Source organism: Rattus norvegicus, chromosome 6 (assembly GCF_036323735.1).
Source record: "Rattus norvegicus strain BN/NHsdMcwi chromosome 6, GRCr8, whole genome shotgun sequence".
In the NCBI taxonomy this organism is placed as follows: Eukaryota; Metazoa; Chordata; class Mammalia; order Rodentia; family Muridae; genus Rattus; species Rattus norvegicus.
In genome coordinates, this window is record NC_086024.1 from 37,174,112 (window position 1) to 37,318,290 (window position 144,179).

At 42.0% G+C, this 144,179-nt stretch overlaps 2 protein-coding genes across 26 annotated transcripts; both read left to right on the plus strand.

Moving 5' to 3' along the window:
- Positions 1-8,018: 8,018 nt before the first annotated feature.
- On the plus strand, positions 8,019-88,112 carry Pum2 (pumilio RNA-binding family member 2). Of its 25 annotated transcripts, XM_063261636.1 has the most exons (23): positions 8,086-8,156; positions 30,452-30,520; positions 31,479-31,603; positions 32,517-32,590; positions 37,987-38,095; positions 41,585-41,772; positions 42,421-42,587; positions 45,581-45,851; positions 46,070-46,163; positions 52,953-53,078; positions 55,502-55,644; positions 57,748-57,886; positions 63,487-63,630; positions 63,709-63,999; positions 68,081-68,317; positions 79,369-79,636; positions 79,975-80,104; positions 80,249-80,383; positions 82,743-82,880; positions 83,726-83,851; positions 84,039-84,160; positions 84,391-84,583; positions 85,149-88,112. In XM_063261636.1, exons 6-23 carry the CDS (start codon positions 41,593-41,595, stop codon positions 85,278-85,280), a joined length of 3,036 nt encoding a protein of 1,011 aa, XP_063117706.1. In that variant the 5' UTR covers positions 8,086-8,156; positions 30,452-30,520; positions 31,479-31,603; positions 32,517-32,590; positions 37,987-38,095; positions 41,585-41,592; the 3' UTR covers positions 85,281-88,112. The 25 variants fall into 25 exon arrangements, with proteins under 25 accessions (XP_006239941.1, XP_006239942.1, XP_038967852.1 ...); XM_063261637.1 differs by lacking the exon at positions 32,517-32,590; XM_006239879.5 differs by lacking the exons at positions 31,479-31,603; positions 32,517-32,590 and having other exon boundaries at positions 8,019-8,156.
- A 19,817-nt stretch (positions 88,113-107,929) lies between these two features.
- Sdc1 (syndecan 1) lies at positions 107,930-130,392 on the plus strand. Its single transcript, NM_013026.2, has 5 exons — positions 107,930-108,203; positions 126,139-126,220; positions 127,075-127,562; positions 128,022-128,157; positions 128,365-130,392. Exons 1-5 carry the CDS (start codon positions 108,138-108,140, stop codon positions 128,532-128,534), a joined length of 942 nt encoding a protein of 313 aa, NP_037158.1. The 5' UTR covers positions 107,930-108,137; the 3' UTR covers positions 128,535-130,392.
- The last annotated feature ends 13,787 nt before the right edge of the window (positions 130,393-144,179 follow it).

A 144,179-nucleotide genomic window follows, 5' to 3' on the forward strand; every position in this document is an offset into this window, starting at 1 on the left:
AGCTGTATTTCCATAATTCTGCTTTAAATAAGAACTAAGAAGGTTGTCTACAAATTTAAATAACAGTATGCAGAAATCTCATTTTCTGGGGTTGGAAGAGATGGCTCAGCAGTTAAGAGTGTTTACTGCTTTTGCAGAGTACCCTGACTTGGTCCTCAGCACCAACATAGCCAGCTATAATTCTAGTTTCAGTGGATCTGACATCCTTTGGTTTCCATGCATTTTTGAATATACATAGTGCAGGCAAACACACGTACAACTAAATGAGTAGGTCTTTTAAAAAATTCACATTTTTCTACAGATCCTATACTAAGGAAGCATATAATACTATGATTTCAATATGCTAAGTTGCAAAAGATGATTCCTGAGTCAAGAAAGCAGAAGCTACATTGGTTATTTCTTTGTTGTGTTCAATGTGGTGCTGGGATGGGACCCAGCGCCTCACATGTGCTGGGTAAACACTCTGTCGTTGAGCTACATCTCTAGTCCTTTTAGGTTTTTGTTGTTTGTTTTTCTTTAAAATTATTTGAGACTAGGTCTTGTGACCTTCCTGTTTCAGTGTATCACAATGCTCAGCTACACACTAATTATCTTCCGACACATCAGAAGAGGGCATCAAATCTCATTACAGATGGTTGTGAGTCACCATGTAGCTGCTGGGATTTGAATTCAGGACCTCTGGAAGAGCAGTCAGTGCTCTTAACCGCTGAGCCATCTCTCCAGCCCCCAAGTTAATTATCTTAACAGAGAGACTTTCATGCAAGGAATAGTTACATAGGCATCCAAGAAATGACAAAACAGAATCGGCCGATGAAGTAATGCAGTTAATAAATGCAATAAATACATAAATCTCCTGGGGGAGCAAAGGAATAAAGGTGAAATAAAAGGAGATGGATATTATCTGAATTGAGAAACTAGGAGGACAAATCCCATGTAGTAGGCACATGGATTCCCAAGGAAGGGGTGGCCTGGATACTGCTATAGCACAGGAGTTCTCAGAAACAACCCTGGGTCTGAGGTACTGCCCAGCCTCTGCTTGAGACTAAGGAAGTACTGTGAGCTAACTCTAGGAGTGTGCAAAGAAGCTGAAAACAGGAAGCAACTGCTGCAGTTGGGTGGACAGAAGTTATATGAAAACGAGAAGCAGCAAGAGGCTTCCCTTTTCTCTGGCCTCCAGTGTCTCTTCAGCTATCTACTGTCCTCAGAGCCTAACAGGTAGCTAGGCAGTTCAATGGCAAAGCCTGTACAGCCATGGCTTTAATAGCATGAGCTTAGGACTAAAAGAGGAGGGACCAACCATCAGTAGAACTGACTTGATCGCTGCCTCAAAATGAGATGAGAAGATGGACCTGCAGGGCTAAGGCAGCCTGGAAACCAAAGCATCATAGTAGGGGCCGTTGTGCACCACTTCAAGGCTTGGCAATGAATATTTAGTAATTCACGAATTGAATGAGTGCTCTGGGGAAAAGCTTGATTTAACCAGGAAACTCAGAAGAATGAAACAGTTAGCAACAAAATGACCTATGCAGAGGATAAAGCCGTTTCCACCAACTAACTTCTGCCCTGGGTGATGGTGCTTATCTCTGACCCCAGAACTTCAAAGGTGCAGGGAGTCAGGAGGATAAGAAATTTAAGGCAAGGGGTTGGGGATTTAGCTCAGTGGTAGAGCGCTTGCTTAGCAAGCGCAGGGCCCTGGGTTCGGTCCCCAGCTCCGGGGGGGAAAAAAATAGAAAAAGAAAAAAAGAGAAGAAAAGAAATTTAAGGCAAGCCTCATCTACAATTTGAGTTTGAGGCCAGCCTTAGCTACAAGAAATCCTGCCCATAAACAAACAAACAAACAAACAAACAAACAAACAAACACTTTCGTGAAGATAAAACATGAACCATGAATGAAAGTACCATTTTTGAACTTCTGAACATCCTGTTGTTGTTGTTGTTGTTTTGTTGTTGTTGTTGTTGTTGTTGGGATGAGTGTCAAGGCAGGGTTTCTGGGCAGCTTCTGGAACTCACTCTGAAGATCAGGCTGGCCTCAAACTCATATATCTGCTTGCCTTTGCTTCCTGAGTGCTGGGACTAAAGGTGCGTGCCTTCAATGCCTGACTAATTTTTGGACATCTTCATAAAGGACTTGTAGTATTACTATTATTTTAAATTTTAATTTTATGTGATTGGGTGCCTTGACTGTATGTATGTCTGTGCACCATGTCTGGTATATGCCTTGCCTGCATGCCTGGTACTTGCAGAGAATCAAAGAGGGTATTGGATCCCCCTGGAACTGGAGTTACACTCATTCATTCATTCATTCATTCATTCATTCATTCATATTGTTTTGGGCTTTTTGTTTTGTTTTTATCTGTTTGTTTGTTTTGAGATAGAGTTTCTCTGTGTAGCCCTGGCTGTCTGGATCTCACTCTGTAGATTAGGCTGCCCTCAAATTCAGAGATCCACCTGCCTCTGACTCCCAAGTGCTGGGATTAAAGATGTGTGCCACCATTGCCCATCATGTGGAACCATCATGTGGGTGATGAGACTCAAACCGAGGTCCTCTGAAAAAGCAGCAAATGTCCTTAACTGCTGAGTCATTTCTCCATTCCTAGCTTGTATTATTTTTATAAAGATAACAAAGTTATAAAATGAATTTACAAGAATCTTCACAAACAGTCCCGGGGGAAAGGACCATTTGCATAGGGAATATTAGGATGAAATTATGCTCCAGGATGTGATCTGCCTAAATTACTGCTTCTCAATCATAACTGCACATTGTAACCACTGAGGAGCTTTTAAAACATACCGATGTCTAGGCTCCAGCCCAGACCCGTTAAGCTGCAATCTCAGAAGTGGGACTTGGGAAGTGATACATGCTAAACGCTCCCTGAGTGATTGTGATGTACAACTCTGGCCAAGAAGCATTTGAGTCAACAGATCACACAGATACTTCCCAAGATGAAAGGCATGTGGGTGCAAAGTCAGGACACTTCATTCTGTCCTGGCTACAAGAACGAGCGACAACCAGAGCTAGTTACTAGGAAAGAAGGAAGAACAACGTGAGATGGGCTACAGCAGCCTGACCCCAGCCTGGCTTCCCTTGTTGTCATATAGTGCCTGTCAGCAGGAGCCAAGAAGGTGACATATGTTCTTGTTTACAATGTGTGTGTGTGTGTGTGTGTGTGTGTGTGTGTGTGTGTGAGAGAGAGAGAGAGAGAGAGAGAGAGAGAGAGACAGAGACACACACAGAGAGAGAGAGAGACAGAGAGAGAGACAGAGAGAGAGAGAGAGACAGAGACACACACAGAGAGAGAGAGACAGAGAGAGAGACAGAGAGAGAGAGAGAGAGACAGAGAGAGAGACAGAGAGAGAGAGAGAGAGAGAGAGACAGAGACACACACAGAGAGAGAGAGACAGAGAGAGAGACAGAGAGAGAGAGAGAGAGACAGAGAGAGAGAGAGAGAGAGAGAGAGAGAGAGAGAGACTGTTGCTGATTCAAAATGGATAAGGCACACCCATTACAGGAGCAATGTCCAGTAAGCATGATGAACTATTGTGATTAGCTTACTAATGCTTCTCAAACATTACTTTGTATAGGCCATTGCTCGAGAATCTTTTTAAAATGCAGATCCTGATTCAGTAGGCCTGGCCACGGGCCCATTTTGGCATGTCTAACAAGCTCCCGGGTGATTAGAGTGGCTGGTTGAGGTGTCAATTACGATGTCCATCTTAACTGCCAAGCACACGAGATATTTATATTAGCTGAGGAATACATTCTTTCCTTGTAGGTAACTCTAAAGAGAAGCCAATTATAATCACGAGGGCTTAACGAGCATAGCAGATTGCGAAGCATATGTGAAGGCACAAAAGCAAGGAACTGCTCGCCATGCAGTGTGATGGGCTAAGGCAGAGTCAGATCACTAAAGGGTAGGCCTACTGTTCTTCAGGACACAAAACCATAAGGGATAATCTATGAAAACGAACTCTTCTGGGTCCAATTAGTGTGGGAAACATTGCATTCTGCATCTCTCACTTGGGTATTTACAATGGCTACTTTAATTTTCAAGATGCTGGGAAGGTTTCCTGCAATAAAGAAACCTTTCCTCAAATAGATAACAACTGAGAGGTCAGGCAGGGTAAATTGAAATGAAAAGGAGGGGTTCCTCTTCCAAACACCATTCAGACTTTCTAGATGGTGACAAGAACATTAAACCAACTGCAGAGCCCTTCTAAGTAAGGCCTTGCACAGAATGCCAGGCCTGCTCATGAGGAAGTTGAGAGGATTAAAGGCAGCAATGGATAAAAGGTGTTCACATATTATATGCACCATACAGTAACCATAGTACTCAGATGGGCTTTGGTTAAGGTTCTTGGTTGCAGTAGAAATTTGCTGGATCTAACTTCAGCAAGACAAAGAAGAAGGAGAAGTGGTGGTGGTGGTGGTGGTAATGCTGGTTGTGGTAGTAGTAGTAGTAGTAATTCATTATAAAGAGTTTTCAGGCAAGTTTCTCATACTCCCAAGTACTTAGGCAGTCAGCAGTCACCTAAGCAAGTGGAAGAGAAACTTCTACATGGAAGAGAAACAGTGTTACCAACTCTTTCACCTCTACTAAAGAGGTTCTCTGGAACCTGAGGTGAGGCCAGCTCATAGAGACTGTCTAGTGTGTGGGGCTGTGTCTCTTCATCCCAATTCCATTTTCTAAATAAGAGACTCTGATGGTTCCATCTATTTTTACCTAAACAAGCGTAATGACTTTGTTATAGGCCAAGTGGATTCAATAATCCAGCTCAGTGTCCTAATGTCCTCTACAGTTTGTAATTTGGAATGCACAGGATGTGTTTTCTATAGACAAGCAAAACATATATATTCCATAATCCCATAATTGTTTAATTTGGGGGACAATTTGGGGGGGGGTCAGGATATCATATTTTCTCAGTTAGGGTTTTACTGCTGTGAACAGTCACCATGACCAAGGCAACTCTTATAAGGACAACATTTAATTGGGGCTGGCTTACAGGTTCAGTTCATTATCATCAAGGCGGGAGCATAGCAGCATCCAGGCAGGCACGGTGCAGGAGGAGCTGAGAGTTCTACAGCTTTATTTGAAGGCTGCTAGCAGAATACTGACTTCCAGGCAACTAGGGTAAGGGTCTTAAAGCCCACACCCACAGTGTCACACCTACTTCAACAGGGCCACACCTTCTAATAGTGCCACTCCCTGGGCTGAGCATATACAAGTCATCACACATATATAGTCAAAGTTGAAGCAACGAGACTTTCCTGCCTCCGCTTCCTTAAATGCTGAGATTACAGATGTAGCCAACATGCATGGCCTGGGGACATTTTTTAATGGAACAACTCTCCTTCCAACAGAGAGGACAGGAGAGGGGAGGAGAGGAGAGAGCGAGCAAGCAAGAGTACTTGGGAAATGCTGCTGGAACACACAGTGAGCTGGGATGCTTGAAGGAGGGCTCTGAGTACCATGAGTTGAACTTGTATGATAGATGGTAGTGAGAAGAACTTACTGCATGCACTGAGACCAGTGATGGCAAGGCTGTTGACCCAGCTACCTATAAAGACGAGGTCTGTATTAGTGGGGGGACAGGGGAAGGAAATGTCTGCAGAAATATTTGGGAAGTTAAAAATCTGCAAGGCAAGGGGTTTGCAACCCCATAAGAAGAACTACAATATCAACCAACCAGACCTGCAGAGCTCCCAGGGACTAAACCACCATCCTCAGAGAACACAGGGATGGACCTATGGCTCCAGTTGCATATGAAGCAGAGGATGGCCTTGTCGGGCATCAATGGGAGGAGAGGCCCCAGTGTATGGGAATGTCAGGGTGGGTAGGTAGGAGGGTGTGGGTGGGTGGAGGAGCACCCTTATAGAAGCAGGGGGAGGGGAGATGGGATATCAGGTTTCTGGAGGGGAAACTGGGAAAGGGGATAATATTTGAAATGCAAATAAAAAAATCCAATAAAAGAAAAAAAATGGAGGGGTTGGGGATTTAGGCTCAGTGGTAGAGCACTTGCCTAGCAAGCGCAAGGCCCTGGGTTCGGTCTCCAGCTCTGAAAAAAAGAAAAAGAAAAAAAAATGGAAAAAATAATTTCAATTTTACAGAATCTACAAGGCCTGTCGATTTATCTATGTGGGGAGTGGGGGGAAAAGAGGAAAACAGTAAAAGTGGTTCAGAATAGTCTTTTGGGAATGACTTGGTGATGAAATTGCTAATTGTGGAGACAGAGTAAGGTTTGGGGATAGGGTATAGATTTGACTTCAATTCTTAGCATGTTTGGTGACAAGAATGATATTCAAGTGGAAGCCTGAAACTTGGGCAGGAGGTAGAAACTTGATATGCAGGGGAGGTGCAGATGCTTCTCTAAATGTTTATGGGTTGGAACTAAAAAATTCAGTGCAACAATGGTGGAATTTGGAGCCTAATAACAGATGGGATTAGGGGCCCAGGAGAGATGGCTCAGTTGGTGAAATGTTTGCTGAACAAGCATTGAGATGGTTTGGGTTCCAGAACCTGTTTAAAAAGCAGGGAATTGTACCTACACAGTGCTGGGCAGGCAGAGACAGAAGGATTCCTGTGACTTACTGGTCAGCCAGCCCAGTAAAATTAGTGAGCTCCAATATCAGTGTCAACCTCAGCCCTCCACATGCCATGCCCACACATGAAAAAAACATGCATATAGATATTTAAGAAGAGGTGGATTAAGTCAAAGGGCCCTCCTGCATGAATTAGTATCACTATCTAGGGAGGATATGTTATCTTGAGAGTGGGTAATATAAAAACAAGCTCAACCCCTCCTCTCTTGTTCTTTTGTCCTTTTGCTTTTCACCACGGGATTACACAGCACCAAGGATCTTTCTACACTGGCAACTTTCAGCATTGGACTTCCTGGTCTTCAGAAGCTTGAGAAGGAAATTTATTTTCATTATAAATGACCTGATTTAGTATTCTGTCAAAGCAACGCAAACGTCCGTTTTTGTAATGATGAAAATTCAAAGAGCTCCTGTGTCTAACAGGCACTAGGAGACATCGCACGAACAAAACACACAGTCCTTAGCTTGGTAGAGTTCACAGATGCCTAGGAAAGACATTAACACAGGGTAATTACAAGGCCCTGGATTGTCAAAACCAGGAGGTAAGCCATCAGGAAGTTGCCCCATGCGTGCCCAAGCTCGCTGTGATAGAAAGTGGTCCCAAAGACTGCAACCAAATTTTTGGAGTCATTGGTAATAAAACATTTAGTCTGACACATAGCACAAGTTAGTTTCTTTTGTGTTTACCCAGTACCCCTGTCTCATCAATTGCAGGGAGTTAGCAACACTTGCCTACGGAGAGTACTGGAACTAGATAGTAGACAAACATTTTACAGGGTGCGTTTTTCACCCTAAACCTCCAATATTTGGGGGGAAAAAGGGAGATAAGCGTTGAGTGGTAGGGGCCTGTATTAAGGTTTACAGCTCCTGTAGGTGCCAGCATCCCGGAAGTGAAACGGGAGACCCCAGTTTTGGGGGGCATGGGCAGCAGTGCTTACACACAGGCAGTTTAGGGAGAACAATGAGATATCCGAGAGGAAGCGGTGGGTGAATAAATTCAGCCTCATACAGAAAGTCGGAGGGTTGCAGCACCATACGGGGCGCATGAACAGCCCCGGAGGCAGAGCGATAGAGGTCGAGCGCGAAGCCCAGCCCTGAACCCAAAGGTAAAGGCCGGTACGTGCACGCTTGATGGCGGCCGCACCCGCGAGAAGAGAGCCGCGACAGTGCGCATGCGCAGAGCCCCGACCGGCCCCCTGCGCCCGCCGCGCGGGAGAAGCTACGCACATCACTGAGAGGCGTCGCGTCTGGGTGAGCGCTCCCCCCTTTCTCCCGAAGTGCCTTGCGCGCGGCCGGTGGGCGGGGGAGGGAGGGGAGGGGAGGCGGCGGTGGCAGCCATGTTGTTGTGAGTCTCTGTGCCTCACCCTCGGTACTTCGGTGGTTCGGAGGAGGAGGGGGAGGAGAAGAAGGAGGTGGGGTGGGGGGGAGGGAGGTAGGAGGAGGAGAAAGAAGACGTCGCCGCCACCGGAGGCGGAGGGGGAGGACGGACGGCCGAGAGCGTCGCCGCCGGTGCCCAACGGTCGGTGTCTCCCGGCTGAGGCAGCGCGGCCGCAGCAGCCCTGTAAGTCAGCCCGCGCTCGCTCCGTCTGGTTCGTGGGCGCCGCGGGGTACGGCTCCGGGCTTTGTGTGGCGGCCTCCACGGGAGCAGGCCTCGGGCGGGAACAGGTCGGGCCTGGGCGGGTATCGCGGCGGACTGCGGCCTGGGCCCCGCTCGCACAATGCCGGGGGAGGGGAGCCGGAAGGGGGTGTGCGCCGGCGGGGGAGGGGGCGCAGCTCGCGGCTTTCCCGCTTCCTTCCCGCGCCCTGCGCTTGGCCCCGCTTCGCCGGCCTTAGTGACCAAATCGTGTGCCAGCCGGCCCCCAGCCCTTGGGTTCCCGCAGTCTGGAAGAAGCTCGGTGGACCCAGAGAAACGTGCGAGTTGGAAGTGGGTGAAGCGGAAGGAGTGGTTTTATGAGAACGAGTATGGGTGGGTGGGTGTAGGGAGGTTTTGGGAGGGGGGGGGTCCTCGAGGCCTGCGAGTGTCCAGGAAAACTTGCCAAACGGATGTGGATGTGAAAGAAAACGGACTTGGGGTTCGACCTGTTCAGGTGCCCTAGTAAGGAACGTGGTGTTTTTGTTAGGGGAACATCTTTTCAGTACCCCCGAAGAATGTATAACTTTAAAGCCGAAGACCAAATCAACGACTTCAAATATTTGAACCATAGTTTTGTGTGTGAATACGGTCAGATTTGAGGGAAAATAAACTGTGTGGAGTTATACCCAAACACGTGTAAAGTTAGTGCTTCTTCCAAGATTACAGCTTTAGAAACCTTATTTTTTTTTTCCTAGTAGCCTTTTTTTCTGTAACATTTGGACTTTTGGGGAAGGGGATAGATTTCGGACGTTTTATGTGCAAGAAGACATGCTCTGACAGTTTTTTTTTTCAGATTTAAAGAAATCTGGAGGCAGTTTTTTTTGTTTGTTTTGTTTTTGGGTTTGGTTTTGTTTTTTTTGTTTTTTTTGTTTTTTTTTTTTTGATGAGGATTTCTGGAGAAATGTTTTTAAATGCTTAACAGGGTGCAATGCCTGGAAACGATACAGTGTGTCACGAAAGCAGTTTTAAGGAATTACCTTGGCGTGTTTAAAGCTTGTTCACTGCTTAGATTCGTGACTCTTCACCATGTGACCGGGTGAATGGAGGATGGTTTAGGGAATTCTGGCCAGGAATCCTGTTAAAAATACAAAGATGGATATTTTTAATTGGTTAATAATAAGCCTCTGTTGCTAGTCTAATATCCTGTTTATAAATGATTTACGTCAGGTGAACAGTCGTAAGTACTTGCATATTCTTTATCACAAGAGTGTCTTTAGAATAATTTTGGGAGAAACTAAGTTCTGTAGGGCTGTCTTTGGTGTTTTGGAGCACAACTCTTCCACACGAAAAAGTTACAATAACTTTTTTGTATTTCAGAAACTTGCTTCAATATTCGGGATTTTTCTTTTATTTTTCTAATTTTATCAGTCTGATTTACCTTAAGTGGATTTGCCAAGGACCACTTTTAAACCTTTTCAGGCAATCTAAGCTGTCTAGTGATTTAATAAAATTTTCTTTGTCTTGAGTCTAAAGTTCCTTTAGGTGGTTAGCATTTAGTAAGAGTTTAAAGTAACTTTTCTTTATATTTTTAGGTAACTTTTTGTCTCTGTGTTAGTGGCATGTGTATGGAGGTCAGAGGACAGATTGTGGGTGATTTCTCCCTCCCACCTTGTGGTTCCTGGGGATGGAACTTAGGTTGTCAGGCTGTAGGCAGGCCTCTATTTTGTTGACTGCACAAGATTTTAAAGTAATTTAGCACCTGTACAAAAACATTGATTTTTTTTTTTCTTACCTCATCTTTCTGGTGTTAAGAGATAGTTTTGTCTTTTAAATATGTATTTTTTGACATTATCAGAAGCACTAATCGATTTAGGCCAGGCATGACATCAGAGTTGATTTAGGCCAGGTGTGACATCCAGAACTGATCTTCTCACCAACCAAGACTGCCTGTGTGTATGTTGAGTGGGTGTGGGTGTTTGTGTTTGTATTTATCTGAAATACACTGTGTGAATACTCCTATCTCACCATGGCTTTGTATAACTTGCATTCATTCACAGCTTTAGGCCATTTTACTAATAGGTTAATAAACAGTGCACTTGTAGGTGGTTAATTGAAATTGTCTAATAATTAGATTTTTGTTTTGTTATGGAGACAGGGTTTCTCTGTGTAGCCTTGACTGTCCTGGAATTCATTCTGTAGATCATGCTGACCCTGAACTCAGAGATCCACCTGCCTCTGCTTCCCAAGTGGTGGGATTAAAAGTATACCCTGCTACCACCAAACTTTATAGATCATATTTTTAGAAAGCATCAAAACTATCTGGCTAGAGCTTACTTTCTTCTTTCCTTCTTTGTCTATTAGGCTTATTGTAAGGGAATTAGGTAGCATGCTGAACCCCTTCCTCCCTTTTCCTGGGAGTGTGTCCCCTGCAGAAAATGTGTCCTACCTCATGAGACCAACCAGGGTAGACATCTTCTTTCTACAGGAGAGAATGGTAGTGGCTTGTGCTACTAGTGATTGTGTTAAAGTCTAAAACTATTCCTCTGTAGCTTTACCAGCATTAAAAATTGTTGGTTCACCATCAGTCTAACTTGCCTCTTGGTTCATTAGGTTCTGAATTTTAGTGTAGAATGAAAATGTTGCTTCAAATGGAAATGTTTTGTTTTGACAGGGTTTCTGTGTAGTCCTCTGGAACTCTGTGTAGACTAGGCTGGCCTTCTGCTTCCCAAGTGCTGGGATCGAAGGGGAGTGCCACCACTGCCCGGTTGACAAGTCATTTTTTAAAAAATTTCTGCTTTTGTAGTTGAAAAGTGGACTTAGAAATATTTTCAAAGTTTTCTAGTTCATGAAACACTGTAGAATTATTATATGGGTAGATACACAATGCTTTTTCTTCCCATCATTCAAGAGATTGAACTTTAAATGAGAAATTAGGATTTGCCTGTTTATCAACCTTTACCTTAAAGAGTAACTTTAAATTTTCATTCACTTTTTTTCCCCCCCCTGGAGCTGGGGACCGAACCCAGGGCCTTGCACTTGCTAGGCAAGCACTCTACCACTGAGCTAAATCCCCAACCCCTTTCATTCACTTTTTAAATGAGTCTTTGATTCTTACCTTTTTTTAATCTAAAATGAAATGGTTTAAGAAGTTGAAAGTGATTGACTATTCAAGCATGTTGACAAAAGGATGGTTTCTTTACTCCATTCTGCAAGTTTGGCTGCTATAGTCTTAATCCATTATCATGCCACACGGCACTTATTTTCACTTTCTTCTTTTCTTTTGTGGAGAGATAAAAGACTTTAGAATACTGAGAAACATCCAGTGTGCCCACCTGATGCGCATGTCACACTAGCTGCCAACTACAGAGAATAATTTCAAGTGTGAAAAAGGTGTTTTAATTGACTGCAAGCAGGACAGGAAAAAACAAGATTATTATTACTTACTGGCAAAGTATGTGCTTGGGCTCTTCACTGATCCCCCAAATTTGTTTCCTGGAAAGGATTTAGTTTATTTGGCTATGCATTGACATACTACAAGGTTATCTATTCAGTACTGCCTATCAGGCATGTCCAACTCTTGGTCTATTGTATGTGATCAAGAAAAACTGGATGCAGCTCATCATAAAGCCCTAAACTCAACCAAAACATTGTGAAATACTTATAAAAATTTCATTCGTGTGGTTAAGTATGAACTTCACAGATGTCAATGTAGTGTAAATGTCAAAATTTGGATACCCCAGGAAGGAATAAAACCTGTAACTGCCAACAAATATATAATGTGGTGGAATTGGAAAGGTAGGAAAGTATTGTTTCTGTATAGTCCTCTTTTTTAAAAAAAAAGTTGGGCTGGAGAAATGGCGCAGAAGTTAAGAGCATTGGCTGCTCTTCTAAAGGTCCTGAGTTCAATTCTCAGCAACCACATGGTGGCTTACAACCATCTGTAATGGGATCTGATGCCCTCTTCTGGTGTGCAAGTGTACATCCATGCAGGCAGAACTGTCTGTATAAATAAATAAATAAATAAATAAATAAATAAATAAATATATAAAATTTTTAAAAGAAGGTCAAATAGTGAATCTGGGACCTGGTTTGAAGGTTGATCTTTGTGGTGATTTCTGCTATAATTGACTTGCCACAAGTAGTAAGTTCTTTTCTTTGTGTTTGTGTTCGAATACTCGGACACAGGACTTGAATGTGCCAGAGTGTATGTGTGGAGATCAGAGGATAATATTGGGTGTGGGTCCTTACCTTCCACAGTGTTGGAAGTGGGGGTCTCATGTTTGCCATTGCAAACACCAGGCTCTTGGAGATTTAGGGGTTTTTCATGGTCAGCCTTTTATGTACCTTTAGGACCTGGGGATAGTGGGTGTATATGGGTTTTTGGGGATCTGAACCTAGGGTCTCACTCTTTAATCACTGACACATCACCTTATCCCTTTGGCACCATTTCCAGAAGACTTCTTAGGGATAAGTGCATCTTAACTAAGATGTAGTTGGTTTTATTCGGACAATATAGGTAAGTGAAATATAGAGGCAGGAGGAATCTATGGACAGCTATGTAATGGGGCTGTCAATGGGAAGAAACAAACTAAATGACATAGTTTGTTAGCTATCAAAAGATTAAATACTCCAGGTGCATGCCTTTAAGTCCCAGCACATAGGAAGGAGGTAGAGACAAGCAGATCTGGTCTGCGGAGTAAGTTCCAAGACACTCAGAGAAACCCTGTTTCTAAAAAAACAAAATTAAGCATAGGTAGGAACTATTTGAACTTCTCCAGACCATTTTATCTGTACTCTTGTGATTAAATGTCAGACATTTCTGTAGTAAAATCTAAATCTTTATTCCCAGTTTTGCATAAAGTTTTGAAGTTAGAAAGTGGGTCTAGGTATTTTTCTTTTCTTTTCTTTTTTATTTTTATTTTACGTATGTGAGTACGCTGTAGAGTGAGTACACTGTAGCTGTCTTCAGACACACCAGAAGAAGGTTTTGGATACCATTACAGATGGTTGTAAGCCACCATGTGGTTGTTGGGAATTGAACTCAGGACCTCTGGAAGAGCAGTTGGAGCTCTTAACCACTGAGCCATCTCTCCAGCCCTAGGTTTTTTTCTACAGCTTTTTTGTTTGTTTATTCAGTTTGGTTTGGTGTTTTGTTTTGTAATGGGGGTGGGGGATAAGGTTCTTACGTAATTTAGGTTGGTGTGGAAAACCCTAAGAGTATGACCTTGAATGAATTTAAAATCCTCCTGCCTCTAACAAGTTCTGGGATTACAGGTAAGCCACTATGTCTGACTTGAACAATTTGATTGAAGCATAATTATTATAATTGATTTTCGAAAAATGAAGAGACAGGGTGCTTTAATTTCTAGATTCTGTGGCTTCTACATCAGTAAAAGAGGAGAACTCTTAAGTGCTTGCTAAAAATAAATGCCCTTTTAAATCAAAATTCTTGTTGAAAGTATTCATGGAATGTTAAGGAATATAGTATATTTGTTTTTGAATGTCTTTTCATTAAGGTTATACTATCAAAAGCACACTTGTTTGAGGATTGTAGATTGGTCTTGAGCTACACTGTCTTTAGATGTCCTTAATCAGTAATTCTTGTTTTTAGGGAATTTATAGTGTAGAGGAGGAGTTAACTTGGCTGTCACAAAGGTGATATAAAGGTGACTGTGGACTTTGGGGTAGGAAATGCTTTGCATATGTATAACCATTATGGCTATTCCTGATCAACTTAACTATATCTGTACTAAACTACAATCCAGAATTGGAGGGCTAACCTGTTAGTGAAGTTAGAGAAGTTTGTGTTGGTGAGAAGACTCAGTGAGTTAATGATGTTTTCCATGCAAGCCTTAGTAACCTAAGTATATTCTACCCCAAACCTATGTAAAGGTGCGAGGAGAGAGCTGCCTCTGCCAAGTTGTTCTTTCATCTCACATGAGTGTTGTTCTGGCATCCTCACACACTCAATGTCATATCCACATATGTAATAATGACGATACAAATAAATTAGAGACATTAATGTCAAGAGATAGGTGAAATGTCATTCGGCCAGAGGGAATCACATAGTGACTGATAGGAGAGAAGTGACAAAATCTGAATGGAGCAACTGGAGGTCACCATAATGCAATCATTTGATTGGTAATTTTATACATTTAAATTTGAACAACCAGGATTATAGTTTAGGAAGATTTAAATTATCCTGAAACTATTATAAAGTTGTTATGGAATTGCTTTCCCTGTGTTGTATTTTGATTTAGGTATATAACCTGTCCTTGAGAGCCTGGGGAAAAATATTAACTGGAATTTCTGTTACAGCTCTATCCCTTCTCTAAGAAATATTCCTTTAAATAGTAATGCTAGGAAATAGATTACCTCCGTGGAATAGGTATAATTTCTTTTTTTACCCCTACAAAACTTTACTTTATGTCATTTTCCAAATGTTAGTTTCAAGAAGTCAGTAAACAAATTGTACTGGCTGGTTTTGTGTGTCAACTTGACACAAACTAGAGTCATCACAGAGAAAGGAGTCACTATTGAGGAAATGCATCCATGAAATCCAGCTGGTAATTGGGAAATGAGGGCATTTTCTTAATGGTTAATGGGGGACAGCCCAGCTTATTGTGGGTGATGAATCCCTGGACTGGTTGGTAGTCCTGGGTTCTCTTAAGAAGGCAGGCTGAGGAAGCCATGGGAAGCAAGCCAGTAAGCAGCATCCCTCCATGGTCTCTGCATTAGCTCCTGCCTTCATGTTTCTGCTCTGACTTCCTATGATGGACTGCGATCTGGAAGTGAACCCTTTCCTCTCCAACTTGCTTTTTGGTCATGGCGTTTCCTCACAACAATATAAACCCTAAGACACCAATCTAGTCTGAATATTATAGTCAAGTTAAAAACGACTGAACAAACCCATAGGAGTATATACATTAGAGTAAGAAATAAGTAACTCTTTGCTAAACAACAAATTTCGGACATAGTCGATTTTTATTCTATATGTGGGAATTATTTTTTATCCTTAGGGTTTGTGCCCGCGTATTTGAGCTCTCCCTCAAGAATGAAGATGGGGGAGGCAAATAAGAGAAATTCTTACTATGGGGCCAGTATAGCTTCATAGACAGAATGCATCAAAGCATAAAACAATATGTCAGATGATTATGTGATATTCTTTGGGCCAGGTGGAAAAGTGCTCACTGTTCAGTTCAAAGCTGGTGTCTACTAGTGAATACCTTCATATTCCAAATTTTACTGAGCATAGAGGTTCTTTTCTTACCCTAACTGGCATGTTCAAACTGCCACGTTTTAACCCATTCTGGCTATTTAGAAGGTAACTAAAGCCGATGTAGTGGGTGACGTTATTCTTTATAGAAGGTAGCTAAGATTGAAACTTTTCGTCCAGGGTCATGATTTGCCCATTCCTAAGAACCTTGAGGCATTTCAGATAGCAAGTAATGGAGCTCCTAACTACAGCCAGAGTTTGAGAGCATTGCTCCATTATCTTGCAAAAGGCATGGCTGCAGTATCAGGCAGCTGCTGTGTCACATTGCATCTGTGTTCAGGAAGCAGAGTTATATTTTGGATAATAAAAGATGTTCATATCTAAATGTTTTTAAATTTTTAAAATTTTATTTTGTGCTGTGTGTGTGTGTACAATTTTTTTTTTTGGTTCTTTTTTTCGGAGCTGGGGACCGAACCCAGGGCCTTGCGCTTCCTAGGTAAGCGCTCTACCACTGAGCTAAATCCCCAGCCCCTTGTGTGTACAATTTTGAGTGAGTTTTTCTCTTTCTATACTATGGGTCCTGGGTGTGGAATTCTGACAGGGGAATTTACAATAAAAGTAAACTTAGAATTTATTTACTAGTTTTATTATTACCAGCCTTACTATTCAATATCTGTTTTTGGTTTTTTTTTTGTTTTTTTTTTTTTTTTTTGGTTCTTTTTTTTTCGGAGCTGGGGACCGAACCCAGGGCCTTGTGCTTCCTAGGTAAGCGCTCTACCACTGAGCTAAATCCCCAGCCCCTGTTTTTGTTTTTTAAATTAAAAATTTTAATGTATTTTATATGCTAGTCCTAGAATTTTCAGTTTAAATAACACAGAATAAATTTTATTTAAGTTGTGCTGAAGAATCTTTTATCACAAACCCTCTTTTAAAAATGTTTTTATGAAAGTCTTTAAAAACTGCAATTTAAAAGTTAAGGTTTATTTATTTTTTTATGTGTGTGGGTGTTTTGCTTCAGTATATGTCTGTGTACCATGTGTGTGCCTGGTACGCAAAGAAACCAGAAGAAGGTGTTGGATCTTCTAGAACTAGAATTTGAGACAATTGTTAGCTGTGATATTAGTGCTGGGAATTGAATCCAGGTCCTTTGGAAAAGCAGACAGTTAGTGCTCTTAATAACTGAGCCATCTCTGCAGACCCAGTTTGTGTTATCTTTAGGATATTTTGATCATCTTACTTAAAGGTGGTGAAAAGAAAATGATCAAGAATTTATTGTTTGTTTGAATGTCAGAGAAAATTATTACAATTCATTATTATCTAAAAGACTCACTATTCAGAGATTTGTACAAACCATGTATTTCATACTATTTCATAGACTGCAATAAACATTTTAAAACTTTTAACTGTTAAAAGGTATTAACTGTCACAAACGTGTTATGTTAAAAGTCACAAACCATTATAAAGTTAAAATAATATTTTATATAGCCTATATGGAAAAGTACATATATTCATTTTTTTAAAGTTGTCTAGGAAATTACTTTTTTTTTTTTTTTTTGGTGTTTTTGTGTTAACATTTACTTAAAATGTTATGATAGGAGATGGAGAAATGTCTTAGTGGGTAAAGTACCTGGCACATAGGCATGAAGATCTTATTTTGGAGTCCCAGATGGAACCCACATAAAAAGCCTGGCAAAATAATGCATATCTATAACCCCAGTTCTCAGGGGGTGGGTGGGTGGTGGGTAGAAACAGGCTGATTGCTGAAATTCATTGTCTAAATGCCTTGGCAGAATTGATTAACTTCAAGTTCAGCTCTTGCCCTGTCTTAATAAAGTTGGAGCACAGATACCTAATATCTACCTCTTGCCTACACATGTACACATATGTATACTAACAAGTAGTCACAACCCACACGTAGACCAAAAAAAAAAAATCTGTCTTGATACTGGGGTAAAGTCTTTTGGACTTCTGAGCCTTTAATGGGTGAGCCACCGTGCCTGAAATTAAGCATGTGCTCAGAGCTTAAAAATAGCTACTGAGTGTTGGAGATTAATGTATCTTAAATGTATTGAAACAAGGATCTTATTTCATAAAGTAAATTTTATTTATTCAGTTTAGACCCTGATCAAAGCCTCCCTCCTCTCCTCTCGGTCCCACCCTTACAAGCCCCTCCCCCCACTATCCCATCCCCTTCTCAGAGGGTACCCTATGGGTACCAGTCCACTCTAGCACATCAAGTTACAGCAGGCCTTTCCCACTGAGGCCAGATATGGCAACTCAGCTAGGGGAGGGGATCCAAAGGCAGGCAGCAAAGTCAGAGACAGCCCCTGCTCCAGTTGTTAGAAGGCCCACATGAAGACCAAGCTGCACATCTGCTATAAATGTGTAGGGAGGGGCCTTAGGTCCTGTCTGGCCATGCTTTTGGAGTCTCTGAGCTCCCAAGGTTTCAGGTTAGTACACTCTGTAGATTGTCTTTTGGTGTCCTTGATCCCTCCAGTTCACTCAATTCTATCTCTGTGATAGCTTGCATATGCTTGGCCCAGGGAGTGGCACTATTAGGTGGTGTAGCCTTGTTGGAATAGGTGTGTCACTAGGCCTGGTCTAGGCCCTCATCCTAGCTGCCTGGAAGTGAGTCTCATAATACCCTTCAGATTAAAATGTAGAACTCTTAGCTCTGCCTGTTCTGCCTGCATCATGCCTGCCTGGATGCTGCTATGCTCCTGCTCCTGCCTTGATTATATAAATGTTCCTATAAGAGTTGCCTTGGTCATGGTATTTGTTCAAAGCAGTAAAAACGCTAAGACAATCTCTTACTCTTCCACATGACTCCCTGAGCTTCGCCTGAAGTTTGGCTGTTGGTCTCTGCGTCTCTTTCTCTCTGCTGCTGGATGAAGCCATTCAGAAGACAGTTACGCTAGGTCCTGTCTGCAAGCATAGAAGAGTATCATTAATGGTGTCGGGTTGGCTCTCTCCTCCATGATGGGTCTCAAGTTGGGCAGTCATTGGTTGATCATTCCTTCAATCTTTGCTCCATCTTTATCTCTGCACATCTTGAAGGCAGTATACATTTTGGGTCAAAGGTTTTGTGGATGGGTTGGTGTCCCCCTCCTTCCATTGGACGTCTCATCGGCGACAGCATGGCCACTTCAGTCTCCATATCCCCAGTTGCTTGGAGTCTCAACTTTGGTCACTCCCATAGACCCCAAGGAGCCTCCTTTCTCCCAGGTCTCCAGGTCACCCCAGAGACTTCCCCTAATGGTTTCTGTTCTAGCCCTATCCTGTCACCCCCAACACACACCTGATCTCCACCCTTCCCCTCCCCACCCCCTCTCCCATAAAGTTTTTTCTCCATCTACCTCCAGTGGTTTCTATTTTACTTCCCATTCTGAGATTCAAGTACCTTCTCTTGAGCCCTCCTTATTTAGCTTCTTTGGGTCTGTGGATTGAAGTATGGCTATCTTGTACTTTATGGTTAATTTCCCCTTCATAAATGAGTACATACCATGTCTTTCTGGGTCTGGGTTACCTCACTCAGGATATTTTCTAGTTTTGTCTATTTGCTTACAAATTGCATGATGTACAGCAGAATACTATTCCATCGGGTGGGTATATGTACCACATCTTCTTCATCCATTCTTTTTGGTTGAGAGATTCTTTGGATTGTTTGCAACTTCTGGCTATTACAAATAAAGCTACTATGAACATATGAGCACATGTCCTTGTAGTATAGTGGACCATCTTTTGGGTATATGTCCAGGAGTGGTATAGCTGAGGCTTGAGGTAGAACTATTTCCAAATTTCTGAGAAACTGCCAAATTGATTTCCAAAGTGGTTGTTCAAGTTTGCACTCCCACCAGCAATGGAGTATTCTCTATTGCTCCACACTTTGCCAGCATGTGCTGTCTTGTCACTTCACTTTGATCTTAGCTCTTCTGACAGGTGGAAGGTGGAAGGAGTACAGACGTTCTGATCAGCGTTTCTCTGGTGACTAAGATGTTGGATATTTAAGTGCTTCTCAGCCATTAGCCATTCCTCTCTTGAGAATTCTGTTTAGTTCTGTACCCCAGTTTTAATTGGATTATTTGGTTTGTTGGTGTCTAATTTCTTGAGGTCTTTAGCTATTTTGGATATTAGTCCTCTATTAGATGTAGGGTTAGTGAAGATTTTTTTCCTATTCTGTAGATTGCTGCTTTGTCCTATTGATAGTTGTCCTTTGTATCTGCTGGCCATCCTGTAGCCAGGTGAGACGTCCAGTGGAAGGAGGGGGACATCAACCCATCCACAAAACCTTTGACCCAAAATGTATACTGCCTTCCAGATGTGCAGAGATAAAGATGGAGCACAGATTGAAAGAGTGTTTCTTCACTAATTTCTTTCTCAGCTCATTTAACATTTGTATAAAGGAGGGTTACTGATTTTTTTTTTTAAAGTTAATTTTGTATCCATCCACTTTGCTGAAGGTGTTTATCAGCTGTACGAATTCTCTGTTGGAATTTTAGGGTCACTTGTGTATAGCTAGAACTTCAAGAACTCTTGAATAGATAGGGAGAGAGTGGCTTTAAGTTTCTCTCTATTTAATTTGATATTAGCTATTGGCTTGCTGTATATTGCTTTTATTATGTTTAGGTATGAATCTTAAATATCTGATCTTTCCAAGACTTTTACCTTAAAGGAATGTTGAATTTTGTCAAAGGCTTTTTTAAAAAAAGCGTCTAATGAGACAGTACAGTTCCTTTCTTTCACTTTGTTTATATGGTTGATTACCTTGATGGATTTTTTTTTTTTTTAAATTGAGTCCTCCCTGGATCCCTAGGTGAAGCCTACTTGATCGGGGTAGATGATGATTTCAATGTGTTTTGGATTTGGCTTGCGAGTACTTTGTTGAGTATTTCTGCATCACTGTTCTTACAGGAAATTGGTCTGAAATTCTTTGTTGAGTCTTTGTGTGGTTTAGGTATCAGGGTTACTATGGCTTCCTAGAATGAGTTTGGCAATGTCTTATTTTGTGGAATAGTTTGAGGAGTATTGGTATTAGCTCTTTTTTGAAAGTCTAGTAGAATTCTGTGCCAAAACCACCTGGCCCAGGGCTCTTTTTGGTTGGGAGACTTTTAATGATGGCTTTTATTTCCTTAGGGAAATACCATTAGGAAATACCAATTCCTATTTAAATTGTTTACCTGATCTTGATTTAACTTTAGTAAGAAAATCGTCCATTTCGTTTAGATTTTTCAATTTTGTAGAGTACAGGCTTTTGAAATAAGACCTAATGATTCTTTGGATTTCTTCAGTGTCTTTTATGTCTCTCTTTTCGTTTACAATTTTGTTAATTTGGATACTGTCTCTGTGCCTTCTAGTTAGTTTAGGGTTAGCTAAGGGTTTTGATTTTTCTCAAAGAACTAGCTCTTGGTTTTGTTGATTCTTTGCATTGTTCTGTTTCTAATTTATTGATTTCAGCCCTGAGGTTGATTATTTCCTGCTGTTTGCTTCTCTTTTTTTTTTTTTTTCCGGAGCTGGGGACCAAACCCAGGGCCTTGCGCCTGCTAGGCAAGCGCTCTACCACTGAGCTAAATCCCCAACCCCTTTGCTTCTCATAAGTAAATAATCTTATTGAGACTTGTGGGGGCCTGTATGTATACCTGTAAGTTTGGCACTTTGAAAAATGGAGGTAGGAAGATCAGGAGTTCATGATTATTCTTGCTTACATAGTTTGAAACCATCCTGGGTTTCATTAGGTCCCTCTTTCACAGTCTCCTGCCCCCAAGATGTTCATTGAAATTTTTGTAAGAAAAATCTTTTAAAACCACATTAAAGAACTCTTTGGTATTTTTCTTGATATAATGGGTTGTTTTATTAGTACATATTACTTTAATTTTATTAAAATTTTTAGTACATGGCCTTTTGTTACTATTAAACCATTTTTTCCTTTTGTTAAACTTGATTGTTCAGTTAAGCACTACTGGGTAAATCTTGTTAGTTCTGTTCTGCTAATGCTGCTGTTTGTATGAGGCAGATTCCCAGAAGAGAAACTTACATCTGAGGATTTGTATGTTGATGTTTTAAACAAACAAAATCACTCATTAAGATAGGCAGTTAATACTCTAGGAAGCACTTATGTTTTAATTTTGTATATTCATATATTCTAAGTCCTTTGATTTGGGTTTCTGTTATACTGTATTGATGATAAAAGAACTTCAGTTGAAAACGTAGGCTGTTTGATTTCATTTTGAAGGATTTGCACATATATAGAACTAGTAAGATGCTGTCCAGGTGATTTATATAGTGTAAACTAAAGAAAGAAAAGACAAAGATCTTTTTAAAATTAAGAGTTAGTTATCAACTTTGTTAGTGTTCCATAGCAGTGCCAAATAATTGGAACAGTTTAAAGGAGGAAGGATTTATTTAGCTTCAGAGGTTTTATTTCATGATGGATCGGTTTTATGTTGCTGGGCCTGTGGAGAGGCAGTAACTCATGGTATAGAAAAACCATTAGATTGGCAGCAAGGAAGCTGAGCAGAGTGAAGAGAGAATGGTTAGACAGGAAGTAAGTCTTTAAAAGGCACCCGTGAGTTATCTACTTCTCTAGTTAGGGTCCACACTATAAAATTCTGTTATCAGCTCCCAATAATTGGGTCACATGAATATCATCAGTGTACTAATCCACTCATGAAGTCAGGCTTCATAATCTACTCACTTTCTAGAAGATCCACTTCTGAACACTGCCCTGGGAACTGAACCAGCAATATGTGAGCCTTTTGAGGGTAAACTTGATATTAAAATGGTAATATTGCTTCATTGGTGGTTTGCTGTGTTATGGAAAGGTTATGAGGCTCTTGGGGTCTTGATTATATTGATTTCTCTGCCATTTGATTTGTCTATTAACATACTGTTGTTTAATTAGTATGTTAATATGCTGCAATTTCCTAATTTATAGGAATATTAATATCTACTTAGTTGGGTTGTAGAATGATCTCTAGCATAAGCTTGAGTGAGAGGTTCCATTGACTACTCTTTTGAGGGGATGCTGACTCATTAAAACTTAGGCCAAAGTAGATTGTACTCATTTGTGGGAAATTTTCCATATACTAGTCAAAACTGGTTGAGAAAAATATTAAGTGGACTTAACTTTGAGAAGAGTCATCTTTACAAGCTGCAGCTTAGAAGTATTATAAGCCCACTTTTTCTTAATTTTTTCCATGTTCTCTGGGTATGAGTACTGTGTATATGCATATGAGCTGTGGGGATGGATGTGCACTCACAGTGAATGAATGTGTGTAGGAGACAGAGGTCAGTGTTTTTTTCTTGCCCTCCTTATTTTTTTGAGACAAGTCCATCACTGAACGTGGAGCTGACTAATTTTGCAAGACTAGCTGTCTGGCAGGTGCCAGGAATCATCTTGGCTTTGCCTTCCCAGCACTTCGATTACAAGGATGCTGGGAATTTAAACTTATAATCCTCATACTTTACTAACTCAACCATCTCCCCAGCTCCCTTATGCTTCATATAGCTGGGGTGTTTTTGTTTTTGTTTTGGGTTTTTCGAGACAGGGTTTCTCTGTGTAACAGCCCTGGCTATCCTGGAACTTACTCTGTAGACCAGACTGGCCTCAAACTGAGATGATAGCCTTCCAAGGGTTTCCTTCGAGTGTTGGGATTAAAGGTGTGTGCTACCACTGCCCGTCCTCATAATTTCTAAAAATGTATACATGCTCTCTTCTGTATGTACACATGCGTGCCAGAAGGATGGCATCAGATCCCTTTTATAGATGGTTGTGAGCCACCTTGTTGCTAGGAATTGAACTCAGAGCCTCTGGATGAGCAGCCAGTACTGAGCACATCAACCTCTTCATATAGCTTTTGATTGTATGTATTTCATTAACCTTTATTATGGAAAATGTCAAACATAGTAAAGAAAATAGAGTAAATTTTTGGATTTCTATCTGTTGTATTTGCCATTGTATGAAATATCCATTTTACCTTTTAAAGGAGTGTATTGATAATAATGAGAATGTAGAAAGCTATTATCTTAAGTGTTGGGCCTAATTCTTTTTCACAAAGAAAGCATTTTGTATTTGGTGGTATCAAAATTCAAACACAGCTTACATAGTTTGTGGCATTTAAGTCATAGGTCTGTATTTCCCCTTACTTTAGAATTTTCACTTTGTAGATGTGTTAGTGAAATCAGTTGATTTCTACCTTACCTGGATATTCTAAATTTGTTAGTCAGTTTCTTAATGTATCTATTTTTTTATTCTCAAGTCCCTGCTAAAGTTTAGGTTTGAGCTTTTGTTTTTAGTCAGGATTCTTTATATTCTTAATGGGTAGCACTGTCTCATACTACATTAACTATACAATGAGACTTATGTCTTGTTCTGCTTTTTGGGGTGGTGAGATTTTTATTTATTTTTAAGCATTTGTTTTGATGTGGGTGTATACTTGCCATGAGAGCATGTGGAGGTTGGGGGCAATTTGTAGTGTTAGTGCCCTCTTTATCACGTGGGTCGTTGGGATTTTGAACTCAGGTCATCAGGCTTGGTAGTGGGTTCCTTTTGTGAGCCATTATGCCAGATTGATGATGAAGTTTTAAATTAGAAAATAACATCAGCTTAGAAATACTGCTATTTTGATGGAATAATACTTGTATCTGACAAGATTTCAACCACCTCTTTGGTATATCAGTAGTTGTCTAAAGCAGGCCATCCTCACTGCCATCTAAATGATCTGACTTCACAGGCTGTTGGCACATTGGTAGCTAGAATTAGTATTGATTGAAGTATGTTGATCTGTGAAGTACTTTTTTCCAAAATGAATGTTTCATGAGCAATTTTTTTCAAATAAAGCAATGCCTTGTAATATGAAAGACTTTGTAATGATAGTTTGCTTATTTTTTTTTCCCAAAGGGGGTTTAATGGAACACATATTCACATATGTGAAAGAATATCTTATTTTACCTCCTTGAGGGTTTGGCTCTGAGATTTAGTCTTCAAGGAGCTAAAACAATCTTACATAGAAACATTTGATAGGTTTTTAATTCAGTGACAGTGGTAGAACACTTCTTACGTTGCTGTGAAATATTTAGATGCACTAATACTTAAGCAGTGTTACACTTGTTTTCTGTGTTGAATCCTGTTGCACACTGCACAGGTTCAGATTTTGTAGTCTGGGAGTTGAGCCTGCCATTTAGACTAGGAAACTATCTGATGTTGGAAGCCAAATAGACCAGCACATGTTTCAGCAGGGTTGGTCTTGGTGAAAACTTTGTTACCAAGTGATTGAAGGTTATCACACTCTTCCTTTATTTTTTTTTTTTTTATGCTTTGCCTTTAAAGGAACCTAGAAAAAACATAGGTGTGTGAACATGTGTCACAGAACTGTGGAAGTCAGACATTTTGTGAGTCCTCTCTCCTCCTTACACTGTGTGGGTTCCAAGGATTGAACTCAGATTACCAGCCTTGGCAGCAAAGTGTTTTTACCCGCTGAGCCATTTTCCTGGCCCCTGGTTTTGGTGGTGAGTTAGGTCAAAGCATTAAGTGGTAACCTAGCCTGCCCTTGAACTAATAGTGTGGCCAAGGTTGAATTCCTGATACTTAGTGTTGGAATTGCAAGCGTTGACCATGTCTCATGACCTTTATTTTTCTTCCCACTTTCCCCTCTGTCCTTTAAATTAGAAGTCCTTTTATGTATTTTCAAATTTTACTGACCCTTTTATCATCTCTGCTAGTAATTGCATTTATTGACATTGAAAGGTATTTTTCCATTTTAGTAATTTCATTTGGTTATTTTTCTAGTTTCTCTGAATGGTTGAAATTTTGTACTTACTCTCTTTGCTTCTTTTTCTGTTGCTTTGATAAAACACTGTGACATAAGAAACTTAAGGGAGAAAAGATTTATATTTAACTCAGTGTAAAGCACAGTCCACCATGTTAAGACTTGACACATAGCATCAGCTTCACACAGCTACTTACATGGTACTTGCAGTCAGGAAACAGATGCTAGTGCTTAGCTCTTTTTCTCCGTTTTGTATAGTTGAGAATCAAAGCCAATTCCATTTCACTTAATGCAATCAATATAATCCCCCATAGGCATTCTCAGAGGTCCATTCTAGATTTGCATACTAGTAGCATGCTTTTCCTTGTCCAGTTGATAGCTACTTATATCCAGTTCCTCAGCCTGTGGGTCACAAAGGGTTGAGAGTTGCCTAAGACTATCCTGCATATCAGATGCTTACATTACAACTAAAAACAGTGCCAAAATTATAGTTACAAAGTGGCAATGAAAATAATTTTATGATTGGGGTAACCACAAGCTGAGGTACTTACTGTATTAAAGGTTTGCAGCATTAGGAAGGTTGAGAACCATTGCTTTTAAGTTCTTTATAGCCTGATTCTGTCATGCATTATCTTGATGTTGGTTGATTGTTATGAACATATTATGCATATGTGTACCTTTCTGCAGTGTCAGACATTATTTAACAGTAAATTCACAGAGAAGGCTTCTGTGGCTGAGTTTTCTAGATATTCCTGATTTCCTTGACAGCTCTGGCTAAGGAGAATACATTCTTACAGTCTTATTTGTTAGTATTAACTCTCAGATAACATAGTATATTTCTTTTTTTTTTTATAATGTATTTTTTTTTTATTAACTTGAGTATTTCTTATATACATTTCAAGTGTTATTCCCTTTCCCGGTTTCCGGGCAAACATCCCCCTCCCCCCTCCCCTTCCTTATGGGTGTTCCCCTCCCAACCCTCCCCCCATTGCCGCCCTCCCCCCATAGACTAGTTCACTGGGGGTTCAGTCTTATCAGGACCCAGGGCTTCCCCTTCCACTGGTGCTCTTACTAGGATATTCATTGCTACCTATGGGGTCAGAGTCCAGGGTCAGTCCATGTATAGTCTTTAGGTAGTGGCTTAGTCCCTGGAAGCTCTGGTTGCTTGGCATTGTTGTACTTTTGGGGTCTCGAGCCCCTTCAAGCTCTTCCAGTTCTTTCTCTGATTCCTTCAATAGGGGACCTATTCTCAGTTCAGTGGTTTGCTGCTGGCATTCGCCTCTGTATTTGCTGTATTCTGGCTGTGTCTCTCAGGAGAGATCTACATCCGGCTCCTGTCGGTCTGCACTTCTTTGCTTCATCCATCTTGTCTAATTGGGTGGCTGTATATGTATGGGCCACATGTGGGGCAGGCTCTGAATGGGTGTTCCTTCAGTCTCTGTTTTAATCTTTGCCTTTCCCTTCCCTGCCAAGGGTAAGTATATTTCTATGTATACATACATTGTGTGTGTGTGTGTGTGTGTGTGTGTGTGTGTATGTGTGTGTGTGTAAGTTACAGAATAGTTGCAAACATTAAAGAGGCAAAAATTTAAAAGGAAAGAAGCCTGAGATGGTAAAACTGGGGATGTCCCTGCATGATATGAATGCTAGTCTGTCGATAAGTTATATAACCTCAAGTTGGAGGAACTGCTGGCTCCTAGTTGCAGAGTGTGGATGCAAGATCAGAACTGAGCTGGAGGAGTAGGGTAAACAAAATAAAGCAAAAGGTAGGCTTGCATCTAGATAAATGGACAGGCAGATGTATGGCAGCTCCAGACTGCTGGATAGATAGGCCAAATCAAGCTGACAGTTCTCTATGTCATCGCAGTGCTAGGTTGGTCAGAGAGAGAGAGAGAGAGAGAGAGAGAGAGAGAGAGTGTGTGTGTGTGTGTGTGTGTGTGTGTGTGTGTGTGTGTGTGTGTACACTCAGATTTATTTACTTATTTTATGTCTATGAATACACTGTCACTCTCTTCAGACACACCAGAGCGGGTATCAGATCCCATTACAGATGGTTGTGAGCCACTATGTGGTTGCTGGAAATTGAACTCAGGGACTCTGGAAGAGCACTCAGTCAGTGCTTTTGACCACTGAGCCATCTCTCCAGCCCAGGTGTCTGTCTTCTTTATGGGGTCCACATGAGGCAATTATTTTCTTGCCTTGGTCTGTTGTGTCTGATAAAATCTTGGCTTTGTTTTTTCTGATGTGGTTTTAATAAGCCCTTGTGCTCTTATAGTTGGATTTACTCTGATAAATGTATAAAATGACACTCTTTTTACTCCCAGACTAAATCCATTTATTTATCTGCTGTGTGTGTGACGTAGGGCAGATAGTACCTTTCATGTGTCCACCTAAGCACATAGTGCTTCATGATAAGTCAAAATCTGCTTGTGGTGGCGCTAGGCATTGTGGCACAGCACTTGGGAGGCAGAGGCAGGCAGATTTCTGTGTTCCAGGACAGCCAGTCCTATCTAAAAAAACTGAAAGTTGCTGTGATAGAGTCTCTAAAGGCAAGGCACAATGTGAAAAATAAAAATGACTTTTTAAACAATATGGAGCAGCATAGGGTAGAGCACTGAGCCATCTTTCCAGCCCACTTAATTCTTATTAGATCCTTAATTGGGCTTGTAATTGATTCTAGACCTAGAGTTCCACAGTCATCTGAGTATGTATTTTAATTTAAATGCAGAGTTTATGTTCTTTCTAGGATTCCTCCCCTTGTACAGTAGCTTTGGTTGCTCCATTTGTGTGTGTGTGTGTGTGTGTGTGTGTGTGTGTGTGTGTGTGTGTGTGTGTGTTTCTAGTTCTTTAGGCCTTATATTTAGGCCTTATAGGAGTGGATTTGCTATAGGAGTTTCAGAGCCCATCTTGCCTGCCCTTGGACAAAACTAGCAAGTCTTGTTTGTCAGGAGGCAGGTGCTGGGCACTGTACTCTGGACCTCTAATTTGGCAGTTTTGAACTGCTGAGCTATTTCGTCAGCCTCTGAAAGTCTTCTACTAGCTGTCTTGAATGTTTACCTAGTAACCACTACTTTATTATTTTATCTGACTTAGTTTTCACATCCAGTCTGTGTGGTAGCTCTTCATATTAGAACATAGAGAAAAAAATCTTACTTTATTTGTCCAGAGATAAAGAAGTAGCAGATGTCTGAACTCTAATTTGTTTTATATATTTGCTTTGTCCTTGAAACCTGACTGGGGCAGTGTGGGAATAAAGAAACTACACAGAAAAGCTGGCATTGTGTAGACTGTGCTTACATGAGTTGTGTTCACTCTAATAGAGGATACCTACTAAAATCTCAAAATCTTAGCCTGTTTATTATGAATAGAGCTAGGAGGAGGGGCTAGCTAGTCTCATAGGAGGCCTTTGAATAGAAGCAGTCATCCAAGAGGAGGAAGCTGTGGCTAGTTTTTGTACACACTGTTTTGTAAACACTCAAACTTACACCAGAAAAGGCTTTGCCATTCTCATAGACCTGAGGAACTGAGGTCCTTGACATGACTGTGCCCACAGTGTACACTTACTGACACAGGACTTCATCAACTTCCTACAGCTATTTAGTGGAAATCAGGCAAGCTTAGGGAGTCCTTTCTTCCACCCTGTGGCCCTAGGACATTGAACTCAAAATTGTGTCCTTCCACCCTGTGGCTATAGGGCATTGAACTCAAAGTTGTTGAACCCTTGATGGCAGACATTTTCACCAGCTAAAATCCCTTTGTAAGCCATATAAAGGAGTTTGATCTTTCTCTTTAGGGATGAATTAAAATACAAGTCGCATGATCAGAGTAGTTTTAGAAAGATAACTACAACTTGGAGATTAGATTACAGAAAGGAAAGATGAAGTTTGCAGTGTTTCAGTTAAAAAGGTGTTGTTCTCAACTAGATATCTAGAAAACAGGGTAAGATTGGTTTAACAACTTGAAATGGATGATATGAAATAAAAATGTATGTATGTAAAAAAGGCAGTAGAGGAGAACAGAAAGGAAACTTTCTGTGGTGCATTCAGAGAAATAAAAGGAAGGAGATAACTAGAAGTGTTAGAAAATAGATTTCCTTTGTAAATACATATTTGGTGAGTTTGGTATCCAGCTCATCAAGACAGCTCTCAGAGCATTGAAAAAAGAGATTGTTCATATTACTGGATGGAGAAGGTACCTTCTACAGAACAGTGAGTAATACATTTATGGGACAAGATAAAAAAATAGGAATTTATGATGTAGCAACTAGAAACCTAGAAAAGCAAAAATAATTATCATAGGGACAGTAGATAGCACTTTCAGTTTGTCAAACCCAGAGAAAGAGAATGCAGTGGGTAGGGGTAGGGTTGGATTGGGAGAAGAATAATAGGATTTTTTTCCAGTTGAATTTCAAAGTTATAACTTGGGAAAGGGTTAAGCTTGCATGTTTTGTTTTGTTTTCTTTCTTTGGTTTCTTAATTGGAGGACAATAACAACACATTGTCACATAAGAGAGTGGTAGGGCTGGAGATGGCTCAGTGGTTAATGGCTCAGTGGTTAGGAGCACTCACTGCTCTTTGGAAGGTCCTGAGTTCGGTTCCCAGCACTCACATGGTGGTTCACAACTGTTTGTATTCTGGGGTATAGACATACATGCAGACAAAGCACCCATATACATAAATATAAAAGTAAATAAATAAAATGTACTTCAGTAGACAAGAGTATTTTTAAAAAGGTCAAGTGTTATGAATGGAAGGGTTGAGAAGTGCTTTCTTGAAGAAACTACAACAAACATGGTAGTTAATTCATTGTAGAAAGTTTATCACCATTTAATTATCTTGCTAATTTTTTACATTGAGGGTTTGTAAATAAGTGGTGAGAATTTTTCAAAAATCCTAACAACCCTTAAGTAATATAAAACAATATTATAGAACTGACTATCACACTAAACAGAGAAATGCTTTGATGCTTGGACTCGCTTTTACTTCCTTTTCTTCAGTTGCACAAGAATGTGTAGTGGTCTGTTGGCACACAGTTATATAAACAAACCCCATCCACTTTTATATAGGTTTAGGAAAACCTATATAAAACAAAAATCTGGGGGCTGGGGATTTAGCTCAGTGGTTGAGTGCTTACCTAGGAAGCGCAAGGCCCTGGGTTCGGTCCCCAGCTCCGAAAAAAAGAACCCCCCCCCCAAAAAAAAATCTGTTCTTGTCTATTTTGGAATATGATAGTGTTAGTTAATACCATAAAACACAGTTACTACTTTAAAAAAAATTCCTAATAAAATTTCTTTTATTTCCTAGGTTTGACCTGTGGATGAAATGAATCATGATTTTCAAGCTCTTGCATTAGAATCTCGGGGAATGGGAGAGGTAAGAACTCACCAATACCAAAAATTTAATGACTCACTTTAATCTTTGAGCCATTGAAATTTATTTTTAAACTTCATTGAAATTTATTTTTTAAACTATGAATCTTAGAAATAGTTATAGCTTTCAGCCCTACGTATTTTTTAACTGAAATTATGCACTGTGTAGTCAATGGTTTTTTTGTTGTTGCTGGTTTGTTTTTTGTTTTTTTTGTTTTTTGTTTTTTTTTAAGTTAAATCCAGTGAGTAATTATTGGTGTGCTTATTTGTGTCTAGGTGATTTTGGTTGACTTGGTAATCATATTTTGCTAATGAATTGTGTAATTAGAATTAGCTTTGTTCAGAAGAATACATCCTATCCTGCCATTTTATATGTGTATGCTGTTTGCTTTAGCTACGCTTGATTGTTGCTGCTCTTTCTCAAAAATCTCTCTTTACATGAAGATATTTGCTTAATAAACTCCTAGTCCTCTGCAAGACTCTACTGAAAACACAATATCTAGTCTCCCATTGCTGTCTGTAATAGACTTATCCTCATCTGACTTGCCATTTAGTTCATTATAAATACTTTGTTACTGATTACAGTTTGTTTTGTATTTGCCTCCTATAAATTGCTAGCTTTGAATGCTTAGCATAATAGGTACGATTTTGAATGGATGTTATCTTTTCTATTAATCTATGGTTTTCTTTGGGTCACCCAGTTAACCATACCATTACATATTTTAAGGCATCTAAAATACTTAGTTTTCCATATTCCTAATAAATTTTAGAAACCTGATTAGAAAAACTCTTGTGGACACACCTCTGTTGTGTTCTATATTATACACTCCTGTGCGGACTGTAGAGAATAACAGTAAACAGACCTGAGATGTATAATTAATTGCTTGCTCCTGGAGATTATTTTACTTTAATAGATTAGAGACCTTCATGAGACTCACTCCATCCAATGCTGTGCTCTTCAGATGCAGAGAGAGAGTCCAGTCACTCCTTTGGGCCACAAGAGGGCACCCTGCAGCTAGCTAACCCTCCCTTTCTTCAGAACAGCGTTGTCCAAAGAGTTTGTCATTTTCAGAGGACTGATTTAAGGGTGAGTTAAGGTGCTTAAGCTAAGTATTGCCAAAATAAACTTGTTAGTTCAGTACATAAAGTAAAATCAAATTTGGACCCTAAGAAAAAATTGAGAGGAATACTATTTTGGTTTTAAAAAAAAAAAACCTTTATCTTGTAGCATAGTGGCTGCTCAGGCATTACTAAAACTCCAGTAGACTAAATAGAGGCAGTTAGAATCCCACCCCTATCCCCAACCCCCTTAACTTGTATTCTTTAGAAAGTAGAGTAGCATATCTAAATAGCAGGTCGGGGAGCATTGTAGAACATGCCTACACTTCCTGCACTTTGTAGACCTAAGTGGTAAAGTTTTGAGCTCAGGGCCAGTTTAGGTTACATAGAAAGGCCCTATCTTCAGATTCAAATTTCTACCATCTGTCTGTGACAGACTTGAACTTGATGAGAGTGAGAACCCTGCATTAATTCTAGGCTTGGTTCTTTACTTCTGTGTATATTACAGACTTATTTACAAATGGACTTTTTTTCTATTTGAAAATTACATTTGATATCTCTAAACCTTGTGGTTAAAATTATGGTCAGAAGCAGTGGTTGAATTAGTTGTCTATGAAGGTTTTAGTAGAGGAGTTGGGTTGAATAGTAAGTTAAATGAAATAACCTAAAAACCATGCTTTATCTGTCAACACGTCAGATATGCACTACCAGAGTGCTATAGGGCCTCAATTTCTTGTTGTCTAGTGGATGATTGAAGGCCCAGTTTAACAGGAAACTTCAGCCAGTAAAAATATTTTTTTAAAAATAAGCTGGTTTTGCTATTTTTTAAAAACAGTTTACCAATTAATATTGTTACCTCTAAGAGATAGCTAAGAAGCCTACTCAAATTTCTGTCTCTGGGTTCTCTCCCACAAGCCTTTCTATCTTTCCTCATCTCACAGGCAGCAGGGAACCTTCTGGGATTTCCTTCTTTGCCTGTCTCTCTCTCACCAGTCTTCTCCTCCTTTACTGACAGGTGAGGTTTTTGTTTGTTTTATTCCAGAATTCACTCATTGGAATAAATTAAAGCAGCCTGTACTCTCTGGCTCTTAAGTTTTCTAAAATTGCTTGTTTGGGTTGTTTTTGTAATGTAAAAAACAATCCCGTTTTTAATGGATTGCCCTGTTTTTTCCTTTTAAAGATAAAGTTTTGCATATTGAATCTTAACTGTTATAAATCTCTAATGTATGGAGAATCATTGTGTATACTTACAAGAATCATTTTAAATGTATTGTTTTTGTGAGCTATCTTCAGGAGATCATTTTCTTTTTTAAAGATTATTTTATGTATGTTAGTACACTGTAGCTGTCTTCAGACCCTCCAGAAGAGGGCATCAGATCCCATTACAGATGGTTGTGAGCCACCATGTGGGTGCTGGTATTTGAATTCAGGACCTCTGGAAGAGAAGTCAGTGCTCTAAACCGCTGAACCATCTCTCCAGCTCAGGAGGTCATTTTCTTAAGTTGTTCACCCAAAAATAGAAATGAATCTGTATTTATCTATTCATAAACTCATTCTTTTTCTCCTTGATAGCATGTTTTTGTCCATACTGATTTCCATTATATCATGTGGCTTAGTTAAACCAAAATTTAACTTCAGATCATTGAGCTAATGAGTTTTATTTTGGGGATAGTTTTATAACTGTTGTGATAATTCTCTCCTATTTTGACATAGTATTTTAGAAAAATGGTAAAATGGAAAGATGACTCAGTGGTTAAGAGCACTGGCTGCTGTTTGAGATGACCTGTGTTCAATTCCTAGCACCCACATGGCACTTTATCTGTCTAACTCCTGTTCCAAGGGGATCTAATACCCTCACAGAGGCATATACAGGCAGGTAAAACACCAAGGCATATAAGAATATACAAAGCATTTTAAAAAAACCCTCAAGTAGAGCCTACCATGTTAGTAAATGCCCAGTACTGTGGAGGCAGAGGCAGGTGAATCAAGGCCAGCCTGGTCTACATAGTTCCAGGCAAGCTGAAACTATGTGATGAAATCTCTTTTAAAAACAAAACAAAACAAAATCGTAGAGTGATGGAGCAGGAACATATTGGAGGAACTAAGGAGACTGGGATCACAGTCTCAGAAATCTCACTAACTATTGCAATTAATGCTGAGATTTTTGAAAACAAAAATAAGACTGAACTTAAATGCTCTTACTGATCTGAGCAGTTGTTAGTGATAAGTGGAATTATAAACAGCTATGTCATCTAGACAGGAAGCAGAGGTAGGTCTAATAGCTCCAGGACAGCCAGAGTTTATCTAAACTTAATATCTAATCTTAGAGTTTATCTAAAGATCGAAGAGTTAGATTAGATAATCTTAAACTTTTTATTTACCTAGAGATAGGTGGGGTTTATTTTTGAAGATTTATTTATTGTCTATGAGTTCACTGTACACTGTAACTGTCTTTAGACACACCAGAATGCATCAGATCCCATTACAGGTGGTTGTGAGCCACCATGTGGTTGCTGGGAACTGAACTCAGAACCTCTGGAGAGCAGCCAGTGCTATAAACCAGACTTATCTCTCCAGCCTGAGATAGTCTTCATAATGGAAATTCTTAGGATATTGATGAATTGTAAAGTACTATCTTCTGTAGTAGTTAAATGTAAAGAGAAAAGCCTTAAAGTGAATTCACTAAGGATTTAAGTCCCAGCAGTGTTTTTTTTTTTTTTTTTAAACCATCTGTATGTATGAATCTCTGGCATTTAAACTGATTTTGTTTTATGCAGAAAAATAGTATCAGACAACTATTCTTTAAGTATTAGGGTTTTATCTCTCTGGGATATTTGAACTAACACAAGAAAAAAGAAAGGGGGGGTTGGGGATTTAGCTCAGCGGTAGAGCACTTGCCTAGCAAGCGCAAGGCCCTGGGTTCGGTCCCCAGCTCCGAAAAAAAAAAAAAAAGAAAAAAAAAAAAAAAAAAAAAAAAAAAAAGAAAAAAGAAAGGGAATCACCATAGACAAAACCTTGGTAATATACAATTCTTTGAAAGAAACAGTCAATAAAATGACTTATACTGTAGAAGGTTCCTAGTGTTTATGACGGCTATAAGCTAGATGGATTGAATGAGTCTTTCATCGTAGTCTCAGTCTTAGAACAGTATGTTTATTGTGTTTTCATTACAAACAAGAAAAATGAGTAAAAATTATTATTTTATTTATAGAAAAGATTAATTTACAGCAAAGGTAAAGACGAGAAAGCACCATTTCAGAGATTTAGGAAATTTTATTGTGATTTCTTCTATGTTGCTGTTATCTTACAACTTCATCTGAGATTTTGATTTGTTTTGTCTTTTGTGAACTTGTATTATAAGTAGAGTGACTGTATATTTTGATTTTTTTTCCCTCCACCACCTCAGGTAGTTGAATTATAATGCCATCATAGCATCCTTTTTCTTGAAAGTATCTGAGCTTAGATAAGCTGTATAAACTTGATTTTAAGTATATTAATTGGCTAGCTTGATTCTTTTTTTTTTTTTTTTGCTTAAGTTTATAGTAGAAAAGTATGATGCTAAGTGTATCTCCTGAAATGGTGGACCAGGAATTTGATTGATTTGTTTATAAGGCAGTATATAGGGGTACTATAGGGTATACAGGGTCTGTTATGTTTCTTCATAACAGGGAGGGCAAGACATAACAAAAAAAATGTATTATCATCATATCTGACATTGAGATGGAAGGACAGGTTGACAAGAAACACTGCGTGTCCCAACCATTGTTTAGACTCAGAGCTTTGTGAGTAGGGCACTAGTAGGAAAATAATGTACTTTTTAGATTTTAAATTATCTTAGGCTTGTTTTCTATAATATAAATCTTATTTATGCTGTATCGTATATAATCAAAGAATTTATGGAGACATCTCTGTTTCTATCTCAATTCATTTAACCTTGTTTCTCAGTTTTTATTTTAACTTGTTGGTTTTTTTTTTTTCCTTTCTTTTGGACCTGTTGCCTTTAATCCATTTTAAACTATGGGTTACAAGCTAGGAAGAACATTTAAGTTATTGATTAAATTGCCACAAAAGGTATTTTTCTATGGAGATGGCTTGAGTGGGTAATAGTGCATACTTTGCAAGCCTGAGGACCTGTGCTAAGTTCCCCGACACTCACATAAAAAGCCATGGCTGCCAATACATACCTATAATCCCAGCCTTAGGCAGATCCCAAAAGCTCACTGGCTAGCCAGCCTACCCTGTCCTTGTCTCAAAGGTAAAAAGGCAGAGTCATAAAGACACATTTTGCTATTGCCTCCAAACACACTAATGTCATGAACTACATATAGTACACATATATTCACTGAAAACACTTTAATTAAAAAGCATTTCTAGAGTCTGCAGAAGGTCTTTAAGTAGAAATGTTAATTTTAGTTAAATTTTCTGTATATCTAATAATTTATACATGTTTGCAAAATAAATACAATTTCCCTTATAGAAGTACTTGGCAAAATTGGCAATATCGAATATTCCACATGAGGTTTTCTTCCCTACTTAAGCAATATACATTTTGTTTTATTTTATCCTGTGTGTGTGCTGAGGATGGAACCCAGAGCCTTATGTGGTAGGTAGGTGTTTTACCACACTGTGCCAGTCCCTAGTGCTACTTTGTAGTTTAAAGCAGTGGCCTGTGAAGGCCCTCATGTGGACTATTATCTGAGAACAGAATAGTCTCCTCGGTGTAATACTGTGACTCTCTCAGAAGATGAATGGTTCATCTAGCCACTTCTGTGCCCATGGTTAGTTAAGGCTTTATCTTACACAAATTAAATATAAGATGTTTTATATTCAACACTGCTTCCTGGTCTGGTAATAGCAATATCATTTAGTTTTTATGCATTTTATTTACATTTTCCACCATTTGTAATCACATCCTTTGATCTTCCAGCATGTCTCTGAGATTGAATTTTTTTTTCCCTAAGCTTTTTTTTTCCCCTAAGCTCTTTTCTGCCAGTACCCTCTTAGTTACTGTATTGGCTTTGTTGTGATTTTCCTAAACTGATCGTTTCCTTGCCTTTTAGTTTTTCCCGTTCTATCAGTTGGTATTACAACTTGTTTTCCAAAACATACTATCACTAACCTGTCTTGATTTTTCTGTTGCTTTAGTAAAACTTTCAGTTTCCTTAACATGCCTTTAAGGGTCTTCATAACCTCTTGGTTAGCTTTACCCGGGTTATATGGGTCATCTTGCATCTTCTCTGCATTCAACACTGCATTTTCTTACGTCTTGCTTTTGTTCCATTTATGCTTACTATATTCCTCACATGCAACTCGCCCTGCCCCCGTAAATACACACTAAATTATCTCTCAGACTGTACATCAGTTGTTATTGAGTTATATTTCACTCCAGTCTGTTTAAATTCTCTGAAGATGAGATCACCATGCCTTTAAAGGGCAAACACAGGTAACTAGTATGGTCAATATAGTAGTAGAAGTATATACAGGTCTGATTATGAGTGCTAAATGACTTGGCATTTTATTAATAGATGCGAATGATGTCTTTATGAATGTTCACTTAAAATGCCACATGCATGTCTTGAGAAAACAAGTCTTTCAAACAAATTAAAATTTCGTTTGAGTGCCAGGGAGAGAGTAATGAGTGAATATTTCTATTCACGTGTTACCATGTATGTAGAATAGAGCATGAGACCTTGAGATTTTATCTCAAAAAATATTGTTAGAATTCTCTTTGTGTGTCTTCTGTTATTCATAGCTTTCTGATTTGGAATCGATAGATTGGTGCTCTGCAAAAGCTAGAAAGAGCTGTGAAAAAAATTCTGGAACTTTGATAAGAGCATTTAGAAGTGAAATAATTTTTAATAATTTTTTTAATTTTTTAATTTTTTGAGCATTTTTATTATCTTGAGCAAGAAATTTGTTAAGTCTTTTGAAAACTATATATAAAGAAAATCATAAGGGATGAAGAGACGACTTAGTGGTTAAGAGCAATTGTTGCTTTGCTCTTTCAGATGGTTTCTAGCGTCTGCATGGTGGCTCATAACCATCTATAACTCCAGTCTAAGGGGATCCAATACCCTCTTTGACCTCCTTGGGCACTAAGCATGGATGCTGTATGCATACAGGCAAAATTCTCACACAAATTGAATAAATACCTAATAAAAATTGAAATAGAAAATTAGGATATAAGAATATATATATTTGAAAATAGTATTAGAGGCCTAGAATTATTTGAGCCAGTACATAAATGAAGAGTTAACTTTGCTGTTCAGTGAGATGGCTTGGAAAATAGGTTACTCAAAAGTATGCAAAGGCTAACATGAACATATAAGCGATATGCTTACATTTCCTTTATATTCTTTTTTATAAATTGTAAAACATAAAGCTTTTTCTTCTTTTTCTCCTTTCAAATAGCTTTTGCCTACCAAAAAATTTTGGGAACCTGATGATTCAACAAAAGATGGACAAAAAGGCATATTTCTTGGGGATGATGAATGGAGAGAGACTGCATGGGGAACTTCTCGTAAGTTATTGATGTTTGGGTGAGAAAATGAATAGATTCAATGTTTTTTTAAATTTTGCCTATCTTTAAACAATTTAGAAAAACTTTGTCATACTTTTGTATGACATGTTTATAATTTAGATTTCTGTTTTTCTTTTTTTGAGATAGAATTTCTCTGTATAGCCATGGCTGACCCTAGAGCTGGTCCTGTAGACTGGGCTGGTCTTGAACTCAGAGATCTGCTTTCTTCTGCTTCTGCAGTGCTAATTTTAAGGGCATAGGCCACCACTGCACAGCTTTAGTTTAGATTTTTGTAACAACAGTTAAGTCTTACATGACAATATACTTTATTGATTAGATAGATATATTTAGTAGTCCTTTTTTTAAAAAAAAATGTATTTCTTTCATTTATACGTAGCTGTCTTCAGACATACCAGAAGAGGGCATCAGATTCTGTTTTACAGATGAGCAATCAGTGCTCTTATTTCCTGAGCCACCTCTCCAGCCCCTAGTAGTCGTTTTCTAATTGATTCGGATGATAAAAATTTGAAAACTACTAGAGGACTCATTAACTTAACCAGAATTTTCTGTCTTAAATTCTTTTGGGTGACAGTGACAGTCTAGCATTGTAAAATAGTAGCCACATCTAGAAATGATATAAATTGGTGATACAGACCTCCTAGAAGCAGAGCAGGTAAAAATAGTTTTGATTCCTATTAAGTTGCATGGAGAAAGTTAAATCTTAGAAACTTAGGGAAAAGGGACTTGGCACATAATGAATTATGACCTGTAAAAAAATAAAATCACAGTATTTATTTATAAATTTTAAAATATTGACATATTTTATTAAAATGTTTGTGATGAATCAAATTTGTGGGGTATATAAGTAAATGTGTTTTATAAATATTTTCTCTCATTATTGTTGAGTGTGATACAACTTTTGTATGCTATACAAAGTGAACGATATGAGAAAAATCCAAGATTCCTAACCATATATTTTGCAAATTACATTTCCTTTGGGGGTTGAATAAGAGTAGGGGGATATATAGGGCAGTGCTTGAGGAGATCTTAACTCCAAAAAAGAAAAAAAGAAAATTCTTGAGCCAGTGAGAAAAAAAGCTCTTACTACACAAACCTGGTGACCTGCAACCCATGCAAAAGTGGACTCCGAGAACAATCAAAGTTGTCCTCTGACTGCTGCATATGCACATGGCACATGTGTACCTACACATACATCATACACATAATAACAAAGCTTTCAACAATTATTTCTCTATAATAATAATAATAATATCTATTATTCCTTGAAGCTTAAGCGATAGTTTGCTTTTGTTTTTTAAAAGCATGTTTCAGACCGTGGGACTTTGAAAGTTTAGTTTCTATAACTAAAATAGTCTTACTCCTTTATTATCTCACTTCGTAAGGTTACTCTTCCTTTCTATGCCACTTAATATCATTTCTTCTTTTGGATTCACCTTAACATTGGGAAGAAATAATTCCCCATGCTTTATATTCCTGTAAAATTATGGATTGTTTTTGAAGGACTTTATCCTATTTTTGATTATTCCTTATTAAAGGTATCGCTGGGTTGGCCTGAACTTCAGTGTAGTAGAGACTAACCTTGAAATACTGATAGTCCTGCTTCTGCCTCTCAAGCGCTGAGATGGCGGAGTGTACCACTACACCCACCTAAATCTTTGGTGTTAGGAACCAAACTTAGTCTCATGCATGCTTGGTTATCACTACCAGTTGAGCTACATCCCCAGGCTCCGTACTCAATTCATTCTGTATGTTGACTTGTTTTATGTTGACTTGACTGACACAAGGTACAGTTACCTGAAAAGGGGGAACTTTAGTAGAGAAATGCCTGTACAAGATCCAGCTTTAGGGAATTTCCTTAATTAGTGATTGATCCGAGAGGGCCCAGCCCAATGTGGATGATGTGATCCATGCGCTGGTTCTGCAGTTTTATGAGAAAGCAGGCTGAGCAAGCCATGGTAAGCAAGGCAGTTAAGCTGCACTCTTCCATGACTTATACATCAGCTCCCACCTCCAGGTTCCTGACCTGCTTGAGTTCCTGCCCTCACTGCTTTTGATGATCAACTATTAACATGGAACAGTGAGCGAAATAAACTCAAGTTGCTTTTGGTCATGATATTTCATCACAGTAATAGTAGCCCCAAAACAAGTTGTCTTGTTCTTGAATCATAATACCTATCATGAGTCACAACATATACTAGTATTTAAACTGTGAGGGTGAATGATTAAAGCAAAGAGTATAATGACGAGTCACTTATAGATGCAAGTGGGAAATCAATTATACTTCAAAATTATTATTATTATTATTATATACTTCAAAATTATTATAGTAATGAAATAAATGAATATACTCATGGTATTAGAGACTAAAACTAATTATTGTTTCTGTTCACAAATGAGCCAGAGTTCACTAATTGCCCTTTGGTTTCTTTAAAAACAATTTTCAGCAATAAAAACTTGGAATACTGCCTCTAGTTTGTGGATTGTATTTAAATTATGCTAGCTCTCAGATGTTTAGAAATTACCTTTTCTTTTCAACAAAGGCATTTATGTTGAGTGCATAATTTTGTTCTAAAATAAACTAGAAAGTATTTTAAAAGTATTTATCTGATATTTGGGGTTTTCATCATGCACATAAAATTCTGAGATTCTAAATAAAATTTCTAAACTGATTGGTAATTATTGTGTTAATTACAATATGTTATAGGTTTGTGTGATGTATAACTGCGCTTAGGAGCTGCTGCCTCTTGTTTTTTAGAGGTTTTATTCCTAAAGGTTTAATACTTTGAAACAATTCAACTTTCAGAGTCATTTTCCTGCTGCATTGATATTTTTTTTTTGGTTTGACTCTTTTTTGCTTTTGTCACTAAATTAAACTCATGTGAACGCGGGTGAAGCAACTCTACAAAGTTGCCTTCTGACTTTCCATCTGTACTTTGAAGAAACAGTGATTCAGCTGGTTAAAAAAAAACTTGCCACAAAGCTTAACAACCTGAGTTTGATCCCTGGTGCCCATGTCAGTGTGGAAGGAGGGAACTGTCCACATATAACTGTTCTCTGACTTATACAAATAAAAAAATGTATCATTTGAAAAAAGATATCCCGGGCTGGAGAGATGGCTCAGTGGTTAAGAGCACCCGACTGCTCTTCCAGAGGTCCTGAGTTCAATTCCCAGCAACCACATGGTGGCTCACAACCATCTGTAAAGAGATCCGATGCCCTCTTCTGGTGTATCTGAAGACAGCTACAGTGTACTTACATATAATAAATGAATAAATCTTAAAAAAAAAAAGTCTTATTAAAAAAAAAAAAGAAAAAAGATATCCCAACTATCCAGAATGAAAAGTTGTTTATTTTAACAAGAGTATTATAATACAGGAAGTACTGGCTTTCCTGAAATTGGTGTTAATCTGTAAACTATATTTTACTTGGCTTAAAAGTAAAACTGTATTATGTTTTCCTTCCAAACAGATCATTCAATGTCCCAGCCTATTATGGTACAGAGAAGATCTGGACAGAGTTTTCATGGAAACAGTGAAGTAAATGCAATTCTTTCTCCGCGCTCAGAAAGTGGAGGCCTTGGCGTGAGCATGGTAGAATATGTATTAAGTTCCTCTCCTGCTGATAAATTGGATTCTCGATTTAGGAAGGGAACTTTTGTAAGTATTATTTTGAATACAAATTTGATATTTTCATCGATTTTTGTGTTTGTTTTATGGTATTTTGCTCTTTTCTTTCTTTTGACAAAAGATCTTACTAGCCTTGGCTAGCCTGGAAGTTATTGTGTAGACTAGCTAGCTGAGTCATGCCTGAGTCTCCTGTCCTGGCATTAAAAATATGGGCCACTGTTCCAGTTTAGCCAGATTATTTTTTCTGTTCTTAGAACTGAAAGAAACTTTAAAGCCATTTACAATTTGTTTTCTTACTTAGTTCATGAAATTGTAGAGTAATCGCAAGTACTTATGTTTTTATAACTGTGTTAACAACCAAATCACATTTAAAAACTTTCCTTGCAAAGGTAATATTGCTTACTCCCAATAGTACTTAATCTGTAACGAAGTCAAATTATGTAACAATTAAAACCTTTAATTTGTGGTGTTAATGCTTTTCCTGTACCGCTATAGTTAAGGTTGACTTAGCCCTTCTGTTATAAATCCCTAGTTTTTTGGCCTTTGCTAAATTAGTTCACTTAACAAAAGTGTTGTTTTATCATTACATGCACTACAGGGTAGTTTTAGACTACCTTTTGGTGCCTTTTTTTTCTGTTCTATTAAGTATTGAGAATCAAACAGATTCTTTTTCCTCAGGGTACTAGAGATGCTGAAACAGATGGACCTGAGAAAGGAGATCAAAAAGGCAAGGCTTCTCCATTTGAGGAGGACCAAAACAGAGATCTTAAACAAGATGATGAGGACTCTAAAATAAATGGCAGAGGTTTGCCAAATGGAATGGATGCCGATTGCAAAGATTTTAAGTAAGATTTTTTAACTTTTTCAAGAAGAAAAGCATTTCTTTTAGGAGTTATTACAGTTAGTTGATGTGATTGATTTAGATGGTTTTTCCAATTTAGGGTTACTTTTATTTCCTTTGTGCCTTGTCTTAATCTGGATGAATTTTTTTTAAATAAAATTAATGATCACGAGTTACTAAAAATCTTCAAAATCATAACTAAAACAGGGTGTTATGTTGGAAGATTAATGTTAGAAGCTGCTATTTTTGTCTTATGATCTAAATTAGAACTTTTTTCTTCACTAATTGGTGACTTACAGGTTTAATACTATTTTTCCTCTCCCCTTGAGTTGTGCTTGAGTACCTTGTAGTGGGATTTTTCTCTTGTATTGCTATATTAACTACTTTTTCATCCCCTGTCATTTGTTTTTTTCACCTTAGATATATGAGGCAAAATTAGTGTAGAAATCAGTGGTTTCCTTATACTATATGGATCGTGCTAAAACATAATCACTTCTTTAAATAAGAAATCACTTTTTAAGCTTGGAATTCTTGAATACTTATTTTTAGTTGTTTCTAGCAATTAAATGTGGTCTTTTGTTTTTGTTTTTGTTTTTCATTTATTGGCTTTCTATTAGACACTGCACATTTACCTGTACGCTAGAAAGTTGATGCTTCAGGCTGACCCTTGCAGTTTCTAATTAGTCGTCAAGCTTCACCTCATGAACCATGGAAGTTTAGATAAAGGGACAGTTACTTGGTGCATTTTATGTTCCTGCATTTACTACCTTCACCTAACAAAGAATAATAGTCTGTTAAAAGAACCATTTTCATCTGTTCATAGTGCAAAAAAGCATCCAAAACCAGTAAACCTCTTTTGACAGGAAAAAAATTAATATTCTTTATTTAGAATCTTTTCTTGATTTTTTTTTTCTTTTCTGCTCCTAAGTTTTAGTGAAGGTTAGACATTTAAAACTCGGTTGATTTATATATTTATAATTGAAGTGTTAACATACCATTAACTATAGCAAGAAAATGGCACCACTGATAGCACAATATTTTCTTTTGTCCTCTGCTTTTGCTATATTGAGTTGTTTTGTGTGAAAGGTTATGCTTCCTTTTAAACATTAATATGAACTGTATTTGTGGGGTTTGTTCCATTAGATTTCAAATATGCGTTTGAAATTACTAGTTAAATACAGCATCAGTACTTGACATGTAAAAATGCTTCAGAAAAATAGCTGTGGCTATATGATCTCTTACAAGTGTATCATTAATTTGTAGCAACACACATCGTGTGTGTGTGTGTGTGTGTGTGTGTGTGTGTGTGTGTGTGTATTTTTTTTTTCATGGAATGAAATTTAGGACCATTCCACCTTTTCAAATTGGCTAATCGGAAAGAAGCCCTGTTTTGGTTTGTTTTGGGTTTGTTTTTTTTCTTAATTTTTTTTTTTTTTTGGTTCTTTTTTTCGGAGCTGGGGACCGAACCCAGGGCCTTGCGCTTCCTAGGTAAGCGCTCTACCACTGAGCTAAATCCTCAGCCCCTCTTAAATGTTTTAGGGGGAAAAAAAAACCCACAAAAGAAAGGCAGGTGTGGCTAATGGCAAAACACATTTGAAATCTAATATAGTAAAGACTTGGAAATAGCATGCATGTTTTAAGTACTTAGTAGTCTGTACTTGTAATTAAGAATTACTTTGTAAACTGCTTTGTATATGATAGCAAACTTAGGCCAATATGGAACATCTTATATTAGAGACTGTTAAATTTGATGAACAACTGATGTTTAAGGCAAGTAAAACACTCATTACTATTAAACTTAGGTTTTTTAACTTTGAATGTGCTATGAATGTATAGTTTCTCAGAACAGTACAATTAAAAACATGAAAAAAGAATGTTAGATGGCGCTAGAAAGAGGTTCTGAGTTCAATTCTCAGCTACCACATGGTGGCTCACAACCATTTATAATGAGATCTAGAGCCCTCTTCTGGCCTGCCAGCATACATGCAGGCAGAATACTGTATAGATGATGATGATGAGGAGGAGGATAGGATGTTAATGAGAAGAGAAACCAATGCTAAAAGTTTAATCCAGTATTAGTGAATTTCTTGTGAAAATTAGGGTAATATGGTAGAACAGTGTTGGGGTATTTTATTTATATAAAGTTTGTGTGTGTGTTCTGTATACTTTTAAGTTTTCAAAAATGTCTATATTTACATTTCTTTTGGTGGTTTAAACAGAAACAGCTTGATGCAGTAAAGATGGTTTTGGGTAGATATTTATTGTATAGGGCTTTCCTAAAGGCTTCCTGGTTGGCTGCTACTCCCTTTCTTGCTCTCTCTTACTCTTGTTCTTTTAGCTAGAACTACCCAGTCATACATTTACTCTCATTAAGGAAGCAGATCCAAAACATAAAAGGATTTGCTCAGAACAAAACTTTAAAAGTCACAGTTGTGAGTCAGCTTTTGTTTTAGTTTAAATTTCTTTCAGTCATAGAAACTATAACCAAGTTTTTTGATAAGTGGAATTTTGAGCTTTGCCATATTTGTTGTTAGTTGTTTTTTTATTCTTTTTTTTTTCCAGAGCTGGGGACCGAACCCAGGGCCTTGCGCTTCCTAGGCAAGCGCTCTACCACTGAGCTAAATCCCCAACCCCGTTTTTTTATTCTTAATTTTTGTCTATGGTTTTAGACAAAAGTTTCAGGTAGTATAGTTCTAAATTTTAACAATTTTTCTTACCTGTCTATTTGTCTTACCTGTATTATTGAAGTATATGATTATGCTACTCAAATTGAGGAGAGTGATAAAATTAAAAATACTGAAACTGTGTTATCTTTTTTTTTTTTTGAAACTGTTATCTTAAGTAGTTACTAAATAGGAAGAATATGAGAAATGGAATGGTTGATGGCTCAGAAAGCCTTATTTATTATTCATATTTTGGGAATTTTTTCCTCAATCACTATTTTGCCCTTTGACTTGCTACTTTTACTCATGGTGCTTTTCTGTTTTCTTTATTTAGTCGTACTCCGGGAAGTCGTCAAGCCTCTCCAACTGAAGTAGTTGAGCGCCTTGGCCCTAGTACTAATCCCCCAGAAGGATTGGGTCCTCTTCCTAATCCGACAGCGAATAAACCACTTGTTGAAGAATTTTCAAATCCTGAAACTCAGAATCTGGATGCAATGGACCAAGTTGGTCTGGATTCCTTACAGTTTGACTATCCTGGTAATCAGGTACCCATGGATTCTTCAGGAGCTACTGTAGGCCTTTTTGACTACAATTCCCAACAGCAGGTAAAAATGCTTCTTTAAGAAATCTCTTTAATAATATTACTAGTGTAACCTGAAGTGATAATGAATCATTACAAATGATAGAGGTTTTGACACTTAATGCTTTATTGATTAAAATGTCATTAAAGTTTTTCAAATAAGTATTTAAAATATTCACAGCTTTTTAATGAGAATGGCAGTGTTTTGGTGTTAATCTTTGTATTAAATCTTTTCCTGGATAGCTCTTTCAGAGGACTAATGCACTAACAGTTCAGCAGTTAACTGCTGCTCAACAGCAGCAGTATGCATTAGCAGCAGCTCAGCAGCCGCATATAGGTAAGTCTTCATGAATTACCCTTTTTGTTGTTAGGAAAATCTTGTATTAAATTATTTAAAATGTTTCCTTTTTATTTCTTAAAGTAAGTCTTGTTTATATTTAATTTATTACTTTTGAAAACACTTGAGTTTGTAGTAATAGATTACATATTAAGGATTATGGTTAATGGAGGAAATTGTTTTGATTATTTGCATCATTTGTTAAATCTGTCTGTAATTAGGCCAGCAAGAATCTTCAGTGGGTTTGCCATAAATCCTGATGACCCACATTTGATCTTAAAATCCAGAATCTATGATGAAGGAGATAACCAACTTCACAAGTTATCATCTGACCTCAACATATGTTCTATGGCATGAAAACATGCACACATACATTTTAAAATTTGAAAATTTATACTTGATAAATGTTAGTTTTTAAGATTTGTCTCAGTGGGTAATTGATAATCAAAGATCCAGAAATAAGTGTTATTGTTTATATAATCTATTATCCAGTCAGAATGCTCGTTTTTAGAATTAATCAAAAACAGGAATCCCAAGAAATTTTCTTTAAAACCATTAACTTTTTGACATCTAGTTCTAATTAATGTGAATTAACTCAACGATGTATTACTGATAAAATTCAAGTTGGGTGCATGTTTTGCTATCTATATTAAGTTTACTTTTGTCTTTATTTCTTGTTTTTCCTACCACTTATATATCTTTACTGTTTAATAATACAAATAATAATTAATATGCTAATAGCTGTATTGTTTTTCCTCTTCTCAGCATTCTGATTCTCACCTTTTTAATATGTAGTGAAATAAGTTTAATATATTTGGAAGCTTTTTAAAGGATAATATAGATTATCAAATTTATCAAGTAAGACGAGTTTCTCATGCCCTTCTGTCTAGTTTCTTCTAATCCTTCTTATATGATTGTAGTATATTAAAACTAGCAAGATGGTATTAATGTAGAACATAAATAGTTTTGTATCATTTATCACTATGGATTTACCTATCTATCTGATTTTGGTTAATTTAATTTATTTTCTAGTTGCAAGTGTTTTGCGGTAGGATTTCTTTGATTTTTTTTTATTAGTTTTTTTTTGGGGGGGGGGGTGGCTAGGAGTTGAACTTAGAGCCTTACAGGGCATCCCTGGATATCTCTCACTGAACTGTTTCCAGCCCTCAAGTGCTCTTTAAGGACTGATTCGTTTCTCTTCCTTCAAATATATATTGTTCTGTATTAGTGCTATTAAGTCTTATTAGGAATTTTACTTTAGATTTTTACAAGGAAGTATATATGTATGTATGTACATTTTTTTTTTTTCTAATTGCAGCATCTACCTGGCCTCCTTCCTTTCTGGGCCTCCTTTATCCATGTATTTATTAATCTAACCCTTTTATTGTTAAAAATGTATTAGTTGCATCTGCTCATGAAATGCAATAGGTTTTATTATTTTGGAGGTTTTGCTCAGTGGGGGTTATGAACTTCAGAATCATCTACTTCCAGAAGCTCGGATTTTGGGTTTTAAAAATATACTTTGGGGGGCTGGAGAGATGGCTCAGTGGTTAAGAGAACTGACTGCTCTTTCAGGAGTCCTGAGTTCAAATCCCAGCAACCACAAGGTGGCTCACAACCATCTGTAATGAGATCAGATGCTCTCTTCTGGTGTGTCTGAAGACAGCTACAGTGTACTTATATATAATAAATAAATCTTTAAAAAATATATATATACACACACACTTTGGAATAATTAACCCTTATTATTACCCTCATTAATGAATACATAGTGTTGTTTTGTTCAAATCTAGTGTTGATAAGTGCTTAAAATTTTTTGTGGGTTGTACTCAGTTGTTAAAGTGCTTGCATAGCACACAGGAAATCCTGAGTTGATTCTCTCAATTGCTTTTCTTTAAAAAATTTTTTAAAATACGTTTTTATTTATATGTGTTCAGTTAGTGTAAGGATGTGCTTGTGAGTGTTCTTGGAAACCATAAAAGGGTATCAGGTTCCCTGTGGTTAGTGGCATACATCTTTAACTGGTGAGCTAATCTATACAGCTGATCCTTAATTCTAAGGAGCATTTATTTGTAAGTGATTTGTCTTTTTTTTTTTTTGTTTTTTTTTTTGTTTTTTTTTTTGTTTTTGCAATTGTCAAGTTTTGTTATCCAAATACTTGCTTTAATGAAATGAGTTTAGAAATGGGGTGTGTGTGTGTGTGTGAAGAGTTCATTTATTAGTTGGTACTTGTATGAGCTTACAGAATCTTAAACAGTTTTGACAATTTGATACAAATTTTAGAAACCTGAGTAAGTTGACAATATTTTTGTGGAAATATAAGCTATCAAATTGACTCTGTTTTAATCTTAATTTCACATTTGTAAATATTTATTTTTTGACCATTGGTTCTTTTTAATCAAAATTTAATCATCTTTGGCTATCTTACAGCATACTTAAAACAGCATGATTCTGTAGAAATAAAGTGCATACTATGAACAATTTATTTAGTGACCATGATTGAAACATGAAGTTGGTAAACGTGATCCAAATTATTCTATTGTCTTAACCTGTTGTATCATTTCAGAATTTTGGCACGAAACTAATGAGAAATTTTACATTCTTTAAATTCTGAAATGAGATATGTGTTTATCTGATCTTAAGCTAGTTACATTTTGAATGCTTATTGGAATTGTGTGGCTGGTAACTACCATGTTGTTCAGTATTGGTGTAAAGAGCCTTCTAAAGGGGGTTGACCAAACTTTCTATACAAGGGTAAACACAGCAAATAATGTAAGCTTTTCAGTTCTTAGGAAGATTAGCGATTCCACTGTAGTAGCAGGAGCGTTGTCATAAGTGATACATAATAAGGGTATTTGTTTTCAGTAAAAGCTATGGGTACATAAGTTAGAATTTTTGTTTGTTTTATTTTGTTTTCAAGACTGTTTCTTTGTGTAGTCATGGCTGTCCTAGAACCAGCTCTGTAGACCAGGCTGGACTCAAACTTAAAGAAATGTCTACCCCCCCTTTGCTTCACCATGTACCACAACTGCCCATCTAAGTTAAATTTTGCTTTGTATGTTAAATTTTTTTCCAGACATCTAAAAATTATGGAACAGCTTTTTGCTTTTTTGTTTTTTACAATAGGTAGCAATATAGGCTTGGCCCATATGAAAAAAGGTTAGTGATAAGTATTAGATCCAGCATATTTTTAAAAACACATTGTACACAGAGAATACATGCCTAAGTCAGAAGGAAAAGGTGAGTTGTATAGATGATTTCTATAGTACAGGAAATCTGAAAATCTGTAGTATTAAAAGCCTATAAAAAGCTAGGAGATAAATGACCAGATTTGAGAGACTGAACCATGCAAGCCATGTAAGGAAGAGTGACCCCCTCCTCCATAGGGTGCTGGTATATTAGGTTAGGAGGTATGAGTGGCATAATATAAGTTTAGGTGGTCATGCTATTGTTTGATGAACAGATGAGAGAAAACTCACAAAGGGTAATGTTTGAAACAAAAATAACAGTGGAAATAAGAATAATCAGATAAATCGTCTTAACAGGAGTGCACACTCATATAAACTATAAGTAAAGAGCCTTAAAGTTTCATAAACCATTTTAAAAGTGGATTTACAGCATTTAGAAATCAGATTTGCTTTGTCCTTTCATGGCTTTGGTCCCAGAACCCTAAATAGAGGTGACAAGGGAATGAAGATAAGACAGACACACAGACAAAGAAAAGGCTGGTATTGGGTGAATTGGGTTATCAGAAAGAGAGGACTCAGTGCCCCAGAAGTTCAGCATGCTCATTATATATTATTGAATAGGAAAGGGTCATTATTGCATACAGCTGAAGAAGAAGGCAGGTTTAACTCCTCTCAGAAGCATGTTCTCTAGGGGAGCAGTCCTAAAACTTCAAACATCTGGAGGGAGAAAGCTATGGATACTGTCAACATTGTTTTGCTGTACCTCTGAGCCTTGTCTGAGGAAAGCTTTGCCACTTCCATATGGTTGAGACGTTGGGTAGGGTCCTTGACGTATCATGTCCATGTTAACAACACACATTGTCTCAGGGCTTCCTTACTCCCCACAAAACTTGGCATGGTGGCACTCTCCTTTAATCCCCACACAGAGGAGGCAGAGAAAGCCAAATCTTTGTGAATATGGGACCCAGCTTGATCTAAATAGAGAATTCCAGGTCAACAAGGGTTGCATAGTGAAACCTTTTTTTGTGGGGGTGGAGATAAATTTAAGACATCAAAGGTTATGTAGAAGTCTTCAAACTACAACATGATGTGAAAATCATTGAAAAGGCAATTCTTCAGTGGACTGCATTACTGTGTGGCTATTTACCTAAGAAAATTGAGAAATCCTCTAGAACATCGAGGTAGTCTGTAGTGACCAAAACATGATACAGGAGAAGCTTGGAGCAGAAAAGGGAGTATGAATATACATTGCATTTTTAAAGAACCCCTTTCACAGAGGTTTCATACCAGATATCCTGCATATCAGATATTTACATTATGATTCATAACAATAGCAAAATTACAGTTGTGAAGTAGCAGTGAAAATAATTTTGTGGTTAGAGGTCACCATAACACGAGGAGCTGTATTAAAGGGTCACAGCATTAGGAAGGGTGAGAACCACTGGGTTACATTGTAAGTTTCAGGCCAGTGTGGTCTACTCTAATTCACCCCAAAAATGAAGGAAGAGAACGGTTTTTGTTTTGAACTTACTTGAAAAATTGAAAAAAAAATTCTGGGGAGGTGCTCAACATTGTAAAAATTGAGTTCTCCAAATTGGAATGTTTGTTATTATATTCTTGTCAGAATTCTAGTGGGGATTCATTTGTTTGAAAATTAGATGGTTTTTTTTTTTTTTTATGTTTGTCTCAGGAAAATGAAGCTAGGAAATTATTAGAAAACTGAAGTGTAAAATGGGGACTTGCTCAACTATGTTAAGATAGCTATTATTCATGGTGATTAAACTATGGCATTGACCTAGGAAATACAAGTGTATTGGTGGATAAGAACATTTATAAATAGGTCTGTGTGTGTGTGTGTGTGTTTAGTGAAGGATGATAGTGTGAATTATAAGTTTTAAAAAAGTCATTTATGTATTATGTACTGTGTATGCATAGAGAAGTGGGTGGGCATATAGTGGGGTTTGCTAGTCTTGGCTGCAGGCATATTTGCCTACTGACCATCTTGATCCCTTCATAAAACCCAGCTTGTTACACAGCCAAGGGTGACCAGCTTCCACCCAAGTACTGAAATTACATATGTGTGCCCTCTGCCATAGGTCAGTTTTAATCTTGATGTTTCAAAGCAGTGTATAAAAATGGGTATTTGAAAATAACTTAGGGGTTGGGGATTTAGCTCAGTGGTAGAGCGCTTGCCTAGCAAGCGCAAGGCCCTGGGTTCAGTCCCCAGCTCCGGAAAAAAAAAAAAGAAAAAAAAAAAGAAAATAACTTGGGATATTTGATTCTCTCTTTGTGGATTGAATTTTTAAATTAAAAGGTAAGAGTTAAGATGCATTGGCCCATTTTGTCTTGTTGATAGTAAAAGAACCATTAATTAAAATTGGTTTTGCTTATTTCAGTGTTTTACTTTACTGATCAGATTGGTAGTAGACAACAAAATTTGATAGGTTTCTCTTTTGGCAAGTTGTAAATAGCATATATAATTTTGTGATATAACACATTTAAAAAAATAAATCCTAGCCTTCCAGTTTCTTCTTTGATGGCCTTAAGTAGAACATCAGTATTAGTATATAATTTCCTATTCCGATAATAACTAAATCTATAATAGATGAAACCAGTGAGAACATAGTTTTTTTGTTGTTGTTGTTGTTTTTTTAGATTTTATTATTGTGTATGTTTCTGCACAACCACATGAGTGCCAAAACAGGGTATATATTGAGTATATCTAGGCTATAGTTACAGACAGTTGTGAGATGCTTGATGTGGATATTGGGAACTGAACTTAGGATCTCTATGAGGCCAGTTTGTGCTCTTAATCCCTTGAGCCCCAACCAGGGAGAAATCTTGAAACTGTTGACCTGGGGCAGAGTTTAACATGCAGTCCTGAGCAAATGATGGTAAGTATAAGAATAGTCTTGAACCCCCAAAAAACTGGTTTTGAAAAATAGCTATGTTGCGCGCCTCTGGGCATAAAATTGTGTGGGCTGCAGCCTATATCTTAGAAATCCTGTCTCAAAAAGATAAGGAAAAAACAAACTCATTTTTATGATCATCATCTAAAGCTGGGTCTCTAACATCTTTAATTTTAAATATATTCATTTTTATTTCATTTTCAATTGTCTTAAGTTACTTTCCAGAAGAGACAATTGTAACAGTACACTTTCAGCAACTGGCCAAGGGTATATATGGTAATTGTCAGTGTCTAGAAATTTCTTCTCTTTAAGAATACTGCAGATACATAGTTTTCATTCATTTTTGGCTTCTACCTAATCCGTACGGGCTTATATTAAGCTTAGAAATTTTTAAATCAGAGAAGCTTAAAGTCACTCTTTTAAACATTCTAAAAATCAGAGAGACTTAAAGTCACTGTCTTTTAAACTCTTTCTTGTTTCGTCTTAGGTCATCTTAGGATGTCCAAAAGTTTCATAAAACAGCTGGTGTTCTATTTTTTTTCTTCATTTTTATTTTGTAAATGCAGTTATTCAGTAAAAATTTGAACCCTTACCGTATGGGGTCCCACCCCAGATTCAGAATAGCAGTGTTTTTACCTAGTGAAGAAATGTTTTACATTTTCGTTTATTATTTCTCACCCTTTTAAATATAGCTGGTGTATTCTCAGCAGGCCTTGCTCCAGCTGCATTTGTGCCAAATCCATATATTATTAGTGCTGCTCCTCCAGGGACCGACCCGTATACTGCAGCAGGATTGGCTGCAGCAGCAACATTAGCAGGTAACTTGTTTATCCTTGTTGCTTGTTATGAATTTGGGGAGGGGTGGTCTGTGAGTAATTTGGAGTTTCTCTGAGATACTAAGATACTGTCCATAGTAAACTGAGACTTGCAGAGAGAGTTCATTTTTCAGTTATACTATGCAGGGCAGTAGCACTGCAGTAAGAACTCTTTTTCATCCCTATGTGTAGTTGGTTTATATTTCTAGTTTGTAGTTAGAAATCTTACAGTGTGGAATCTACATCTTTATTTATACTGATCCTAATAATCAAAACAAAATGTCATTTCTTAAGCATTACAAGCAAGCAGGTGCAAACAGTATGGAAGGAATTTTATTGACAGTTGTTCAAGTCAAAGCTGTATTAATTGCTTATTTAAGTTAAGGGAAACTTGTATGCTAGTCAGGTGCAGTCTTATTGACAGACCATTTTGCTGGTCTTCTGTAAAGTCATTGGGAGACGTTTGATTTAGGTTGAATTGGCTACAGATAGAGATATAAGTTCAGTCTTTGAGCATGGTTTATATTGATTATAGAGGCAAGAATGTGTTACTGTTGTTCCTGGGTTCACTTGCATGAGTTGGTGGACTAACTTTGAAAGGGTCACTGCTACTTCTGACTTTAAGAGATAAATGATTGTCACCAGTTAGTATTTATGACTGTTGGGCAGTCCATCTCTTGGGCAGTCCTTCTGTTGGTGGAGATTGACAGCCTTCAAACTTAAGATATTACTTTGCAAAGTGAGAGAAAAAAGCTAATTTTAAATTATTTATTTATTTATTTATTTGCCGTCTAATATACTAAACAGAAAGAAACCTGTCAATGCTTTTGATGTAGAAGTTGTACCACGTGATTCCATATGTATGTGTAGTTTTCTGGTGCCATTTAACTAGATATTAATATGCTGGTGCTAGCAGACATTTTTGTTTAATTTTGTTTGCTCCTATATATGTTTGTGTACACACGCATATCCACAGGACTGAGAAAAGTGCCTTCAAGAAATCATTTAGTACATTCTACACAGTTAGGCCCTTTATTAGAGCACCAGGACTGTTCAGCAGAAATGCAGCATAAACCAAAAAATACAGTTTATTAGGTTTTTTTTTTAAGCCATAAAATATAAAGTAATTCAGTAGCATATTTGATTTGACACAGTAAGTCTAAAGTTCTGTAATTTTAATATCTAATCAGTATTTTAAAATATTTATATTTTTGCATTGCTCTCCATGCTGAATCTTCAGAATACTAATATACTTGTGTAAAGCACGTCTTGATTAGGACTCTTGTTCAGCTACCACATGAGTTTCTGGCTGTGTTGAATAGACAGAGGCTCGAGATAGTTTGAAGTTTTTGGGTTTTTTTTTTTTTTTTTTTTAAATAACACTTTAAAGTTTTTATGTGTTCTGACATTCTTTACTATAGGTTGGGTTTAAATCACTTTTTAGAAATATATTTGCCTCTAAGTGTATTAGTGCTTTAATTTTTAGAGACTTGATATTTGTACTTGGCTCTAATTTTCTTCTAAACTCTGTAAGGTTGGATTTTTAAAGTAAACAAGTTAATTGTCCTAATTTGATTTGACATATTAAAACATTTGTTGTATCTGTCAGAAGTTAGGACTCAACTCCTTTTTTGGTGGACTCATTAATCTAAAATGAGATATCTTGAACTAAATAAAATAGAGCAGAAACAGTTCATTTTATTTCCCCTTTGCTATCTTTACTTCCCTCCCTTTTTTTGAATCATCTAGACAGTATAAACACTGATGTCTCACATCTGTTTTCATATAACTCAGTTGCATGTGAGGATGGTGACTAGTGCTGTTTCAAATAGGAAAAATGTCTTTAAACTATAAGCTTCAAGTTCATATTACTATGAGCTGGTTCCCTAGTTTTCTTACAAATTAAAAGTTAAAAATTTTAATAATCAAAAATTATTCTTACCCAATTAATGAATTATCTAAAGTATTAACAGTTTTATGGTATCTAGTGTATTTCCTTATTATTTGTGTCTATATTAGACCCATACATTGGCAGTCAATCCATGTGAGTGTGTAAGTCTCCTGTTAGCATTGTACTTGAATCTGTTCTGTAAGGCCACTGCTCTCATGAACACTCTTCTCCTGTCTTTGATATCAGTAGTAAGCTGGGTATGGCAATGATGCAAGTAATTGGGAATCTGAAGCAAGGCATTAGAAGTTTGAGACTAGTTGGTTACAAACTGAGACTATGTCTCAGTTTAACAAAAACAAACCCATATCTGACTGACCTTATGTCTTAAAAGAATCACTTTCAAGTGTGGTATAACAAGTGTGATGTGGTCAGCTCTTAAGGAGACTTGTCTCCTTTTATAATTTAATGCTAACTGATCTTGTATGTAAAATTTAGTGACTTTTTTTTTTCTTTTGGTGGGCCATATGGGGTTTAGGTCCAGCAGTGGTTCCACCTCAGTATTATGGTGTTCCATGGGGGGTGTATCCAGCCAATTTATTTCAGCAACAAGCTGCAGCTGCGGCAAGCAACACAGCCAATCAGCAAGCAGCATCACAAGCTCAGCCTGGACAGCAGCAGGTAGGCCTTTCTTTGTGATATAATAAGCCGAGGATTCTTTAAATTCCATTGAGTTCCTGGTATTTAAAAGATGTTAATTTCCTTAGTAGATGGCATGACAATACTTAATGTATAGTTGATATATAACTACTTACTGACTTTTGTTTTAATGTTCTGATCATCATTTAAAAGTTTGGTGTGGTCTGGCAGTAGTGGCACACACCTTTATTTAATCCTAACACTTGGGATGCAGAGGCAGGTGAATCTCTGAGTCTGAGGTCAGCCTGGTCCATAGAGCGAATTCTAGGTCTGCCAGACTACACAAACAAACCCTGTCTGGGGAAGAAGAAAAGAAAAAACAAAGCAAAACCCTAAAACAAAAATGGTTTTGTGTGTTCTATTTTCATTATTTTGCTTTCTTCAAGTGTCAAGTAATTTATTTTATGTTCTTTTTAATTGTATGTGCACTCTGTCTGCATGTACACCAGCTAAATTACCATAAGGAGGCATTAGACACCTTTATAGGTGGTTGCAAGCCATCACGTGAGTGCTGGGAATTGAACTCAAGACCTGGAAAAGTAGCCAGTGCTCTTACATCAGCTTTTTATTGCTTCTTAAAAGTTGCTAATATACTTAAAGTGTTGATAAGTGTATCCCCATTACCCCTGGGAGACTGAGGCCAGCCCATCGTGAGTAACAAGGCCTTGTTTCCAGAAACATCAAATAAATGTTCTTGATGTCTGTATCAAAGAGCTTGCTCCTTCATTTGTCTTCAGATGTTTTAAGTAGTTACATAATGTCATTTTGTTTAGTAAAAGGACATAAATATTTAAGTATACTGTTAGTCAGGAAAAGACAAGATATTTTCATTAAAGATTACTTTTAATTTCCTAAATAAAGTACTAATTAGGTGGCGTTTTTGACAGGGCTTTACTATAAAGCCATGGTGGGCCTCAAATTCATAGAGATCCTCCAGTCTGTGCTTTCAGAGACAATTTTCGAAAGGGCCTAAAATAAAATTACCTTGGTAAATGTAAACAACAATGTTGTTAAGTGAGAATTCTGGTTGCTGTGATGATCTTATTTCTACAAAGTAACTTAAATACTTTGTTGCTTGTTTGATAGGTAGATTTGCTATGAATTTTCTTTAATATCTTTTAATACTGTGTTGATGTTCTATGGAAAATGTTTAGCTTAGCCTTTGTATATAGTATCATAGCATCATTTAATAACTTATTTAACCCGTTGTGAATGTGCACTTAGAATGAGTCTGCTTTGCCAGGAATTGCTTGGATATTTGAAAAGTGTATTTATTAATTTCATTATGCTTGTGTTTCATTATTTTGAAGTTACTTTGTTATTTTTTATACTAAGTATTTTTCATGTTGAGCAAGTTCTTATTCTTTTGCTAAACTTTCCTTGAGTTCTAAAATTTTGTTTTGTGGTTTTTTTTGTTTTTTTTGTTTTGTGGTTTTTTTTTTTTGGTGGAGTTTTTATGTTTGGTTGGTTTTTGACTTGACATCACAGTCTCATAATGGTGAATTACCTTAAGCTTCTCATGTTTCAATGTTCAGCCTTAGAAAATAATTTAAATAAAGCTTGATAAATAATATTTAAAAATTGAACAATTTTTACTTTTTGGCCATTTCCCCTTCCCTTTTTTTTTTTTTTTTAAAAAAAAGATTTATTTCATGTATGCGAGTACACTGTTGCTTGCTGTCTTCAGACACACCAGAAGAGGGCATTGGATCCCCATTTCAGACGGTTGTGAGCTACCATGTGGTTGCTAGGAATTGAACTCAGGACCTCTGGAACAGCAGTCAGTGCTCTTAACTGCTGAACCATCGTCTCTTCGGCCCTAGTTTCATCTTTTAAAAGGAGAATAGTAGTGCATAAATATTAGAAGTAACTTACCCAAGGACCTAGAACCTTAGTGTTGCTTTATAGAGTATTGTAGTTATCAAGAACCAATAATTTTATTTTTATGATGGAAATTAAACTTTTCATGATAAACTTATATTTGATTTTCCAAAAAGTATCCAAATTGTACTGTGATATGAATATAGTTGTCTAAGATGAACTTGTTGCTATAGTCCTTTTGACCGAATTATTTGTCTTTTCTAGGTTCTTCGTCCTGGAGCAGGTCAACGTCCTATTACTCCCAGTCAGGGCCAACAAGGGCAGCAAGCAGAGTCACTTGCAGCAGCCGCAGCTGCAAACCCAACTTTGGCTTTTGGTCAGAGTCTTGCTGCAGGCATGCCAGGTATATAAATAGTTTGATATATAACTACAGTTTGGGAGATGATGATTTTGAGGGTGGGGTGGAGACGCTCAAGAGATTTAAAATGTTAAGTAAGGAGTGACCCACTCAGAATATTTGAATCTGGGTGGTGATGGTGCATCTGAGTACTTGGGAGGCAAAGGTAGTAAGTTTCAAGCCAAACCGGTCTACAAAGTGAGTTTAGAACACTCAGGGCTATGGAGAGAAACCCTGTCTCAGAAAACAAAACCTCCTCAGATCAAGATACTAATATTTGAAGTCAAATATTTTTGTTTTGAGAAATCCATTTTGAGAATTACAATATAACAGAATTCTTAACTATCATGGGTTTTTGTTGTTTGTGGGGTTTTTTTTGTTTTTTGTTTTTTCACTCTGGTGAAAAAACTCTTTTCACTTCACTTAACATAGTAAGACAACCTCTTACATTTTAAGGTGACATTCTCCCAGCTGATTCTAGATTGTCATGTTGATAACTAAAATTGATTATCACCAAAAATTATTTAATATCAGGGAAATTTACTTATCACAAAAAGCCAAGCAAAGCTGGAATGATGGGTCAGTGAGTAAGAGACAGATTGCTCCTCTGGAGGTCCCAGTTCGATTCCCAGTACCCACATAGTATCTCACTACCATTTAATTTGAGTTCTAGGACATACAACACTCTCTCCTGTCATTACTGGTACCATGGTGGCAGACATGTGGTCCATAGACTTACATGCAAGCCAAACACCTATACATGCTTTTAGAAAGAAAAGAACCTGTAGAATCTCATGTTTGTAAATTGGGAAATATGGGCTCAGTAAATATGCATTTTTATCTTTATCGTTGCTTCATTGTAAACACTAGGTCTATTATAAAATTTGCATCAGAAAATGGAAGCAATACTTAGCTCCCCCTTTACCTTCATAGCTACGTCTGTTCTCAACAGATAATTTCAGATTCTAATCTCTCTTTTGTTAAGTTGGCCTATCCAGCCTTACGTATTAACCTGGATTAGCTTTGCCTTGTCTTCTTTGGTGTCTGGTCCTTTGGTTCTGCAAACATAGAATCTTTTCAAAGGTAATACATTTTTGCATTAACATGTGTAGAATGTGTAGTTCAGTTCAGTTAAAGATGATTATGTTCAGATTAGGGAAAAGGCATCAAACTTTTTCCGTCTGTTTGGACTATGTGTACAAACTTTTACTAATTCTAATGAAATTTTTCTATTGAGGCAAGCAAACCCTCTTCTTAATGTAACACGTTTCTTTTCATTTTGAGGTTATCACATACATAGGCTGATCTAATTTGTCAGTTCTTTTCTTTTTTATTTTTTTTATTTATGTATGTAAATACACTGTCTTCAGACACACCAAAAGAGGGCATTGGATCCCCTTACAGATGGTTGTGAGCCTCCATGTGGTTGCTGGTAATTGAACTCAGGACCTCTGGAAGAGCAGCCGGTGCTCTTAACCACTAAGCCATCTCTCCAGCCCCTCATCAGTTCTTTCTAAAACCCATTGTATTTCGGCAGCTGTGTTATCTGTCTTAATTGACCTCTAAAAAGTAGTCTGTAAAGCATTTAATCCTTCTGTGGGAGATCCCATATCCCATTTTTGTTTTCTATTTTCTTTAAAATGTAGTTAGATCTTTTTACAATTGCTTAAACTGTATGATTGTAAGATTTATCTGTAATATTTTTATATTATAATGTCTAAAAAACTGTTCTCTTTTATTAGATACATATGTCAAAGCATCATTAGCTTCAATCTGTAAAGGCATCTCCAATATAGCCACCATCTCTAGTAAATGTACAATATCAGAATTCTTTTTTTCAAAACTCAAGGCCCCTTTGAATTCAGAACTTGCATCAACTGTATGATGTATTAATACATGTAGATATTTTACATTTTCAAATTCTACAAAATGAAACATATAAGCTATTGTATGACATTGTTCTAAGGTGACTTCATTAGACAGAATGTATTTTTAACTCAGTATATTTGTATCTCTTGATTGCCATTCTAATTCCTAAGCCTTTGGATTTTTCTCATCTAGAGCTACCCTTTTTGCTGTCATTGTAGGTTCCATTTTGGACTCTTCTGAAGAATCTTTATTATTCTGATTTAAAGAATCCTTTAATCTCATTGTGCATTCCTCAGTCCTTTCCTTTTCTAAGTCTGCTTTATTCTGATCTCTTAAAAAGGATATCTAAAATTATAATTGTTACTGAAAAAAATAATTATTTGTACATCGATAAGCGAAACAAAAATCATAGGGGAGGGGCTGGGGATTTAGCTCAGTGGTAGAGCGCTTACCTAGGAAGCGCAAGGCCCTGGGTTCGGTCCCCAGCTCCTAAAAAAAAAAAAGAACAAAAAAAAAAAAAATCATAGGGGATCCAGATGCATTGTATCATTGTGTTTTTCATTTTTTAACACAGAAAACTTTTTAAGTTCTTAACTCTCCTTAAGGACTTTGCAAGTATCTTCTTACCAAGTCTATTGATTTTTTTTTTCCCAGCTTTCCCCATTGTTCGCAGATGTCAGTAGCTGGTATCTGTTGAGTCTGTGCCACTTAGCCAGTCATTGTACAGGCTGCTGGCTCCGCACCCTCCTGTTGGTTCTTCTCTCCACCTGAGGGATCTGTAGGCTTTTGCTCAGGGCCCACGAATGACTCACCCACTCTGAGAAGGTGGCCTTGTGCCTGTTCTGACGCCAGGCCATTGCAGGCTTTTTCAGCAGTCACATACTGATTTCTCACAGGCCCAGGTTACTTCGTCCCTCTGCCACTTGGGAAGTGTACTATGGCTCCAGTTGGGTCTCTCTTAAAAGGAATACTTTCCGTCTGGCTAGGAAACTGCTCCAGGAGGTGATTGTTCCCTGCCTTTCCACCATTGGCTTTTCTAATACCTGAATCTTTTGTTCTAAGTTTGGGTTTTTAGCGAAGTTTGGTGGGATGCGTGCCTACCATGATGGGTGTCATTTGTAACTTTTGGCTTTTCTACTCATATCCCAGTTCCCGAATGATGACTCAGAGGCTTGTCATTTGTTAAAAAATGCCTAAGCAATAGCCACTAGTTTGTAACTTATTTAATACATTTATACTGTTGTATGTCCGCCATATGGCTAGTTAAGTGCTCCTTAGTTTCAAATGTCCGACTTCCTTCAAGCCTGGGTTGCAAAATCTCCATTTCTCAGAGTCCTTCTCCCTGCCAAATGTTCCATCTTCTGATTCTAGCCCAGATTACAGACAACAGCTTTGTATTGACAGGTGACGCTTGCAGACATTACACAAGATATTATCCCTACATAAATGTCTTCATTCAGATGAAAGACCAGGGACTAAGTGCATCAGTTCGTGGGCTGTATTCAAACTTTTGCTTTTTATTTTAAACATTTTAGAATGTGTTGAGGAGAGGGGTATGATAGCAAATTGATTAATAAAAAGATAATTCTGGGGCATAAAATTATAAAGGTGAGATAACAACATAAACATGACATCAATACAGTTGGACAGGAGTAGTGGTAGTGGTGATCAGGAAAATGGATGAATTTGAGAGATTTACAGGGTCAGATAAACAGTCTTGTAGGGAATTATATGCATCATTTAAGTATGGGTTTTTATTTTCATTTTTGTGAAGAGTATTTGCAATTCAGTATTCAAATGGGGTAACCTTTAGTTTTTAATGCAGGTGTTATAGACAATACGCATTTTTAAACATTTAGTTGAGGCATGCATGGAGAACAAGTGTGTAAAGGCCCAAAGACAACTTATAAAAGAATTCTGCTTGTAACATGTGGGTCATAGGATAGAACTTAGGTTATTAGGCTTAGCAGGAATTACCTTTACTTCCTGATGCCTCTTGCCAGCTGGATCACAATGCTTTTGAGCGGGGGTACTATTTAAGTCTTGAATTTAGGACCATTGCTGTGCATCAGCATGAACTGTTGGCTGGCTTCTACAATTTGAGAATTTAATATTGTGCATAATACTACGTTGGGATTTTCTGTATTTGCTTAAAATACATGTGAACGTATTACTTTTAATGATAAAGGGTTTATCTCAGCATAGTTCATTAACATGAACGGAATTTGCCATTTTGCTATTGTAATTTTACCAAGACTTTGCTTCTGCATGGTTGTGATAAATACAGCTCAGAGCTGCTATGTTAGTGTAATGTGGTATGTTCTATGTTTTCAAGCATATTAAGAGCATGAGAGGTTATTGATACATCTTCACAGACAAGCTGGGAAACGTGTCAAGCTAGTCACTGTGAAAGGCAAACCTCAGCCTGAGTTCTAAGAGAAAGTTAAACCCTACTGCTCCAAAATACCTGTTATTTTGTTAACAGATTTAAGTTTTCTCCTGTGCCTTTGAGCAGTACTTATGTACCATCCTTGGGGAAATTATCAAAGTTGTCACATGAGTCATTTGAGGAGGAATTCTCTTGAAAAACTGCTTAGAGGTGAACATCACTTTCTGGTATCTTTTAGTAATGTAAAAATGTTACTGCCTCATACATAAGCCTACAATAAAACTAAGGCCTCTGAGAATCTTTACAGGCAAACTGTTCATCATCCTAAGTTACCTGCTCAGATTATACTTTTAATTTTTTTTAAACTTTTGGGGGAGGGGTTTGAGACAGGATCTCTCTGTGTAGCTGTAGCTGTCCTAGCATCTACTATGTAGACTAGACCAGGCTGGCATCTATCTCACAGAACCTTTTTTTAAAAAAATGTCAGCACTCAGGAGGCGGAGGGGGAGGCGGAGGGGGAGGCGGAGGCAGAGGCAGAGGCAGAGGCAGAGGCAGAGGCAGAGGCAGAGGCAGAGGCAGAGGCAGAGGCAGAGAAGCAAGTTCTAGGACAGTCAGCATTACACAGTGAAACCCTGTCTTGAAAAACCAAATAAAAATAAGATGTTTTATTTTGTGTGTGTAAGTATTTTTGCCGAGTGTATATACTGGATCCCTTGAAATTGGTTGTATGTAGGCTGACATATATGTGTTGGAAACTGAAATTGTGTCCTTTGCAAGAACAACAAGTGCTCCCAGCCTCTGAACCATTTCTCTAGCCCTCATATTTTAAGATTTTAAAGTGATGTTTACAAGTGAAATTCTAAGGGAATATATTGATATGTACTTGCTATAAAATTTAGATAAGCTTTTTTTTATAGTGTTCGAATTTACTTCCTCTAGTCTTTTTTTTCCCCCCGGAGCTGGGGACTGAGTGGTCTACCACTGAGCTAAATTCCCAACCCCTCCTCTAGTCTTTCAACCCCTCCTCTAGTCTTAGCCTCTTTCTTCATAACTGACCAAATAGTGATGTTTTTTATTACTTAGTTTTTAGTAACCTATAGCTTCTGTTTCAAGGAAAGAACTCTTTTCATAATCTGTAAGTAAAAGACATTACTGATAAAGGTACAGCCATAAAAATTTTGAGAGAACACATTTTTAAAATGCCTCAGATGTGGTTTTCCATGGTCAGTATTCAAAGGTTTGGTAGTAATAGTATGGAATCATTGACTAAATACAAATGTAAGGGAAGTACTCATGTTTTATGTTATAAAGTGTTTTCATTAATAAATATTCATTCAATGTTATCTAGGCTATCAAGTACTAGCTCCAACTGCCTATTATGATCAGACTGGTGCCTTAGTGGTTGGCCCTGGAGCAAGAACTGGCCTTGGAGCTCCAGTACGATTAATGGCTCCAACACCTGTCTTAATTAGTTCAGCAGCAGCACAAGCTGGTAAGTATGACTTTCATTTTTAGAGATTTTAGATACTTTTCTGGGTAGTTTCAAGAAGTATCTGAAATTATTTTACAGCAGCAGCAGCAGCAGCAGCTGGAGGAACTGCAAATAGTCTTACAGGCAGCACAAACGGTCTGTTTCGGCCGATTGGCACTCAGCCACCGCAGCAGCAGCAGCAGCAGCAGCCAAGCACTAACCTGCAGTCTAATTCGTTTTATGGGAGCAGCTCTTTGACTAACAGCTCCCAGAGCAGCTCTTTATTTTCTCACGGACCTGGCCAACCTGGAAGTGCATCTCTTGGCTTTGGAAGTGGTAGCTCTTTGGGAGCCGCTATAGGCTCAGCTCTCAGTGGATTTGGCTCATCAGGTAAGTTTGTTTAAAACAAATGTGCTCTGCTAAGTGTACTTGAGGTATTTGAGTTTTTACTATAAAGACAAGCAGTAATAACATAGTGTAGGAAGCATAGGAATAAAGTATGGGGCAGTAGTTTAATTTTACAGAATTCCTGTCAGTCTTTCAGGCATTTATAAATGTTTAGCTCTTTCCAGCAAGCCCATACTCCCTCTGTCCCCAGCTTTAAGAATTTGGTACTCTAAATTTTGCTAATCACTTGTTCTTCCTTATTCCCCATAGTGTTGGAGGAGGTAAATACCTGGCCACCCTAAAATTTGGATAATTTAAAAAGAACAGTGGTCATTATTGGATGGTACATGGTTTTCTGTATTTGGCCTAATATCTAAATAAATAAATGTTGAATCACGAACGAGTCCCATAAGGAAGTACCAGTATACGTAAATAATTTAGCTTTTTCCATTAAAGCAGCCTCACATTAGGTAAAGACAGCAAACTCTTCATTATATGTAATTGATAACCTTCAAGAGATCACAGATACAAATTTGGACTTCAAGGGATTTTTCTAAAATCCTTAACATTTATATTTAATACTCTTAAGAAACCCTAATCATTTTCCATTTGTTTTCTTATCACTTCAGATTCTTTTCTGATATGGAAAATGATAAAATTGGTCTGGGGGTATATATCAGTTGGTAGAGTACTTGACTAATATGCAAAAGCCCTAAGTTTGATCCATAGCACAGCATAAATTGGATGTGGTGGTGTAAGTTTATAATTCCATTTCTTTAGGAGGTAGAGTTGTAAGAATCAGAAGTTGAGGGTCATTTTTCACTTCAAAGTGAGCTTGCGACCAACTAGCCTCATGAGACCCTGTCTCCCTCCCAAAAAAGAAATAAAATGGCAGGACTAATGCAGTACTAGTTATCAGGTGCTTGCCATTTTCCTCATGTGCCTTCTGAATTAATATTTGTCTTTGTAGTATATAGTATAGCTTTATTGAACAGCTATAAACTTGTAGGGAATAAAAGACACTTTTAAGAAATAGAATAAAGGAATGCTTTACTTGCCTAACAACATTTTCTAAATAATGAGTACAGTGTAGGGCAAATCTGGTGAATTTGGACTTTGTATTCACTCTCTTAAATTTTTTATTTTATGTGTCTGGGTGTTATGCCTGCATGTATGTCTTTGCACTACATGTGAGCAGTTGGAGGTAGGAGAGGGCGTCACATCCTCTGGGACCAGAGTTGGTTATAAGCTACCACATGGATGCTGGGTTTAAAACCTGTGTCCCCTGGAAGAGCAGCCAGTGCTCTTAGACATTGAGCCAACTCTCCCGCCCAAGCCTTTAAGATTTCTACTTATTTCATTCCTTTTCAAGTTGATTATTTTTATGTCTAGATGATGCACTCCCATGAGACTCATTCTTTTCATTCTAACCCAATTGATACATTATCCCAAAAGAATCCTAAATGTTCTGAGCAAAACTGATAGAATATAAACATCCTAGACATAAAGTAGTTTCTAAATTACAGCTATTGTCCCCTTATAATCCTCTGGGGGAAAACAGCTTTGATAAACTCCATATTCTTTTCTCTAATGTATGCTTTTGATGCTCTGGTGCAGATGTCTACATCATGCTACTCAGTTGTTCTTCAGATTCCCATCTCTCTCAGAGTTAGGAATTTCCCCTTACCTTAAGGAACTCACGCCTTACTTGTAAGCAGCACATGCTGAATTCTGATGCCTGGTCTGGGAAATAGCCATTTTATATTGCTTTTAGGAACATTAGGACTAGGCATATAGCTCAGGGTTAGAGTGGTTGTCTAGTGTGCACTAGGTAGGCCCTGGGTTCAATTCCAGATATAATAGAAGAATAAAACTAAAATTAATAATTAATTTTAAAAGCAGGGAGCATTAAACTTGGCACTTATAACTGACTCTAGATAAATTTCACCTTTTCCATTCTTTTTGACTGTTTGTGAGAGTCCATTCAAGTGCTATACCCATGTACTCTTAAACCTGTTACTGCCATGTCACACAATTACATATATAAGCGGAAGCTAAAATACATAACACTTGTCTGTTTTTACATAGCTTTTCTTACAGATATGATAGTTTTACTTTTGAGTAATATCAAACAATCCAATTTATAATCCACTTGACCAGGCAGTGGTAACTATTCTAACAGTTAAATCATGCTTTCTGTGACCTGTTATTTCTAATACGACTTTTTAATGGAAAGTTTTGTGATTTAATGTCTTACACATAGTTGATGACTGAGTAGTGATTCCAGCATTTGTCTACCTTCTTAGTATCTTAGGAAATACATTTTGTTTGTCAATGTTGCGTGTAATTTACAGACAGGACAAAATTTAAAGAGCTTTTTTTATATTTTGAAGTAATTTCTGAATTTTTTCAAAGAGGATTTATCTTGATTTCTCTTTTTGAGGAATTCATTGTTTGTATCACAGCCAATTTCTTTTGGTTATTTGGCCAAGGAATGATAATGCCGCTGCTCCCAAAGAGCTGGTATTCTTCCTTATCAGCTAAATTGCTGATTAAAATAAACGGAGTCTGAGATAAGTATAGTGTGTAATATATATTTCAAGTAATCACTTTGACAGTGTCCTTTTAAATTAGCATATTTGATATAGCACATTGACATTTTGCCAACACCAAGCAAAAAAGATTTATTACATTAAGGTTTAATTTAGTTTTAATATTAAAGTGCATATAGCTTCCTTGCCGATTCTAGTTGTCATATGTAAGGTCTTAAAATGTGAAATGTTCCATGAGACATAACCAGTATTTTAGAAACTGCATTGGATGCTATAAAAGCCAGTATCGTAGTATAATCTTTTGCCTGTGCAGTTGTCATCCCCCAACCCCTTTCTGTATAGGTATTTGAATTTGACAAAACCTGGGTAATGACGGTTTCTATCTATTAGAAAGAAGCTCAACTTGGTTTACTATGTTCTCTAATTGTTTTCTTTAATCCATACTAGGTATGACCTACTTATTATATACATGTATGAGTTAACTTATATATGACTTGCAATATAAAAACCAAGATTTAGTAAACTTTACAATTCCTTGGAAAGAATTGCCATATTGGTCCGAATATAGAGCTTGTGGGGAAGGGAGACCTTATTCCTTACATGAGAGGTCTTTGGTTAAAAGAGACTGATATTGCAAAATAAGAAGGAAACTTAGTTGAGTATATTGGTTATAAGTGAGTCTTGAGATAGAAATTTGGGGGCATCCCTTTTACATACTCAGTAGAGGGCTCGATTGTGCATATGCGTGCTGCTTTACAGCCAGATTGTTCTTCCTAGCATGCGTTCCTAGTTAGCTGAGGGAGAGGGGGACTTCTAACTTGAGTAAGGAGCACAGGAGGTCAGTTCTAGGATCTTAAAAAATGAAGGATCCTGAAGGGTAAAAAACAAAGGCATGTTTTTAGTGTGGTCCAAGAAAGGTATTAATTTTACAAGAAAAAGTTTGGTGGTTGGGATTTTGCTAAATTATATGAATGATACTGAGAAGTTAGCTCCCACTTGTTTTTCACAGCCAGTAGTAATATTCGGGCCAATATGGGCTTCATTTTGATCACAGCTAAAATGTAAGTCAGATATGACTGATGAGGGAAATTTATGAATACTCTATAATCTTTCTTTTGTCATTGAGTTGCAATCTTAAAAAACAGGTTCCAGACACCAGGATGATACCTAAGTAAATCTTACTTGAATTTAATCTATTTTAATGACCTAAAACAGACAACTTTGCAATTCAGAGTTTATAAATCATACCAGGGTATTAAAGCACAGAAACTATATGTGTCGCTGGTAAAATATGTGTGAAATAATGAATCATAACTGCTCTGTTAAGGATTGCTTATTTATTGGGGTGCATTTATACCCTTTTATGATTAATAAGTTGTTATATATAGTTGTCACAGTAATTATCATCTCCATAATGTTTCTAAAATAATTATTGTGATCACTTCTATTATTGCCCAGCAAGAGTTGGTTGGGGATAGGTTTTATTCAGTTAACACTGTATGTAATTAGGGTTTTTTTTATTTCTTCTTCAGTTGGCAGTTCTGCAAGTAGTAGTGCCACAAGGAGAGAGTCTCTATCTACTAGCTCTGACTTGTACAAAAGATCTAGTAGCAGCCTAGCACCCATAGGGCAACCATTTTACAATAGTCTGGGATTTTCCTCCTCTCCAAGTCCAATAGGCATGCCTCTGCCAAGCCAAACTCCAGGACATTCACTTACGCCACCGCCATCACTTTCATCACATGGATCCTCATCCAGTTTGCATTTAGGTAAAAAAAAACCCAAAACCCTTTTTATTTGTATGTATACATGTATGTGTGTTTGTGTGTGTGTTTATAATATGTGTAAAATATTGAATGTTGGATAAAACATGCCAAATTGCTTTTGCTTTTAGATACTAGCCTTTTGAAAAAGTTCTACTTTCCTGAAATTCAAAGTGAGGGTCTAATGTACAGTAAGGTAAAGACCCTCTTTTGTATTTTATGTTCTTTTATGACATACAATGGTGTATGTTTTCTTGTCTGTGCTTTTGATTTATGTGTTCTAGAGCATCTGAATGTCAAGTATATACATGATAGTGAAAGAAATTTTTACTGTCAAAAGTTTTACACACCATAAGAAAACCTTAGTTATATAGTAATGGGATGTAAATAATTTAGTTTAGTGCAGTATTGGCCATTCTACCACAAGTTATATTAGAGAATATCGATTAATGTGCGTGCATTAGAGAAGTTGATAGACTTCTCTTGTGAATATGGTAAAGGGGAAAAATGTTTTGAGCGTGTTACATTCCTAAAGGTGAAGCACTTAGAACTTTTATTTTTATTTCTAGTTAAAAGTTATCCTCACCTCCAGATTGTTAAGTTGGTGGTTATCCTTTATTCCTCTTCTAGGAAGTATTTGTCCATAAAGAAAACAGTATATTTTGAAGAACTTTTAGACATTATTAGCTGTATATGAATCCCTATCTTATCAAAAGAATTCTGCTATTAAAAATTAGGCTTCGGATTTTTGTGATTTTTTTTTTTTTTTTAAAGTACAGCTGAAACTAAAGGGTTTTGTTGCTTGGAAATATTTAAGATATCTTATGATTTTTAAAAAGTAACATTATAAACAAACTACATAAAAGGCTGGTCCTGCATCCCAAATTCTGAAATTTTTGCTCTTTGGAAGATTAGCTCTTTTGAATATGTACCAGTCAGTTTATTCCGATAGGGTCCTGAGGTCTGCCTTACATCCCTGTTCATAGACTTAACAAGCTTACCTAGTTTATAGCCTAAGCCTCCATCAGTAACTGTCTTAGTCACAAGAGCTGTTTGGTAAAACATGCCTTTGAAATGTATGTAGAAGTTTGGGATATAAGAACCATTAAAATGCTGGTGTGGTGGCTCATGCCTTTAATTTTAGACAGAGGCAGGTGGATGTCCGAGTTCTAGGCAAGCCTGGTCTACAGTGCTAGTTCCAGGACAGCCGGTGCTACACAGAGAAACCCTGTCTCGAAAACCCAAAAACAAATTTAAAAAAAGAAAGACAGGTGTTTCCCAATAGTTTTGTGTTTGTTAAAATTATATTTGTTGTGTCCTGTCATCTTTTCATAGGTAAGTTGCAGATCAGGTTCTGTTAACTGTTACTGTGTTTGTTTGTTTACTTAGAGCCTGTATAAATAGACTCATTCTATATAACTGGCTAATACATTGAATATAATGACTTTTTAGGTGTCTGTAATTGCACTATGGTGTGGATGTGTCTTTCTCTTTTTTAGACAGTTGGCCTAATTACTTAGAGAAGGAATTTCAGTCAATTGTGGGAAATCACATCTGAGCAAGTCCTGTGTTATACCTAGTATTTTTATACCCAAAGCTTCAGTTGGAAGTCAGATGCTCAAACTCATTTTGAATTGCAATGAGTAATCACCTGTAATATTTTCTTTTGTTAGCTCCCACTTTTCCCTAGTTCTAGTCATGTTACTAGAAATATTTCCCTACCAAATTGAAAATAATTCAGGTTTCATGAATTTACTCTCTATACAGTATTCATGAAAATAATCTATTCTCTACTTTCTTATGGTTCGATCATAATGCAAAGCTTCTATGCTTTGTGACATTAAAAGCATTTGTTAACAGGGTGTTGCTATTAAGGCCTGGCTGACCTAGAATTTGTTGCATAGACCAAGCTGATTTCACATTAACGATGATCTTTCTGCTCTTGCTGCCTCAGTTGTATAGAATGTGATTTTGAACTCTATCATTGAATTAGATTTCTTTGTGAGTCAATGTCAAAATTGCTGATATGTAAAACACTTTATGGAAATAAATTTACATATTTGATTTTTATATAAATCATTTTACTTGGCCTGAATAAGATTCCCTGAGAGGATGAACGAGCATGCATTTGTAATCCCACCTACTTCAGAGGCTGAGGCAGGGATAGTCCAAATTAAAGTTAGCCAGGAAACTTAGCAGCGCCCCTATATCAGAAAAAGCAGATCCCCCTGCTTTACTGGAATTGGTTAAAATTAATTCTTGGTTATTCTTGACCAAGATTTGAAATAATGAAATATAGCTATTACAGTTATTAGTGGTTCTTGGAGTCAGCATTCCCAATGTTCTTGATGAGACTTTAAAATGCAGCTCTCCTTTTGATTGTACTAGCTGTCTGAACCCCACAGAAATGGCCCAAAAAGCAATAATCTCTTGTAAAAGAAGACTTTCTTTCAAAAAGTAAATATTCATTCAACAGATATCGTTAGATTTGCTAGAGTCACTTTTATTTTATTTTATTTTTTTTTTATAAATTTATTTTTTAAGATTTTATTTGATTGTATGAGTACACTGTAGCTGCCTTCAGACACATCAGAAGAGGGCATCAGATCTCATTACAGATGGTTGTGAGCCACCATGTGGTTGCTGGGATTTGAACTCAGGACCTCAGGAAGAGCAGTTGGTGCTCTTAACCACTGAGCCATCTCTCCAGCCCCCTAGAGTCACTTTTATTGGAGAGCTATTTTAGTCATAGGTTTTTAATATTTTTAAAATAAAAACTGATTTAGAACATATATTTTTAAATATATTGAACTTAGAAAAATAAAAACTAGTTTTAGCTGTTCAATATTTAGTATAAAACCAGGTTTTTCTAAAACACTTTATGTATGACATTGTTATCATACTTTAATTTCTTATTGACTGATTGGTCGGCTTAAATATCAGTCATTTGAGTCACAGTCCAAATACATTATCTTTGTTTAATTTGTCTTTTCCCTTCATAGTTGTTTCCTCACCTTTTTTTTCCCCCTTGTTTTCTTTCATTCATTTGTTAAAGAAATTGTCCTGTTGAATTTCTCACATTCTTGAGTTTGCTGCTTGCTTCCCTATGGTGGCTGTAAGCATATGCCTACTTTCCTGTACCTTGGCAGTTCCTAAATGGAATTCTATTCTAGAAGCTTGGTTAGATAATAAGTAAGCTGATGGGCTTCTTTTGGCAAGGTGCAATTCTGGGTACTTTTCTGTTGTGTTACACTGAGTCAGGATACATATGGTTGTCTTCATTTGTGAGACTGCCAACTAGTCTACATAGACATTTTTAGCACCTTATGGCCATTGCCCAAAATATTGGTGTGGCTCTAATATTATTCTGTCTATAAATTCTCTGATAAATTTTCCTTTATAATTTAAGAGGTTACCCTAAAAGGCCATTCCTATAGTGGTTAGGATAATGCCTCATTCTTTTATTTTCTAATTCTCAGAATAATTAGTTACTGTCAATTTCAAACCATTATCTGTACTATGCATGACCCTTGGAGCAATTCCATGTCACCGCTTTTTAGGTGAGGGAAAATGAACTTAAAATATATTAGTGATTTCTAATTTGCCTAATGCTTATGGTCCTTTTTTTCTTTTTTTAAGATTTATTTATTTCATGTATGAATACACTGTAGCTGTCTTCAGACACACCAGAAGAGGGCATCAGATCTCGTTACATATGGTTGTGAGCCACCATGTGGTTGCTGGGAATTGAACTCAGGACCTTGGGAAGAGCAGTCAATGGTCCTAACTGCTGAGCCATCTCTCCAGCCCCCGCTTATGGTTTTAGTATTTAGATAAATTTGGGACTTCTTAGGTGTGAAGCACTATTTTGCATGGCCTTTGTTTTGCTAGACTAAATGACTTCTCAAGATGTGTGCCCCCACGCCCCAAAAAAGAGATAGTGAAATGTATAGTGTGAGCTTTGAACTCAGTGAAATTAGTTTATTGGAAAGTAACTCTGAATTGTGAAGATTTATTAATGTTAAATAAGTAAATAGAAAAACACATTTTTTAAATTTATTTTTATTGACTACTTTATGTATTTACATTCCAAATGTTATCCCCTTTCCCCCTCTCTCCCACTCCCCTCCCCCTGCTTCTATGAAGATACTCCCACCCACCCACTCCCAGGATTACACATTTCTAGAACTTTTTTTTTCCCTAATCAGAACATTTTAAATTAAAAATGGGGCATGGGGCATTGTTTACTGTTAAGATCTCTTCTTCCTCTTCTCCCCCCTCCCTTTTAGTAGTTAATTTGCTAAGAATAGCTGATTTTGACAGATTTATTCAGTTGCTCCTTTTAGAGGAAATGTATAAGAGTGAACAAGTATGACCAAGTTGGTTTTAAGGGTGTCTTCCATTTTTGTGTTTAAGTATGATTGTTAATAAACGCTTAAAACCAATATAACATATTTTGAAGTATAAAATAGTATGTCCTTTTTCTCTAAAACACCTTCATATTTGTCATTTCATCCTTAATGTGGACATAGCCTGACTCACTGATAAATCTATTTAAAACAAAGAAGTTAATAAGTAAATAATCCCCTAAGACTCAAAAGAATAATTGAAAGAATTGAGGCCACCCTACAGTTCTGAGCTGTGATATTATTCCTTTTCTATTATGTTCTTACATAAGGAATGGAATAGAGTTTTTAAGTGTTTTGAGTGCTGTATTTTAACCCACCTTTCAGGAAGTAATATTTACATTATCTTGAAGATCTTGTTTCCTGACGTTTTTATGTAACATTAGTAGATGTCTAGATTCCTTTCTCAATTTAGTTATTCTTGAGATTTCCATGAGAGAGGTTGTCTAAGCACCTTTAAAGTACAGCTATGTACCTTCTCCATGAATTATTTCCTAACCTAAGATGGGCAGCTCACAGACAGGCTGTAGAAGATTATATACCAGTTCTCATGTATGCTTCAGGTACTGTTGCAACTCTTTAAGAGGTCTTGAGAGTTGTTTATTTTCTCATGGGAGGGTTGAATGTAAAGAAATTTTAAAGCTGTATTTTGTGAGACAATTTGTGATTTGTTTTCTATATAAAATTTTGTTTTTATAACAGGGACTTAACACTAATTCTAGCTAGTGTGGAACTCACAGTTTTGTGTCTACCTCCTGAGTATTTGGGAGTAAAGGTGTGCACTACCACACATGGCTGGACATAGAAATTTATTGATTTTGGTCGTACTGGTTATAAGGCAGAATGATTTTACTTTTGTTCCTATGATTTTGTTCATTATCTTTGTTATTTAGTTATTTTTCTCATAGCTATAGTCAGATCACCAGCAGAAGCAATAAGGAGAAAAGAGTTTCATTCTACTCAAGGTTTGAGCCTATAATCCGTTACAGCAGGGGAGGCATGGTACCATGGTAGTTGGGTAGCTGACTGCAGAGTCAGGGTGCCAAGAGACATGACTAGTAATGCTAGTTTTGCATGCCCTTTGTTCATTCTAAAAACCCGGAATATAGAGTAGTGCTGACCACATTCAGGGATATTTTTTCCTCAGTTAAACCTTCCTGGAAACACTGTCACAGATAAGCCTTGAGGTCTATCTTCTATTTGATTCCAAATCAAGTAAAATTGACAGTGAAAATAAAGCATCAAACCCTTTAAGCTCTTTTGTGATGTTGGTCCCAGTGTTTGTGAATGTTTTCTTCAATTATAATTTAGTTAAGATTATCATAGATTTAAGACAATACTTGATTGATCTGCTTTAGTAGCAGATCACTGGAGGCACATGTTTAATTAGTACAAGTTGGACATCTTACTGAAACCTGAATCTTTCGCTGGACTCAAAAGTCTGTTACTGGAACATCTCCATTCAAATTATTAGCCTAAGAATGCTCAACATTGAATTCTGTCTACATAAATACTCTAAAATCTGAAACATGTAAGCCATAAGCATTTAGATGAGGAATCAATTGTATAGACCTGGGGAAGTGAGTTTGGAACTAAGTTTGTAACTGATGGGTAGTAAGTGTCCATAACACAGTCCTCACTGTGTTTTCTAGTTGTCCTATATGAAAAGGGGTATCATGAGAAAAAATTCATCGTTCCAGTTTGCCTCCAGTGCATACTTGATTTTTTAACTCAGGGATCCCTTGGATTTTTCGCATAAGCCTTTAACTTTGTCAGCCGTCGTCTTCCCTCATGTGGTTTCTCCTTTTTTCTATGTGTTCCATTGACCTTAACTCTGAATCCTTATGTTTCTAAGTGTAGGAGAGGACTTATGGGACATGAGATAGAAATATTTTGTGTATTAAAATGCATGTCCACCCTTAGCATATTTTATAGATAAGAGCATTTGCTTTAAATTTAAAAAAGACTTTTCCAGCTTTGCTTACCAAATTATGATCATTTACTACCATTTTATTATTTTCCTCTTTTTTCATTATTCCTCTTTCCATTTCATTTTATTTTTGCACTATTTGTGGGCCAAAGACTGAAAGTATTACAAAGGGTACCACTCCACTACTAGATGGGTGCATTTAATTATTGTGGTTTTTTTTTCTTTAGATTTTTAGGGACATATTTATTAACTGATTTTAAAAATCTAGTTGAAAAAGTATAACCAAGATTTTCCCTCAGATAGTCTAGAAGTACACTTAAAAAGAACTTTATACTGTCAGGTACTGAAACTTACACAATTGTAATAACTAGAATTTTGACATTTGCACAGACAAATAAGAGTACCCAGAAATAGACAATACTCATTTAATTACCTGATTCATGACCCTAGTTGCTATTGTAATGTTTGAAAAAAAATGGTCTTATCAGTGAGGTGCCCTGGGGCAATTGTATGTCTAAATGAGGGCATGAGCTTAGATTCGTGTTTCACACGCACCACACCATTTTTAAATGAACTGTTTGTTTTCCGTCATAAAATAAGAGACAAAAGAATTTTTGGTTTTTGCTGTATGATTTACTCATATACTTCTCAAAGGATTCTTTTGTAATATCTATGTGAATAAACGAAAAGGGTCTTATCCTATAACTTTAGAATCTGAAATACTTATATAATAGTAAATATAAATAGCAAATTTTGACTTAATGTATTGCAACTTGATGGGAAAAGGGAGTTTTTTTAGTGTGTTTTTAGACTTTTTTGCTTTCTAGTTGACTAAATTAGTTTATTTCAATAGATTGTCATAAATGATTTATTACTCATTTTAAAATTATTACTTGGTATGGGTCTGTATGGATTTACAGATACTCGCAATTGAGCAATTTAATTCATATTGATGAAATTCTTGTTCAGTGTTGTCTTTCATGTAGTTTATTAACTACTACTTTAGATTTGGTTTGGTGTGGTTTGTAATTTTTGATAGAGCTAAGAATTAAATACAAGACCCAAGCAAAGTTCTGAACGTTTTAAATTTACCCAGTATTAAATATGTAATGTGATGTACTCTGGCTGAGAAAAACCCCAGCCAGCCTTTATTCACTATCATCAGCTATATACATTGCGGCCTGTTGCCTTACTTTATTAAATGATTTAGTTTTATAGGAAGGTAGTAATTCTCTCCAGTGGGAACAGTAGCTTTCCTTTATAGTTTTTATACTAAGTTTGTTGCTAGCAGGTTTATAGTTAGGATTGTTTTTAGTTTTATTTTTCCCAGTAAATTACAAATAAAGTTATTTCTGTAAATTGAAGAAACGTTAGGCTCAGCTAAGTAGTCTGGCGTTTGGTATACTGTTGTGATGCCAGCATTTAGGCAGAAAGATTTGTAAGTTCAAGGCCAGCCTGGGCAACAGTTTGTGGTAGCAGATTGGGTCTTAAAAAAAATTGTGGATTACGGATTTCTTTTTAAATTTGGTATGTATGTAATTATTGTACTACAAATCAATGGGGGTTTTTGTTTTGTTTTTATTTGTTTTGGGTTTTGGGGTTTTTCTCCTCAGTTGTGGGTTTTTGCTCTATATTGTATGTGTGTAGTTGATTTTTTTTCTTTTTTAAGATTCTTCTATGCTTGGTACATCTTTCACAATACTATCCTATCCCAGTTCAGTCCTTTACCACCACTTAATGACACCAAGAGAGACAATAAATATGCTTGTGTGTGCTCAAGATAACAATTTATATTCATAACTTATGGAACAAACTTTGATACTACTAAATACTTGATAATAATCGTGACTTTAAAAAAATTCTCAGCTTCCATAATTTCCTAATCCCAATCAAAAAAGGCAGCTGAGTTGCTGGAGAGGTGGCTCACTGGTTAAGAGCACTTAATTGCTTTTGGAGAGGACTGGATTTCAGTTCCCAGCATCTACCTTACAATAATGTGTCATTCTTGTTCTAAGGGATTTATGCCCTCTTCTGACCTCTGAGGGCACCAATACTAGCCATGAAATCTTATTAGGAATATTTGAAAAGAAATATAGATACACCTTAATTTTTTTTTTAACTATGGCAAGAAGTATTTAGGGAAGGAGAAGTCAGATGAAACCAGAAAGAATGAAGTACCCTTTATTCATGTGTTCATAATACTTACCTAGTAGAAATTTACCCTCCTGGTCCTTTTAATGAGGAATGTTTTCAGAGTGGTCTTGTCTTCATTATCATAGAAGGATGTAATTTTCATGAAAGATGTAAAATCCAAGCAGTTTTTTGAACCATACCGAATCACTCCTTTTTGATGGAGTATTGGAGTTGCACGGTAAGTTTTTGAGGAAATGTTTTACCAGTCTGAAGAGTGAAGCCCGTATGGGTTGTATGTTAAAACCTGTGGGAGAGAGGTTCTAAATACCACATGTGGTAATGATATCGTACACCCATACATTTAGTTAAAGTGTTAGAGACTATGAGATGTCTAAACTACTTTTAGAAAAGAATCAAGAAACATTAAAAATAATCAGTTACTTATTATGTGGCTGAATTTCTGATCTGCCCTTACCCAGTGTCTGTATATATTCTCACACAATTAAACATTGAACATGACAGAATTGCTCCATTAGTGCTTTTATAATAGCCTATTAAGGAGGTGGACAGAGTTACACTTCTTGCTAGGATCACTTCAGTATTTAAGCATGCAGTCCTTGTCTTTTCTCAAACAAAAAAAGTATTATGTGGGGCTATATAATTGAAAATTGTTCATATGTTTATTCGTTTTAATAATGTTAGTCATTTTCCAAGCTTACAATATTAAATGTTTCCTTGAAATGCAGGAAAGCATTACTGAATACTTTTAAGTTAATTATTCAGCATGACTAATTAGTAGGTATACTTTCTTGATTAAGTTGTTAGCTTCTCAGGCCTATTTTCACACAAATAAAACAACTACATCTGTGTTGCAGGGTTACTAAAATGATGGCTTTATGTTATCTATGACATTGTTAGAAGAAAGATCATAAAATAATGTTGCCAGTGCAGAGCAACAGAGAAAGATGTATATTTTAGCATGTGTACATACAGAATTTTTAAATAATGTGAAAAACAGTGCATTTGGATCATTAATCTGGGAATACTGTATTATTGCAACTTTAACAAATTGCAGTGATATTCCTGTGTTTTATTATCTTATTCACACTGAGGTAGTTCAAATACTCTGCATTTAAGCATATTAACACTCATGATTCCCAGTCAGTGAATGAACAGCTAGGTGATTTCACACAACAGAAATGCTCTGAAGACTAGAGTTCCAAACTAAATGTGTAGATTTGGCCATATTCTGAAGGGTTCGTAGGGTGACCTTTTCCTTACCCTCTTTGATCTTCCAGTAGTTGATTAGATTTTCTGTGGGTGGAAGATATGGAACTCCAGTTCATCACCATCAAGTCAGCACATGCTTTCCTAAACACATGATTTTTTTCTAAAAATCTCCTGAGGCAGAGGGTCTCAACATTCCAGATGTTGACACCTTTTACTACAGTTCCTCATGGTAGAATGACCCCTAGCCATAAATTTATATTGTTATTCCTTCATAACTAATTTTGCTATTGTTAGGAGTTGTAATGTAAATATCTGATATGCAGGACATCATGTCGTTTGGTGATATTTAACAAAGGGTTAATGATTCAAATACATGTTTGATGCACTGTACAGTGGGAAATTGAACAGAAAAATAATTAAGTTAGAGTAGATGCTAAAGGTAGAGGAGGAAGGAGAATGAATGCTCTTACTGAGCTCACACTCTTAATATTAAACTTACTGTTCCTGGTCCTTTTCATTTCTTTGGACTCTAAGGTCTCTGATTTTGCATTGGTATTGGCATCATATCTCTCTGTGGCCTGGACTGACTATGTAGCACTGTTGTATGTCCAATTAGTATAAGTACAGCTGATGAAGGACATTGTTTTTGTAAACTACTGAATCTGCATTTTATAATCGTCTTTACATTTTTCTGTTTTAAAAGGACACTGTCAAGTATGTTAGCTGTTACTCATAATAGAAACAATTTTCTCTTTTAAGTTTGTTTCTGTTAGCTGCTTTCTTTTTCTTTTTTTTTTTTTTTTTGTATGGAATAAACAAGTTGGCGGCTTATGGTTATAGGAATCCTTATTATCACTACCATTCCTTATCTACAAAATAATAGCATTTTATGAGAAATATTTTTAATAAAACTTTTTCAAGTTTTCAAAAAAGCGATTATACTGTGGGTTTTAAAAAGTTTCAGACATTAAAAAATTGACTAAAAATGACTTGTCTCTACCTTGAAGTATATTGACAATATATTTTTAAGGTCTTCCCCAGAAGTACAGATTTAACTCTCAGTATTACTCCATTATACTGTAAATGGACCTTTTTTCTATGGTATTGGGGGATAAAGTCCAGGGCCTTAAGTGTGCTGGGCCAGCACTCTACCACTGAGAAGCTTCCTGAGACTGCAAATGACATTTAAAGCATCCCCATGGATCCACACCTGAGCTTTACTAGCGAATTATAACTTGCCCGTTAAAACAGTGGAAAGCTTTGTTGAAGCATATTTGACTACATTTACAGTTTATGTAACTCTTGTCTGTGGAATAATATGTTGCAGAAGTACTTGCTGACCGCTTGCTTTGTTGTAGGAGGCCTGACAAATGGTAGTGGTCGGTACATCTCTGCAGCACCTGGAGCGGAAGCAAAGTACCGGAGCGCTTCCAGCACTTCCAGCCTGTTCAGCTCCAGCAGCCAGCTCTTTCCTCCCTCTCGGCTCCGCTATAACAGATCTGATATCATGCCCTCTGGCCGCAGCAGGCTATTGGAAGATTTCAGGAACAACCGCTTCCCCAACCTCCAGCTTAGAGACTTGATGGGACATATAGTCGAGTTTTCTCAAGACCAGCATGGCTCTAGGTAGGTGATGGTTTGCTACACTTCTGCTGTTTCTTTTGAACACTGCTACCTTTAAAAAGAAAGGAATCTAAATATTTCTCCTTGGGCTACGTGGTGAGTCAGTCAGTGTCTCTGTCTCTCATCTCTCTTGTCTCTCTGTCTCCAGGAAAGGATAAAAGAAAAAGTTTTAATTTTGCTTACTGAAATGGCACACATGCCTGAGGCTACGCTAAACTACATAGTGAATTTTAGGCATAAGATCATTTTTCACACATGCACAAAAGATGGGGAATGCAGATGATTTTAGAAAGGTTGTTTTTAGCTTTTGTCTTGGAATTTAAATTTTTTTTCCCATATAGATTCATACAGCAGAAGCTAGAGAGAGCTACTCCAGCTGAGCGACAGATGGTATTTAATGAAATTGTACAGGCTGCCTATCAATTAATGACAGATGTTTTTGGAAACTATGTTATACAGAAGTTTTTTGAGGTAAGTACATTTATATATTGAGTTTTTCTAGCAAATAGCTTTAAAGTTGGGCAACAGTCATTTCCAGGAACCAATGTACTATTTGATGAGCTTTGTAACTGCAAAGTACTGTCATGTTCATTTCTTACCAATATTATCTTTCAGTTTGGAAGTTTGGATCAGAAATTAGCCCTGGCTAATCGTATTCGTGGTCATGTTCTACCATTAGCCTTGCAGATGTATGGCTGCCGTGTTATTCAAAAAGCATTAGAATCTATTTCTTCTGATCAGCAGGTAATTGTAAGTTGAGATAAAAATTCTGTAATATTTAATTTAAAACTAAATTTCTTTTTACCTTAAAATCTTGAGGAAAAATGTCCTAAATATTTTTACCAAGAGACTTAAGATATTTTCATAAAATCTATCTAAAACAGCTCATTGTTATTTAAAATTTCTAAAGCAGAACTTTGATTCATTGCTGCCTCTCCGTGGAGTGCCCACATTTGGCAGATAAAATGCCATATGATGTGTCCTTGCTTTCGCTGTCTTTTATCTGCAGTTGCAGCATGTACTTCACTGCTCTAGTGTTTATTTGGGGGCCCTAAAATATTTCTATTTTAAGAATTTTAAATAGCATTATTGTATTCCATTCGCATATCATACGTATGTGTGTGTATACTAAAATGTCTAACCAGTGAAGAAACTTAATATTCCTTTTAACAAGATTGACTTCTTTGGTGCTACAAAGAGAGCACATGCTGGTGTAACAGGACCCAACTTCAGTTCAGACCCAAGCACACGTGGCATAATCTCACACAGAAACACACATACATTTTTTTTGGAAAACAGATACACTGATTTGAAAGAAAAAAGTTGTGCATGTGTTGAACGGTGGTCTGATTTTTTATTTTTTTTATTTTTTTAGTAATGGACTAATGTAATTTCTGTCACATTCATTAGACTTTCTTTTAAGTAATAAATTTAATGTTTAAAATTATTTGAAATCGACAACAGTATTGACAGTAAGGTAAAAGAATAAATGTTAATTTACCAGATTTTTAAGATATGCTATGTGGCACACTAATTGTTTAGTTGATTCTTGTGTGGTTTAAGCCAGCTTTCAATGTGAAGTTATTGTATGTGTTCATATAGTACATGAGAATATAATAGAACAAAATAGCTTATCGTAAGCTTACAGTAATAATTTAGAAAGCCATTTTTTGTTTGTTTGTTTTTTGTTTTTTTTGTTTTTTTGGAGCTGGGGACCGAACCCAGGGCCTTGCGCTTCCTAGGCAAGCGCTCTACCACTGAGCTAAATCCCCAACCCCCTAGAAAGCCATTTTTGACTGTTAAGTATAAAAGTAAATTCTACAGTTTAAAAACAAAGGGACGAGGATGTCTTATCGCTGTGATAAAACACCATGACCAAAAACAACTGAGGAGGAAGGAAGGGTTTACTTCTCCACCCACTCACCTGTTGGAAGTCAGGTCGGCTGATACCAAGGTGGTGGAAAGGTGCTGCTCACCCTGTTGCTCTCCATGACCCGTTCAGACTGGTTCCTTACAGTATCCAGCAGGACCACCAGACCAGGGGCGAGACCTCCTGCAGTGATTTGGGCCCTTCCACAGGAATCACTAACTAGGAAAGTGCACCACAGGCTTTCTCACAGGTCAATCAATCTGATGGGAACACTTTGTCAGTTGAGGTTCCCTCTTCTAAAATTCTGTAGTTTATGTCACGTTGACATAAAACTAGCCAGTGAAGAAGTGGGTAAACGGATAGGTAGGGGTGTGGTGTGTGAGTGTATGCTTTAATCACAAAATTAAAAAATCTGTAGGAAAACTCCATTGTTCCTGCAAAAGAAATTTTTAGTTTTAGATTCACTGAAATATGTCACAGTGGAGAAAACCAACAGATTTGATTACTCAAAGCTTTAAGAATGTCTCTGCCATAGGTATCAAAAGTATTTATTATAAATTATTTCTAGGCTATTTTTTTATTTAGTTTATTAAGTTAATTTTATTTTGTAATTTAATCTGTCTTAATTTCGGCATAAATCCATGTTGTAGGTTGACTTAGCAAGATTCCTCCATAATTGTGTTAGAGTATACTTGAGGCCTTTAAAATACCATTAGATTCTGTATATGTGCCCTATTCCTTCAAAGTAATAATATTCTGTTCTAGTAAGATAGTAAAGAAAAAAAATGCCCTTCGGTAATTAAAATTGATAATAAGTGAAATGCAGATAACTTAGTATTGCATTGTTCACTCTGTTCTAATCAGTTTGTTAAACTCAGGCAGGCATTAATAATGATTTCCTTAGGAATAAAGGATAAAAATGCTAAAGTTCACAAAAAATAGAACTTTAGAAATACATATTAGAGATCTAAAAAGATAGTTGCAGAACATGTACACAGTGAAAATTGTCATGTAAATTGACATAAACATCACTGGTTTATGTTTATGTCAGCATTACTATCCAGTGATGTGCTTTAATACTTTTTATCTTGAATGGTTTCTAAATTTTTATATGCTAAAACAAAAACAGGAAATAGTTTTGAGCATACTTTGTTCTGCATCAGTATTTTTAACTTTGTTTCATATTTTTAATTTTATTGGATTTTTTTGGTGAACTAATTATTTAGATGTCTTTTGCAGAGTGAAATGGTCAAGGAACTTGATGGTCATGTACTTAAATGTGTGAAAGATCAGAATGGAAACCATGTTGTACAGAAGTGTATTGAATGTGTTCAACCGCAGTCACTGCAGTTCATCATCGATGCTTTCAAAGGACAAGTAAGATGGATTTTTGGCATTAATTTTCTTAGCAGAGCATTTTATAATTGAATATCTGCATTCTTTTAAGCACAAGCTTATACCTGGCACTTTATTAAAAACAGAAAATAGTAAATGTAAGTCATGTGCAGTTGAACACACCTGTAACCTCCAGCACCCAGGATGGAGGCAAGGGCACTGCCACCCCCGCTCGGTGTCCTGTCTGAGAGCCAGAACATGTGAGGCCTGTTACACTGAATGCCATCAGAATGTGGCCTCCTTAGTAAAGCCAATAGCTGAACGTAGTTACAAACTTGTTTCCATAATCCCAAGGAGGAAGCAAGACATAAAATGATGTTTACAAAGGCAGAAAACTACCAATCAGTACCAAAACCACAAGGATTAATAGCCCTGGTCACTGCTGAAATCCATTCATTTGCTCCCAAATCCATTCATTCACCTTCATCGACTCCTGGTCTTAAGGCGAGGTCCTCTTTATTGTGTTGCTTGGGCTGTCGTCCTGAGGATTGGACCCCTAACCTTACACAAGCCAGGCAGCTGAACTCCATCCTGCTCATTAGATTCCTTTGTGATTGAGATTATCTCTAGGCCATCTGGGTGGCTCAGCAAGTAAAAGAGAAATGCCATCAAGCCTGATGACCTGAGTGATTTCCCAGGTTCCACATGGTAAAAGGAAAGACTCCCCCAAGTTGGCCCCTGACTTGTATCATAGATGCTTCGAGACATTGTAATAATGGATCCACCACTTGACCAGTTTAAACTGGGTTATTGTGTTGTCATTTATCTGTCTCATACAATCTTTCAAAAATAACAGAAAATGTACATTTTCAATCCTTTATTTCAAGGTATTTGTGCTTTCAACCCATCCTTACGGCTGCAGAGTCATTCAGCGGATCTTAGAGCACTGTACTGCAGAGCAGACTTTACCCATCTTAGAAGAGCTTCACCAACACACAGAGCAGTTGGTACAGGTATAAGTCCCCTAATAATTGATCTGTGTAGTTGGAATTTTTTTTTTAGAAATCTAATTTGTTGTTGGTGAAGAAAAATTATTGTATTCTCTTGATTCTTCTAGAATTTTAGATGGGTGATTTACATTTTTTTCTTAAGTCATTATTCTTAAGGATGGAAAGTAATTTTTTTAAATGTCTGTCGTAGGATCAGTATGGCAATTATGTTATTCAGCATGTACTGGAACATGGTCGGCCTGAAGACAAGAGCAAAATTGTTTCTGAAATCAGAGGAAAGGTCTTAGCCCTGAGTCAACACAAATTTGCCAGGTATTGCAGTGGTTAGTTCTTCCAGTCCTTCTCTGTATTGTTCTAACAGGCCTAGAATTAGTTCATGGATGTCAAGTTGTGGGCTGTCCTACCATACCAATTTCTGTTTTAAAAGTGATTACAAAATGAGATTTTGTGTTTTGCTTTCTAGTACTTGGAATAAATTGAAAAGTAAAAAAATATTTGGCTGTAAAGAAAAAAAACTAACAGTTTCTGCTTTTAATTTTTAGCAATGTAGTAGAAAAGTGTGTTACTCATGCCTCACGTGCTGAGAGAGCTTTACTGATTGATGAGGTCTGCTGTCAGAATGATGGTCCTCACAGTGCCTTATACACCATGATGAAGGATCAATATGCCAACTATGTGGTTCAGAAGATGATTGATATGGCTGAGCCTGCTCAGAGAAAGATAATCATGCACAAGGTAACACCAGGATCAGGAACTCTATCTGCTGCCTCACTTTTGATTGCGCATGGACTTTCATAGGATTATTTCTCCATAGTAGAAAACAGTTAAAGCACATGGGTAGCTTAGTCCACTGAGTAAAATGATATTTCTGTAGGATTTCCTAGACATTGCCCAGTTATACTCAGGAATCTTACATCCTTGTGTGTCTGGATAAGAAGAGTGCCTGTTTACCAATCTTGTCTATAATGGTTACTGTATTCACTGTGGGTCTAGCTGAAAAGGAGCGAGCAGTATAGTTTGAAGAGCATAGCAGTTCCCTAGTGCACTACTTGTCACCAAGCCTGAAGATCTTAGTTCAATCTCCAGGACCCACACAGTAGGAATCAAGTTGTCCTCTGACCTCCACATATTGTAACTGTATATGTACATACACACACACACACACACACACACACACACACACACAGAGAGAGAGAGAGAGAGAGAGAGAGAGAGAGAGAGAGAGAGAGAGAGACAGACTATTAAAAACCAGAAACTATAATAACTTGAGGTTTTTTTTACAAGATTATTTACTTTTCAGATTCGACCTCACATCACTACTCTTCGCAAATACACATATGGGAAGCATATACTGGCCAAGTTGGAAAAATACTATTTGAAAAACAGCCCAGATCTAGGGCCTATTGGAGGACCACCAAATGGAATGCTGTAAGGAAAAACGAGAAGATGATTTAACCATGTTCAAAGAATGGGTTTTCTTTGTGAATTATCAAAACACAATTCAACTATGAATCTTTGATTTTTTTTTTAAAGCAAAACTATTTATTGACTTTCTTCATCCATTTGTAAATTTTTAAGGTTCTTGTGTATATTTAGGGGGTGGGGGTGGTGAATTATAAATTATATTCAACCCTGAGTGGAGACCTATCAGATTGGATTTCTGGTGAAGCACAGAATGCCTGTATATGATGTAACTGTGTCCCCCCCACAAAAAAAAAAAAGGAAAAAAAGTTGTCGCATATTTTGTAAATTTATACCTTGTAAAGTCACAAAAAATAGTTTTTAAAGGGAAAAGTACAATATTTTAATAAACTGGCTTGCAGTCTGGTAGGTCTACAACCCCATAGCACAACAGGTTTATAGAGATGTATATAGAATTATAGTTCTTATTTTTTTCCTTTGTGTGAAGCCTTTTATAACAGAATAACAATCAACTGCATAAATATTATTAATATTTTAAAAAGAAAGTTAAGTTGTATTTTGGTAATTCACAAACTATCATGCAAAGAAAAACTCAGAAAGACAGAAAAGAATAAAATGATTTGAGATAACATTATTTACAGTGGATGTGGTTTTAATAAAATTACTGCCCTATAATGTCTCTGACAATGTACAGAATTGTATATACTTATAATTGTAATGAGTTAGAAACAAAATCATGGTGGCACTTCCATTCAGTTAAAACTGCACTGAATGAAAAGTTAAATTTCAAACTAACTTTTCAGTTTGGTTTGCAACAAGAATGGATGGAGATTTATATTTTGTTCTAATTATAGAATTACTAGACTGTTGAGGAAGTGATGGTTTATCCTGCGTTTTCATAGTAGATACATAAAGTAGGACCCGATAGAGGTGAGAGAGGCCACTGAGAAGTGAACTGATAGCTCAGCATTTACGCATGACTGCATATTCAGAGAGCTTTTTTTTCCCTTCCTATAAATAAACACATTGTGTGTGTAGGGGTAGATGTAAGTTTACAATTTGAAAGCAGATCTTGTTTCAGTGTTTGTTATGAAAGCCTTGCTAATTTCGTAGTGACTTTCCTTGGTTGTACAGGTGTACATTTGTAAACCTTCATGCTGTAAATGGAATCTGTTTTCTCTCTTTGGAAAACACTTGCATTTTAGTGTACATTTCCATCCCTGCCCTCTTTAACCTGGCAATATAGTGTTGTATAATGTAAATTTATTTCTCCAAATTGAGAGTGATTTTTAAAAATTTTTTATCTTTATATGGTTTCAGAAGTATGAACCAGCTTTCTTTTTATTATTGTGGGAAACATTTTGTTTTATAACATAGTTGTTGACTCTGTTAATAATGGACATGCTAGGATCTGGATCACTTTCAATTGAAGTCAGGGTATTGTGCATAGTGAGTAGAAAGTGTTGGACTGAGATTGATTACCACAGAGGCCAATGCTTTTCCATCTTTAAATGTGATGTGACTTTTTTCTTTGTACAGAAGAGTACTGTATTTTTGAATAGCCTACTCCCAAGTAAGAGCAGATCTGTATGATAACATTTTTCCTCTGGACATAAGACATTATAACAGTAACATGATGTACATTTACAACGCGGCCTTATGTACATTTCCCAACAATCTTTTTAAGGCAAAATTGTGACCATATGTGTATAATTAAAATCGTTTTTAATCCTTTGCCTATGAAAATATTTTGGAAAAAATTGCTTTGTATATTCAGTTTCTGAAAGATAAAGAAAGTGCTTTGTATTTTGTTGAAGTCAGTATTTTGTATAAACTTTATGTTGACCCACTTACGTACATTCAGTGCTGAAAACTGAAATGACCATGCAAGTTCTGGCAGGTGAATTGTAGAAGGGATTCTTACTTGAGGTCTGCAGAAGAAAAACTATGAGAGCACAATATTGAGTATGAAGATTCCATCCTTTTGTTACTCAGATCATGAACCTTAAAATTTGGCATGGAGTTTGGGGTGCCAGGAGTCTTTCACATTGATATTGAGTTACTGTAGCTTTCTAACCCAACATTCCTTGGTGAGGCCATTAAGTCTGGCCACGTGTCACCATTCTCGGTCACACTGGTTCATCAGCATGTCCCTGTCACAGTAGCAGTATTCTCTCTCATGTAGAATGACTCTCTTTCCCCTTTTTATTACTTTGTTTTGCCAGCTTCAGAGTGTCTTGGCCCTGGGTTGAATTTAACTTCCCTTCATCAGCCCATGGTTTCGGGTTAAAGCTGTCAGTGTTAGAGATTGGTTACAGCTCTTCTTGCAGAAATGCAGCCCATTCTGGTGTGTCCTCACCTTTCCCTTTGGATGTCCCGACAGCTGTCACTCGGCTCAGAAGGTGGCAAGTCCTAGAGAAAGTTATTTGGAACTGAATCCTCCTCTAGCAGTCCTGATTCATACCTCCCAGTGCTGACAACCCAGTCCTCCTGATATTTTTAGGCATATTCTAGAAAAATACCTGTTCGTGTAGAAAATTTATGATCTGCCAATTTTGGTGCCCACCCCGATTCTACCTTCTAGTATGTTGGCATGGAACTTTAGAAAAATCGGACATTTCAGAATAAAGACATCTGATTGGGCAGAATCTGCTTAGGCTTTACTTTTGAGTGTCTCTTTTTGATATAGATTGTTTCTGGACCAGTTTGTCTAAGTCCTGGCTCTTATTGGCTCATATGAAATGTCATCTTCACTTTGTATATTATGTATAAATTAGAAAATGAAACGTGTGAATAACATTGTATGAAATAAACCTGGTCTTGTGTTTTTCTCTAGATAAAATATCCCTTTGTATCTCGGTCGAGATTGCCTGACTACGTCACTTAACTTCACACACACACACACACACACACACACACACACACACACACACACACACACACACACACGAGTGCGCGCATGGCTTGCTTTCTGCATAAACTTGAACTGTGTTCTAGGAAAATGCATATAGGGTTCAAATTCCAGACTTTGTAAATTTGGCTGTCAACAGCCTGCGTGCCCTGGTGAACTAAAGATTTGCTTATGGATTTTTTGTATGTGAGTGTTCTGTCTACATAGATCTGCATGATAGAAGAGGACATCAGATCGCATTGTAGATTGTTGTGAGCCACCAAGTGGTTGCTGGGAGTTGAATTCAGGACCTTAATTGCTGAACCGTCTCTGCAGACCCAGGGTTTGATTCTTTTATGATTATTCTTTGTTTTGGTTTTTTGTAGGGGTTTTTGGTTGGTTGGTTTTTGGGTTTTTTGTTTTATTTTTATTTTTCAAGACAGAGTTTCACTGTGTAGCTCTGACTGTCTTGGAACTCTGTGTCAACTAGGTTGGCCTCAGAGAGATCTACCCACCTCTCGAGTGCTGGAATTAAAGGCATGCACCACTCTTAATGGAGACATGCTTTTTTTATTTTCATTCTTCCATAGCTGCTGGCTGGGAAGCAGTACCTGTTTGAGTCTTAAGTGAAGATCACCATAATGTTAAGTGGGAAGAGGAAACACCTTTACACTCCATTGCTTATCTCTTGAATTCAGTTGTTGAGTTTTATCTTGGCTTGATCAGAGCTATGAAAGCAGTTGTTGGGAAGGTGATAACTCTTGGAATTATGCTCAAGAAAGGGGCCTGAGTCATCTCTATGTCCTCAGGACACTATTGATTGTTTGCTTGAGCAGGGAGGGGTGAGGAGCTCAGAGGAAGGAACACTGTTCATTGTCTGCCCTTCCTCCCCAACTTGCCCAGGCCTGGGTTAAGGCTTCTGGAATGATTCAGGTGCTCAAGACAGAAGTCAGGAGGATGAGAGGCTGCAGTATTCAGGGTGTGGTGCAGAAAGAGGTAGAGGTCTGTCCTTTGTATTTAAGCTAAAAGCCCAATTACAAAGCAGGCCTTCGGGTACTTTCTGGGTCCAATATCTCATAGATTCCATACTTGGGTTTTAAGTTTAAAAGGTCAGCATGAGTTAGGGATAACAACTCATGGCACAACTCTTGGCCCAACGTGGATCAGGCCTTTCTTTGGTCGTCTCCAGCACCATAGGAACACATCTGAGAAGGAGGGAGGCTTCCTAGTTAGAGTTAAGATCAGGCAATTTTGCTGTTAAAGGACCAGCTGTAGGTGGAGAGACTCTTAAGAGTGCTTGATGCTCTGACAGAGATCAGTTCAGTTTCCAGTATCCACACTAGGTGGCTCATAACCTCCAGAAACTCTAATTCCAATGCCTCCTGGCCTCCAGCACACATGCCCACATGGTACACATATGTAAATTAGCTGTGCTAGCTCAGCCAATCGGTAAGTAGCTCAGCCAATGGTTAAGCATGTACCCACCTACCCATTGCTTCAAAATTGGGTTTACCTAAAGGAATCCACAGTAATTCAGGAAAACTGCTAATTGAGCAAGGAGAGTGAAATTAAGGAAAATTTGCCTACTGGCATAAACCACTCCTTCCTAGTATATCTGAACTTAATGGGTACAAACCAGAAGCCCAATAGGTGTGGGGTGTGTGTGTGTGTGTGTGTGTAAGAAATGCTAGTGAAATCTTGCTCACCTCTGCTGCACATTGACTACCTTGTTCCTTGGGGTACTGGACCACAATGCCCCAGAAGTCTTAACTGCAAACCTCAGGCTAGAATAGAAAGCCGGTGTTTTATTGCCATTGCTGTGATGACAATGACCAGGGCAATTAAGGACAGGTTCTTTTGGACTTAATGTTCCTAGTGGGATAAGAGTCTGTCACATCACAACTAGGAAGCATGGTGCCAAAAAGTTGAGAGCTCACACTCGGAACCCTCAGCAGGAAGCAGCAAAGTCTTTAAGCTCTCAAATGGCCATCCCTACTGACATACTCCTACTACAAGGACATACCCAAGTCTTCCCCAGACAGCCATGACCTGAGGACCAAGCATTCAAATGCTAGAAAGTGGGGGCTGGGGGTGCCATTTATCATTTAAACCACATTCTACTCCCTGACCCCCAATGGTTCTATGACTATATGAAGCAAAAATGTGTTTAGTTTGTCCAACTTAAAGTTTCCTTAGTCTCTTGGTTTTGATACTAAGTCTACATCATGATCAGTGGTGTCCCTGATTGAATATTGGGTCCCACCAATTTATGGTCACCTGGAGTGAATGAATGTATAGCAGGTCTTTATAGTGATGTCACTCTGTGCCCTAGATCCAGTGTAGTAATGCTCTTCTGGGCAGGGATTTGCCCAGGTGCTCCTTACTCTTTGGTTTTGTTGTAGATGAGAGGTTCTGTTCTTTCCGTCAGACACCAACTTCCAGAACCTCGAAGCCACTCTTACCGTCCTGGCTTGCGGTTTTGCCATCACATTTGACTCAATCATAAGCAGCCACTCCCACCTCCAGTCCTCCCCTCACTCAGTAGATGTGTTTCCCAAAGAAAAGGTTACTTCAAGGTGAAAAGCCACTTCCAGAGGATGATGACATCCCATCCCATTTCTTCCTCACCTGGCTGTCTCACCCTCAGGGTGACAGTATGACAGCACAGGACCAGCGCGCATGCTCCCATGTATGATGAATTTAAAGAGCCTTACCACAGGACCCAGCAATCCTGCTCTTTAGTTCCTCCACCACCACCCCTGGACAGACATCCCAAATACAAAAATGTATGACCCTATCAAAAGGTGGCATGAAATGGTTATAGCAGCTGTAACAGACTACATCTAAACTCTCATCCAAAGGCCACATGTAACTGGGTCCCCTGGACAGTGAAAGTCTTGGAAGGAGAGGGAACCATGGGGGAAGAGGTTACTCCATTGGAAGTGTGCCCTCCCTCCAAAGGAATTGTGGGATCTTAGTGTCTTCCCTTCTTTTGTGTCCTCACTACGAGGAAGCAGTTGTGTTACCCAGTGTCACCAGGACAAGATACATCTCTGCTACTTGAAAGCAACAGGGCCATTCATGGCTGCAAACTCTTCATTTGAGCCCAATCACCTCTTTACCCTTATGAGGTGTTTATGTCAGTGATTTGTTGACAGGTAGCATGGTGACCGTATCCACAATTGCCACAAATTCAAAGCAGCCAAAATGTGGAATATTGTTCAGTAATTATCTTTGTTCTCTGTTGCTGAGGTAAACTATGACCAAAAAGCAACTTAGGGAGGAAAGGGTTTGGCTTACATATCCTGAACACAGTCCTCAGAGCAAAAGCAGGAACCATGAAGGAACATCCTAATTTGCTTTTCATGGTTTGCTTAGCTTGCTGTTTAAATGCAGCTGAAACCGGAGATCGACTGACTGGGGTTAGACCCTCTCATGGTGAGCTGTGCCTTCCCACATCAATCAGTACTTGTAAAAAAAAAGTTGCCTCACAGACTTGATTTGCTTGAAGGCATTGTCTCATTTAAGTTTCCCTTTCCAGAGATGACCTTAGCTTGTGTCAAGTTGAGAAAAAAACCATCCCCATACCCCCAACAAAAACTAACAAGCACAACTACTGGGAATGATCCTAGAACTTGTGACTCAGCATGAATCCATCCATATCTCTTCACAACGAAAGCGGATGTACCACATCAGTCAAGGCAAGGGTCAAACAGGAGAAACTGCCTGGTGGGTGTCTTAAGCTCGCAGTCCTGATTACTCAGGAGGCTGAGGCAGGAGGATCAGTTGAGTCCAGGAATTCAACTTAAGGCTAGGTAAAGGAAGGAAGGGATGGGAGGGGGAGGCAGGGGGAGGCAAGGAATACAAAGAGGGAGAGAGAAAAGTAGAGGAAAACATGGGGAGGAAGAAAAAAAGGGAAGAAGAGGAACAGGGAGGTTCTGGACACCCCTCCTCAGGCCCCTGACAGGCTTTTTCCGGGTATGAGTTTCTGGTCCCTCCCCAAGATTCCCGGCCGGGAGTGTAAGTAGTGAATATTCTGGTCTTTGAAGCCCATGTGAGGCAATATTCACTCTAGCTTGGCGTTTAAGACCCTTCACTAGCTGTAGCCAGTGTTCCATCAACCAACTCCACTTGCCCAGTCCCCTCACTCGCCCTGAATATTTGGGAAACAATGGTTCAGGCCTTTTTAGGACTTCAGTAATCCAAGCCCGCCTCCTGCTGGTGTCTTTTTCTACCTGCGCCTCTGCTTGACGGTTGTTCTAAACAGTCCGCCTTCTACTGGGAACCCTCCCCTCACCTCTCCACCCGCCCAGCATAGGGTCCCTCCCATGTGCCTGAATCATGCATCGTTGGGCCTGGTGCACTCCTCTACCAGCAAAGACCCGGTTATTCTTCAGCAGCGCTCTGCACGAGTCACTGTGCGCCTCCAGGACCCAGCTCAGAATAGGGCTTGGTACAATTTTAAAAACCGTGGCAAGGATCGTGCAAACAGAACCTTTATCCAAATCAACTGGACAGGTCAGACCCTCTCCCACTGACTGCTTTGTTCCTAAGCTTTAGCGATGTGTCCACCTGAAAAATCCCAGCAGCGCTCATTCTAATAGCGAAGTCTTTATTTTAGAAACGAAACAAAAAACTACCTAGCAGAACCCGGAAGGTTATATAAGTTAAGGCAGAGCCACGCTGCGAATTGCTAGCGGCGAAATTGGAATCGAGACTCAGCCCCCCACCCCCTTAGTATTTCAAGCCGGGTTTTCCCTGTGTAGCCCTGGCTGTCCTGGAACTCACTGTGTAGACCAGGCTGTCCTCAAAGTGGGAGATCCACCTGCCTCTGTCACCACCTCCCATCGAGTCTGGACTTAATACAGAGCTAAGTCTAAGGAGGTATTAAAAAGCACCCAAACACAACCGTGTGTGTACGTGCCAATTGTGTATACAAATTGTCAGGGAAAGATAGGAATATCAGCTAAACTGGGGAGAGGGAGTACAGGAAGAGGTAGGAGGGCCTAATGTTTTATTTTTCTCTCTGCCTCTATGGGTGAAGTTTTGGAAGGGCGGGGTTTTAGACAGGGTTTCTCTGTGTAGCACTGGGTGTCCTGGAACACTGTAGAGACTGGGAGATCCGTCTGCTCTTTTTCCAAGTGCCGGGATTACAGATGTGTGCCGCTGCCACCTCATTTATTTGAATTCTTTATGAAATGAATATATCCAGGTATTACTCCTGATCCTCCTTCCTCCACCTTCCCAATACTAAGATCTACAGCTATGCACCTGAACGCCCAGATTGTCGGGTTAAAAATGGCCGGTGGGCCAAGCATGCTGGTGAGCCTGTAATCCCAGTTATTTGGAAGACTGATCACTGAAACCTGAGTTTGAGGACAGGCTTATAACATAATGAGCAACACGTGGACCTCGTCCCAAAATAAATCAATAAGCAAGCAAGCAAACAAATAGACAAGTGCAACCACAGAGACCTAAATTCAGATCCCCAGAACCCACAAACAAACAAACAAACAAACAAAAACCACAGCATGTGCCGCGGAGGCAGAGGCAGGGGATCACTGGGGTTTGCTGAAAAGACAATCTTGCTAAATTGGTGAGGTCCAAGTTCAGTGAGAGTCCAGGTATCTATTCTTTATTTTCGGAGCTGCGGATCGAACCCAGGGCCTTGCACTTGCTAAGCAAGCGCTCTACCATTGAGCCAGATCCCCAGAGACCAGGTCCCAAAACATAAGATGGATAGCAATAGAACAACAGACTTCTGACCGAGACACTAACACCACACACACACACACACACACACACACACACACCACACACCACACACACCACACACACCACACACACCACACACACACACACACACACACACACACACACACACACACACACACACACACACACACACAACTATATTTTTATTTTACACCTGTGACTATTTTAGCTGAGTGCATGTAAGTACATTGTGTGCGTGGTCAGTACCTGAAAAAGCCAGCAGAGGGAGCCAGAACTCCTGGAACTGGAGTTAGAGATGCCTGTGAGCCAACCTGTGGATACTGGGAACCAAATTCTAGTCCTCAGTAAGAGCAGCAAACGCTCTTAACTACTGAGCGCCTCTCTAGTGTTACTCTTTTTTTTTTTTAATGAGATAAAGCTACACCTATGCCCACTATACATCATTGCCGACAGAAAACTGTTAACTCAAGAACCTCCCTGAAAAATTTTAAAAGTAAACCGTTAGCAGAGCTTTGATATAGTTTCAATTTGTTATAAGCAGTAAATATTAATTTCATTAAAATAATAACAAAGCCTAGTTTTTGTTCATCTTTATTCTTTGAAACAGAAGTCTCAATATGTAGCCCAGACTGGCCTTAAACTGGTGACCCTTCTATCTCAGTGACCAGAGGGCTAGGGCAATAGTAGTGTTTTCTAAGGGAAGTTTGAATGACTGCTTGTAATGGCCAATAATCGGAGAGCCATGAATTGGGCTAGACTCTTCTCTTCCCACCTTCTCAACTCAGACAAAGTAAGATAGGAAAAATGGGGCTGGAGAGATGGCTCAGTGGTTAGGAGCACTGGCTGCTCTTCCAGAGGTCCTGAGTTCAATTCCCAATACCACATGGTGACTCACAACCATCTGTAAAGGGATCTGATGCCCTCTTCTGGTGTGTCTGAAGACAGCTACAGTGTACTTATAATAATAAGTAAATAAATCTTAAAAAAAAAAAAAGGATTAGGAAAACCGTAGTACCTTTAAAACTGTGGTGCCCTTATCCTGTTAGCCCAGCCTTCCTGTGACCCCGGCTCACCTGGCTTTCTCCGTCATAGGCTGGCATCCCATGGAACAGGCAGGCCCCTTGACAGCTTTCCCACTGGCTCACTCTTGTACTCTGCCTGGCACACCCTTCCTTCAGTCTGTACTCTGGGTCAACGGACCTGTCTACTCCCATTAGGCTCTGTGTCTTGACAGAATGTCAGTTTAGTGAGTTTGTCTCTGGAAGGAAGGTGAGGCCCCAAGGGCACAGACCATCGTCCTCTCCAGCACCTCACAGCCCCACCTGGCAGCTGAGGGAATCCATGTTTGTCCTTTTACTGTTATTGTTTGGTTTTTCAAGAACTCTAGACCAGGCTGACCTTAAACAAAGATCCTCCTGCCTCTGCCTCTACCTCTCCATTGCTAGGAATAACCATGGCTGGCTCCTTTTTGTCTTAAGCACACTGCCAGACTTCTTTTTTTTTAAAGATTTATTCATTTATTATATATAAGTACACTGTAGTTGTCTTCAGATACACCAGAAAAGGGTATCAGATCTCTTTACAGATGGTTGTCAACCACCATGTGGTTGCTGGGAATTGAACTCAGGACCTCTGGAAGAGTAGTCGGGTGCTCTTAAGCGCTGAGCCATCTCTCCAGCCCCCTGGCAGACTTCTAAAGGAGAATGAGAAGATAGATACTACTGAAGAAATCCCTGTGTGACATTAACTGTGCAGTGTGTGAGTCTCTGTGTGTGTGCACGGGTGCATGTACAAGCAAGCACCCATGTGCATACACACACACACACACACACACACACAGAGGGACACATGCACACATGCATACAAACCCTACACACGGTTAGCACACACATTCGTGCACACACACACACTGACACCCACACCCCTATACACTCACATTGCACATGGGGTGGTCAGTATACAAGAAAAGCAGAGATGTCAGGTCCCAGGAGAGGCTTCCAGGGCCTGGGTGGTCTCCACGGATCACCAACTGGCAGCACTGAGACCAGAGAAAAGCAAGCTTTGCCAGTCATGAAAGGTTTCTTCAGATCTCCACAGATGTGGGTTCTAAAATCACAGACTGATGTTACAAACTATAATAAAAGCAGTCACTGAAAATTCTAGAACACTTATTAAGAGCCAGACACTATTTTGTCTATACTACCTCATTTCATCCAGACCGCACTTACAAGATGTTCCCTGAAGTCCATGTTCTGGTAACCCCATGCCCCAAGGGGAGACGGTGGGAGGTGGGTCACTTGACGGGCAGGTCATGGGGGCTCTGACTGGGCTGTTGCCGTTACCTCAGAAGGATACCCTTATGAAGAACACGTTAGCCTTCCTATAGCCCTGGCTCTTGCTTCTCTTCTCTCCTTTTGTTTCTGCCAAGAGGGGGTGGAACAAGAAGACCCCAGCCCACAGAACAGTGATCCGAACAAACCCCTATTTAGTATAAATTTCCTAGCCCGTGATGTTCCGTTAGAGTAGCACAAGATCGACCAAGACAGGCCTCCTCCCAACTCTGTGAGGAGCGAACTGTTATCATATGGGAACAGGAAATGAGAGAGGGTCTGTGACTGGTCCAACACGGCAGAATCAGTTTAAATCCAGTTTGCTACCAGAGCCCCCACACTTCACTGCTGTTCTGGGGCCCTGGGACTCAGATCCCCAAGGGCTCGGGAGCTAGAAGGACACGTGCACCGTACATGGCTTCAGTTTACTGCTGCATACTGTGTGCTGGCTCTACTGGGAAAGTCTGAAATTGGGGTTCTTATAATCAATTTTCTCTCTCTCTCTCTCTCTCTCTCTCTCTCTCTCTCTCTCTCTCTCTCCCTCCCTCCCTCCCTCCCTCCCTCCCTCCCCGACTCTCTGTCCCCAAAGGAGGAATTACTTCTACTAGTCAAATGTTATCTTCAAAGCTATCATTTTGCAACCTTTGCCCACACGGTCTCATTAAAGGAATTTGCAGGGACTTTAAGGTGAAGGAACTCAGTTGCTGACCTGTTATATAAATTTGCATATGGATCTCAGAGCTGAAAGGGAGGCACTCCAGTGCGTGCAGTCCAGTCATATGCTGGACCAACAAAACTTCATGATTTATGCTCCTGCTGGCAAGCCCAGGAGTCCCTGTAGAGCTTCCATTGCTTCTTCATTTCTAGGGTCTGCTTTGTGTAAAGAAAAAGCTTAGTGTTCTCTAGGTGTTTTGCCAGAATACTTTAAGGAATTTGTGTGCCCAAAGTTACAGGGAAGGTAGACAGGTTGTCATCTCTCTCTCTCTCTCTCTCTCTCTCTCTCTCTCTCTCTCTCTCTCTCCTCCTCTCTCTCTCTCTCTCTCTCTCTCTCTCTCTCTCTCTCTCTCTCTCCCTCCCTCCCTCCTCCTTCCCTCCCTCCCTCCCTCCCTCCCTCCTAACTGGGACATCTCTAGTTTCCCTTGAGGCAGGGAGGCACATGTCTCCTGGAGCAGGATTGACCTCCCCAATTCATCTCAAGTCCCTAAGGTAGGTAGGACTTGGATTCCGTAATTCAGAGAGGCAAATCAAAGTGTTACTGTTTGCTCAGAGTTCCCTAGGCAAAGCGACCCTAAGAGGGTACGAAAGGGCATTGCATGCCTGCAGCGAATCCCCGTAGAGGCTCACCTTTTCACTTGACCCTCTCTTAGGATCATTTATATAGCCTGGACCACTCAGACACTGGGTTATTGATGATTGTTCTGTGCGATAGCTCCTGGGGGCCAGGAGTGAGCCATGCCACCCCAGGAAGTGGCTCAGGGTGACTCTTCTTGGCACGCCTGGGAGGGTGTAGCTGGTGCCGGCACACCCACCTTCACGAGAGCTTCCGGTCCAAGCCTCCGACAAAGGCGGCTTCTTGAGACAGCCTAGACTGAGTCACCGGCCTTGGGTGGGGTCCACTACCTCAGTACCCAGCAATCCTTTCCCATACTGCTTCGAAGTATACTGTAGCTGGGTTTCCAGCCGTGCATGCGTGCACCTCGTCCATCTCGCCTTACAGCCCCACCTCCTCAGGTCCCCACCCAGCTACACGCAGGGTAGCTCTGTTCCTCTGGTCTTCCCCACGTTCCAGGCTGCAGACTCCTTCTCTGCACCTGGTCCCTCGTGAAGTGGCCAGAGGATTTCTGGTCCTGTCTCTGTTGCTCTGAAGGGTCAGGAGTTCCTCCTGCCTGGACAAAGTCATCCTGAGGCACATAAATAAAACAAACATCAAACTATATTCAACTCCCTGGAGCCCGTGTGTGTTACCTTACAGGGCAGAACGGTGGAGCAAGGGGGATGGCATCCGGGTGTCTACAGTTGGGCATTAAGTTGTAATTAAGTTGTGCATTTGGAGACAGGGGATGACTATTCTGAACTATTTGAGTGAAGCTGAAAGGTGACCATATAGAATTAATTTATTTTGTAATGGTGAGATTGAACCCAGGGCTTTGTACAAGCAAGACAAGTGTCCTACCACTGAGTCCTACCTCAGGTTGATCGTGTATAGTCTCTCTCTCTGTCTCTGTCTCTGTCTCTGTCTCTGTCTGTCTGTCTGTCTGTCTCTCTCTCTCTTGGCTCATTCTTCCTTTCCTTTTTCCTTTCTTTCTTCTTGCCTCCTCCTCCTCTCCCCCTCCTCCTCCTCCTCCTCTCCCCCTCCCCCTCCCCCTCCTCCATTTTCCCCCCTCAGGGGTAGACTCTTACTCTGTAGCCCAGGCTGGTGTCTTGCACTCACAACAGTTCTTTCACCTCAGCTCTTACAGGCATGAGCCAGCATGTCCACTGTGACCACCTTTATTGTTTATTAGAGGGACTTATTTTATTTTTAATTATGTTTTTAATCAGCCTAAGGACGTGTGCATGTGCATGCTGGTCATAGTGGTAAAAGATGCTCTGGAACCGGGGTTTCGGGTACTTATGTCTCCTCTCCTCACATATACTGGGAGCTGACCTCAGGAAGAGCAGCCACTAACCACTGGGCCGTGCCTCCAGTCTTTTGTTTATATTATTGTAAAAGAACCCCACAGAAGGAAGTCCTTTCCCCACGGAGCAGAAGTAGGGAGAGCTGAAACGGGAACTGAAGATTCTGGCTGTAAAGGATGGAGCGGTGCTGCCAGAAGGTGAGGCCTACCTTTCTCTGGGTGACTTAGAAGGGACCAGTTTGCACCCCAGCCTCAGGGGCAGGGCAGACCTCCTGACTCCTGGTGTCAGCCCCATGCAGTTGGCTTCCAGCATTGCAAGAGAATATATGCGTGTTATTTTAAGGCACAAAATTGGTAGTAATTCGTCACAGCATCCACAGCAAACTCATATACAGCCCAAACTCTCTTTCTTCATCCAAGGTCAGGTTCAAATGATTTTAAAATGCTCCCTCGGCTCCACTCTCATCTGGGGGCCCGTTTGGAAAAGTGCCCCTGCATTTGGAAGCCGTTGTCCCCTCCAGCTTCCGGTAAACAGACCAGTATCATACACACGTCTTTGTTTTATAAAGATCGTGTATATATCTCTTTCTCCCCCCAAGACCGTGTGAACTCCTAGAAAATGAGAACCGTATGTTTTCACTTGTGGATCCCCAGGACCCAGCCCCAGGCCTGACTTCCATAGGCTCTCTGCATCTGCAGCAAGGCTGGGTAGCCAGCTCTCCTGATAGCAGTCGTGCAGGATGCAAACGCATCTGAATTCCCAGCACACAGGACTGTGGAGCCATTTTTGTGGGAGAGGCTATAAACCATGCTTCCTGCGTTCGGTGATACAGAAGCTGTGGACAGGCTTAGCAAGCGAATGAACTACAAACCTCCTTCCCCATAGGAGAAGCTCCTGGGCCGCTGTACTCTCAGGAGCAGCACCTGGTGGAGTGTGGTGATCTCAGGGCGCTGCACAGGGGAAATGGGTAGTCTGAGGTGGATGTGCGACTCTAATGATATTTATAAGAGGTGTATTCATTTCCTTCTCCCTCTCTACCTTGTTGATGTCCTACCAAATACTAGCAACAGAATAGGACGTGAGGGTGGCCGTGTTGGAAATAGATACAAGCCTGGGGACAATGCACAACCGAGGATGGTGACACACAGGATCTAAGTACAATTTGTAGAGAGAATCGCTTGTTAAACATCACCTGTCAATCAAAAAGCCGATGGCCAATGAGCTGAGACAGGAAATAGGAGGTGGGACACAGGCAGGAAGAAAGAGGATTCTGGGAAATAATGAGGGACTAAAAGGAGATCACAGGGAGAGGGGCTGGGATCAATTTCAGTGAGACACTAAGGAAGAAGTAGGTTGGGACTGAAGGAGAGTTAACTAACCATGTGGAAGACATAGAGTAGTTTGAATGGGTTAGTTAATTCACGTGCTACACATTGAATTACTTGCTGCTTCTGAGCTGCCTGGGCACAAAAGCAAAAATAAATAAATAAATAAATAAATAAAATAAAATAAAAAAATAAAAAACCAAAAACCAGAAAGACCATACGCAGCTTTCAGTATCTCTGTGAGTAGACCCAGCTCTTCAGCAGAGATCCATGGTTTTCCAAAGTCTTTAAGCCTTTGTGACTCACCATGAGCCTAAGAACAGCCCCAGAGCAGTTGGGGCTCAGATTTTTGAGGACTGAATGTGAAATGTTCCCCATAGGCTCATGTGTTTGAACCCTTGGTCCCCAGCTGGTGGCGTTGTTTTAGAAGTTTGTGGAACCTTTAGGAGGTAGAACTTTGCTGGAAGCAGTGGGCCCCTGAAAGTAGGACTTACTAAGTTTATTTGTGCATGGAGAGACGTCAGAAGCCAGGGATGCAGTTTTTTCTCACATGTGGGACCTGGGGATTTAACTCTGATTGTGCGGCCTGGGGCAGGGGTGTTAGGTGCAGGGGCCTTTACCCACTGAGCCAATTTGCTGACTCAGGGCCTTAAGGTTTCAGAGCTGAATCCCACTTCATGTCTGCCCTCTGCTTCCTGACTGCTGACTCAGCGTGCTAGCCACCTCCATGCTCCGCCCACCACGACCGATTACATCATCTCTAACTGCAAGCCAAAATAAACCCTTCCTCTATTAAGCTGCTTCTTGTCAGTTAATGGGTCCCAAGAACACGTAAAGAAGTAACTGATACAGAAGCTTTCCTGGCTGGGCCCCACCCTGGGAGTCAGGCCTTTTTTTTTTTTTTTTTTTTTTTTTAGCAGTGGAGCAATGCCACAGAGTCCTAGAGGCTAGAGGACTGCACAGCTTTCAGACAGGTTTCTTCTAAGCCAGTTGTTCTCAACCTTCCTAATGCTGTGAGCCTTTACTACAGTTCCTCATGTCGTGGAGACCCCCCTCCCCCAACCATGCTTTTGTTGCTACTTCATAACTTTAGTTTTGCTACTGTTATGAATCATAAATATTTGATGTCGACCCCGAAGTGGTTGCGGCGACCCACAGGTTGCAAACCGCTATCCTAAGCAAAGCTCACGTATGTCATGTCTACTCTTCCTTGGGGACAAGAGTTGTTAGATGACTGGAGTCATATGCAAAGCTTAGCAGGTAGACCACCCTGGGGAAGTGGCTAGTTGGCTTCCAAGAAGCTTCTGGCGGCGCCTTCAAAGCCAATTCTCCCTGTCTATTCCCTGGGCATCTCTCTTCCTCTCTCGTATGTCCTCCCCACACTCTTAGGATTATCTTCTTAGTCATGCGTAGAAGGCCAATTTAATCTGTCTATTAGGGCTAGATTTGCTGGCAAGTGGTAGAAAATCCTGAGTAAACATTTTAAACAATAAAAACATATGCTCGCCATCATGTGCAAGTGTGGGTGGGCAGTCAGGGGTTAGCACTATGCTCCACGGGGCTCAAGGGCCCAGGCTACTCCTCACTTGTTCCTCTAACCATATATGGCCTCTGTTCTGAGGTCACTTCAAAGCCAAAGATGGCTATCCCATCTATAGCCTTTATGTCTGCATTCTAGCTAGGAGGGAAAATGAAAGGGGAAGAGGGGCGGATGCTTCCTTTTCTTGGCTCGTCCCTGAGGTTTGTTTTGTTTTGTTTCCCCATGTCTGATCATTTACCATTGGCAATGGCAAACTCCAAATAACATGGCCGAACACAGCTGTAAAAGATGCTAGAAGAGGTAATCTTTACTTGCTGTAGCTATGAACACATCTGAGATTTAGAGGGATTTAAAAAAAAAAAGCATGTATTGGGTTGGGGATTTAGCTCAGTGGTAGAGCGCTTGCCTAGGCCCTGGGTTCGGTCCCCAGCTCTGGAAAAAAAAAAAAAAAAGAAAAGAAAAGAAAAAAAAAAAGCATGTATTGTTATTGTGCGAGGGGAGGATGTGCGGTCAGAGGACAGCTGTGCAAATCAATTCTCCCCTTCCACCTTCAGGGGGGTTCCAGAGATCCAAGTGTGGATAATGAAGCTTGTACAAGAGAGCACTGTACCAGCTAAGGCACTTCACTGGCCCAATTTAGGGAAATATCTGAGAACGGTGGAGAACAGGCTGAGAGGTGACCAGAGATGTCTTCCCAACCAGGTAGTGACAGAAAGCTTCAGCAAGATGTTTTATAATGGGAAGGATGAGGAAATTCAAACCACAGCTCCTGTGACTTGACCTGAGTCTAATCGAGAGAACTTGAAGGATCCCATCCATATCTAGAAAAGAATGTCAAAGAATGGCCAGGCCAGATGGACTGACTAGATTATTCAGTGGGATGCTAGCAAGCCTGATAATTTGAATTTTATCCCCAGGCCCCACATGGTTGAAGGAGAGAAACAATTCTTGAAAGTTGCCTTCCAATCTCCACATGTGCCCTCCAGCACAGGTCTCCTGTTCTCCACACACACACAAGATAAATAGATATTAAAAAGAAGGAATGCCGGGGCTGGGGATTTAGCTCAGTGGTAGAGCGCTTACCTAGGAAGCGTAAGGCCCTGGGTTCGGTCCCCAGCTCCAAAAAAAAAGAACTAAAAAAAAAAAAAAAAAAAAAAAAAAAAGAAGGAATGCCAATTTTTCTGACTGCCATTGGGAGTAAACACCCTTATGGGGTTTTGGGGGACCAACTTGTTTAGAGAAATTGCTTAGAATGGTTTATCAGAAAATTGAAGCTATTTGTATTATAATCAAGGGATTGGATTTCTAGAGTCACCCTCATGTTCACAGTTAAGGGGACAGACATAAGGATTCACTTCAGGGTATAGTGATCGAATACTTGTCTGGCATATTCTGTCCTCAATATGATGGGAAAAGAAAGAAAGGAACAACGACAATAAAAACATAAAGACAAAGAGCTGACAGTAGTAGTATAGAACATCTTAAAACCAACAGCACAGCAACAGCCAGAAACAACAAAATGTCCATGGATACACTGTGGCCTTTTTACATTGCAACAATGAGGCAGATCATACAGCAATTAAAGTACAATGAATCAGGGCTACAAGTGTCAGCATGAGTTAACTCCTAAAACAGAACACAAATTGGGAGAACCCAGTTGTGTCTGGGTATTAGTCAGGGGCCTCCAGAGAAGCAGAACTAACAGGATATAAGTATAAACAAGGGCATTTACTGTGGGAATTGGCTCTTGAGACCATCTAGGCGGAGAAGCCTCACAGTACATTCTGTAGCCTGGGCACTACAGATGCAAGATTAAGAAGTCACAATTCACTTGGAGTTCAAGAGCCAGATATTCCAGTGACCAAGGATGGGGCAGAATGCATGTCTAGCTCTGGGGGGGTGGGGTGGGGTGGGGTGGGGAGGGAGAGAGAGAGAGGAGAGGAGAGGAGAGGAGAGGAGAGGAGAGGAGAAGAGAAGAGAAGAGAAGAGAAGAGAAGAGAAGAGAAGAGAAGAGAGCACTTGTCTTTTTTCTGTACCTCTGGATATTCATTCTTTCCCCAGACTGAGCGATGTCCACCCGTATTGGTGGGAGAGGATAGTCTTGACTCTGTCTTCTGATTCAAATGCTCAGCTCTTCAGGATGCATCCTTATAAACACACTTGGAAATAATACTTTATTAGCACTGGGTACCTTTAACCCAGTGGACAGATGAAAATAACTACCATAATTTATAATCTTCCAGTTCATAAATGAAAAATAAAATAAATTCAAAAATAGAAGGGTAGAGCGTCATAGCCCAGTGGGTAAAGGCAAGGCTGGTGGCTGAAACGCAAGTCCTGACACAAATGGTAATGGTCCTGCTTTTGAGGGAAGTTTATTAGTTGAGGTAAAAAGCAACCCCAAGGCTCAGCTTGCCTAGTGTGAAGCCCTGAATGTGGTCTCCCATACTGCATTGCACCACCTGTAGTGGGGCATCTGTGCACTCAGCCCAGGGGATGCAGAGGATGATGGGAAGCTCAAGGTCATTAGCTACATAGTAAGTATAGGCTAGCCTGGGGTACATGGGTCACAAAAAGGAAAAAAAAATTAAGTACATTGTAATCTCAGCACTTGACAGGACAATCAGGAGGATGCTGTGAGTTTAAGACAACCTGGCCAACAAAGAAAAACCCTACCAAAACCCAAGGAAGATACAGGGTTAACATGAAAGCTCTCTTCTATGGTTCCTAGTATCTCTTTCTCCCCCAGACCGTCTTTAATATACATACGTACATACATACATACATACATATCTATCTATCTATCTATCTATCTATCTATCTATCTATCTATCTATCTATCTATCTTTTGTCTGTTCATTTGTTTGGTTTTGGTTTTGGTTTTTCAAGACAGGGTCTCACTATGTAGCTCTGACCATCTGGGAACTTACTATGTAGACCAGGCTAGCCTGTGACTTAAAGAGCTCTACCCACCTATGCCTCCTAAGTGCTGGGACTAAAGGCATGTGGCACTTTGCCTGGCTATTATAAGCATTTTAAAAGAACATCGTGAACATTAATAAATATATATGTAGTATATATGTTAGACATTTTTCACCTGAGATACATATTTCACCTCAAAATAAGTTTTTTGGTTTTGTTTTTTTTTTAATTTATTTATTTTTATCTTACGGGCATTGTTGTTTTGCCCGCATGTATGTGTAAGGGTGTCAGGTATACAGTTGTAAATTCCAATGTAGGTGCTAGGAATTGGACCCCAGGCCCTCTGGAATGATAGTCAGTGTTCTTAACCACCGAGCCATCTCTCTAGCCCCCGTTTTTTTGTTTTTTGTTTTGTTGTTGTTGTTTTGTTTTGTTTTTGAAGACAGGGTTTTTCTGTGTATTTCTGGCTGTCCGGGAACTAGCTCTGTAGACCAGGCTGGCCTCAAACTTAGAGATCTGCCTGTCTCTGTCTCCCAAGGGCTGGGGTTAAAGGTGTGCACCCCCCACATACACACACACCTGCTCAAAGTAGGTTTTGAAAAAGTTTTCCATGTTAGGAGTTAACTCTCTTCATTTCAGAAATACTACATGGAATTCAAACTCGGGACCACTCATGGCTACTTGGGTTTTTCTTCAGTGACAGGCACTAAGCATGCCTTCTGGGTTCAGGAGAGAGACTTGGGAAGACAAATGGTCTGGAGAAGTCTTCCTTGGAGAGAGAGCTGATGCATCTTCAGTTTGACCAACCTCGGCAGAGACAGTCCACTCTGGTTCAGATGTCTGTCAAATGCCGCCCTGCAGTCAGGTGCCTACCTACTCTCCACCAGCTGCCGTCTCAGGCAAGAGTGGGCAGTTCTCCCCAGAGAACTTGTAGGAAGAATAAGAAGATGACCCACAAGGGATTGGCTTTGCCCTTGTGGGTACTTAGTTTTTGTTTGTTTGTTTGATTGATTGATTGATTGATTGATTGATTTAAAGCAGACTTAGCACTCACTAAAGCTGAAAAGGAAAATATTTAATAACCCATGGTTAGAACACCAACCAAGGTGTCTTAGCCTAATGCCCCTTACCAGGAAGGCTAGAGGCTTTCTTTTGAGCCAGGTATTAATTTCCTAGTGACTTCCCAGTCTCTAGGCCTCTCTGTACAGGTAAGGGTAATCTATCACAGAGTGTTTATTGGCTGAAGGCAGTACCAGGAGGCATCGGCCCTTAGATGTAAGGGGTGCTGGAACAAGGCTCTCTCTCTCTCTCTCTCTCTCTCTCTCTCTCTCTCTCTCTCTCTCTCTCTAAAATTAGGATTCCATTTTTATTTTTTGTAAAATAAATATTTGCTTTGCCTGCATGTGTGTCTGTGTGAGGGTATTGTATCCCCTGGAACTGGAGTTAGAGACAGTTGTAAGCTGCCACACTGGTGCTGGGAATTGAACCCTGATCCTCTGGAACCCCTGAGCCAACTCTCCAACCTTTTGCATATTGAAGGCAGGGAGGAATCACAAGCCATGTAGGGTGCCTGGCTCTAAGATCAACAGGACTATCACCTCCTTTCTTCGTTTATGTGCCTTTCTTGGGGTCTCCCTATAGGGGTCCTCTTCCTTGTCTGCCCCTTAAATGCCTCATTGATCCGGGAGAAATTTATGTAGTTGGAAGGAAACATCAAACTGGACATGTTTAAAACATGAAACTCCCCCACTAGTCCCTTCCTGTTTCCATTCTTTTTTCTCCTATTTTGAGAGGACAGGAAGGTAAAATACCAAAGTGTCCTACTTTTTCTTCATATATCAGGCTCAAAGGAATGAAGAGCTGACTTCAGACCCTGGAGTCACTCTGTAGAAGGCACCTGTTTTTTAGGTCCTAAGCCTCCCTGAGCTTTGCTATTGGGTGCTCCTTACCAAGACCCTCAAGGATCCAGGCAAGAACTGGGCAGGCAGGATCTGTATGTAGCCCACAGATAGATCTAGGGTAGCCGAGACACCGAAAGGGAGAGTTTCCTGATGACAAAAGTGTTCAAACACAACAGGGGGTTGGGTGTTTGGTTTTGGGCCAATGCTGGAGGTGTGGGGTCAGGGTGGGGGCCGTGTAAAGGAAAAGAGGTTGTTGAATTCCCAGAAGGCTGCCTCCGTAGTGTTGAGTCTACACTGGAGCCTTCCTGAGAGGCTGAGCCTCAGATCTACCTTCTCAGTCCAGGCAGACTGTTGCGGGACTGAGGAACAAGGACGGATGCTGTCTTTGGCCTCTGCCTTGCAGGTGTAAGGTCCTTCGGCAGCATCCACAGATTGAGGGTAAGGCAGGGTTAGCTCTTCCCTTTGCTCTCAGTGCTGTTTGCTACGCCTGCAGGCTCTCCGGGCTCCTCTTTGGACTGACACATTTGAAGGGTGTTGGAAACCGTGAGGTCCAGGCTCTATAGAGGATCATTAAAGAACAGGAACTCAACTAGAGCTCCTCAGATGGTTCTGCCTGAGGTCACCTGGAAACAAAGAGGCCATTTATTTTTTCCTTTGGTCTTGGATAAGGAAGAGAGAGGGCTTTGTCTCTTATAGAAAGACAGCAAAAATTTAAGAAAACAAAACACAACAATAACAAAGCCAGCTCTTCCAGACAGTGCGCATGTCTTTAAAGGCCTGGAGTTCACAACAATTTGTGGATAAGGACCAGTGTTCCAAGATTCTACCCCCCCACCCCTCATCCTCAGCTTGTGGGGAGGTGGGAACCATACATTTGTCCCTCGGTTTATATACAGCCTCATCGCTGTGGGACTCCGAGGTGGCCCCCAAAATCTCACTCACCTGGAGGATCCCAGGGTGTCCTCGCCCAGAGGGCGCTGCAGCCGCACGCGCATACAGAACTAACAATCGCCCTTTTCTAGGGCAGTGCCTCGGAACTTCGGACTAGGTCCTAGTAGCGAGCGCACCTGGGTCTCCACGCATCAGCCACGCATCAAGGAAGGTGCGACGCGGGAATCACAGATTGCTCAGGGGAGGAAGATGGGGCTCAGACCCGCAGGAGCTAAAGAGTAGGGTGGGCTTCGATCCTAGGAGGCGTAGAAGGGGGTGTGGCTGGATCCCGGGGGGTGGGGCGCTCCGAGGGGCGGGGCAGGCCAGAGGGCGGAGCCCTAGGGGAGGAGATTGGGACTACCCAGGCCCGCGGAGTTGGGGGTGGGCGGTTAGTTTTGCAACAGCAAAGAGCCTGTGGGTTTATTATAAGGCGGAGCTCGGCGGGAGAGGTGCGGGCTAGAGGAGACAGAGCCTGGCGCTGAGGAAGGAATCTGGCAGTCGAGAGCTGACTCCAGCCGACGGAACCTGCAGCCCTTGCTCCGGACAGCAGCGCGCCGGGCAGGAGTCCGGGATAGCGAAGCGCAGAGCAATCAGCAGAGCCTGCCCGGAGCTCCGTGCAACCGGCAACTCCGACCCACATAGCCCGCCGAGCTCCCGCCGCCGGTCCGGGCAGCATGAGACGTGCGGCGCTCTGGCTTTGGCTCTGCGCGCTGGCGCTGCGCCTGCAGCCTGCCCTCCCGGTGAGTGTGGCCCGGGGCAGGACTAGAAGGCGGCGGGAAGCCGGGACTCGCCACTCGCCGATGCCATGCAGGCGGCAGCACGTGGAGGGGGAGGGGAGCGGGGACTTCTTCCCGCGCTGCCTGGCGGATCCAGGGATGGTGAGCCCTTAAATGAGGACTCCTGTTCCAGTTCCTCCACGGTCCGTGGGTGCCACGAGGGTCCCACAGCTCGAGGTCCCGGCGTCCCGCAGAGTGGAACCTCCCTTGGTTCTCCGCTCTCAATTAAGTAAAACGACTCCACATGGGTCTGAGTCCGCCGGCCTTAGGCGGCGCCTGGAGTTGCTCTCTCCCGTTGCTGTCTCGCTGGCCATTTCAGCGGCCTGGTCTCCGCCAGTGTCCCGGAGGGATGCAGTGGCCATGGCCACAATGCCTTTTCCATAGACCCTAATTCAAACCAGACTGCAGTCTGCACACCCAGCGCCGCAGAGCCCGGGCGCTCGGTCCTTTGCACCCGGGCAAGTTTGGGCTCAGCGGAGCCGACGCGGGAACGGGAGGGGGGCTGACGTGCGGTGTTGCCGGAGGGACGGGATTAAGGCTGTTCTTGGGACACAAGAGGGTGGCGCGGGGACCTTGGGCTTTTCTCTGGCTGTCCCAGGTGAGCCCGGCCGAGATGGCAGCGGGAGGTTCCGGGAAGTTGGCTTCACCACGCTAAGGAGCTAAGAACCCAACTTTGGGGGTCGCTGAAGTTGTGCTGTCCCCCGGAGGGCCTCCTCTGCATGGCCCGCGCGGGGACCCTCCCCGCGAGTGGACCCCGGTACGGCTCTTCCCCTCCCCCGACTCGGCTTTGTGCTGAAGCCGCGCGTAGGGAAGGCGGGTCCCTTGGCCCGCCCAGTAGGGCCGCGGGGAAAGAGGGACGAACGTGGAGCTGGCGAGTGGTGGGGGGGAGGCTTCTGGGTAGGATGCAGCCATCCACCTTTGGCGGGGGTCGGTCTATCTAATCAGCGACTTGGCCGACAAAGAGCTTGTCGAGGGTACCCCAGAAGGTGCTCTCCCGCCCCAGCCGCCGTCCGCTAGCCCGCCTTCCCCAACGGGGGCGCTTTGTTCTCGGCCCCTGTAACCCTTCCCTGGGAACCGCCCCGCAGCGCCGGTCCTTGACGTGGGCCGGGTCCTGGGTCGCCGCCAGGTGTCAGCGCTGCCCTCCGGGTGTCCACGCCCCTATCCCCCCGCGCCCGCGGTCGAGTCCCGGGGGTCCTTTCCACTGGCGGCTTTGCCCAAGCCCTGGGAGGCAGAGGCGAGGTGCGGAGCCTCAGGCTTTATCCCTTCCGGAAGTGGCAGTCTCCCACCGCCACATCTGGTCTGCTTAACTTCGATAGTCCTGGCAAAGGCAGACACGTGCACAGGGAAGGAGAGTTGAGCGCCGGTAGATACCAAGGTCGTGTACAAATAAAGTGGCACCTGGACACGTCCCCAGTCACTGCTAATGGGCATTGCCTTCGCTCCTTGCCAGGTGGTTTGTGCTCTCTCCATCACTCTGGAGCCCATGGGGCGCCAAATCAGGGAGGGAAATGAATTCCAAACTGAGTCTCTGGTGCACTCCTGGCTTTAAGGTTCAAGAAATTGTTCTTGAGGGTTGTGGTTTCTGTGGGACTCAGATTATGCCTGGAATCATAGTTACCACTGTGGAGAAGAAAGAGGAGCCACTTGGCATGCCTCCCTGGCCCGCCTGGCATTACCTCCGGCTCTATTCTCCAGGCCCAGCACGAGGCCTCACTGGGGCAGTACAGATGCATGCAGCACTGAATTTCTCTCCAGCCAGGATCTGGAAAGGTGTGGTGATCTCTTGCCTGGTGTCTTTTTTTTTTGGGGGGGGGGGGTTCTTTTTTTTCCGGAGCTGGGGACCGAACCCAGGGCCTTGCGCTTCCTAGGCAAGCGCTCTACCACTGAGCTAAATCCCCAACCCCTTGCCTGGTGTCTTTAGAGAGGCAGATATTCCTGTGACCCAGGCCCCTCAAGCACTCATTAATAAAACTGGAGGTGGCGATTCTTTATGGACTGTGTTTCCGGGAATTTCCTGTGTGCTGGCCTGGGAGGTTGACCCGTCTAGGGAGACACAAGGTGTAGGAAGTAGAATTCTCTCAATGGAAGGCTTCCTGAAGGAAGAAGTTGAGCTGAGCCCCCAGGTCACTTCCTGACTGTTGGGACCAGACTCCCACTTGGAGGCAAAAATGTTAGTTTTGTTATTTTTTTTTATTAAGTTTGGTTTGTTTTATCTCTTCCACCAAAAAAAAAAAAAATCCATGTTTGGTGAAAAGTGGGTGCGTAAGAGTGAGGACTTATTCAGAACTTCCCCTTTTCCTGAAAAATGGAGGCGGCTGGGATTTACTTTAAATGGGAGCACCACATACCCACAGATTGCCAGAGAGCTGGTCCCTCTTTAAGCTCCTGTGGGAAGCAGGTCAGAACAGCCCTGGGGACCAGTGAGAGAGGGGGTGCTCTTGGGTGCCTGTCTTTGAATGGGCAACGGGAGGCTGCTGGGAGGCTGCTGGGACCGGAGGCTGCCAGCAACTTCTCCCCAGAGACTGAAACAGGTCTGTCTAAAGTGTCCCTCAGTGTGTGTGTCCCCTGTCTTTTGTTTCTCCTATATAGACTAGGAGAAATGGTTATTTGCTCTGGAATAGTGACTTGCTATTTGTTCCCTTTCTTTCCTCTCCCTTACCGTAATCATTTGAACTAGTATAGACACTTCCCCTGAGGTCTGGCAGAATGGGGGCGGGGGAGGGGGGAGGGAGGGAGAGGCACTGGGCTCGGATGATGTCACTGCTGGCTTTGGCTCTCCGGGGAGGGTGGAGCTGGTTGTAACCTACCTGTGGCTCCTGATGGGCCCCAATAAAACCTCATTAACACACATTGGTGGGGAGAAGGGACTGGAAAGAATGATGGGAAAGGTTTTTCTTTTTTTCAGTACTTTCTAGATTCCCCCTCCCCCCTTTGCTGCAGCAAAATTTTGGATTCCTGAAGTCCTTTGAGAATGTATCATGGTAGCCAGACTTTTTTTTTTTTTTTTCAGTGAGTTCAAAATCGACTCCTTATAAAGTATCCTTGTTTTGTTTTGAGACAGGGTTTCTCTGTGTAGCCCTGGTTGTCCTGGAACTCAGTATGTAGACCAGGCTGGCCTCAAATTCAGAGATCCACCTACCACTGACTTTCCGTGCTGGGCCTAAAGGTGTGTGCCAGCGTACCCCACTTTTACAAAGTAGTCAGCAGGATTCTGAAACCCTTATTTCCTTTCGTTATCCTCAACAATAAGATGCCAGGTGTATTTATTCCCTCCTGATGCTGGGCCCTCCTCCTTGTATGGCACCAGGTCAGGCAGTCTCCAAGTTCTTGGTGACTCGAAGAGCACTGTGTCCCAGTGCCTGGTGGTTTGAATTCTAAGCTTCTCTTTTTCTTCTCAGTCTCTGGCAGCCAGAGTTGACACTGGTGTGGCCGAGCGTGGCAGCTTTTCTGTTCAATTCTAACTTATTTCCTTTATCAGACTGGAAAAACAAATCAGATTGGTTGCAATTCTTAAAAACACAAAGATCTCACCTTTGAGTAGCTCTCAGACTGTGTGACTTTGATGTCCCTTAGGAATCTCTGTTGAGACCGCTGCTGTGTGTGTGTGTGTGTGTGTGTGTGTGTGTGTGTGTGTGTGTCAGGGCGCTGCTAACCCCACCATTCTGGTCCTAGAGTGATGAAGAGGAATTGGCCAGGCAAAGAGCCGAGAGAACGCCCTCAGTGTCAGATGCACACAATTCCAAGAAACACACACGAGCTTGAGTTCCAGTTCGGCAGTCTCTTCTCCTCGGTGACGTACCGGCTCCAGCTACCCTGGACTAACAAGACTAGCTCACTGTCTATACTGATAATTGAAGGCTGTTGGTTTTTGTTTTGAGACCGATCTTCACTCTGTAGTCCTTGAACTCTTAGCAGTTTTCCCGTTTCAGCTTCCAAAGTACTGAAATCACAGACGCAAGCCACCGTATGTAGCTGAACTCTTAATCCTTGACTGTGACTCTTGGGTTCGGTCCTTTCTCCATCTCTTCAGTGTGAGTTTTAGTTCGAGTTCTACATAGTCTAACACCCTTACGTAGAAACAGCGGGTTAGAAGCAGCACTGGGTCGAGCAGAGCCTCCTACGGAAGCTCAGCCCTGCCACCGATTTACTACGTATTCTCAAGTGACTCACTTCCAACTCTTGTCCCCATCTGTAGAACAGACATCACCACACCGGTTCTTTCTGCCCTCATTCTTTCATTTGCATGTTCATTTCATGAGAGATGGTGCGAAAGTACTCTGCAATGGAAGCTGGCTGTTGATAATAGTTAGGGTTAACGTTTATGGGTTGCCTGTTGGCGGTGGGGGAGGGGGCCCTGTTACTTTTACTACAGACCTACTTAGCTTTTCCTCCTAAGCCTTTATGGTCTATATCATTGCCTCATCTCTTGAGTGCGTGTGCGCGCACACAACTGCACACGTTTGTGCATGCTTGCGTGTGCTCATGCTCACCTGTGTGCTCCAATGCTCACGTATGTTTACGTCTATGTATGTGTGTGAATACACTGTAGAGTTGTCAAATGTCTACCACGGCCAAGAAGGCTTGTGCATGGGGGCTGGCTGAATCCTGGGAAGGGCTGCCTGGGGTTTGCAGATCTTTCTTGGACACTCCTTCCTGGTTGTGAGCATTTTGCACGGAGTAGCTGTTTAGCTGGCCTGTGGCCTACACTGTGCCTTTGGGTATTGGGCAACACCCTGGGCTGTGGCTGTGTGTACCTGGTGGTTGCTTGGGTACAGGTAAGAGCTACTTGTTGAAAGCTGAACTCAGTCGACAGCAGTGGGGTCCTGACAGCGGGCAGTGGGCACCTGGGGCTACATAAAGTTCACACACTATTAACTGACTACTGAGGAACCTGTCTTGGGCAGTGCCTGCCTGCTGCACCCCCCATTTATCCCCCAATGTGTGGTACCCAGCTTATGCCGTCTTTAATCTTGAGCTCGGGGGATATACCTATAGATGTTGGTAGAGTTTTGTAAGCCCTGGGAGGTGGGCTTCAAGGCCACAAGTGGGTAGCTTGGGATACAAGACTCCTGGCTTCTAAGCTGTGCTCTCCCCTGGCTCTCTCCAGTGGAAGGGTGTGCTAGGCAGACATTGTGGACATTAAATTATTTCTAGTCCCAAAGCGCACACGTAATATACTGTTTCCTAATTGCCTTTCTTCCCCCCTTCAATCTGGTTTTGAAGTGTTAGGTTTTTAAAATTTCCCCCTGAGAGCCTGCCTTAGTGTGTGCAGAGGGAAGCTATTGGAACAGGAAGTCTGTAGAAAGTATTTTCACCTCCAGGACCTTGTGCCCTGGAGCAGAGTGTCAGCATGGCGTCATATTCCTCTTGGCTATTCCAGGAGAGGCTGGGTTTTAGGTGGGAATGAACCTTCTAGAACCTTCTGTTGTCCTGAGTATGACAGGAATGCCCTGACAACTGCCAAAGTGCACAGGCATTTGTTTGTCCTTTTAACATAAGCAGGTAGCTTCAGGTACAGACTGTAAGACTAGGCTCTCTGAGTGAGACCCTCAACTTGGTGCCAATTCAGCTCCAGATGGATGCTGGAAGTCCCTGCACAATGAGCTCTGGGACGACTAGCTTTGCCTGTGTGGAATGCTGTTGTCTGCTCTACAAGAGCTTCCCAGGTTACTAACCTTTGTTGATGCTGGAGAAACCCTGACCAGGGGTGGGTATTGGAGGCGGGACATCCTGCTGTAAGCTGTGTGTTTGGGGAGTCAGGAGGTCTGGTGGAGCCTACAAGCAGAGGCAAGTTTATCAGGACTTGGAGAGAGCTCAGTAGGAAATCTCTGGACCAGTGACAGGCGGGTGTGGTGGTGTTGAGGCAGGGTGGCGGTCTAGCACTCCTTTTGGAGATTTGCTCAGGTATCTTTCCTGCTGACTCTGGGACTCAGAGGCCTCTAGAGGTGGCTCCTCTGGGAGCCTCTCAAGGGTCTCCCGTCTCCTACTGTTTATGACTTTGTGGGCTGCCTAATTATATAGAGAGGATATGTTCCTCTGGCCTCCAGTCCTGGGAAAAGTTCTGCTCAGTGACTCACCTGAGGCCTGCAACCGTGTGTGCACTCAGGTACACAGGCATGCTCAGGGGCTGCAGTCCTGCTGGCTTCTCACCCTGCCTGACTTCCCTTTGACGTCTGCAGCAGTGGAAGCGTCTGGGAAACCTGGGAAACCGCTACCTCCCTTTCTTTCTTGGTGACTTCCCCCTTCCTAACTACAGGTCTGGTGCTCTTTGTATCCCGGCCTTAGACTCCTGCACAAATTATTCTTTCTTTTGTCGTAGCTTTGTCCCTGACTTCTTGTGGCCCTGGGTAAGTAGTTGATCCTCTGGGCCTGTGAAATCTGCTCAGGGGCCTCCGTTTCTAGAAGTCCTGAGCTGGCCTGGGATGGTGAAGGTGACTTGCAGGGCTTCACAAGCTTCTTTTGGTTTCTCTTTATTCCTTCTGGAGACTAAGCAGGGAGAACTGACTGCTCCAAGGGTCTCAGAATTAGACCATTCTGGAGGTGGGGGTGAGGCAGTTTTTCAGATCAGTGCCCTTGGCATTCATTGTGGGAACCAGGCTGGATGAGGCCTCTGGGCAAGGTCAGGCTGGGGGTGGAGGCCAGGTGATGTTCTCTGCACCCACACCCAGGCATCCTGGCACCCTCCCCAAGGTCCGCTCATCAGCAGGAATGAAAGCAGTGCCGGGCAGGTTGGGGCAGTGGGCAGGTGGGCGTGTTTATCGCTGTGTTCATCAGCTGAGTCACGATGCCAGGCCCCATGAGTCCTCCCTGGAGGCTCGCCCAGCCTACCTTGACCCACTGGCACCCACTGGCATGATGTAGGGCAGGGCGGTGAGACAAGACAGGCCGGGAAGCGGGGGGGGGGGGACTGAGAGGCAAAGGGAGCTCATGACTTCAGGTGTTCGTCACGTCCTGGCTGTGTCATGGGGACTTGTGGGTGTCTCATGTGTCTCTGCTGTCCCAGGAGGAATCTGTCTTAGCTGCCAACCTGCCTAGAGTTCCTGCTGGGGGTGCAGGAAATGCACCAAGGGAGAATGCCCATCCTTGGAGTAGGCCCATGAAGCCAGACCAGAGAAAGTGACGGTGAAGGGCATTAGTGATCCAGCCCCCACCTGTCTCTTCCCAACCACCTGGAGGGTTTTACCTCAGATTCTGCAAAACCATAGAATCCAGTCGGGAGCCTAGACTGCAAAACAGGCGTGTTTGCTGCTTTAGACTTGCAGGCTTCCTGGGTATTAGGGAGTGCGTGGACAAGTCCCACAGGTAGGGCATCAGGAAGTATAAGCAGAAACACCCAGGCCTCAGAGCTACCCTCTCTTAAGAGAGTTCCAGTGGATATGGGGGTCGGGTTTGGGCTCGCAGGGCCCCAGAGGTAGAGTGTCTGTGGAGTCTATGAGACCATTGTGGAGGTTGATGTCACTCCAGCTTCTCCCAGAGGACAGACACTGAGGGGGTGTGTGGGTATGGGCTGAGGGTGCAGTGTTGGGATCACATCTCTCCTAGAATGGCATGTTGGGGAGGGAATGGAGCCCTTGCTTCTGGCCCCTACGCTCGGTCTGTAGGCTGTGGTCTATAGGCTGTCGTCTGTAGGCTGCCGTAGTCTCTGGGTTCTGTCCCGCCTCCCTGCCCTTGCATGCTCCAAAGGCATAGCTGAAGGGGATCCAGGGCATTCCGAGTGGGCATGGTGTTCCTTCTGTTCTCCCACCCCCAGGAGAAGGCAGGCCTGGATTGTAGAGTCCCAGAAATGGTCATGAGGACACCATCGATGAGCCTGAGACGTAGGCTGGGCGTACTAGCCACCCATCTTCCCATGGACGTCTGAGTCAGCCTACCTTCGAGAGTCCAAGCTAACTCAAATCTCCAGGGCTTGAGTAAGGGGCTCCTAGCATGTTAGCTGGCTAGTTCATCTTGGCTGATGGAAACCCAGATTAGGCTAGAGAGAAGTATGGCGGAGAATCTGGCCCACCTGGACCACATGCCGGCTCTATCGGTTTTTATGTAATTTTTGCACCTAACCTTTTAGTTCTAGGCCTGTTTCCTCACCTGTGAAATGGGGTTCCTCATATCCTGCCTAGAAGGGCTTTTGAAAAGACTAATGAAGTAGTATGTGGAGTGGTTCAGGCTCTCTTTGACTGGAGCAAGTCTCTTAAGAGTACTAAGCATGGCCTACTGTGTGCAGCCCCCCCCCCCCGCCCCCGAAGTGGATGGGCCTGAGTAGGAGGGTACCGAGTCTTCATGTGAATGGCCCTTCTGGTCTTGCCCCAGTACTTAGTGTTGATGTCATAGAGTCTACAAACATGCCTTTTGGCCTTCCACGAAGTCTAAGCCTTTCCTGGCAGACCAGACATTCATCTCCACGAAGCCTCTGTATGAGACTGGATCCTGGCCTGGGCAGTGTGGGCTGGGCTGGCAAAAGGGAAAACTAGACACCTGGGCCACCTGGGTGGGGGCTCGGAGAGCAGAGTTTCAGTTGTAGGGCACCATAGCCTGTGCCTGGACCTTCTGACTGAGGGTTACCCTGAGAGGAAGCAGGTTTTTCTATAGACACCAACATAGCTGGATCAGAGTGCAAGGTGGGTGTGAGCCCCTGCCCTCCCCCACTCAGCGACAGTGAAAGGCTACTCTTCTGGAGAGTGAGGGCTCTGGGTTGGGCTGTGATGGTGGCTGGGGTCTGACAGAGCACACCTGACTGGCCTCTCTCCACTCTGATGGGCATGTGCCCTTAAACAAGGGACTGTCCCCTTTGCCTCAATTTCTACATCTGCAAGATGGCCCTATGGTCTGAACGTGGTTTTGAAGATAAGTTAGCCAATACAGGGAAAGTGCTCCGACCGGTACCTGGCACATTACTCAACAAGTAGTGGCTGGAATGGCTGATTTCCTAAGGTCTAGACCCGCCACTTCTATGGTTCCAGTGCTCTACAACCTGGGTCCAAGTCCTTAGCTTCTCTTACCCAGTACTGGCTCTAGGACTAGACTGCTGGGTCCTGCCCCCATTTCCCTTTAAGCCACCTCTGTGGTGGAGTTGTGCAGGCCTCCAGTTTATCTAGACTGTGAGATGTCAGAGAAAGGGCCTATGCTGTTTTGTTCCTGTGTGGGCTGTGTCCACCCCAGGAACTGAGAAACCCACTCACCTTTTCAAAAACTGCCTCCTCTGAGTGACACCTCAGGCTAGCCCACCCTGCTGTGGGACCACTCCCAGCATGTTCTTGCTTCCCAGTGACCTAGGTGCCTTTTCAAGATGCACAGGCATCTTGTAGTTCAAGGGGTAAGAGGACAACATTAAGTCTATTTCCTGGGGGTGGTATTACTGTCAACCCGCATTCTGACAGAGGTTAAAGAAATTTGTTCTTTGTATTTTCTAGTCCCTTTATAATCTTTTTTCCATCTGTTGTGGCCCCTACTCAACTGCAGGGCCCCGGTTCCAGAATTAGCCGCTCCCCCCATAGGAAACAGATTTATGCTCTAATGTGACTGATTAGCACCCCTTAGCCCCTCCCACAGGCACTTTAATTTTCAAAAGGGTATTGCACAACCACAGGGACACTAAGAAGAGAGATTTGGTGATCAGAGTTAGAGCCCTGTCCCCAGCCTCACAGCTGGAGCCCTGGCTGGTGCAGGTGTCTTGAAAGCTGTAGTTTCTGCTTCAGTGAAACTTGGGGATTCTTTATTTAGCCAGTTCAGGGACAGAATGGCCATGAGAAGTTTCTGTGTCACACATGTCAGGCTCCATGCCCCACTGAGTCTAGAATCAGCTAGGTAGCAGTTTGGGGGGGGGGTACTGACAGACTAGGAGTTTATATCCCAGAAGCAAGAACGGTGGGGTTTCTATATTGCTCCAGACAAGATCTATCCCCCAGACTTGTCAGCCACCTCTCTTCAAGTCCCTTGGCTCTGACCAGCAAGATATATGCCCAGAAGAAACCTAGGAGACCCTTCGCTTCTTTTTAGGATAGTGTGGGGTCAGCATGATGGGGGTTGGGAGGACAGTGCAAGAATGGCTTGCTGTCCCTTAAATCTTCACAGGCTATTTCCCAGAGACATCTTGATTCTGGGCATCTCCAGCAGTCCTCTGGCCCATAATGCTTTGCTGCCAGCCACTGTATCTGGTTGTCCCTTAAAGGTGAATCAGAGCTCCCAGCCAGAGAACAAAGCTGTGGGCTGGGCCCTGGAAGCCCACTTGCTATCATTCTGTAAAAAGTCCTATGGTATAGTAGTCCAGATTATAAGACATATATTTTCACTATATTGGGTCTTCTCATTTTCCCGTGGTACATCCAGCTGGTCAGGCCCAAAGGATTTGAAGAGAGTTGGCTTGGCAAATCTGGGGGAATGGGTCCTATCTGTTTCCCTCCAGGAACAGTGCCTAGCAAAAGGCTGGGCCTGGGCCAGGGCCAGGTGCCCTTGCTCCACATTGCCTGAAATCCCGCCCTGCCTGTCCTGGCTGGGTTCTGGCAGGGGGGAGCTGCTGAGGAACTGGTCTTCCAGCTCCAGTTCCACACCCAGCTCTCAGCTGAGCCTGCTCAGAGACTAGTCCTGGCATGTGGGTTGCAGGGCAGATGCCAGCCCCATCAGGAGGTGTGGGCATTTGGGTACTCATGGGACACTGACCTGTAGTGGGTATGGAGATTGGAGGAATGGTACAGGCAAATTTGCTGGCGCTGGCCAACATGGTTGTGGCATTGACTTTGGTTGGCCATCTGGTGTTAAACTAACAGGGAATACTGACAAAAAAAAAAAAAAAACCCAAAAAACAAACAAACAAACAAAAAACCAACCAAACAAAACAGTTATTAAAACCTAGAAAAGATACTGTCTTAACACTTAGCCCGTTTCCAAGAATCCCCAAGACATACAGGGACCGTGGAGCAGCAGGAGGGATGGCTGAGGTGGGGGATGTGGGTGATCTGTGTCTCCCGGGGGACTTTGGGAAATTGACTGTCTCAGTGGAAGTGCTACCAGGGTCTGGGCCTTGGAGGTGTTTTTTGGGTCCTGTGCTCCCCAGCTAGGCAGCTAACAGTTCTCTTTACCTGTGTTGTCCTCACCTTGGCCCCACCCTGGGCTGGGCCTCTTATTCATTGCCTGCTGGGTCACCAGTCACTTCTCTGCAGGTCCCAGCTTGATTCTTGGTGGAGAGAGAGAAAGTTGATAAATCACGGTGCCTGTCAGCCGGAAATTTGGGTGTTGCCTGAAGGCACCAATGGGGGCCCTCCCTTCTGGAGGTGGCTTATAGGAAGGGGTTTCTGGGTCCTGAGGCCTCCTTACAGTTTCTCAGCTCCCTGGGAGAAAAGCGAGGCATCACCCCAGCATGAATCTCTGGTCACCTATCAGCACACACTGTGAGCACCATAAAAGAATTATCCACTCAGGTCACTTCATTCCCCTCCAGCACTAGGGGTACAGAGACAAAGAGGGAGCTGCCCAGACACCCAGTGTAGAGGTAGTTGAGTTAGGTCTCGGACTGCCCCAGAGAGCCTTGTTGGAGAAGCTTCTGGAAAAATCCACCCAGCATTTCAGCTAGGACTGGAAGAAAAGGTGACTGTGGGAATGAGAGCAGTCAAGACCCCTAGGCTGTAGGACACAGGATACGAGTTGAGAGCTACCAGGATAGCCGCATTCTCTCCTGTCCGCCCTGCCCTCCTGGAGACCTAGTAGGACAGCTGCCCCGGAGGCCTGCCTTTGGAGCCCTTGGGGTAGCTCAGTAGAGCCAGTATCTTCCCACTGACGTCAGTCAGGTTACACATGGGGCAGCTAGTGTGTAGGCTGGGAAGCCAGCTACTTGGGAAAATAAGGTTGTTCCTGGTGGGCTCTGGCAGGAAGGAGGTTCTTGCTTTTCTTGGTGGCTTCGAGGGCCTTTGGAAGATTGAATGTTCCCTCCTCTCCTTGGTGAAGCAGGCCCTCCTGGTACCATAGTATTTGTCTGCTAAGAGTGAAGGCATTAGAAGTAAAGAATGATCTAGAGCCTTCCCAGGATGCTTTGCTACTGGCGCTAGCTTACAGAGCTCTTTTGCTTCTTTTGACTTTGAACACTGGATTCAGTCAGGGAACAGGAGTAGAGGCCTTGCCTTCCGGAGTTCCTAACCATTGCAGGGAAAGGCTCCTCTGAGTGGAGCTTTTCCTCCTCAGGTAACTACTTTCAAAGTACAGCGGCCCCTGAGGGGGAAGTGTCGTTTGACATTGTGATAGTTCTTGGGGTCCCTGGATGCAGGTGGCAGTTTGGATGTCATGCTCAGGTCATGTGGCCAGTTGTACAGAGGGAGGTGAGTGCTGTAGCTCAGAGCTCTTAGTACCCCAGAGCTGTGGATTCTCAGGGTGAGAGCAGTAGCCCGTAGTCCTTAGATCCACAGGTCTGACCAAGACACTGGGATAGGGGTAGATCTCTTGCATACTGTGGACCTGCTTGAAAGCCCCTGGGTATTTGCTGTGGAATGGAGTCTTGGTTGGAGAAGAGCGGTGGGTGTTTATCCCGGCGTGACTGTGGGGGTGGGGATGTATCCCTGCACTTCCTGGTGTAGCATGCTGAGTGGACAGAGACCGTGTGACTGAAGCCTGGGCTCCCGGAACAGGTGTGTGTGGGGGACTGACTAGCTGGGGTCCAGGCTGCCTGGGAATGGCTGTGACCCACCTCCTTTGATAACAGCAGCTCTTTGTCACTGGATGTTGTGACTAATGGGACTTGTTGATTCAATGACTCGGCTCCCACCCACAGAAGCTGGGGCTTCTGTTATGGTACCAGGCAGCTTCAGACAACCCACAGTTTTACCTCTTTCCCAGCACTGCCCAAATTAGAGACTTGTGAGTGGTCCGTTCATACCCCAGTCTCTGAGACGTCTCCTGGAAGCCCTGGAATGGGGCACTGGGTACGTACATGCTGTGGTTTTTGTTAGGGTCAACACCAGGCTAATTTTTAACCTAGCTCATACCCCCCAGGTTTCCAGGTGATGAGTCCAGATGTTTTGAAGCGAAGGGATCCATTTAATATCAAAATTCTGTGAGCTTAAGTTTTTTTTCTTTCATGGCAAGTTGTTCTGTATGTGTGAGTATTCGTGTCTGTGTGCGTGGACAGGCTCGTGGAGGTCAGAGGATAACTTCAGGAAGTCAGTTCTCTCCTACATGTGGGTCCTGGGGATCAGATTCAGGTTGTCAGGCTTGGAGGTAGATGTTTTACCCTGAAAATGAAAAGTCGACAGCCCCTTGGAGTCAGTTAAGCTTCTGGAGGGCTGTACGTGATAATGTCCCAGGGTGCTGACTGGAAGCCACAGGTCTCTGTACCCAGTGGCTGCCAACTCCCAGGGTATGGAGCAGTGGGGATTCTCTCCAAAAAGCTAGTAATCTCGGAACCCCTTAGAGACAGCCCCTTGGTACCATGATTTTTTTTTTTTTTGTGACACAGCTGATGTGTCTCCATACTCAGGATGTCATGACGAGGTGCTGGGGTACAGACCAGCCTCAGCCTCAGGCAGCCAGGATGTGGGGCCCGTCAGATTGCAGTGACTACCACAGAGGGTAGCCTTCCTTCCAGTCAGTGTGGTTGTGGGTGCTGGCAGGAAGTGGCTTCAGGCTGCCTTTAAGCATCCCAGCCCTCCCTCTGCCCACAGCTCCAAACTCGTTCTTTGGCAATGGCCTGCAAGTATAGGTGAACTCTCTCCTGTATCATGTCCTGACCCATGCTGCTTCCTCTATACCTTCCAAGTGTGTGCTGGTACCCAGCTGGCCTGCTAGGCAGGGCTAAGCACTCATCTTGTTCTTGGTGCTGAAGCTGGGGTAAAGACACCGAGGCCATTTTCCCTTGAAACAGATGCGCTCAGCCAGGGGAGGTGGTCCTTAGGCCTGGGGAATGGGGAAGAAAGGATGTACTACAGCGTGCGTGAGGGGGCACTTGTTGGCTGATGGCCTCGGGTAGGTCCTTCACCCTGGAAGTGCTGTTCCTTACCTATTGGAGATGCTAACCTCAGCAGGACCTGAGGAGCTGCATGGCAGGTGTAGGAACCAAAGTGAGCGGTGAGAATTCTCTCCAGCTCCAGGGATGCCCAAAGCAGATGTGTCGACTGGTTTTTTTCTTTTGCCGTGTGTCCACTCCCCTTATATCTACCTCCATGATCCTTCTAGATAAATCAAGCCTCTAACTTTGGGTTTTCAAGTCAGTCAGTTTCCATGTTCTGTGCTTCAGTAGGAGGGAGCTAAGTAGCCCCAGGTTTGATGGCACAAACCATGGAAATCTTTATTACCATGAGGTTATATATACATATAATATATATACATTATATATTATATATATATACATGTGTGTGTGTGTGTACATGTACGTACATACATATCTGTATCCGTGTGTTGTACGTGTACCACAGCAGACTCGTGAGGAGGTCAGGCATCTTATAGGAATCTTTTCACTGCTTCACTTGAGCCCCAGGATCAAACTTTGCATCTCAAGATCCCGCTGTGGCAAGCACCTTTACCTACTGAGCCAGCTTTGCTCTCTATCCTTGATTAGTTTGGCGGGCAGGTGCTTTTCTGAAGGCCTGCAGAGGTGAAAGGTAAGACTGGCTTACCTATACTTCCCCGAGTGGCAGGAGGTAGGTGTCTCGATGGGATTTTTCTTATCCCTAGGCATCTCTAAGCCATGGCCACACGATCTTGGAAGGACCCGGGTCAGAAGAGATCCTGAGAGGGCTCGTAGGAACACACAGAGTTCTAAATGGTACCTGACCGTTACATCAGACACTCCTTCGGCTGGGACCTGTGGAGCCATGGTTCAGAGGGAGTTATTTTCTTCCCCCATTTCTTCTCTTGTGTGACTGAAGTCTCTTCCTCTCTCCTCACCTGTGACGCCATCATGAAAGGTCCCAGCTGCGGATGGAGGTGGGTGGGACACTCAGGGAGCTGCTTCTCTTTCCTCAGCAGGGGTTAGAGGGGCTCCCCCCTTTCCCTGCCCTGGACCTGGTTTACTGGTTTCAGCCGAGATTTATTCTAGAAGCTTATTGCGTAAACAAGATCACAAAGGGATAAGCTTGAGCAAACCCAGGGGAACAAATTGTTTCCCTGTGAAGACCCAGTTTTCTCTAGCTTTTAGAGAAGCCCTCCCTTTTGGGGAATTTCTGACTTTCGGGGCTTCTCTGTGGAAGGAAGAGACGCTAGCCGCCGTGTTCTTGCCTGGACTTCAGTATATCTTTGCAGCCTTGGCTACCCCATGTTGGCCAAGATCTGCACTTGTGTGACTTGGGCTAGTTTAGTTGGATCTGGGACCTCTACCCCATCTCCAGCTTTCCTTCCCACGGAGGGAGTCAGTGGGTTAGGAGAGAATGGAGTTGAGACCTAGAATGAGGAGGAAGCTATGAACTCCTTGTGTGGTGGGTGGGTGCTCTACTCTATCACTGAAGGAGGCAGCCACAGAGAAGGCTACCACAGGAATCTGGAGTACCATCTGGGGCAGTATATACAGGATGTGGGCTGATGTGTAATAAAGGGATGCCATCTGACTGCTCTGTGGATGGGCCCCAGGGAACTGCGAGTGTCTACCGCAGTAGTTCTCAACCTGTGGGTCGCGACCCCTTTGCGTGGGGGTGGGGCCGCATATTAGATATTTACATTATGATTCATAACAGTAGCAAAAATTACAACTCTGAAATAGCAAAAAAGTCACCGCAGCACGAGGCACTGTATTAAATCACGGCATCAGGAAGGGCGAGAACCACCGGTCCACTGGGTCTGGGCCGTGATGAGTTGTGGCTGCTCTCTCTGGAGTGAAGCCACAGTGAAACCAACTGTCCTTGCAGATGGGCCTGTCTAGGCTCAAAACCTTAGTCGCAGGAGGGAAGAGCTTGCTTTTGCTTTTGTTCTTACTTCTAAAGGAAGTTCAGTGGTACTTCCGGCCTTGCGGCTGCTCGAAGTGTGAAACTGACCCGATAAGGGACAGAGTTTATGCAACTGCAGCTTTCTTCCGTGGGTCCGTCAGCCATCCTGACTCCACTGACGGAGGCCAATAGAGTCTGGGTCCCTGGGTGAAGCATCCTGGGCCATGGTGAGCTTCAGCTAGGCCACCCTGAATGTACTGTAGGGGCTCCCGGTGAGCTGGCTCCTCCCTGCCTCCTTTTCTCTTGAAATTTGGTCTCCAACCTACGCTGGTCTGCCACTCTCCTGACCTGTGAACCTCCCCCCCCCCTCCCCCCATCACAAGATGAGCAGCTCTCACTCATTACTTAGAACAAGGGGCACAGACACTCATTACCTATCAGCAGGCTGTATGGGTTTTTTTTATTTGTTTTTTTTTTTTTTTTTTTTTTGTTTTTTTTTTTAAAGATTTATTTTATTATATATAAGTACACTGTAGCTGTCTTCAGATACACCAGAAGAGGGCATCAGATCTCTTTACAGATGGTTGTGAGCCACCATGTGGTTGCTGGGAATTGAACTCATGACCTCTGGAAGAACAGTCGGGTGTTCTTAACCACTGAGCCATCTCTCCAGCCCTTTATTTGTTTTTATTTTGGGTTTTTTTTGTCGTTGTTGTTTTCCGATTTTTTACTTGTAGAGAAATGTTGTGGCCATTCAGTAGTGCAGATGTTCGTTCGAGCTGGCACCATTTTATAGGTGGGGAAACTGAGGCTGTAAGATGTGTAGTGACATCCCTAAGGCCACTCAATTGGTTAAGTGAGGTCTTACCACTCAGAGGTCAGGAGCCTTCAGCTGAACTGTGTACTTTTTCTGTTTTGTTGAGACAAAAATCTCTATAGCTCAGGCTAGCCCAGAAACCATATGTAAATGAAGCTGGCCTCAAATTCACTGCGATCTTTTATGTCCTCCCCCTGAGTGGTAGGACTGGAAAGGCATGATTCCTCCTGTTACACTTTGTTTCTTTTTAAAGTTCATTCTTTGTTCTGGTCTGTGCAGAGGCCTTGTAAGATGGTCTGTACAGAGCTGGGTTATTTCTGTTATTTTCATTGCTGACAGGGCTCCCATATTTTCCTTCTCTGTCACTCCCTTACCTAGGTCTTCCTTTTACCCTTGGTCTCTTAGAACCAGTGCTGAGAGCAGCCATGGACCCAGCCTGCCTGGGGTGCTGAAGGTGGTGCTCCACTTCCTGTCCACGTCCTGCGGGACTGTGTTTGCACTCCGCCACCTGCAGCCCCTTGGAGCTGGAGCAGGCAAGGCCCGCCACATTCCTGCAGCTGCTGTTGCCAAGGAGAACCCATCCCAGGCCTACTGCCCATTCACTGGAGCCTCCTTAATGCAGAAGCCTTTTCGAATTAGCTTCCACTGTCCCTAGCCCAAAGGGTACCCTGTCCTTTCTTCACTAAGAAGGCCAGGATACAGTCCTTCCTGTGGCTGAAAGGGACAGGCCTTGGGATGAGGCCTGGGACCACCCTGTGTGAGCAGAGCTGCTTCAGCACAGGTAACTCCTCTGTCCCAGGCCTGGCTCTGCTTCTCACACTTGAGACTTGTGTCACACCCCATTGTCTAGCTCAGCAGGACACTGATTTTACTTTTAATGAATAGAATGTTTGGCTGGGGGGTTGGGTAGAGGGGGCTGAAAAAAGCCCCCACTGACCTGATTCTCATAGTAGGATCAATCGATGGCTTTTACAGAGATCATGGCTTCTGTTCCCAGGTTGGGCACCCTGGGGTTAGGACAATGTCCTCATCACTTGTTCCCCTGCCTGGCACCAGGCTTTGTTGTTACAGCATTGAGGATATGAGGAGGACCAGGGGTTTCTCAGAGCTAACCCCAGAGCCACAGGCAGTGGTTTCCTACATGTGTGGCTGGGATGGCTGGATGAGCCTTTTCAACTACTTAGGATAGGAACCCAGGGACGCTGGGCATTGACCAAGACACATCTCATACCCCTTTCTTATCTTTTCTCAGCAAATTGTCACCGCAAATGTGCCTCCTGAAGACCAAGATGGCTCTGGGGACGACTCAGACAACTTCTCTGGCTCAGGCACAGGTAAGACTGACCCAGAACACTGAGGTGGCCATAGATCATGGCTGGAGTGGTGAGCAGGCAGTCACCTAGCTTTCAAAGAGCCCCCCCCCCCTTCTTTTCCCATGCTATCCTTAGCCCTCGGAGTCAGAAGGACAGTGCCAAAGGGAAGAATGGTGTCTAGCTGCAAGCCACTCGCTAAGGCAAACCTTCAGAGAAATGAAGTGGCTTCAACAGGCCACGGGCAGCCAGTTGAGCCAACCCTTGGAGGAGTTCCACTCCACCAAGCCTTGGTATCTCCACCTGTGAGATGAGAATACTTTGCCCCAGAGGCTGTTGGGAGCTGCAGGAAGCACAGAGCCTGCTAGCTATAGATTTGCTCTCACCTCCATCTCTAGATACCAGTTCCCTGGGGGTTGTGGAAGCTAGCCAGAGGGGTCTCCCAGAGGAGTGGGGAGAGCTTAGAAGGGAAGTCAAGGTGGCAGTGGGAAGGGGACTAGGGCAAAGGGTTGGAAGATAGGCCAAATGCAGCCGTGTATTCTTGGGACCCTAGGCCTTGGGGAAAAGGGTAGAAGAGAAGTTCGTGTTGGGCTACACTCCTGTCAGCTCTGGTGTCTTGGCCCATTCTCATAGCAGGATCCCTTCCCAGATTCCTGAGATCTTTCTCACAGTTCAGAGAACAGGCTACTCCTAGGCAGGTGAAGCTGCAAAGAACATCTTTTCTGGCCTAATTTTCAAATCGAGCCCAGCCTTGGCTAGTTCACCCTTGGGGACTCAGGCCTCAGCCTCCTCATGTGGCATGAATAGTGATGTCAGGCTTGACACCTGGAGACCTCTGCTACCCTAACATTCTCCAACCCCCACTTCCGACCCTGCAGGTGCTTTGCCAGATATGACTTTGTCACGGCAGACACCTTCCACTTGGAAGGATGTGTGGCTCCTGACAGCTACACCCACAGCTCCAGAACCCACCAGCAGGGATACCGAGGCCACCCTCACCTCTATCCTGCCGGCTGGAGAGAAGCCTGAGGAGGGAGAGCCCGTGGCCCACGTGGAAGCAGAGCCTGACTTCACTGCTCGGGACAAGGAGAAGGAGGCCACCACCAGGCCTAGGGAGACCACACAGCTCCCAGTCACCCAACAGGCCTCAACAGCAGCCAGAGCCACCACGGCCCAGGCATCTGTCACGTCTCATCCCCACGGGGATGTGCAACCTGGCCTCCACGAGACCTTGGCTCCCACAGCACCCGGCCAACCTGACCATCAGCCTCCAAGTGTGGAGGATGGAGGCACTTCTGTCATCAAAGAGGTTGTGGAGGATGAAACTACCAATCAGCTTCCTGCAGGAGAGGGCTCTGGAGAACAAGTGAGTGACTTTGGATTTCCTGGGTGGCCACTACTGCCTGGTACTTGGCTGCCTAATGTCCTTTGTCCTGTAATGCACAGTATAGTCCTCATTGAAATGACAGGTAACCCTGAAGGGTCCTACCTTCCTCCTGCCCTAAACAGACTGATTTACAAGATCAGTAGGTGGGCAGCTCCTTAGTATTCAAGAGCCACCTAAACTTACACCGGCGTGAATTTTCTGTCTCAGACCATCATGGGAATTTGTGTACAAGGATGCGCGCTTTGTGCCTTAGAGGTAGTATCTGTGCCTTGGCTGGCCGGGGTCCCAAGTGTGATTACGTTTCATAACAGATGCTGGCATAGGTTGGTTATGCCTGATGAGGTGGCAGGGGAAATCTCAGCAGGGAGGGCAGTGCTACAGTTTGCTACTGTGGCCGTTGTTCCAGCCTTGACCTGATCCCAACCTGCCCTTCTGTAGGACTTCACCTTTGAAACATCTGGGGAGAACACAGCTGTGGCTGGCGTCGAGCCTGACCTTCGGAATCAGTCCCCAGTGGATGAAGGAGCCACAGGTGCTTCTCAGGGCCTTTTGGACAGGAAGGAAGTGCTGGGAGGTGAGTCTTCTTTCAAATGGGTAGGAGGAGACAGGTTGTGGCTCTGAGGTAGCCTGGGTTGCTGGGGTGCAGCATCTTTAGCCTTGGGCTGGGGAAGGAGGAGGGTTGACTCTAATCCAGACTACCTCCTGTGCTGTCCATCTGGGGAGAGACTGTCACTGACCCCGTATAGCTACCGATCCAAGCCTGCCTCTGTCCACTCCCTAGGTGTCATTGCTGGAGGCCTGGTGGGCCTCATCTTTGCTGTGTGCCTGGTGGCTTTCATGCTATACCGGATGAAGAAGAAGGACGAAGGCAGTTACTCCTTGGAGGAGCCCAAACAAGCCAATGGCGGTGCCTACCAGAAACCCACCAAGCAGGAAGAGTTCTACGCCTGATGGGGAAATAGTTCTCCCCCCACAACCCCTGCCACTCACTAGGCTCCCATTTGCCTCTTCTGTGAAAAACTTCAAGCCCTGGCCTCCCTACCGCTGTGCCGTCTCCTCTGCACCCAGACCCTTCTGCCCGAGCGGTCTCAGGGTGTGCTGGGAATTCCTTCTCCTCTGACTTCTGCTAGAAGCTTGGGTGCAGAGGGTTTCTTGCATTTTGTCTTTCTACCACAGCCACGCCTGTTGTCCACTCTTCTGACTTGGCTTCTCCAAATGGGAGGAGACTCAGCTCTGGACAGAAAGGGAACCCAACTGCTTTGGACCTAGATGGCCTATTGTGACTGGAGGATCCTGAGGACAGGAGAGGGGCTTCAACAGACACGCCATAGCACTTACCCATAGAGACCATTAGGGTTGGCTGTGCTGTGGTAGGGAAGGAGTCCAGGGCTCCTTGGAATTCACTTCTCATTGTGGGGAGGTCTACTTTAGACAACTTGGTTTTGCACATGTTTCCTCTAATTTTTCTGTTTTAGAGCCCCAGCAGACCTTACTTCTGGGGTAAGGCAAGTCAGTTGACTGGTGTCCCCACCTCGCTTCCCTAATCTACATTCGGGAGACCGCATCGGGGTTAAATAAGACTTTTCATTTTCGTTTTTGTTTTTAACCTAGAAGAACCAAATCCGGACACCAAAACGTAGGCTTAGTTTGTGTGTTGTCTCTGAGTTTGTCGCTCATGCGTGCAACAGGGTATGGACTATCTGTTTGGTGCCCCATTTTTGGTGGCCCATAAGTAGGCTGGCTAGCCCAGGATGCCATGGAGTAGCCACCTCTTGACCAGTCATGCCTGTGTGCATAGACTCAGGGCCATGGCCTTTGTGACATTGGAAGAGCCTGTGTGAGAACTTCCTCCTAGATTAGTCTAGGGATGGAGGGGAGGAGACTGTATAGTTTGGGAGGAGGGGTGACAAGGGTGTCCAAGACTCTCCCACCTTTGGTACTAACTCTGGTCACCCTTTCTCCTGGAAGTTGACAAGACACATCTTGAGTATGGCTGGCACTGGCTCCTCCATCAAGAACCAAGTTCACCTTCAGCTCCTGTGGCCCTGTTCCCAGGCTGGAGTCAGAAATGTTTCCCAAAGAGTGAGAGTCTTTTGCTTTTGGCAAAACGCTACTTAATCCAATGGGTTCTGTACAGTAGATTTTGCAGATGTAATAAACTTTAATATAAAGGAGTCCTATGAACTCTACTGTTTCTGCTTCTTATTCTCTGGGCTGGTGGTACAGACGTAGCCAGCCTCTGCCCAAACCCGGGTAGCTCAGAGAAGCTTGGCTCAAGGCTACGTGCCTCCAGTCCTCTGAGGGGTAGGATCCTGGATCCAGGGTTCCGCTGGTTTGTTGTTTTGTTTTGTTTTTCTTTTGGCTAAACTTCTTTTGGAAGTTGGTAGGTTCAGCCAAGGTTCTGCAGGACCTGACGTCTGTTCTTCTAGATGGTTTAAGTAATCGGGACTCTAGCACATCTTGACCTGGGGTCACTACAGCTAAGCTTGCTTTGCAGAGCAGATACCTGGGACAGCCTTCATCCCTCATGGTTGCTGGGACACTTCTGAGGACTCCTTGCTTACTTAGCTCAGCGATGTTCCAGCTGCTGGCTAGGCTGCTCAGTGGCGCGGCTAGACAAAAGATCTGTGCCCTGTGTTTCATCCCAGAATTTGCTGCCAGATCGTACGGCTGGATGTGATGTGGGGTGGGGTGGGGTCAGATCTGAGACAGCACTCAACTGAGGGCTTGTGAGACAGTGTCCAAGTCTCAGGCTGGGGCCATTCATATAATTGCAATAAATGGTACGTGTCCATTTGGACAGCAGACACTTTGGTGTACTTGAGTTTCTTTTTGGTCTGGTCATGTCCTACTCTGTCTGGTTTTTGGAATGGGAGCCTAACTGGCCTGTGTTCTGGCTTGGTACCAAATAGCAGCAGTCTCTCTATGCTTGCCCAGGCCCCAGGGCAGGACTTCCGACTTTGCACCTGTTCAGCCCTCTATGTGCATAGCATCCACATAGAAGTCAGGAGGATTCTGCTGACTCTGAATTTCAGGATTTGTTTTTGTTCTGTTTGCTTATTGGGCAATTCTCAACCTTTCACTAGCAAACAGTCTCGTGTGTCAGGCTTACAAGTATTGTCTGCACATCGAGGGAAAATTGTCAGTAAAAGACTGGCAAGTTGGAAAGGCATAGAACACCACAAGGAGCCCCCAGATTATGGTGCAGCTCGATGTCTCCCTTCAGTCTCAGGGTACAGGTCCGCCCCGACACCTGGCATGTCCTTGGTGGTGCAGAGCAAGAAGGACCATTATGCCTGTTGACACATCGGGGGCTGCAGGTTCCAGCCTGCTTAGCGGGTGACGCTCTTCTCCCATGCTTAAATCTCCAAAACCAGCACTGATTGCCTGGACCTGGTGACACAGGAGCCTGTAATCCCAACAATTTGCTAGGCTTAGGCAGGAAGCTTGTCAGTTTAAGGTTTATGTGATTGGAAGAGTGAGTTCAAGGTCAGCTTGGGCAACTTAGAGATCTTGTCTCAAAAAGCAAAAACGAGGGGCCAGCAGTCAGGGGTTAGTGATCTATGCCTTTAGTTCCAGCACTAGGGAGGCAGAGACAGGTGGAACTCTCTCTGAGGCTGGCCTGGTCTACAAAGTGAGTTCCAGGACAGCAAGGGACTACACAGAGAAACTCTTGTCTCTGAAAAGCAAACCAAAGTAAACCAACACCCCCCCCCCCAAAAAAAAAAAACCAAAACCACCCAGCAAGATGGTTCAGTAAGTAAAAAGGTGCTTGCCATCAATTCTTGACAACCAGTTTGTTCCCAAGACCCACTTCGGTGGTGGGGGTGGGAGGGAGAGAGAGAGAGAGAGAGAGAGAGAGCAGACTCCTGCAAGTTGCCTCTGACCTTTACATGCATTAATAAGTAACCTTCCCAACCAGATAAACAAAATTATTTTTCACTCATTTAAAAAGTTTATATAATGTGTAAATAAATAAATAAAGCACACAAAAACATGGCTAACTACTCCTGGCCCGGGGCCTGCTTTGGTGTGTGTGGTTGACTACCAGTACAGGGTCACTCCCCTGGAGAAAGTTGATTTTCCATTTCCAGCAGGTATGGGTTGCAAATCGCTTCCTAACAGCTTCTCAGTAAGAGCTGGGACTTGGTGTCCAGTTCCCTTTCTCCCTGCTGGGATTTTTGTATGATTTGAACTTGTGCAGGTCCTGTGTGTGCTATCAAAGTCTCTTGAGTTCCTATGTGTATCAGCCCTGTTGGGTCTCCAAGAGGTCATTTCCTGGAGTCAATCCACCACCCTGGCTCTCACATTCTTTCGGTTTCTTAGCCTTGAAGGGAGAGCTTTGAGAAGGACACCCATCCCATTTCGTTAGAGCTGATTGCTCCAACTCTGCATATTGTCCAGTTGGGGGTCTCTTGTCTGAATTACCACGCACTGCAAGAGGTTGCTTCTTTGATGGCTGGGTGTGCTCTGATCTTTGGGTGTAGCATCGTGCCATTAGGCATCATTTTATTGCTATGTTCCTTTAACAGAATAATACTAACAGACTCTTGGCCACTTTAGCAGTGTCAGGGATGGATTCCATCTCATAGAGTGAGTCTTAAATCTAATCAAAAAGTGGTTGGTTACTTCCATGACGATTGTGACGCTACTGCACCAGGACATTTTGCAGGGGGGTTGCTGTACCTAGATCTCAGGGTTTGTATCTGGGTGACATTAATGATTACTTCTCCAGTAGCAGAAAGATTACCTTCCAGGACCATGAACACTAATCAGGGTAAAGCTTCTGCTTCGGGCACCATCACAGTTTCTTCAGATATTAAAGTTTTAATTAAAAATGTTTTTGAAATACAGAGAGGGCTAGGGGTGTGTAGCTCAGTGGAAGGCACACATGCCTGGGTGCCTAGCTTTAATCACCAACACTGACCGGAACAACATTCCCTTAGGTCATTCATTTGTTCTTTAAACTCTGAAAATAAGAATTACTGGTTCTTTTCCAGTCCCTGGGCTGGGTAGCAAAAGCTGAGAGACTTGGCTGTCTAGATATCCACATATAAATCTTAATTCATATCCCACCCAAGAGCGACAGAAAGAAGCTAAGACATGGAGTCATTTAAACATCACCTTAATTAAGCTCCTCAGGCAACCCACAAGCTGTCTGTTTCCACTTCATCCCAGCTTGCTGTCCTGTGTTCCACAGAACCCTTGGTCCCCTTTTCTTCAGGGGGCCTGCAGGGCCCATTTCTGTCACTTTAGCTCGTGCTACTAGAGGCCTTTGGTATGAGGGCACTGTTGTGTGTAGGAAGTCATAGTCATGGGATTCCCCACTAAGGGTTCTTCCGAGTGACTTTAGGAGTGTCGCTTGAGCGTGTTCTTAATTCACATCTGGTTTCTGTTTGAGTTGCAGTCCGGGCCTTGCTTGTCCAGGATGTCTTGTCACATCCAGAATTAAGATCCTGGACCTCTATTCTTCCTGCTCTTAGGGATACCAGAGACTGCAGAGACAGACAAATGAAGAGGGCAGAGTGTTGTCCATGACAGAGTTCTGTGGCAGTCAGTGGGAATCAGAAGGACGTGGCTGTTTGTCCAGCGTCAGGGTCATTGGAGCTCATCAAGACAGCCCTAGACCAAATCAGGAGGAGCAAAAGTGTAAGTGACCTTTGACCTAGAGAAGAGGTGCTCCAGGCAGAAGATCCCACTCAGTCAAAGACAAGGAGGCTCCAGAGGCTTCAGACTAGCTGAAAAGGCGATGGAGGTGTAGGGAGAGGAAGGCCGCAGTATGGTGATGGCCAAGGGAAGGGGAGCATTTGCAGATAGGTAGGGAAGCATGGAAGGCCTGGGTTGAGACTTAAAGGAAGAACTCTCAGGATTTTTGAAGCAGGCTCCTGGATGATCTTGCTCTCCCTTGTGTGGCCGAAGGGAGCCCAAAGGCAAAGGTGAAAGGTAACCATGCCTCTGACTAATAATAATGGTCTTGGTGAGGAGAGGTCATGGGAGGAGAGGGGGCGTAATCCTTTCAGATGAGCAATCTTGAGCCCCTTAGGTTAGGCACTGATGGTGGTTAGTCCCAGAACATTACCCGGCAAAACAGGAAGTGCTTGCTGGCAAGCACAATGCAGAGGCTCAGAAATCACGATTATCTCAGAAGCATCCCGTCTGTTTGTACCTATCAAACCATCTGTGTTACTTTTCTCCGGTTTGGCTCACAAGCCATGACTGGCTGCCTCAGAGGGGTGAGCTTCTGGTCCCTGAAGCTGGAAGGTGGTCTTGACCCAGGGACCTAGAGAGGTTTAGAAAATACTTTGGCTTCACTGACCATAAAGCTGCTGGGTTTCAGGCTCGTCCTTCTCCACCAGGCTGTGGCCAAGCCTTCTGACTTTCTCCCTTTTGCCTCTCTTATTACCAACACCATAGCATCCCCCACCTACCTTCCTACTCCTGGCCATGCATACTTATAGGATGCCCCCAGGCGAGCCCTTAGCTGTTCTACTCCATGACTGCTCCAGTTCGAGATAGGAGAGGCACCTGAGTGCTGCCCCATTTCTTCCTGGTCACTCTTCCTTTCAGGTATCTCTTGCTACTTGACCAAAGACGTCTGCTGCCCTGGGTGCCCCTTGAAGGCAGATGTTTGGTGTGCAAGGGGTGCTTTGGGAGTGTTCTAGTGAGGCTGCTATTCTGTTCTAAGTCTAACAAGTCTTAGAAATGAGTGAATAACACAAACTGTCCTCCGCCCATCTAGAAACAGAAGTCACACCTGTTGGGAGAGCAGAGGAAGGGACCGGAGTGGTTCTGGGCTGTTGGAGGGTGTGCCTGTTCACACGAGCATTGGAAGGCTGGCATGACAGTAATGCTGAGAGCTGACACTCACCGTTCTGCAGCTCCAGTGAAATAGGAGCATACGCCAGACACGGAAGTAAACGTCTATCAACGGGAGCACAGACAGACCAACGGTGGCATATTCACGCAAAGGAATACTACTTGGCAATAACTGAGGAGCTAAAGCACTAACAACACAGGCAACTTATTAACTGCTTGAAGTAGGAAGGAACCTAGGTAGCATAGTTCCAGCTATAGGAGTAGAGTTGACCGTAATAGAATCCATTGAGCCCTCTGGCTGAGGGTGTGGTATTGACTAGGAAAAGACACAAAAGAACCTTCTAGGGTGCAGGAAATAGTCTCTGGTTTGATGTCGGTGGTGATTACAAAGGTGAAGCCATCAGCCACTCAGCTGAGTGTACTCTGGGTTTGGGACTCTGCTATAGGAAAGCTACAGGAGGAAAAACAGCTTATTAGAAAAGGGCTTCTGAGACTCTAATTAGCTCCTTCAAGTCCCACTGTAGCCTTTTCAGTAGGAACAGGGAAGGCCACATGGCTGACGTTTTCTTCAGAATCCCAGAGGATTCTAATTTATGGATCGAGAGGCCCCGGGCAAAGCTAGCCACAGCTGTATGCCAAGCAAGCCAGCTGTTTGTCTGGACCTGGTGGCGTCTGTGGGGTGGACCTCTTTCTCAACTGTGGGATGGTGGGCACTATACAGAGGGCAGTACTGGTGACCCCCACCCCCAACCCCATCCCCCCTGACAGCGACCTGGCCTTGCTCTTTTCCCTGCTTCCTGGAACCTGCCTTCCCCAGACGCTGTTTCCAGCACTTAAAGCTGAGAGCTAAGCCATTCCTCCACTCCAGGAAAATATTTGTTCAGGGACTTGGCACCCGCAGAAGAGGAAATAAAAGCCACTTTGGAGTCGAGCAGGCGGCCTGCTGCAGGCTGCTTTGTCTGCCCTTCCAGACTGCTTCGGCGCTGGTTGTGTCTAGGACAGGGAAAATGAATGCACCTTGCAAAGGGGCCGGTGCTAGGAACGACCTGGGTGTCAGCTCTGCACTCAGTGTTCAGTCACCAGCCAGTTCTGCCAACTGAGGTTGACAAAGCCTCCTCCATGCCACACTGGGCGCTGCTCTTGACCTTGCGTTCCAGGCTGGGATAAGGGAGTGAGAGAGGCCAGTCAGTGGGAAGCCATGACATCATGGGAAGAACATGGTAGCAGTGAGGAAGATGCTAAGAACTAGCAGAGTGATTCTATCCATGGGGGCAGGCATGAGTTTTACCCTGAGTCAAGCTGTGGAAAGAGGATAGTGGGGTGCAGGGGGTGTCTGGGAGGGAATATGGAACAGCAAAGACCCCAGGTCAACGGTTGATGGACTCAACTAAGTTTGCAACCAGGAGACTAGGGAGGGGAAACTGGAGGAAAGGTAGACGGGGAACCTCCCAGAATACCTGTTCGAGAGTGTGAGAGTGTGTGGACTTTATCTCCAGGGCAGAGAGAGTATGTGGTTGTTGCAAAAACATTTAAACACATTTGAGTCTTTTTAATATAGAAAGTATAAACATTGAAACTGGCCGACCATGGTGTCAGAGGCCTGTAATCCCAGTTACTCCAATAGGTAAGACAGAAGAACTATGTTTGAAGCCAGTCTGGGTAACTTGGTGAGAGCCTACTTATGAATAAATGAATGAATGAATGAATGAATGAGAGGGGAGGAGAGAGATAGCTAAGTGGTACAGTGCATGCACCAACCAAGCCTCAGGTTTGGGGTAGGAAGTATGGGTAGGAAGAAGAAGAGAAGGAGGGAAGGGAGGAAGACAGGAAGACTAGAGACAGAACTGTGCTTATCTGAGTCCCACCATCTAGAGACTTCATGATGACATTTGAAAAGTTAAAAATACTTGTGGGCCTATGACTAGAAATCCAGATAGAGTGAGAAAGAACAAAACTCAAGCAAACTTTTCTTCCCCACCTGTGGCTTGGGCCAAAGGCAACTTCCTTTAATGGGGTTTCAGGGTACATTTCCAGAATATTTTTTCCATGCATGTTCCTATGAGGGTGAGTCTATGCTTTTAAAACTTGCACAAATGGCTGGCTCTCTACATGGGAGATGTGACTGGTTTCCTTTAGCATGCCAGCACCTGCAGACAGCTCCACCCTATTCTCATAATGGCCACGGAGTCCACTCAGCGATGCCATGGGCTGAAGCCGCCCTAGCTCCTTCTCCTGGTGGATGCCTGGGTAGCAGGCAGATGCTGCTGTCCTTAGATGTACTGTACACAGCCTCATGAACTACACGAACACACATGCCTAGGGGGTCCTTCTAGCCAGGGGTCCTGGATGAACAGAAAGGGATGCGCTTCATACTTGTCTCCTTGAAACAAGTGTTAGTTAGTATCTCACACTAGTCACTGCGACAGGCGGCAGCGAGAGTCTCAGACTTCACCGCCCTATCTTAGCAAATGGCCCTGTTTGTTTTTATGTGAGGGTGGAGATGACATCACGGTTCCTTTCATTCAAATTTGCTTAATTGCAAAGGAAGTGAGAAATCTCATCATACTTTTCACCGTTTATGTCTCTCTGTGTGTGTGTGGTGTGGTGTGTGTGTGTGTGTGTGTGTGTGTGTGTGTGTGGTGTGGTGTGTGTGTGTGTGTGTGTGGTGTGGTGTGTGTGTGGTGTGTGTGTGTGTGTTGTGTTGTGTGTGTGTGTGGTGTGTGTGTGTGTGGTGTGGTGTGTGTGTGTGTGTGGTGTGGTGTGTGTGTGTGTGTGTGGTGTGGTGTGTGTGTGTGTGGTGTGGTGTGTGTGTGGTGTGGTGTGTGTGTGTGTGGTGTGGTGTGTGTGTATGTGTGTGGTGTGGTGTGTGTGTGTTTGTGTGTGTGGTATGGTGTGGTGTGTGTGTGTGTGTGTGGTGTGGTGTGATGTGGTGTGGTGTGTGTGTGTGTGTGGTGTGTGTGTGTGTGTGGTGTGGTGTGTGTGTGTGTGGTGTGGTGTGTGTGTGTGTGTGTGGTGTGGTGTGTGTGTGTGTGTGTGTGTGGTGTGGTGTGTGTGTGTGTGTGTGTGTGTGTGTGGTGTGGTGTGTGTGTGTGTGTGTGTGTGTGTGTTGAACCCAGAACTCACTCATTTGTCTAGTCCAGCTAGCCAGCTCGCTCCAGTCTCTGTGTCCTGCTGTCTCTGGTTAGAGGTGGGCACGTTGTGAGGATGCACACTCAGATCCTCAAGCACGTAAGGCAAGTGCTTTACCCACTGAGACATCTTCGTTACTCTTGTGTTTCTTTTTTCTATTCTTTCATGCCCTACCCCCTGTAATCTAATTCTTTCATGTTTAGGGCTCATTTTCATCATCTTCCTTTTTTCTTTGCAATGTGCATAGGCCCTGGGTCCTCGAACACCAAGGTATTGGAGCGATTAGCATGTGGAGCCCTGGTCTTCAGGAAGCCCCACTGCTACAGTGCTAGGTGATTTGGAGGGTGGCTGGTTTGGAAAACCTACATGGGAACCTTGAGAGAGATGATGGCCTGGAGCAACCAGTGGCCACAGAGAAGGATCCGTGAAAGGTTTTAGAAGCTGTTCTTAAAAGTATCCAGGGAGGGCCGATTAGTGGACTGAGAGTTTTGGCATAAAAGTCTAGAGTTCTTTCGGTTCTGTTGCCTACACCCAACCCTGGTAAGTCCAGTGACTGACAAGCCTGGGCGAGGGTCCTATCTGTAAGTCAGTCAGCCAGCTAACCATAGGCCTGGTCATCCATTCTCTTCTCTGTCGGTGTGGGGAATGACAGGGCAACAAGAAAGGAAACAGACAGTTCCCTACTTTAAATGTTATGGTTTCCTAAGCCATGTAAACAGCTCAGAAACTCCAGTATTTCAACACATAGTAAGAAATACACTGGCCCACATATATCTCCTTGGAGTTGAGCCATTAGACCCCCCAGAGGGAAATAGTAGTCCCTTTGAGCTCAGTGCCCCTCGGTGGGGGTGGGGCGGGTGAAGAGAGCCATTGGCTTCTGGCCCCAGCCTTTCTCCACGTAGTCTCCAGGACTGGACCTGTAGGAAACACTTAAAAATTACCCCACAAGGTGAAATTCTTTTTAATTCAATTTATTTATAATTTCCTTTTGTTTTTGGTTAAACTTCTCTTATGGTTTGTATTTGTGGGGTAAGGTCGGACGAAGGGAAGAAGGCCGGCTTGGGCTATACCTCCGTGGTAGAGTGCTTGCTTCTTATGTATGAGACCCCAAGTTTGAGCCTTAGCACTGCCAAGACCAAAAAAATTGGACAGAGAGACAGAAAGGGGATATCAATTTCCCCTTTTGTAAAGCATATCAAGTATGCTGGGGCCATGGTGGCTCATGTATTTAGTCCCAGCATTCAGAGGCAGAGGTGACTCTGTGTTTGCCTCCTGCTCTATGTAGTGAGACCCAGGCTCAAATAATAAGAGTATATAAAATATATTTTATGGACAGTAAAATTGCCCCTGATGCATAATTCTTTTTATAAATGTGCACAGCTTATGTCTCTACCACGATGGTTTGATGTAGACCTATCGTGTTCCCCGAACTTCTCCATGTTCTTAATGGTCAACTCTCTCTACCCTCTGTCTGTCCCCATAGATTTGACATGGGTTTCTAAATATCCTATGGGTGAAATTGTTTAGGGTGAGTCTTCTGAGTCTGGCTTCCTGCTGGTGTCCGGCTCTGGTCATAGAGGCATCCTGTCTGCTAAGAGAAGGACCCCTTTCCCCACCGGAAGAGCAACGTTTCAGCCCTTATTCATCCCTTTATCCCTGTAAAGCCCCACACCTTCACAGGGCGGACCGTGTTTGGGACACCCATCTTAAGGCATGGCTGCATTGAAATCTGCACAGCCGGTGGACAGACAAAAGTAACAGTTTCAATTTCAAATGTGTGCAAATGGAGGTGGCCTGAGGGAACAGGGGACATCATGCTCACCTCGTTAGAGCCCCCAAAGGAAGACAAGATGGCGGTTCAGAGGGGGTTCTGGGTTCAACCATGTGAACTACCTCCAAGCATGTCACAGGGCTGAGGCACCCTATTGGCAGCAGGCGGTCTTAGTAAACGGTGGGTGTTGGGACTGCACAGTGACAGCTCAAGGCTGGGATGCTGCCAGGAGCCCTGGGGTGGCTGTCTACTCCCTATGCTCATCCTCCATCTGCACCTTAGGTCCCCACCAGCTGGAGAATGTGGCAGTTCATGGGGTGCCACTCACGTCTTCTGGGATTCTTCCAGGACGTGGTGACCATGCCTACTAGCAGCCGGGCCTTGGACTGATACTGAAGAAAGACTCAGGCACCCTCCTTTATGCTTGGGATAAGGGACAAGGGACAGAGCCTACACTGTGACCCATGATTCCTATTGCAGAAGCAGCCTGGACCTCCGTTGTAGGTCCAGCCCAGTCACCCGTGAGTCAGCACAGAACCTGTGGCATGTGGGTGTATTGTACTCTGAAGGAGGAGAAACTTCATCAGCTACTGGTCTGTGCCTTCCAGGTTCCCAGGGCTGTATAAAATGCATGCTGGTTTTTACATGTCTCTCTTAATGAAGTTATCCTTCCATGTTATGTACCACTCCCATGAATCCATTAGATAATTTTTTTGGTATAACTGACACAGGCCTTCCAGTTTGAATAAGGCAGACACAAAGCAGGACACCCACTCAGGAAAAATTCATTGCTTTGACCACAAACAGCTGGTCTCCACTTCTCAAAGGAGAACTCAAGTGTCCCTGAGATGTCCCCTTGGAGCAAAAGTCCAATATGGTGACCCAAGCTCACTCCCGCCCCAAGCAGGGCTCTCAGCACAGTGCTTAGCTGTTACAACCATCATTATCTATAGCAGTCTCTCCGAAACCCTGAGGCTGCATAGAGCGCAGGTCTAAGTCCTATCCTACAGACCAGGAAAAGGAAGCGTGTGTGAAAGGGGAGACTTTGCTCAGCTGCGAAGCTGCAAGGCTGCCCACGGTGGGGACAGAGGAGGGAACGCTGGGCAGAGCCCCACCTGCCACTGGCTCCCTTATAACCCCATCCTTCCCTGTGCCAGATGGAAATCTTAATCTCAGGCTTGGGTGTCCAGATAAGTTCTGCCATGCTAGTGGAGGACCTAAAACAGCCTTCCGCCTTCTTCAGCCTCCCGTTCCTCATTGGAAACCTAAGAATATGGGTCCTTTCCTTCAGGCTCAGATGAGACTTGTGAAATAGATAGGCAAGGGTGCTTTCCTGCTAATTGCTCCTCACAAGGATCTAGATCTCTCCAAGTGAGGACTAGCATTACTTATATGCCTAGAACCCATTGACTCTAGACACACCCACCCTTCTGTGTTAGGAGCAAGGAGTAATACAGAAGCACGGTTTGGGGCTTAGACCCCATTCCACTTGCTGCCTGACTGTGAACTCTTCAGAACCTCAGTTTCCTTGTGTGGGAAATGGGGCAGACAGCTCTCATCCCATCATGAGGTCTGTGGGGGCATAAAGTAAGGTAATGGTTATAACTGCTGAGCGGTTTGCTGCGGGCTCTTTGCAAGCCTGCGGGCTCTTTGCAAGCATCCCATGACTGGTGGCAATTACCCACTCCGAGTCACCGAGGGGACCTGGACAGGTGGTGGGGATGTTCTTCTAGCCTCAGCTGCTCTGCCAAGCCCGAGGCTATTCTAAAAGCACTGAAAAGGGTGGCCTTGAGAATGGGCTGGTGAGTTGCATCAGTCCATGATGGTAATGAGTCTTACGAGGAATCAAACAGCCAGGAAGGAGACGGAAGCTCCCCATTTCTTCCCCACCACAGGCAGCTCTGTGCCCTTATACAAGCAGCATATCCCATACCAGATCTGGGGGCTGTGTCCTCTCAGGAGAGGGACTTTGGGCAGCACAAGCTCTTAGGGTGCTGGCCTAAATGTTAGCTCAGGGTTCCATGGCCCTTGGTCCTAAGGGAGATCTTCCCCTTTGCCTCTTGTCTGTAACTCACTCTTCCCGTACAGTTGCCGAGCTCTTCTAAGTCAGGGCCCAAGACTCATGGGTGAACAGAGAAAGAGCCTAGAGTTCCCCAAAAAAGGACCCACACAGAGGTCCAAAAGTGTAGGCAGAGCTAACGATCATCAAAGTCTCACTAGAGGAAGGGGTGTCTGAACTCCAAATCCTTGAAGGAGTTGGCCAGGTGGGACAGGGTTGGGGGTGGGGTTGGCAAGTGCTAGTTACACGTAGGAGCCACCCAGGTACTGAGTTTGTATCTGGGATGGGGGCATGGCTGAGGATGGGACTGGAGGGACACCAGGGGCCAGGAATGGAGGCACAGGGCGGATGATGCCAAACTCCTGTTGACTTAGGAGAGCTGATGGTGTGCCTGAGTTCAGAAACTTACCTCAGTGGAACACAACTGACCATGGCGGCAATATTTACACCACAGAAATGCACACAAGCTACAAATCAAAGGTTGTGTTTAAAAAAGAAAGAAAGAAGAAGGAAGACTGGCAATCTCCAGGGAATTTTAAACGAGGGCAAGGGATAATTGGCTTTGTTTCTTAAAGGGATGTTCTGGTCTAGCTGCAGGGGAAAAGACAGGGGAAGGAAGAGGCTTGGATGACCTATCAAGAGGGTGCAAGGGCAGGGGGTGGGGGGTGGGGGGGACAGACTCGTGCATGGTAACCTAACTCCTGCTGTGTGGGGGCTCAGCTTGGGGGTAGGGCACAGGATTAGGCTCTCTCAGCCTTCCTTGGCTGGAGCCTGAGAATCTGCAATAAAACTCTTAATGAGAAACACCTGGGCTCTGCCCCCTAGCCAGGCCCTGGGATGGGAAGGGGATTAGAGGGCTGAAGGCGAGGACGGAGAGACCATGCATTCATTCACGGAGAGACCATCTATGCACTCGTTCATACCTTAACTCATGTCCCTCCCAGTTCTTTGTTCCTGGTCCTGTGTGGGAACGAGGAATGGGGGGAAAGGCACTAAGGGACAGCGTAGAACAGCTTAAAGGGGTTGTTGGGGGCACCTTGGAGTATAAGGCACCCAACGTACATTTGGACAGACCCTGTATGCTTTTGATCCAGTCCCAGTGTCAGACCTACAACAAGGTTAGGTCCTCGGCTTCTCCAGTCTCCTCCACAGATCTGTTTCTCTGTGTCTCGGTATCTCTGTGTCTGTCTCTCTGTCTCTCTGTCTCTGTCTCTGTCTCTGTCTCTCTGTGTATGTGTGTGTGTGTGTGTGTGTGTGTGTGTGTGTGTGTGTGTGTGTTCAGGATAACTTGTGGGAATGCAGGAGGCAGGAGGGTTGATATCTGGTATGTCTCCTGTCCCTTCTGCCCAGGACACGTTGGAGGAACCACTGAAATCCCTAAGGAACACTTGGCTGATTCCACAGCCCATTGGGGTTTGGCTTAATCTAGTCCTGGCCTTTAGTCAGGACTGGCCCATGTGCCTTTAGACTCTGGAAGGGCCTGGATTCCTGGCCCTCTGTTCTGCCTTCTGGAGGGATATGCGATTGTAGCTTCAGATCTCAGGGAGTAGCTGTGCCACCACTGTGGCAGTAGACAAATGTGTTTTTGAACTGAGTCTTTTTGTTTGTTTTGTTGTTTGTTTGTTTTGTTTTTGTTTTTCAAGACAGGGTTTCTTTGTGTAGCCCTGGCTGTGCTGGTACTCACTCTGTGTAGACCAGGCTGGCTTGCACTGCTTCCTGAGTGCTGGGATTAAAGGTGTGAGCTATCACCACCCAGCTTGACGTGAGTTTTGACTGGTGGTCGGGGACCTTCTGAGCATCGGAATGGGTCATCCAGGGATGGGTGACCCCCAGAGATAGTTACAGGGTCTGTAGAGTGTGCGATCTCTCTGTGCACACTGGAAACAGCACCCTTTGTGAACATGGAGCTTTGTAGACACAAGGTCTTCCTGTGACCAGGAGAGAGGCCATTCCTTCAAGCAGCCAAGTGCAGCAACTGATCACATAGTCAGACACACAGTAGCCCGAGTGTGACTCCAGGAGCCACAAGAGAGGGCTCCTTTTATACAAAGCAGAACCTGCTCTTAGGCCTTCACTGCCCTCCCCCCACCCACGGACCACCCTTTTCCCCATTCCCAGTTAATAAACACCCCTTAAAAGGATGTTCAGGGCTTTGAGGGCTAGGATGGGTGTGGTAAAAACTAAAATCCACAAGCTTCAAGGGTTCTGAGCGGCGTAGCCCCCTGCTGTCAACACTGCCACCGGCAGCTTCTAGCCAGGGCAGCCCTTGGAACCTTCTGGACACCATGTGGGGACGGAGGCCCAGGCATCTGGAGATGAAAGACACAGGGCCAGCTGCAGCCCCAGCCACCACCCAGGAGGCAGCAGAGTCGATCTTCCTAGGGTTTTCCTCCAGGGCCATGTGGTCCCAGCCCACACCTCCTGCCCTGCAGTAGACACATGGCTTCTGTAACATTCACAGATAGTCCTGAGAAGAGGAATTGGCTTTGCTCCCTGGGCTATAAATGGACACGAATATTCACGAAGATGGCGGAGTGGATCTCTAGAACTCATCCATGTTAAAGCCTACAAATCTAAGATCTCCCTGAGGCAACAGAGATTCCCCCACCCCCTTCATGTTTGTGGTCACTACATGAGACCATCCTTCCCTTTGCACCCATGCCTGACTCATCAGCACTTGGCTGTGTGGGGAGAGGAACAGCAAGCTGTGACTGGAAGCAGTTGGGGGTTTCTTTGGTGGGTCACTGGCTAACCCAAGTCATGTGCTCACTCTAGAAGCTGAGTGAGTGCAGGCAAACCCACGTAAGCTGAACCCCAGGCA

Bases quoted from the DNA above. Each gene is read 5' to 3' on its own strand.
- Pum2 (XM_006239879.5), top strand. From the start codon at position 30,470: ATGAATCATGATTTTCAAGCTCTTGCATTAGAATCTCGGGGAATGGGA. The intron at 45,852-46,069 runs GTAAAAATGCTT...TTTCCTGGATAG, and splicing joins ACTACAATTCCCAACAGCAG to CTCTTTCAGAGGACTAATGC. The intron at 46,164-52,952 runs GTAAGTCTTCAT...TTTTAAATATAG, and splicing joins AGCTCAGCAGCCGCATATAG to CTGGTGTATTCTCAGCAGGC.
- Sdc1 (NM_013026.2), top strand. From the start codon at position 108,138: ATGAGACGTGCGGCGCTCTGGCTTTGGCTCTGCGCGCTGGCGCTGCGC. The intron at 127,563-128,021 runs GTGAGTGACTTT...GCCCTTCTGTAG, and splicing joins GAGAGGGCTCTGGAGAACAA to GACTTCACCTTTGAAACATC. The intron at 128,158-128,364 runs GTGAGTCTTCTT...TCCACTCCCTAG, and splicing joins CAGGAAGGAAGTGCTGGGAG to GTGTCATTGCTGGAGGCCTG.